The 144,179-nt window shown below is 41.0% G+C and overlaps 1 pseudogene; it reads left to right on the plus strand.

Moving 5' to 3' along the window:
- Positions 1-3,231: 3,231 nt before the first annotated feature.
- On the plus strand, positions 3,232-119,843 carry LOC142014626 (2-oxoadipate dehydrogenase complex component E1-like; annotated as a pseudogene).
- Positions 119,844-144,179: the final 24,336 nt, after the last annotated feature.

The raw sequence follows: 144,179 nt of genomic DNA on the forward strand, positions 1-144,179 counted from the left end.
ATTCATACCAGCCCCTTATTTCCATTTTCAAAAGGCTATAATTTACATGTCCTTGTGAAAAGAAGGGGTAGTGTAGCCACAGCCATGGTGTCATAATTTACTACATTTATTCTACATACATTAAACCCAGTGTAAACTTTTGTCATTTTCATTTTCATTCCTATAAGATGGTGAGGTCTGAGGTAACTGAGGTTTTCAAAACATGTTGGTTCTCACTCTTCTGTTGGTTTCCTTTGTTATTTTTTCTAGATCATTATGGATTGTTCAGCCACCCAATGCAAACTCAACCCATCTTATTAAACTCCTTGAGGTAGAGAACTGAGGAACTAGTAGATGCTTTAATTATTATGGTAACCTTGTCTCTACTAATATTTTTATTTTCACATTCCATAGGGGTGTAAAGTGGGAATTGTGTTTTTGGTAAGAAAAGGAGCAAGACAATTTTTCGTTAGGGCAAATTGTTATAACTCTTCACTCACTTCATTCCAGCCTAACTGTTCCCTTTACACCTTCTTTTTATTGTTCAGTAGGTATACATGTGCAAATATAATTTTATAGGTTTCTTTTCCATGTTTAGCTCTCTTGTCCTCCCTTCCTGTGTGTGGGTTATCATTCTGGCAGAGGAGGACTACACCAGATCTTCTCATAAACTATTTACATGTTCTACATTGCTCAGAGAACGTTGCTCTTTCATCATGTGAATTGCTTTCTCAATTCAGGATTTCCCCATCACGCTCCCAGCCCCAAATCAAAGAATAAAACTCATTTTTTAAAAAAATTTCTCTCCACATGGACCTAGCCTGAGCTATAAATGGCTTTTTTCCCTTTCAAATTTGGCAAGAAATACCACAAATGTGATACAGATGGAGATCCAGTTTTGCTACATCACCATTAGCTCCTTCAAGATTGGAGGGTCTGGCTCAGGGGAATGGCTGTAGGATGGGGAACTTTTCAGCTTTTAGTTGCTGGTTGAAGTCCAGCATATTGCTTGCAAAGGGAACCAAGGAAAAATCATTACCATTTTGCAGCTGTTCAGTGGCCTATGTAAAATGGGTTCCTAGTGGGAAGGCATTCACATCACAGAAATCTCTTATATAATTAGCACTTTTATTGAGCATCTCAGGAGAGGCCAAGTGCTAAATGCACCTGAAAATAAAACTACTTTCTCACCATTATAATTGGTGAGTTAGTGGTCAGATTTGAGACCCATTAGAAAGACAGTGCAGTAAAGTATGCACTGCCAGTGCCCCAGCTGTGTCCATTCTATGGACAGAGAACATTAGCTTCTGAAGCAGCCTGACACATTTTCTTTGCACTATCTCCATGATTATATTAGTAAGAGAAATACTCATTAACACAGAGTTAAAGGACCCATTAATAGGACTTTATGTTTTTTTTTCCTTTTTAGGAAGAATTTCTGTTGAATGTGGTACAGTAAGTCTAGTTTTGTCATTAACATTAAGAAATGAGTCCTGCGAACAAGACCTTCCATTTTTTACCCTGCTTCCTTGTTGATCTTCTCACTACAACAGGCAGGAAGCATCCAAAATTAAAGTGGATTTTGGATGGAAACACTATTGTCCAGAACTCTCAAGATAGTTTTAAAAAGAAACTCTCCATTCCATTCGCAACGACATTACAAGTTATTTCTCACAATGAACTGAAGTCCGGTAGGTTTAGCATGGTATGAAGATTCGTTTTAACATATGGCAATCAATTTGTTAGGCTAACAATGATATTTTGCTCTCACAGTAGTACAGAACAACATTATTCTTTTTTTCATCGATTCAAAGTAATGGGTGCTCTTTCTCTTAGCTTTTAGATTGCCTGCAGGATGCCTTGTTACTTGAATTCACTGCCTTTGGCTGAAAGTGTATATTATTTCACATATGTATGGTGTATTATAATGACATGAAAATGTGTCATGAAGCTCAATTTTTTATGGTTTTCTGTAATATCCAGAGCCTTTTGTCCATCCTCAGTTGCTGTGGGATTAGCCTATCATAGATTCATAGATTCTAAGGTCAGAAGGGATCATCAGGTTTATCTCATTGGACTTCCTGCCCATTGCAGCCCACAGAACATTGCCCACCCACTCTGGTAATAGACCCACAACCTCTGGTTGAGTTAGTGAGGTCTTCAAATCTTCATTTAAAGACTGCAGTTTATACAGAATTTGCCATATACACTAATTCAAACCTTCAGTTAACCTGTGCCCCAGACTGCAGAGCAAAGCAAACCTCCTGTCCCATCCCTCCCCCATCTCTGCCAATCTGACTGTGGCAGAAATTCCTTCCCAACCTCCAATGTGGGCAACACCCACCAACCAACCAACCAGAAACCTGTGAGTCTATGGTGCATTACTGTTCATCGCCTTATAGCACTCAAGTCTTGAGCATCAATCCAGCAAAGCATTTATGCACAAAATTAAATTAACCATGAGAGCAGCCTCACAGAGTCAAATCAAGCCATGTAGTAGACTGGGGTTTGATACTTTTTTTCACTCTATACCATATGCTGCGAAGAGATTCCCAGTAACAATATTGTTACACCAAGCCTTCAATCTTGAAAAAGAAAACCCTGACAAAAATGCATTAATTTCATTAAGGGTTTTCAGCTAAAATAAACACTGAAAATTAGTTTTTTTTTTCATTTCTGTGATGTAGTGCATTGTGTTCATTTTCAGTTTATGCTGTATTCTCTTCCAAGGCACATGTTTTTTGTCTGGGATTGGGCTAGCTAGTGTCCAATAAAAGGACTGGGGAAAATGGCCCAGCCAAGCCCCACCCATGAGCTGCTTGGGGACAGGAACCCTTCCCCTCAGATGCCAGGGCCAGGAACTGTGACCAGGAACCCCTACCCCCCTGAGGAGATGCCACAGCCAAGAAGCAGTCCTGGACCCCCTCAAAGAGATGCCAGCACAGCCCTGCCCCCGCCCCATTGAACAGCTCTACCTTTGCCACTGTCTTGAGTCCTGGTAAGCCCACCAACACCTCCCAGCTCCCTGCCCTAACCTACTTGCTCTGCACCCCTCATCCCCTGCCTTTAACCTGCCAAAGCCTGCCCTGATGCATCCACACCCGACCTCCAGCCCTGAACAATAAATACAACTTTTGGATCCAGCTACATCACATTCACAAAAGCTGGCACGGTCAAGAGTTGTTGAAACTGCAACACAGAGACAATCTCAACTGGAAACACAGAGACCAAGACAAGCGGCTCTTCGATCACATGAAAATGAAGAATGCAGAGAAACTCACCTTCATACAGATAGAAAACAATAATCAACAGCTCAAGCCGATGAAAGTAAGATGCATAGAAACACTTGGATTCAAAGAGACAGAACAAGACAGTGAACACCTTGAACACATGAACCAAAAAGCCATTATTCCACTTAAAGACCTGAACAATGCTGGGTAAATCAGTGACTGTGCACATAAAATAAGCTTGTGCTTATACCACAGGCACTAAGATCAATAGGGAGACTTTACAATCAGGTAAGAGAGGTACAGAGAGGTTAAGTTACTCTCCTCTGCCACCAGAGGTCTGAAAATTGCTCATTTACTGGAATCAATAAGGATGTAAGCAGTCCTGATATGGCTAGTTCCATGTTCTAAGAACTAGAACAAATTTCCTTTCTAAAGAGTGTGTGTGTGAGAGGCCCAAGATACCAGAGAGCTTTTGGATGACAATCCTTATCAGACATAACCCTCGCACAGAGCAAGAGACAAAGGAGAAACAGGAGTTATATGTACTGTTGTGACTTAGTTCTGAGTGCTATGAAAAGGTTTTCTAAAATTGGTTGTCATGCAAGTCTGGACTCTCATCTATCATCTACTCATTAGGGATTTCTTTCCCATTGAAGGGGAGTATAACAGAAAAGAGATAATCAACAAGGAAGATTCAGGAGGCAGTTCTATTCCTCTGTCCTGAATTTGGCACTGCAAAAGCTGCTGTAGTTTGTAGGATCAGTTTCAAGTGATCACACATTTCTTCCCCCACTGTGCTTGACCTGCCAGATCCAAAGCTATTAAGATGCCAGTTCTGGGGAATAAAATAACATAAGTGTTAGCTGTAGCTTGCAACCCACTGTCTATCTGCAAAGTGAATACAGCATCCCAAATCCAGTAAATCCACTTTGGCGCTCTTGTTCACAGTAAAGGAAAAAAATATATGACTGGAGTAAAGGAAGTTCCAGAAAGTAGGATGTTGACTGCTGAGTATCTCAGACTCTAATTGGACCATTCAAGTCAGTTTCCAATCCCACTTTGGATGTCCTTTTTATCTTGAATTTCTATGGCACAGAGAGAAAACAGATGTTATAACAGACACTGTCTAAATAAATAGCACCGGAAATTCTGGTATTAAGTTAAGTACCTTCTCAAAAATCTGTCCTTCTCTCCTGGCACTTTCACATAAATTCAAATAAATATAAGAACACCCCATCCCCTGGCAGACTGTACAAAACAGAAACATTTTTATACACAAAGAATAAAAGAGGGAGGACTGTAAAACAAAACAACCAGTATTCATGCGCACCTTCCCATAAAGAGAGTTCACAGGGTCCCCATTGGATTTTCTTTCCTCTTGGAGGACTCTTTAATCCTTACAACCTGATAAGTAATATCACTTTGCATCAAGTTAACCTAACGTTAGATAAAGCAATAAAATCAGCAATAGAAAAAGAACATTAGGTAGTAAAAAAAGTAGGTTCATTGTGACAAGACAAAAATTCACATGGCTTCCAAAGGTTTATTTCTGCTTAGCATTTTCCAAAAGTTGGCCTGTCAGAAAAGAGCAAGAAGACATATCACAAAATCTTCATGATTGCAGAAGATACCCAGAATTATAACAAAAGAGCTAAGTCATTGGTTTTGTTAAAAAAAATAAAAAACAAAAGAAAACAACAGCAAAACTAGCCTATAAACTTTTCCCAAATCCTTTACCAAACCTGAAAAGAATTGTTTTTAGTTTTTCATAGCACATTTAAAAGTTTTGAAAACTATTTGCATAAATTATGTTACTCATCTGACACACAAAAACATACACGCAATGAGATGCGCTATCTAGGGTTGAGAGTCCTATAATATTTTAGCCTGCTATTGTCAAATTCTAAGATTCATATCGATTTTCAATCGACTGAGGCACCTAAGTCAAATGTGCTTCTTTGAAAATCCCACCCAAAAGGATCTTTTGGATAATCCTACATCATTTTGGGTTTGTGGTGAACTCACTCCCTAACCATTCTCAGGCTCTTTCAGTAAGTCTATGCATTGAAAAGTAGCACAGTCAGATTTAATGGAATAAAAAGGCAGACATTAGATCAAATGTTTGTGCTGAATTTCCAGCAGATCTAATCTACTAGTGACAAGTATATTACTGAGAATTATGGTATCGTTTTCTTTATTCCCAGAAGAGTTTGGATCCCATATTACAAGAGGTCTGTAAAGTAATTGCCACACCTTAAAAGTATGCAAAATATAGAGGATTTTAGTTCCAGGGACAGATGTGCTTTTTCCCTATGTTTTATTTGAAATGTATGGGTCTTTTTACAAAGTTTCATGCATCACTGTTCTTTAGCACTTATAAACCATATCATGGATCTACACTGTATATTTGCATCTTCTGATGGGCCTTGCCATAAGACAGCAAAATATTTTGACTCTAAAATACGGAGTTAGCATCAGACTCAAATAACTGAATGGATCTCAGGCACATATTTCACCCAAGGTTGGTGTCTTTCTTTCCATGAGTGCAGTAAACTCATTTCCACTGCTCAGTCCTTATTTCCCTTAGGTAGGACAGAGGGGCTGAAACTCCCCTCCCTAATACGGGAGCTGTGGGAAGTGGCATGGACTGGGACACCATTTCCTACCTCTCCCATTGGCTGCAAATAGCCAACAAAACCTGTAGTTGCGTGGCACCTGTGGAGGTGCCGGTACTTTTAGAGATGGGGTCTTACTGTAGACTAACCCTGCTAGACTGGATCTGGCCCTCAGACCAGTGTTTGCTCACCCCTGCTCTATAAATATTTCTTCCTGTTTAAAACAAAGCTGCAGTCACGTAGCACTTTAAAGACTAACAAAATAATTTATTAGGTGATGAGCTTTTGTGAGATAGACCCACTTCTTCAGATCATAGCCATACCAGAACAGACTCAATATATAAAGCACAGAGGTCCAAAAATTGTTATCAAGGTTGACAAATCAGCAATTACCTGACCCATTATAAGGACTCTTTGATGTTTTTTTTAACTCTTAACTCCCCGCCCCCAGCTCTTCTGAGTTGACAAGCTTGATAACAATTTTTTCTGATTTGTCAACCTTGATAACAAATTTTTGGACCTCTGTGCTTTATATACTGAGTCTGTTCTAGTATGGCTCATTATTACCATTATTTTGTTAGTCTTTAAAGCGCTACATGACTGCTGTTTTGTTTTGACAAAATACAGACTAACACAGCTACCTCTCTGTCACTATTTTTCCTGTTTAGTTGATGTACTTACTGTGGAACTTAGTATTTAGAAAATAAATATTCAGGGCACTCAGTATTGGCCTAACTCTGCATCTTCTGAACTCAGTTTCAGCCCTGACTTCAGGAGAGGCAGAATTAGGCCAAAAGGTGATATTTTTCAAAGTCTAATCTTATTATTCTTGGTATTAGCTGAATCTTAATTTTGTATTCTGCATGTAGCCCCTGTGCTGAATGTTAACAGTTCTCCTCTTCCCAAATTCAAACTCTCTAGTGTACTCTGGCCAACAGAGAAAAGAAAGAAAAAACTATCATTTGAACAATACCTCCCTCTTCAAGCATTCTTCCAATATCCCACATGGCTCACAAGGTTTGGAAAGTTTGAAATTTGAGACACTTATAGTGATGTATAAAATATTTTTATCTTTTTTTCTCTCTGTCCTACAATTAGAGGTGCTACATTTACATGGAGCAAATGGTTTATTTACTGGAAAATCAAATGATTAAGTGGCAATCCACGTAGAAATAGTCCATAACTTACTGCAATGCTGCAGATGTTTAAAATATAGCTGATATGAGTAAACACATTTCAGAAAAAAAAATGTAACTGGCTGCATGGTAGCAGAAAAGTTAACTTGCCAGGTTTTGATTTGCTAATTTTCTAGTTTGCTGCAATTCTAATGCAAAGATGACTTGAAAAGTAGTGTTTATTTTTCATGTTTGTGTCCAGAGGGTAAATGTTAATTAAAATGCAGGTCCCTTCATGAACACTTGACTTCCTGCCACATTAGTTTCATGGTTTAAGATGGGTATAAAGATGCTCAATACAATACATCCACATATTGCAGGCTCAGAGTGCAGCATTTAAAACCCCTTTGGATAATAAAAAGTTCTATTTTAATAGCACTAATCAAATTAAACTGTCTGCAGAGTACACACCACAGTCATTTTTTTTCTTCCTTGTTATTTATATATCTGCACTGTATATACCTACACTGTACACACACACACACACACACACATATACGCACAGTGCATTGAATGCTATAAAAGTTAAAAATATACTATTAGATATGCCTGTGTAAACATGGCTTCATTTGCTTTAACACTTTGATGTCAAAGATAACTACATATTCATACAGATCCCCCAGCACAATAATGGTTTTCTCAATTTTGGAAAACATAAAGCTATTGTCCTGATTTGTGGTAGACCATATGTCAGTTGACAGGGGCACAAATCCCTTCTTTTGGTGGCATAACATCAGGGGGCATCTGTAAAGGATCTCCATGGAGATTGTCCTCCCCTGTGCTGTGTTATGTATTTTATCGTTGGAAGGGAAGATCAGGCCCAGCATGTTATTTTTTTATTGTAGTGTAATTTTCAAGTGTTAATTTGCTTTGGAAAACATTACTGTTTTGAGCAAATAAAAAATAGACAACAAAAAAAAGCACTGATATTCTAGTATTGTGCAGAACTGGGAATCCATGTAAAATGACAAATGAGACTGGGCCAACTCATCCAGTGAAATTAAATGAGAAGTGAAACTTTTATCCGAAATTTGAGCTCAGCTTCTGCTTGATTTGAAGTTTTGAAGATGCTTGGATAACATTAAAGCACATGCTATGTAGATATGCATTTATTTAAGATGCCTCTGGCCTGGTACTGGTTTGACTTGTAAGTGGAACAGCAATGAGAAGAGGGTCAGATTCTGCCTTCAGATACAAATATTCTTTATTCATCTTCTTCAACAAGAATTGCAATTATATATCTGAGGGCAGAACTGCTTCCATCATGCTGCCAACTCAACTGAAACCCTCAACTAATAGAATCTCTAGAGGCCTTTTATTTTCTTTTTTAGATTTCTAGCTAGACTTCAACAACAGTAATTCACACAAAATTAGATGAGCTCCAGGACATATGTCCAAGCTTATTGTTATTTTAGTTTTAAGTGTATAAATGGACAATTGACTATGGGGCACAAGCAACATTAATACGCAGGAAGAATATACTGACTTTTGTCTACATAAACAGATTTTCATTCCCTGAAATGGAAATAGCTGTATCATAAATGTGGCTGCCAGCCCACCTTCAGTTAGCATTGCCTAACACTTTCCATTATAAGTTTTTGCTTTCAGTTACTTATAACCTTGCCAAATTTTGGGGCTGTAATTTTCCATGGCAGGTGTCTGCCTCAGGCTGAAAATATTTTTGAAGATTGCAGCTGAAACAATTTAGCCATTTATGCAAATGGAATTAAGGAAAATACATTGTATTGCCAATGTTTAAATAGTCTTCTAAACAGTTCATTGAGAAAATCTAGCATTTCTGCATACAAAGCGGTAACTTGAAATTTAGTAGAAGGATCACCCAGATGTCAGGAATGTGCCTTTTTGATCTCTGTGAAAACACACCCAATTTTGGTCAGCCTATGTACTTCTGAATACCGCAATTTTCAGTGCTCAGTACAGCTGGTTAGAGTATGAAAGCCTTATTCACTGAAGAGTTTATCTATATTGCATATGCTTTGCCCCCAGCCACTTCATGTGCCATCTGAACACAGGCACTCGTATCCTACGGCATGGCTGACTTGCTCCATCTCAAAGCTTCTCAAGCTGAGCAGCAATTTTCCTGCAATTGCTTCTTCTTGATGCTTGGGGCTGCTGTGGTTCCAGATACCAAAACTGAGAGCAGGGAGACTTTCTCTTCTTTTCATTAACTGAGCTTACTGTTGATGCACAGACAGCATGGAGAAGTAGGAAGGGGGTCTGACTTTTCCTGAGTACAAAGAGGTGAGGACAGGGAAGAGGAAGCTATAATATTCTAACTGACAGGACAGGACCAGACTTGGGTGTGTAGACAAAGTTTGATGGGAGCAGTAGGGGGAACATGTATAATTTGTGGGGAGAGAATAGCAGAGAGTGGGGAGATATGCTGAGGGAGATGCAATAAAGGATGAAGATTAAGGTGACACATTGGGGAAGATGTAAAAGAGGAACAAGTTTTCTACAACAAGAAAACTCCCCTCCACACCCAATGCAGAAGATTCAAGAGACTGAATGCTGATTTGCATAAAATCAAATAGATGTGAAATCTTATAAAGGACACATCAGCATCCTCCTCTTGTGACTGGTCTACATCAAGGATAACAGCTTACTAATACTACAGTTACCCTGTTAATTCAAGCAGTACATCTTTGGGATATGGTTCTAGATGTTCCAATGCTGCTTATGACTCATGAAGGCCAATTAGGCAGGGGTCCTGTAGAAACAAAAGACAGTGACCATGTAATTAAATATTGTATCATAATGCATATGAACACGGGGTGTGAACTGAGGTTGGCAATCTTAAGTTTGCATGTTTGACCTTGCAATCTGTATGATGTTCTTTCAACCTAGTCATTTGGGAGGTCATAACATAATATCCCCAGGCATTGGAAATAGAGCTGCTGTGTCTTGTAGGCCAAAAATCACACCTTCTCCAATTGGCACTCAAAGTGAGGTGATGGGAATATACTGAACAGACTGTAACTGAAGTGGGTGCCTCCAAGCTAAGGGGGTATCTATAATAAGAAGGAGGTGACAACATAAATATAAAGCCATCATCTGCCTCATGGATCATTACAACCATGAACAGGTATCAATCAGTCCCTGGCATGCAAACAAAACTGGTAAATGACACTGGCAATAATATTTCAATGGCTTTGGGGTATTTTATTGTTGATTTTGTTTTGATCTTCTTTTTCAATTTCCTGAATTAATGAATTCTCAAGACTGATTCAGATGAGGAAGTTGAAAGACTTGTACTTTTCAGTGAAATTATTTCCCTAATCAGTTATTATTACAAAAGGAAATGCCAAGAGGCTGAGAATTTCACCATGAAGAACAACTACTTTAGTCTCCTCACACTTCTTGATGGATGCTGCTTCAAAAGCATGTCCTTGATTTTTAAGGACACTATTCAAACAAAAGCAAACATTGATTTCCATGGTTTGAGGCAATACAGAGTCTCATTGTAATTCAAGAGGCAAAACTTCTGCCTCGTTATTCCCTGGACTTTCATATTCATGAACTTTTTGAGATTGCTTTCACTTTGTGGCCAGTTACCTGTCCGATAAAAGGATGTGAGTGTACTCAGAAAATGTTGTGGTGCTGGTATATATCAATAGCAGAGATGTATAGCAAATTATTGTTTTCCATCCCAAGAAAATATTTTAACTTTTAAAATAAGTTTCCTGAAAAAAAGACAAAAAGAAAAAAATCAATTTTTTGAAAATTTTCTCAAACTGGCAAACCAAATCTAATCCACAATAGAATAAGCAAAAAGCCTACCTAGTTTGCATCAATAGAAGTATTTTCTCTGAGTAACTGCAAAATATTTCATCATAACAATTTCAAATATTTACTTTTATTATTATTAGCTTAAAAACTCTAAACAAAATCAGCTCAGAAAACTTCAAATTTTTCATTTTCAAAAATGTCAAAACAGGATTTTCAAAATATTTTTTCTAACTTTTTTTCAAATTGTGAATTCATCAAATTTGACTTTGATGGTACACTAGCCCTTAAAGACTAGAAGAGGCTAGAAAATCCTATTGCACAAATGATGGAACAAACAAAAGCATTGGAAATGGTCTCATAGAAGAAAGATAGTAAACTTTACAGGAAAATTGGTAGTGGATGGGAAGAACCAAGAACCATTGTCCCTTTAAGGACCCAGGAGCCTAAAGTATAGAATGGGGTAGGACTATTCTCTCTAGTAACCAGTTAAGGGTAAGCTCTCCAAAACAGAGAACTCTATATTCTGCTTTATCCTTCAGCACAGAGAGTGCAGTGACAAGGAAATTGAAGTGACGAACTCTGGCTGGGAAGGACAGGATCAGAGTATCTGTGATGAAAGGTCTGGAGAAAGATAAGAGATGTATGCAGCAGAACAGTGAGAGATGAGTATGTACTTTTATGTTTATGAACTGCTTTCAATCATTAACCCGTCCAGGTAATGGCTGGGGTAGTCCTGAAAAAGACTAGGATACAATTTCTAAGATGATCCAAACAGACAGAATGGAGTGAGGTGCTACGAAGACACCTCTTGGGTGAGGGAGCATGTAGCAAATGGAACACTGTTATATTGACTCTTTCTCATGCACAGTTTCAATTGTAACAAGTCGATATCTTTCAATGGGAAAATGCTTGTCAGAAAATTCCCAACCACTTCTGATCTTCAGTATGAGCAAGGGCTTTTAGGACCTCGCTCTTTGAGATGGCTGTTAGTGTTCTTCTCTAAAGAGGGGCTGTCAAAATGGCATTATGAACAATGTGGCTAGTACTACATTCGCCCCTAGTGCCTGCAGCTTGCCGCAAATGAGCAGTCTCAAAAGTGCAAAATGGCTGGTCATTTGCATATTGGAGTGGCTTATTTGCATATTCATGGCAGAAAACAAGCAATGAAGATGTGATTCTGCCAGCAAAAACCCCCTTTGTTGGCAACCCCTTATGTCTGATTTTTTTCCAGGCACCAGGAGCTGGCAAGAAAGGGGGATTTTGCTGGTAGAACCACATCTTCACTGCATGTTTTCTGCCATGAATATGCAAATGAACTGCTCAATTATGCAAATGCATGGCCATTTTGCATTTTCAAGACTGGTTGTTTGCATCAAACTGTGGACACTAGGGGTGAGTGTAGCACTAGCCTGTTGTGAATTTATCCTCATTCAGAGACATTATGTCAAAGATGCTGCAAGGAAAAAGATGGGTTTCTAAAGATGGCAGGCCTGCAAATTCAGTCTATGAAAGACAAGCTGTGCTATTTTGGATCAACATAAGCCTAATTTAGATTGGTGCAGTCCTTTAGTGTGCAATCTGGTTGTCCTTGTGCAGTTGAAGAGAAACCTGGCCCTGGATTGGAATTTGTGTAATAATTCTATTGATGATATCAAAACTAGGTCAGAATCCAGCTTGCACTGGCTCTACTGGCTGTACTGTATGAATGTGAATAAAACTAGTGAAATCTTTGTGTTGTCATTAATCTTACTGTTGCCCTCAAAACACCAATTGAAGGTTTAGCATACTGCCCCTGTTATTTTCCTGTAGCAGTTGAATCATATGGAGAAAATTCCTCTGCTAGGCTACTTTTCTATTTGGCATAAGGTCTATGTGAATCCCTAAAATGCTTAGAGAGAAGGGATCATCCTAACCTCCAAAAACTGCCAGGCAACAGTGGGCAAATATGATAATACATGGTGATAATCCATCTGACAAACTATTTTTTTACTTGACTTAAGTGAGATTTCACAGAGACACAGCTTTTGGTTGCAACCTCTTGCTGTTCAGAGGGAATCTTCATATAGTTAATTGGTGTCTCATTTGGAAAAATTGTGCATTTTTAAACTTCCAAATCTCTACCTCACATAGTAAGACAGACAAATGATCATGAAGAAAGAGCTACGTGGGTTAGGCTTTGAGAAGAGGGTGTATACCTGGTCAAATCAGCATCAGCAGCCACTCTGCATTAGGTCAGATGAACTGAAGGAGAGCCATTCATTCCATGTGCAATGTAACCTCTGTCTTCTAAATCTATGTATGTTTAGGCAGGGATGGGAATCATAGCAGATTGTAAAAGTGCTACAGAGGAGAAGAGCTGAAGCTTGAAAGCCAATGAGCAAACCACGCAAAGAACTCAATAAGGTCAGCTGAATGCACTCAAAGACTGAATGTAAAAATTATATTAGTAATGAGAGAGAGGACCATCTGTGCAGAATGTATTCACTTGACATTTAAACCATGCAAAGTAATTGAAACCACACTTGGGCAGTTTAGGTAACTCCATGCATAGTAATAATCCAGCAGGAGATAACAACACTAATTTGGAAAGGACCATTTCTAACTTCTTCCAAGTTTTTTCCCTAAGGATTTTTTCCCCTTTCGCTTTAATATCAAATAGAAGGGAATAAACAGCAGTAATCAGTGCATTAGAAATACTTAGCTAGGGGATATATTTTTTGCCAGGCACTTTGCTTATATGGTTTATATCCACACTCTGGGTTTTGTGGAAAAAACAACAATAAATACTGAATATTGAATCTGACCACTCCCACAGTCCCCAAACTGGAATCCCTATATCGGAATTCACACCGATAGTTTTGTTTATGGACATGGGCCTATTTTCCAGGTATGATTTAAGATCCCACACTGATGGAAATATGAGAATACCATATTTTGAGAGATTTTCACTCTGCAAACACATCAGCAGTATAAGGTATTTGTGGCAGATTTAATCACTTCAGGCCAAAAAAATCAAGTGAGCTTTTGATGCCATTTAATCCAAATTTAGTACATCAAATCTTGTCCTTGAATTCTGGCCTTTGTTTATAGTTTTTTATGTGTCACTTATCTCTGTAGTAGCTCATTTCCCTCACACAATGTAACAAATTAAGCCTCATGGCACCCTATGGAGAAGTAGTATTACCACCATCCTACAGATGAAGAAACTGAAGCACAATAGAATGAAGGAGAGGGCTTGGTACAACCAGGAATAGAACTTCCATCTCTGGCTAAATGCCTTGTTCAAAAGACCAGATCTGGTTTACCCTGAACCCTAAATTTACAGCCACATGCCACTTACTTGGCCAATTTGCCGTTTTTAAAATCTCGTATACTTAAATGAATGTAGGCAAATTCTGAAGAGAGAAGAGAAAATGTTTCCTAGTAATGTCATAGAAAATTCTTTCTTTTTTAAAGTTGCTATTACTGTCTTTCATTTCTTTATTTATATATAATTGTCTTTTCCTCTATCATTTCTATATATTTCTTCTTCTCTCTCTTTTGTCCTCCTGTAAATGTGAGTTTTGTTCACTCCTGATAAAACACAAAGGCTATGTCTACACGTGAAGCCTACATCGAAGTAGCCTATTTCGATGTGGCGACATCGAAATAGGCTATTTCGATGAATAACGTCTACATGTCCTCTAGGGCTGGCAACGTCGATGTTCAACATCGACGTTGTGCAGCACCACATCGAAATAGGCGCTGCAAGGGAACGTCTACACGCCAAAGTAGCACACATCAAAATAAGGGTGCCAGGCACAGCTGCAGACAGAGTCACAGGGTGGACTCAACAGCAAGCCGCTCCCTTAAAGGGCCCCTCCCAGACACACTTGCACTAAACAACACAAGATCCACAGAGCCGACAACTGGTTGCAGACCCTGTGCATGCAGCATGGATCCCCAGCTGCAGCAGCAGCAGCCAGAAGCCCTGGGCTAAGGGCTGCTGCACACGGTGACCATAGAGCCCCACAGGGGCTGGAGAGAGAGCGTCTCTCAACCCCTCAGCTGATGGCCGCCATGGCAGACCCTGCTATTTCGATGTTGTGGGATGCGCAATGACTACACGGTCCCTACTTCGACGTTCAACTTCGAAGTAGGGCGCTATTCCCATCCCCTCATGGGGTTAGCGGCTTCGACGTCTCGCCGCCTAACGTCGATGTTAACATCGAAATAGCGCCCAACACGTGTAGCCATGACGGGCGCTATTTCGAAGTTAGTGCCACTACTTCGAAGTAGCGTGCACGTGTAGACAAGGCTAAAGTGTTAATTACTATTTTCAATGGCTATCTAATCTTCAAGCTTTAAATTTGAAATTCGTGGACATCAATGGAATCTTATTATATGTTCTACAGACTTTAAGGAACAAATACATAAAAACCCAACTGAATTTTTAAAATCTCTCACTGATCCTTTAAGAATTAATCTACTTCTGCTGCATATGCCTCAACTCAATACGTAGACCTTGCTTTGTGACATCGTGATCATTTCTATAGCAACCACTTGTGATGTTACATATAAGAAAGTAATAATAATTGCCTGAGGAATTTTAGAATAGGCTCTAGCTCAAAAGGAGCCATTTCTTTAAACTAAAGGCAGTTTGAAGAACTACCTCATCCCCTGTAATGTCTTGGGCTGCAGTAACCGCCTCTTCAGTCCAACAAGCACTTATGTAAGAGGTGAAACCAGAGGGATTTCCATTGAGTTACAGACTTGAGATGGGGGAGAAAGAAGTTTATTTAACCTTTTACAGTGCTGTATGGTTGTGATTATCTGTGCGCTTTAAAACCATACATCAGAGAAATTCACATCGTTAGCACAGTTTGTCTATCACCATTTAATTATACAAGCACTGCATATGTGTCAATTTTATCATGTGTAAATCTTTATGTGTATAGTGCAAAACACTATAAAGGATTTATATGTTTATAACAATATGCAAATAGATGGATTTAGTTTGCATTACAGCATACATAAAATAAAAATCTTGATGGATAGTTAGGCAGCAATAAAAAGAAGTATTCCAAGAGTTTGCTACAGGCCACTGAAAAACAGTGGGGCTTGCCAATGAGTCTGGGAATGTAGGACTTGCCAAAATGGAACATAGCCATTAATGGATGCCCTGTCTTCAGCAGCAGATATTGATGGATGTTTTGGAGGAAAGCGTAAACTGTGGCTCTTTTATTCCCCATAATGTCCATAATTTCACAATTAAATATCATAGGGTCTTTTTTCCCCCTAAACAAAACAATGAGCTAATTCCCTGAAGCACAACAATTGACGACCCTTGTTATTTTAGGTATGGGTTAAAATCTGTCTGTTTTTCTAACATCTCCTTTTCATAAGTCATTTGAAAATATCTGAATCTAATCATCCCCAAAGGTTAACAGACCAAACCTGTTTTTTCCAAGTCAGGGTCAGAACTCCATTAGCTTTCCCTGAGGTCAAACTAATTGAGAGCACAGCAGACTGGTATTTGCACTCTGATGAATGACTGACTAACTTTACTAGATGATCTGGAAATACAAACAAATTATACCACACTATTAGATTTACCTGGCATTGCTCAGGTACTTAACTCAATTGATTTATTTTCTTTTTTCTTTTTTACTTTGTTTTTTTGAATGGAGAAATAAAAGGAAATGCACATGCTTTGTTTAAATTATTGTATTTTTCAAAAAATGCAATGCTGCTTTATGAAATTAATATTTATTTTGGGTTTCTTACAAAAAGAATTGTTAAACCTTGTTTATTTTTAGTACATTTTTTAAAAATCGGAATTCCATCAAGTGTATTTTTTCCTTCGTGCCGATGACCTCTTATCATTCACTATGTTTTAACAAAAAACAGTTATGGTCAATTTGTTTCCCAGTAACATTTTCTTCTTGTTTTCAAATCTTAAGTATTAATTTAGCTGCAAAAAAAGAGATTACTGCTCTAAATTTCTGCATTTTATTTCTTTTCTGTAAGATTTATTCAGAAGTAATCCTTTTTCAGATTCATCACATTTTTCTGGCTAATCTTGGTTCAGTCTCTTTCAGCGTTCACTCAGTTACATCAGTTTTGATAACTGTACTTGATTTGTATCGGAGGGGTAGCTGTGTTAGTCTGGATCTGTAACAGCAATGAAGGGTCCTGTGGCACCTTACAGACTAACAGAAAAGTTTTGAGCATGAGCTTTCGTGAGCACAGACTCACTTCATCAGATGCATCTGATGAAGTGAGTCTGTGCTCACGAAAGCTCATGCTCAAAACTTTTCTGTTAGTCTATAAGGTGTCACATGACCCTTTGTTGCTGTACTTGATTTGGTGATTCTGTCTCTTTTCTGGTTTCATGAGAAGCAATCCCATTCCAGGCTCACCACTTTTTCCTGGCACAACCAATGCCTTATGTTGCTTTAAGTTATGATAAGAGAAAGCTGTAGACATTTGGTGGTCCTGGCTCTTACTATTTAGGTCAACTCTATTTAGACAAACTCTCTAAAATACACAGTAGAAAGAGACAAGGGAGCTCTTTTAGCTGTAGTTAGATCAGCCACTGTCTTTCTGTATTATTTTGGGTAAGTCCTTTAACCTCTCTTTATACCAATTTCCATTTATATAAAATACGAATGATACTTCTATACTTTGTAGGATATGATGATGGTAAATTCCTTAAGCCTGGACTCTTTGATACCAGTCTAAATCAGGTAAAACTTGAACAAGTGACATCAAAATCAAAACAAAAAGGAGTCAAGTAGCACTTTAAAGACTAGCAAAATAGTTTATTAGGTAAGCTTTTGTGGGACAAGCCCACTTCTTCAGACCATAGCCAGACCAGAACAGACTCAATATTTAAGGCACAGAGAACCAAAAACAGTAAGCAAGGAGGACAAATCAGAAAAAGATAATCAAGGTGAGCAAATCAGAGAGTGGAGGGGGAGAGGGGAAGGTCAAGAATTAGATTGAGCCAAGTATGCAGACGAGCCCCTATAGTGACTCAGAAAGTTCCCATCATGATTTAAACCATGTGTTAATGTGCCGAATTTGAATATAAAAGCCAGCTCGGGTGTTTCCCTTTCCAGAGCAGAGCGATAGATAATTCTTCTTCAGTAATACACATACCTTTAGGTCATTGACAGAATGCCCCATTCCATTAAAATGTTGACTAACTGGTTTGTGGATCTGAAGTGTTTTGATGTCTGTTTTGTGCCCATTGACCCTTCGTCTAAGGGAGTTAGAAGTCTGTCCAATATACAAAGCATCTGGGCACTGTTGGCACATGATGGCATATATGATGTTAGCAGAGGAGCATGAGAAAGTGCCCCTGATTCTGTGAGTAACCTGGTTAGGTCCAGTGATGGTATTTCCAGAGAAGATATATGGACAAAGCTGGCAGCGGTCTTTGTTGCAGGGAAAGGTTCCAGGACTGGTGTTCCTGGGGTATAGACTGTGGCTGTCAGTGAGGATCCTCATGAGGTTGGGAGGTTGTCTGTAGGAGAGAACAGGCATGTCACCCAGGGTCTTCTGGAGTGTAGCATCCTGATTAAGGATAGGTTGTAGGTCTTTAACAATTCGTTGCAGTGGTCTGAGTTGGGGGCTGTAGGTGATGACCAGTGGTGTTCTGTTCTTGGCTTTTTTGGGCCGATCTTGGAGTAGCTGGTCTCTGGGTATTCATCTGGCCCTGTCAATTTGTTTTTTTTACTTCTGCTGGTGGGTAATTCAGGTTTATGAATATTTGGTATGAATATGAATATCAAAATCAAAGTGATTGGGGATCCAGTCCTGCAGGGTGATGGGAACACTCAAAGTCCAATCTAGTGAAGTGCCTAAGCATGTGAATAGTCCCATGTACTTCATTGCTCAGAGGTAGGCACATGCTAAAGTATGTTGTGGGACTCGATCCAGAGTTACTAAATGGAGACCCTGAGATGGAAAGCACTACAGAAAAGCAAAGGATCTTAGCTTCTAAAGAAGGGCTAACTTTTAATGCAGTGTGTGCCTTGTTTGTCTTAACCAAATAGAGTTTTAAATTCAGAATAGTAGAATGATAAATAGAGTTTTAGATTTTAACTGATCATATTGAATAGAACACTTCACATAAGTGGTTATGTTTATTATAATAAAAGAATCTCTTGATAATTCTATTTGTTTTCTTCCTTCAATGCACTCTGTAACTACTACACTTTATAAAATAGTTGCATTACATCGCTAAGACACCCATCATTATACATTTCATTACTGCTAATTTTATATTATATAGCTTAGCTCCCCATAGATCAGGTTTGTTTTTCAGTCTTTGTGTCGAAGTCTTACCAATTATTCATGTCCTCTTTTTATTGTGCGTGAGTGTGTATACACAGATAAAATGTCATTCAGTCCTTACGGTTTCCTTCTTAGCTTTACAAAAATCCTTCTGTGACACATAAAGCACGTAACATTTTCCCTCCTTTGCAGCAGAACTGGCAGTAGCTACATGCAGAAATGTTAATACCAATATGTTCATCAACTCACAGGCAGTAATGAGTTTCATTCACAGGGAGGATTTGTATCTTATGCGTCTTTAGGCATAGCATCCTTAATGCTTCCCAGGCCACATCTGACATTTGAGTTGCACACAGTTTTAGAGAGGTAAAGTGCCTCTAGTCACCAGGCCTGTGCATCTTACGCCGGATTGGAAATCCAGCCCTCTTTTTACCCATTTGTTGCTTTTACTAAAACTAGGGTTTCCTGTGCTCGTAGGCCACCATTGAACACAGAGTTGTTGTTGATTACTGAGTGTAATATATTCTACATTTATCTAGCATGTTTAATTTAGAAGGCTCTCAAAGTGCTTCACAAGCTACACACATACAAAAGAAGTTAGTTGAAATGCCGCCATTTGAAAGAGAGATGGTGGCATGGGAGAAGTACATTGGGAGGCACTAGATAACAGAGATAGAAACTTTGTACATTTGCATTCCCTTGACAGAAGCTTCTTAAAATATAAATTGCTGTTGCAATGGAGGAACAAACTATTTTTTGCATTGTTTTTTCTAACACCCAGACGAATGTATTAAATACCATCCAATAATATTTGGGCCTTTTTTTCCTTTTTAAAGCACATTACAATTTCTGTGCTCCCCCACCCTTCTTTTTCCCTCCCAGAACCACAGTGATTTAGTGTTCAATCTTCTTTCCCTTGAAATCATGCAAATTTTGCCTTTGAAGGCATGGTCAGTTCCCTAAATAAGGCTTATTGATACAAAGCAAAGTGTCAACAGAGGTCTATTCATACCACAGATAATTTGTGATGAAGGAGAAAAACATCAGCCCAGAGGCTTTGAAAAATAAGATGCCTTTTATGCGACAGTCAATCCATATGTTTTTCAGAGCTTTAGGCTGTCTTCTTTTATGTCTGACATGACCATCATCACTCAGCAGTGCATTGTATAATAGTGTAATAAAGATTTTGGATATATGTCACCATTCTTTCATGGCTTAGTCTTGAGCATGTAAGTTTTTGAAAAGGGGGTTAATTAAACTCAGTGATTTTGAAATTGAGTGGATGTCTTTGATCCTCTCATGGGTCATATGGTTAAAATGGTTAAAAGGACAGAAAAGGTAGGAATAAATAGGCAGTTTTCAGAATGGAAAGTGGTCAGTAGCAGGGGCTCCCAAACATGTGTACTGGTACCTGTGATGAACAACATATTCTTAAGTGATCTGGAAAAAAGGGTAAACACTCAGATGGCAATATTTCCATGCATTACAAAATAAGAGGTGGTCTACAGAAGAAAATTAGACTGACCCAATTTTGTTGCTCATGGGAACATAAAATATCCATTCCCTGAGTGAAGTAGGTAGCTGACCTAACTGCCTGCGTGGACAGCTCTGGATTAACAAAATAATTCTGTTGACCTAACTGATGTCCAACAGAGAGGTGGCTTTACTACAGAGACAAGATAATCCCTCCCATCCCTGTAGTGTCTATTCTGAAGTGCTGCAGTGGCACAGCTTCAGTGTTGTAGCTATACTGCTGTAGCATTTTAAGTGTATATTTATCCATACTCAAGATAGGTAAGTCCAAAGATGTCTGGGAAGTTACAAAGGGATCACACAAAACTGCATGAAAGGGTGCAAAAATGGCAGGAGAAATTCAATGTTAAATGCAAAGTAATGCATATGGAAAACAATCTCAAGTAAACATATTAAAGAATTGGGGTCTAAATTAGCTGTTTCCACTCAGGAGATTTTGGAGTCCTTGTGGAAGGTTCTCTGAAAGCATCTGCTCGATGTACTGCAGCAGCCTAAAAAGCTAACAGAATGTTAAGAACCTTTAGTTATCCCCTTCCTAATAAGCCAGAAAATATCATAATGCCTGTATATAAATCCATGATATACCCACATCTTGAATGTTGAATACAGTTCTGGTCTCTCCATTTAAAAAAAAGTTATATTAAAACTGAAAAAAATAGAGAAGGGCAACAAAAATTATTAGGGATATAAAACAGCTTTCATAGGAGGAGAGATTTAAAGGACTTGGACTGTTCATCTTAGAAAACAGATGACTCTAGGGAGTATGATAGAGGTCTATAAATTTGGGAATTATATGCACAAAAAGAATAGCAAAGTGTTCATTTACCACCTCAAAACAACAAAAGAAGCAGGGATCCTTTAAGGAAGTCAATAAACAGCAGGTTTAAAACTATCATAAGAAAGTATTACTTCATATCACAGTCAACCCATGGAATTAATTTCTAGGAGATATTGTGAAGGCCAAAATTATAACTGGGTTCAGAAAAGACTATAATAATTTCATGGAGGATAGATTCATCAATGGGTATTAGCCAAGATGGTCAGGGACCAGATGGTTAGATTGTACCTAAATCTGTGATTGCCAGAAAGAGGGCCTGAATGAGATGGGATTGTTCACTTGTTAATTGCCCTGTCGTGCACATGAGCACTGAAGTATCTGTCAATGGCAACTGTGAGAACACAGGATATCAGACTAGATGGAGCATATGGCCATTCTCATGATCTCTGTAAAAGAACAGTAGCTCAGACTTCTTGTGTGAGGCTAAATTCTGATATAATGTTACCAGAAGTGAATGTTGTGGAAATCTCTGAGCCAAACCCATAAAACAAATTTAACAATGTGGGGTTTGGAGGTGACTTAGGTAGCTTCATAGTTATAACAATTCTACCCACAATTTTATTTTTTTACCATTTGCGTTTCATTGGTGCAGAAAAAAATATTAATAATCATCTTTACTTCAACCGTGCTTCATCCAGGTTTTGAAATATAAAGTATGGGAGTTGGAGGAATCGCCACCGAAATGGCTAATTCCCATGGGAATCCAAATTACTTCATTCAACTTCCATATGGCCAACTCAAAGATATCAATCACTTCCTGGTCAATCTCAAGAGGAAATGCCTTCTCTCATTCCTAACTCCACAGCAACAGCATTGCTGGGAAAAAAAAAAAAAAAGAATTAGAAATGCCTGTTAAGTGAATCCTTAGAATGAAGCATTTGTGTAAATGCAGACAGAGCTCAAACAACCTACTCTGCCCTATTTAGTGCTGTTATGATCCTGTATTCAGATAGACTAGCTGTTCCCTTTGTTCTTTTAACTCATAGATTGTTATTCAGAAAAACAGTGATGCATGTTACAAATTGAGTTAATTGCTCAAAAATATGAATGATAAATTAGCATAACTATTAACAAGAATATTTATTAAATTTGAAGGTGATGCTGATTTAAAAGTATCAGAGAGGTAGCCGTGTTAGTCTGTAGCTTTGAGAACAACAAAAAGTCTTGTGGCACCTTGTATACTAACAGATATTTTGGAGCATAAGCTTTGGTGGGCAAAGACCCACTTCATCAGATGCATGAGTGGGGGGATGGTTTCAGATTGGTATTTAAAGAGTGGGGTCCCAGTAACAGGGGAAAGGCCAGAGCTGACAAGATCTATTCAGCAAGGTGGAAATGGCCCAGTATCAACAGTACTTATCAAAAGAGGAAAAAACAAGTCAGATCAGATAGGGGGATGTGAGCCATTGTCAGTGTCTCCCCATTAGACACTGACAATGGCTTACATCCCCCTCTCTGATCTGACTTGTTTTTTCCTCTTTTGATAAGTACTGTTGATACTGGGCCATTTCCACCTTGCTGAATAGACCTTGTCAGCTCTGGCCCTCCCCTGTTACTGGGACCCCACTCTTTAAATACCCCTCTGATGAAGCGGGTCTTTGCCCACAAAAGTTTATGCTCCAAAATATCTGTTAGCCTATAAGGTTCCACAAGACTTTTTGCTGAGTTCAAAGACTACCCATCAGAAGAATGGCACTCACAGTATTGATAACCCTTCTATTCCAACCAGTCAAAGACAACAAATAAACAACTCCACCCAAAACAGAGTTTTGACCCCAAAAAGTGAGAAGTGGCAGAAAAGAGACTACATGGTATGAACTATGAACTTTGCTAATGTTATTGATTTTGTAAGGAAGTTGTTCAGATACTGTGGGGATGAGTAGCAGTATAAACCCTAAAATAGAAAGAACATCTTCTTCCAACAATATTCTGTTAATACTAAAGTCACATGCACAGAAATAACTGCATCATTTATTAAATACACACATTAATTATAATGCTTAATTATGGGATCAATAAAGAGAATTTGGTGTCACATTATAAACCTGTCTCAGAGGGGTAGCTGTGTTAGTCTCTTAGCTTCACAAACAACAAGCAGTCTTGTAGCACCTAATTAACTTCTGGAAAGCGCCACCAGTGATGAAAGAAAAAGGGCACTGCAGATCTTTCATTCACAGAGGCAGCCTTTGTTTGCTTGTCTACCTGGGGTAAGGCATTAATTTAGATTCAAAGACTTCACCAAAAACAGTCTCATATAATTTGTTGCATCCAAATGCTGAGAACGGTAACTCCCTCCTCATCCAATTCAATATGGAAAATCAAGATCTGAACTAGATAATTTCAATGTGGGATCCCCTTTTTTCCCTTCCTCCACATGTCTGTGATGAAACTTACATGATGGCAGATCCCTATTTAGATTCTACTTCAGGAGTGAAATTCCGCTCTATGCCAAATGTCAGCACGAAGCCTATGTACATATCATACATCTCCAACTTAAGTCCTCTTTGGAAGGCATACGTAAGACATTTTCCTAGTGACTTGCATAAGCCTTTTGCTCATGGATGACATTCTCTAAAAGCATTTCCAAAACTAGTTTTTTCTTCAGGTAAATACCATGGATACTTTTTTTTGAAGTGTTTATTTACTGGTAAAATATGCGTCAATTGTAAATAAACAGAAAGTTCATTTCTGGTATTCACCTACATACTGTGCCAGAAGGCTCATGTGTGCCAACCCCAATTAGATGAGAAATGAGCAACTCGTGAAACAAGACATCACCAACCTTCTGTCTGTTGAAGAAAAGAGCCCTTGTGCCCAATAAAAACCTATAGTTCAAATAAAGAGCAAAACAATCCCTTTTCCATCTTTGTTATATTTCTATTGTGTCAGTTTGCTTTCATCAGATTTCCAGATCTGAAGAAGTGGGCATGTCACACAAAAGCTCATCAATTAATAAAATATTTTGTTAGTCTTTAAAAGGCTACATAACTGCTTTTTTGTCTTCTGTGTACAGTCATTTTAGTTTATTTTCAATGTTATCTCCAAAAGCTCTGCCTTCTGTTATAAATAGGATAACTGGCTACTTTTCAACATGTTTTGGAATTTAAGAAACTATGCCTATGTCTACACTTGCCCCGTACTTCAAAGGGGGCATGGTAATCAGGGTGATAGGAGATGATTAATGAAGTAATGCAGTGACTATGCAGCACTTCATTAGGCTAATTCTCCCCCCCCACAGCAACTCTGAAGTGTCAAATTTGGAAGTGCCGGCAAGATGTGTTGCTGTGGGTGCTTTGAAGTGACTTTGGCTACGTGGCATGCCGGCAGTTCCAAGTTTGATACTTCGAAATTGCTGTGGGGAAGAATTAGCCTAATGAAGTGCTGCATATTCATTGCAACACTTCTTTAGTAATACCCCATCGCCCTGATTACCATGTCCCCTTCGAAATGTGGAGCAAGTATAGACATAACCTATGAGATTCCAAAGAATATGGGAAATCCTGGAGCCACTGATGTTAATCGCAAAACTTGCTGTGACTTCAGTGGGGCCAGGGCTTTTCCCTCTAAGTTTAGCCTTCTGTGGCCTTCTCATCCCTTCTGTACAACAGCATTGTGTGTGGGATGCCTGATATGTTCTGTTTGTGTACAACTGACTCCTACAAAATGAAATGTTGGACTTACGTGATTGCTACTCTCTGTTAGCTGCCAGGCAAAGAAAATAATAGCCTTAATATTATTGCTGCTAAACAAGATATCTGTTAGCTTCTGCAGTAGGAACCTTTGTTTTCAGGGTGGAAAGTACAGAATTCTTTATTCTGGTGTCAGTCATTACATTTGTGTGTCCAAAGATAATTAATAAAAGTTCTGTATCCAATACCAAATATGTTCTGTGTGCACATACCCTCAATAATTCCTCTGGAAACAGCGTCTATAATAATTTGGGAGTCTTTCATTAAATGCCCTAAACAAACTCAAGGTAAAAGTATAAATAAAGTAATTTTGGATTAAAGAGTATTCTGTGCCACTCTTGGTATCCTTATGATCCCAAAACTATTATAGGAAATAAATCCTTTAATAATTTTGGCTATGATTATAGCTATTTGTCAATAGAAGTTTTTGGCAGAAGGTGTCTTCTGACAAAATTTCTGTTGCCAGATTGTGGCCAAATTGCCAAGTGGATCACAACAGCAATCTGCTGTATTGGCAGAGAGCATCCAGAGTGCCCGTCTGCTCTCTCAACAAATGGAAACACAGCAGACCGGCTGCCTGGTATCCTGGAAGCCCTTCCTGTCAACAGAGGGTCCACCAGAATGTCCAGACTGGCTTTCCGTCAACAGAGGTATTATGCCTGTTGGGGAATGGGGATAAGACTGTCAACAAAAGTGCTGTGTTCTGTCAATTTAGTGTCAAAAGAACACCTTGGGGATCTGGATGCTCTGGGATTTGTCAGCAAAACCGGCGTTTTGTTAACAAAACCCTCTAATGTAGATATAGCCTTAGAATCTTACTCTTACTCAGGGAATCCAGTAGCAAAGAAGCAGAACTGCAGAGTATAGAACTTCATAGATGGGTCAGCATGTCTTTCTGCATCCAACAATCTTGCAGCATTCTGTCTAAGGCACTCTTAGAAACTTTTGGTAATGGAAAAATGAAACATTACTAGTAAATGGGAGAGGCAGGTGATTGGAAGAAAGAACAATGCAGCAGAATATTTCAGGGTGTAAGGTATCATCCCTGATAATGTGTGCCAGGATTGGAAAACTGAAAATGTTGTAGTTCACAAACACTTTATAGCCTTTTCCATTATTAAAAAGAGAGAGAGAGATTTAGATGACATCTCCTTGTCTGACCTAAAATGAATCAGATATTTCATGTGAGGAAAACAAATGTTCTAATCTGAACTAATCTGATATGCAGCTGTTCTTTTACTAGCTTGACTTTTCCTGCTCAGATGGAGGAGGATCCAGTGTCGGCTTGTAGACATTTCTGTATTATTAAATTTTATTGTTCATTGAAATATCCCAGGGCCCAAAGTATTTTGACTGTTCAGCACAGACAAGAGGATTCAGGCCAGTCTCAGCTACCCCATTTTCCCCAGAACAACATACACAAAGAAACAACCACAGTTGGCTGGGTCAAGATGTCTACAGCTCACAGGGCTTAGAATGTGGAGTTGTTTCATTATTGTGGAGACTTCCAGATTCGAGCTGGGGTCCAGGCTCTAGGACCTCATGGGATGGGAGGATGCTAGAGTTCAGGGGTCATCCAGAACCCAAACATTTACACAGCAATGAAACAGCCCTACAACACAAGCCAGCTGGACTGGGTTAGCTGTGGGATATTCTTTGCTATGTAGAAATACACTGACCTACCAGTTGGTGGAACATATCAGCCACTGCGCAACAGCAAAACTAATCAATGGTCCAAGAAGACTAATTTATGCGACAGAAAAGGCAGAGTGAACATAGGCAAACTAATTTAGGTAAGTGGATAACTAATTATAAAGGAATTTGGGTAGGGCAACACTATGCTTATGCTAACTCTTGTCTGTAGTACTGTAATGATTTCATATTACTGAAATATCATTTTAATGTTTTGCCCTAAAGGTAGAACTTATAATAAACAAAGGAACACTTCTAAGAAAGGGGAAGAGTGCCTCCTGCCGTTCTAGATTAAACCAATGTCTATCCAAAATAAATCCACTGGCTTCTTTGGATTTTACTCTGAATTTCCACCAAACTAAGTGAGATCAGAATCTGCCCCATTGAGTTTCCATTAATCCTCCATGCACCCCTCTGGCTTTTCTTGGAGGTTTTTCACCCAAATGCTAACCTGGTTCACTTTTGTTTAGTTTGTGATATCTAGCACCAAGGAATATAGTGGCTGCAAGTTTAGAATTTGGCTCCTTTCTGTAACAATGTCGTAAATGTTTTAAACAAGGATTATCTTCATTTAGTTCCATGTATGGGTCTTCGAACAGTGCTAATGTTTTATTAAGAAATGTAATTATAGTCATAATACAATCTTGGCAACAGAACTTCCTTTCTCTATACAATGTTTATTCAAAATTAGGAAATAATTTATAGTAATCCCATTAATAATGCTTTTTGGCCAACAATTGTGGATAGCTAGGAACACACATACGAATTGAAAAGCATATGCTCTTTTACAATGGAAAGGAGGATGAATATAAAAAAAATTGTTGAAGCCCTGTATACTTTAAAAAGGAATACTAGGAAAACTTCAAGATGCAAAGGTAACTCAGGACTGTGGTCTGTCTCTTGCGGTCCCTGCCTTGAGAACACTGTGGAGTTCTCACAAGTACAACAAAAGTTAGGGTCGTTTTTAGTTTAGAAATGCTAACAATAATCACTAATGCAAAGAAACATATTGAAATATCAATTCCAAAGAGGAGGTCAGTTGCATAATATCATCTGTTTAAGATTAATGGAAAACAAGGAAATGAATGATCCAGAAAATATGAAGCAATCCAACTCAAAAGGTAGATCACTGATTGAAACCCAGTGAAGGCCAATAGTGGCTGAAATAACCTGCTTGATATTCAATGTAATTTTTAAGAAATTACATTGTGTTTGCAGTCTTATTCAAAGTGGAGATCACAAACCCTGTCATTCACAACAGGAACCAGTCCTTATAATCTTGGTTGATACTCTTAGAAGACTAGGAATGAATGAGAATGGAGAGTGAAAAATGGCCCTTCCATGTCAGAGTTAAAGCACTTTGGAAGGCTGGAAAACTTTGCATTACACGGTCTGACAGTTAATAGAGGATTACTTCCTAAGGCTGTGATTCTCAGCACCTGTCACACTATCAAAAAGGAAGAATTGCCTTCCTTCATCAGAACCCCCCTCCAACCAGAAAAAAAAAAAGTTAGTGCGTCCCATAAGCATGCACAAAGGTGACATCACAAGCCCCTTTTTAAAAGGAAATAATGTTGCAGACTACTGCCATTGCACTGGAGACACTCTATGGATCAGATTAAGCAGTCCTGAAAACAGCAAAGATAATCATATTGATTGGGAAGTAATGTCTAGTTAATTTTTCACAGGGCGTAGATTCCTCAAAAATCAATAAAGTTCTGCTGTATCTTTATTCTTTGGAGTAAACTGTGTCTGTCTAAGGAACTTGATTCCTAAGCTCAATTAGAGTCATGAAACATTCACAGACATAGAGAGCACAAAAGAAATCCAAGCGTTCCCAGGCAGCAGTGAGTATTTAACCCAATGTAGGACAAAGAGAATTATGTTCCCTTGATATATTATTGTCCTTGGAGAGAGATGATATTTTTTTCTTTAGTTCTATAATTTCCTTTGTTTTTGTTGGCATTACATACAGCCATCTACTCAGATATTCTTTTTAAAGTTCGTCTTCCCCCATGAATAGCGCCTCTATTACATTTTATACATTTAAAGCATGAAAGGAACAGACAAACTCTAACAAATTGTACAAACACTGATGTGAGGTGGTGTGTGTCTATACACACACACACACACACAAACACGGCATTCCAGCTGCATTGCTCTGGAAACAATTATTTGAAGAAAAAGATGTACATTTTGAAAGACACCAGAGAGAGAACACACACAATATAAAAAGGAGAAAATTCTACCAAAGAGGGTTATTTGACAGTAGGCCTAATGCGACCTTGAATTACACTGTGTGCAGCCTGACTCCAGTGTGGTTGTGCAGGGCATATGAGATGACAGAAGGAGGTCCTATATGCTTGACAGCCAATCCATGTAACTATACAAATGTATGTACAATTAGTAAACCTCCTGTAGAAAGATGCTGACCATCACTGTAAATTGAGGAAATAATATGACACTACTAGCTTTAAACTGTTTTTTTTTCCCTTTTTTCATTCATATGTAATGACAGAAGGGCATAATTAGCTATAAACCAACCTCAACCCTCTCCATCAAACAGCTCTCTGAAGAAAGGCTATATAGCCATGATCTTAGAATCCAGCCACCCTGAGGAAGGATTTTCCCAGGTAACTACAAAATGCATAAGTGTTGTGTTCCTCTGGATGAATGATAAATTAGGACCAAACATGTCAAGCATATTTAAATCTTGAAAGGAGATGTATGGTAAAAGAAAGATTACAGATTTCTCTCTCTTTTTATTTCTTTTCCCTCTGTTGTCAGGATTTACTTGATGGGGTAATTTATTACATTTTTTAAAAGTTCTTCATGGAGGAAGGAACAAATTTATCAAGCTAATACTTATCACTACTAATACGTGTAGATATCTGGTGTAGTTAACACTTCAAATGCAATAAAGGTGAGCAAACTTCAGTAGTAACAGAGAGGTAGCTATGTTAGTCTGTACTCCAACAAAACAAAACAGCAGAAATGAAGTACTTTAAAGACTAACAAAATGATTTATTTGGTGATGAGCTTTCATGGAACAGACCCGCTTCATCAGATCAATGTCATTTCCAATACAAAATGACATTTGTAAGTACAGAGGACCAATATCAGTCTGTACTGGAAAGGAGATTGATCTGAAAAAGTGGGTCTGTCCCACGCAAGCTCATCACCGAATAAATCATATTGTGAGTCTATAAAGTGCTACATTTCTGCTGTTTTTTTTGTTAAATTTCAATAGGTTAGCAGCAATAGTCTGCAGAAGCACTGATATATTTAGCTGTTTGACTGGACTTTCTCCAGAGGTAGCCAAAACCTGCAAGGCTGCCAAAGTGTCTTGAGATCTTTTAAGAACAGGCTTGCTGGTGAGATATTTTATATATCCTGAATCTGATCATGCTAGAAAAAAGCAACGTAATTATAGTTATGTCAGTCACAAGGTAAGGTAGTATATTTTATTGGACCAAGTTATCTTGGGCTATGTCTACACTAGCCCTCTCCTTTTGGAAGGGGCATAGTAATGAGGGAGTTTGGAAGATGCTAATGAGGGGCTGGTATGAATATGCAGTGCCTCATTAGCATAATGGCAGCCATGCATAATTTGAAAGTGATGTTTTTGGAAAGCATTTCACCCGTGTAGATGGTGCCTTTCAAAAGGAGCTAAAAGACTTCGAAAGCCACTTCTTCCTAAAACTAAAGAGGAAGAAGGGGCTTTCAAATTCAGGACGTCCTTTTGAAAAGACTAGTCTACACGGCTATGTCTACGCTAGCCCCAAACTTCAAAATGGCCATGCAAATGGCCATTTCGAAGTTTACTAATGAAGCGCTGAAATGCATTTTCAGAGCTTCATTAGCATGCGGGCGGCCGCAGCGCTTCGAAATTGATGTGTCTCACCGCCACGTGGCGCGTCCTGACAGGGCTCCTTTTCGAAAGGACCCCGGCTACTTCGAAGTCCCCTTATTCCCATAAGCAGATGGGAATAAGGGGACTTCGAAGTAGGCAGGGTCCTTTCGAAAAGGAGCCCCATTGGGACGAGCTGTGCGGCGGCAAGGTGCGTCAATTTCGAAGCACGACGGCCGCCTGCATGCTAACGAAGAGCTGAATATACATTTCAGTGCTTCATTAATAAACTTCAAAATGGCCATTTGTGTGGCCATTTCGAAGTTTGGGGCTAGTGTAGACACGGCCCATGAGTGTCATGTGTTCCAAAAGTGGCAATTTGAATAACGTGTGGCTGGCGTTATGCTAATGAGGCACTGCATATTCATGTCAGCACCTCATTAGCATCTTCCAAACTCCCTCAGTACTGTGCCTCTTCCAAAAGGTGGGGGCTAGGGTAGACGTAGCTTTGGTGAGACAGACAAGCTTTGGAGCCACACAGAGCTCTTCTTCATGTCTGGGAAAACAACATCACAGCAAGGTGCAAGGTAGGTAAATATTTTTCACAAACCAATCACTTTGTCTGACCTATCAGTCCTCATCCTCAAACTAAAAATACACAACACTTTCAAACTAAAACACTTTGGAGTTTTAATTCATTACTCCATTAGATGTCACAAGGAATGAACAGAGTTACTGGATTTAGGTGTTTACAACAAGCTTTAATCCACTAGCTTCTTCTTTTTATCTTGTGCAGCGATATTAATGGGCCACTTGATCTTTAATAGGTTGTTAAAATATGCCATAACTTCATATACTAATAAGTCTGTTCCACTTTGCATTTTGGTGCAAAGCTGAAGAGTTCCTTTCCCAGATCTGAGGAAGAGCTCTGTATGACTCAAATGCTTGTTTACCTCACCAGCAGAAGTTGGTCCAGTAATAGGTGTAATCTCACCCACCTGGAAATACAATTATAGTATCCAGACTTGTTCTTATTCCTGTCTATGTACAACATAACAAATTGGCTTTGCAACCCATTTCAAGCACTAGAAGATGGACTTCTGGTACAGTGTTGCTACGTAGCAGAAAAGCAAAAGTCAATAGATGTGGTTTCTGTGTTTTTGCTCTTTCTGATGCTCCAAGTAAATTTGCATACTCATACCACTAGATAAGGTTATTGGCTTAGACTATGAGGAAAACTCTTTGGATTCTGACATGCCAACAGGAAGGAGATAATGTACATCAATGACCTGATTTTCAAAAGTGCTGTGCACTCAAAAGCTCTCAAACTGAGTTTAGTGAGAGCCCTGGGTGCTTAATGCTTTGAAAAATCTGATTATAGTAGTGCAATTAATCAATGATAAAACCACTGGCTTCACTGGACCTACACCAGGGATGAATTTAGCCCCATAGTTTTACTTTGAGTTTCAAGATGGAATGATTCCAAAGCTCAAAGGAAAACATAGTTAAAACCACAAAGTTTGCCCAGGTTTAATGTCAAGCCCATAAGTTTTACATGATTTTGTCATAAACCCATAAATCAACTCAGGTTTATTCCAAATAGGACCCAGGTTTCTGACCTCTGGTGAACCTTGGCAGAATTTCAGCTTGGTACAAAACATAAATCTATGTGAGCCTAAGCATACAGTAGGAATATTTTGCAAAGTTCTATCTGGAAAAAATGGAGTATAAAAGCACATTGCAAAATAATATTACTATAGCTCTTCCAAATAACATTTAAAGTATCTCATTGGCTGTGTCTACACTAGCCCCAAACTTTGAAATGGCCATGCAAATGGCCATTTCAACGTTTACTAATGAAGCGCTGAAATGCATATTCATCTCTTCATTAGCATGCGGGCGGCCGCGGCACTTCGAAATTGATGCGCCTCGCCGCCGCATGGCTCGTCCTGACAGGGCTCCTTTTTGAAAGGACCCCACCTACTTCGAAGTCCCCTTATTCCCAGGAGCTGATGGGAATAAGGGGACTTCGAAGTAGGTGGGGTCCTTTCGAAAAGGAGCCGCGCAGCGGCGAGCTGCGTCAATTTTGAAGTGCTGTGGTCGCCCGCATGCTAATGAAGTGCTGAATATGCATTTCAGCGCCTCATTAGTAAACCTCAAAATGGCCATTTGTGTGGCCATTTCTAAGTTTGGGGCTAGTGTAGACGTAGCCATTGTACGAAGATCTAAAAAAAAGAGGTATGAAAATGCATTTTTCAAAAATAATTGAACATTTCCATTGTCCCTGAACAAAGGCAAAGCTAGTTTCTAAGTCGTGCTCTGCAATAACAATAGCAATAAGAATAACAAACACTGAATGCATAAGCAAAATCCCAATGACGGGAAGATTAAGATTTCCTCTGAACTTCATACAAACTTTTTGCTACTTGGATTTCAGCAGAAACATGCTCAGCGAGTAACCTTGTTGTAAAAGGAAAATGTTCTGTTTTAACAGTCATTCCCATTCTATCAGGGGTTTGTTATAGAGTCCATCAGAAGTAAAGTTTATACAGAATATTCTGCTTTCCAATGGGGAGGAGATAATCAATACCTTTACTACAACCATCCCTTTCTCTCACCTCACTCAAAGCACTCTTTTTAAAGGTTTCTTTTCAAAATGTCATGGGCATAAAAGGGACCCTGTTGGTCGTAAGTTTTAAAGGAGATGGAAAATATAAGCTTCTGTATTTGATCACAACACTCAGCAAACCTCAGCAAATACAAAACTTGAAGTATTTCATTTTGATAGAAAAACTAAACATTTACTACAATTGTTACAAACTTTCTACTGTGATATCATGGGTCCTTGGGTTTTGATCTTGGTTGCTGTCAGAAAGTGAGGAGGTTGTTGCTTGGACCATTTTGTATGGGTGCCTGCATAGATAAAACTAGACGTATTGCAGAATGTAATCTATGAGATTCACTAAAAATTCTCCTCCCTCTGAAATAATCTCAATCTAACATGTAGATGTGTGAAGAGTCATTGGGCTGACAGCTCCAACATTCAAAATGAGAGAAATCCTGATTGCATTGAAGCCATGCATGTCCAAACTCCCATTGATTTCAACGGCATCAAGTTTCACCCTGAATTTTGGATTGTATGTCATTATTAAAGCTCTCCTGGCAATCATTGCAAGGGTATGGGTGATGATAACCCCAGTGTCCTGGCACACTTTTTTTAATCAGAAAAGAAGGGCTCTTTGGGGCAATCTTTCACACAGAATTGATCATTGTTTACCAAGAAAGCCTGTGCAGGGTAGAGTTAACCAGGCTTTATATAGGCTTAAGTGTACCTCATGGCTGCTGGTAGTGGATATCCCAGAAGGAGAAATCTGGAAGAGTGAGTAATGGCTACAACTGTCCACAACTGCAGGATCTCACAGGCAGAGAGTACAGCCCAAAGACCACATGACACTGTCTCATGGAGGGCATACCTAGGGAGTTGGAGCAGTGCCTCCGTGCTGCAATGCCTTTGTGGAGCCCCTACTTGAAAGCAGGTGGTGATACTACTGCTTGCCCAGCCTATAGAAGGGACCATTTATACTCTAGGAATCCTGACAGCCAAATGTATAATTGATCTATTTCTCTGACATTAATAAAATCCCAGGTGCAAAGCATATGCTTCTGTAGAGTCAAGACAGAGAGATGCAGAGAAGAGCAGTAGGCATAAGACAATCTGAAGAATAATAGAAGTAGCCCAAGGCAGCAAAGGAGGTAACAAGATAAAATGGAACTGAATGCCAAGATGGAACAGAGGAAAAAAATGTTTAAAAAATCCTGAGATGTATATAGTGTAATAACCAAAACTTCTCTAAGAGACTTTCCAATATTGTATATGATAAATCAAACTGCTCACATCCCTGAGCCTCATCTTTGCTTGAAGTGCATCGGAAAGTGAGTCCGACAACAGTTAGATGTATAGTAGCAATAATAATGAACTAAAATACATCATAATCTTACTTTTATGGTACTTTTGCTTCTTAGATCAGGAGACATAAAAAGTAGTAACATTTGTAATTATTTTGTAATATGTAGTAAGAGTACAGAGTTTCCTAGGCTGTAAACTAGTGCAGATTCTTGCTGTATTAATAACTGTTCAATTATACATTTATTTATTGTTTATAACTGTGTTGATGTAAGTGGTAAACATGAACTAATGCAGGCAGAGACTGTGTGATATCCCTGTGTCGATGCAGCTTAGTTCAAACCTGTCCAACTGTCCACTGTTTCAGTCCTAGGCTCTGTGTAAACTTAAAATGCACCTCACTGTTGCAGAAATCTGCACACACTGCTCTGCCAAGGTATGTCAATCGTGGCCTGAGCAGGCCCTATTATTCCTGTCCTGGGCCTTTCTGAAACAGAAAACTGCCCATTATTCTTAATTTTATTGTGTTCTCTTTAACGTGGCTAAATATATCTGCTCAAAATCAGAATGGAACCCTTAGAATAATTTTCATTATGTGTCCTAATGCAGGAATTGAACATCATTCTCCTGCAGGAAATGTTCACCATTTTAAGCTCTATTTATACTGCTGATTTTTATTATGATGATTCTCTTTCCCATTCTTTGACTCCTAGGTATGCTGCATGCTGATGCCTTGGCACTACATTTGCATTCAGAGGTACTGTATCTAGATGATAACTCTAAAGTGCTCAGCAGCACCTGTGAGTTTGGTTTTAGGTGCAAAAATTACAGTGATATGAAATGGACTGTGCGTGCACTGGGGTATAACAACTCTCTGCAATACAAAACCTTTGGGAAAAGGACGTGATGCCTACTGGTTCCCCATTGATTTTTTCCTAGTAGGAATTATGATCAAGAACTATCTTGAAGTGAAGTTCAATTTCACTAAGAACGAATAAAGCATTTTATTAGTTCAGTTACTTCTCATCAGTCAAGGAGGTAACATTCAAAGAACTGTAACTTGTGCAGACTAGTAATTTCTAAATTGCCATGGTCCTGAATAGCAGCTGGGTACGATTTACTGATACAAGTCCAAACAAACTTCAGTGCTTGACATACTGTTTTAAAGTTAAGGCTCTGTAATTTTGTATTTTTGGTTAGTGAGATGAAAAGGACATAAATATTATCAGCAATTCTTTGCACACCTATTCAGTGTATGAGAGGAGAACATTAAACAATGTATAATGTGAAATTGAACCTCTAGTATAGATGGGTAAATTAGACAGATAAATATGGAAAAAAACCAGTTGCAGTTAGGTAACGAGTTCAGTTTATCTCTATTTTCTTCTTTGATAGTGTACATGAACAACAACAACCACAAAACACCATAGAAGAAAGGCTATGAAATCTAGCATAATTCCAAATTTCTAAACAGTGGTTAAGCACTGTTTTGATGCTTCACTTAAAAAAAAGTTGCAATGCCCATCTGGCATTACAGACACTGCCTTCCTCCATTTCTATTTATCTTGGAGGGAACATGTAAGGACAGAAAAATTGATTACTTGGTTTGGGGAACATGTAAGAAGAAAGAAAAAAACATAGGGGATTGTAGTTTCTTTCAGTCATCCCAGGAGATACCATACAATCAATTTAGTTTTGACATTTCACCACCAAACCTTTGCAGAGGTCTGAAAACAGCAAAATCGTCATTGTCAACAAAAATGAGAACTGACATAAAATATAGGTATACAGCATGTGGTTATGGTAACCGAACTCCATACTGACTAGGCTGCATTGATCTCGGCATACAGCTTTTTTTAAGGGTGCAGGGGAAGGGTGGTGAAAGAATAAGCTGTGGTGGAATTCATGATTCCATCACTGTACTTTAATTACATAAGACAGTTTACACACTATTTCTTTCAGAGAACTTTGACTTATGGGTCAAAATGAGTTCTTCTGATTTATGTGCAGAATAAATTTTATCCTGTTTGTCATTGTTATCCTAAATGGTATTGTTAGTCAGAAAATGCTCCTCTCACATACTTGGGACCCTACTTGATCATCACCAGGATGGACAAACAAAACTCCATTCATTGTATGTATTTCAGGAGAAAAGTTACTGCCAGATGAAGAGAAATTCCTGGGATATTTTAAACACTTTAGAGGGAAAAAAAATCAAAGGCTTAAACATGGATCTGTTGGCGGTGCCCTTGTTACATCTCCATGCCTTAGCATATTTAAATGTATGTTTCTGGAACCACCTCTTGGAATTGCTGAGCTTCTGGAGTCCTTTTGCTGAAAGAGAAGTAGCACAGCTCAGGGAATATCTGATTAGTTTGGACAGACAAGAAAGAGAGGCTTTGACTTGCTACTTTGGCAGCAGCAGTGGCTGGAACTCTGAGCCCCTTTGAAACACAGGACTTGGGGGCAGGGGGCAATTGCCCTCTTTGCCTCCCCGTGTCAGTGAGCCTGGTGAGGGGGCCAGTATTTTCTGTTTAAGCTTACTAGGATTCAGATAATTGCAGCACTTGTCTCTGTATCCATCCTCAGCATGGGAAGGTACCAGGCAGGGAGCTAGGGGTTGGGATGTGATGGCATGTTGGGAATTGGTTGATGTGTGAGTGTTTTAGTACATATTATTTAACCTTAACTCTGTCTTTCCTCTGTTTTCCTGCTCCCAGTAAAGTCCCCCATTGTTATTTTGTTATTTTGGGATGTATATTTTCTTTACTGGGGTTTATGTTAGTGATATTGGTTCTTCTGTACTAAGTTTTATACCACCTTACCAACATGATTCAGTTTTCCCAAGAGACAGAACCCCATGTGTCTTGGGCTCAGTGAGTAATCACTTCAGGAGGAGGCAACAGGCATCAAAAAAGAAGAGTCAAGGACCCAGCTTGTGCAAGGATAGTAGAGAAGCTGCTCTAGATAGCTAGCACTGGTGAGAAGGCCAAAGCCATAGCTTCTGTGATGGGCTGTATTTCAGTTAGTGTGAATGAAAAAACTGATTGACATCTCTGGAGGTCTCTTTAACCACAGAACACATATGGATGCAGGGAGCCATGAGTCAAGGTTCCACATATCTCCTGCAACACAATTCAGTATATGCAGGGAGGTCCAGGGACAGATTCGCTACTTAGGTTGTGGACTTCTTCAAGCACTTCAGTGGGGCAATTGGGTTGTAATCACATCACAGAAGCCCAACAGAAAATTCCAGAGTTTACATGAAAATTGGGACATCTGTTCAGAAATCAGATCCTGCACCTCTCTGGTGCTTTGTCTCCATACAGCAAGCATGGAAATTCTTACCATGCTCTACTGGCATATAGTTAGGCTTGACAGCATTCAAATTTTATATTTTATATAAATTTTGATGGATAATATCAATATTTAAACTTTTTTTCTATGTTGGGCTATATAAATTTTCACATGAAATTTCTGCATGAAATTATTGTAAGCATTTTTTCTTTTTTTTCCCATTTACATTTTCACAGAGGAAATCAAGGGGTGGAGAGTCAAACAATTAATTAATAACAGTTTTATAAGTTCTCAAGTAGCATTTTACTTGTTGCCAATCTACAAATTTCAATCATTATCCATGGAAATAGTTTTTATAGGTTCGCATGTGCATAGTGAAACTGCCATTTACAGATACAAATCAAATCCTTGCAAAGCTACTTAGTTCAATCTATACCAGTGATGTAATTTGCTTGGAATCAGACTGCATCCAGCCCTGAGGATCAGGAACACAAAGCACAATGCCAAAACACAGTTTTGAGATACATCCTCTTTTTATTTGCTGAGTCCCTGATTAGGGTAGGGCAATTCAGTTCCTATCTCTGTTCAGTCCTTGTCTTGTTCTTCCCTCTCCAGATCAGTGAGAGGACAATTCACCGCACTACATCATACTATTCTTTCATTTGACTTTTCCACTTCTTTTGCTTTGTTTTTGGTTTGGGGTGTTTTTTGCAAACTTGCTATTAAGTGAAATGTGAACTCAATAACATTTGAGAAAAATCTCCATCAGTGGTTCAAAGTTAGGCACCAGCCACGTTAGGTATCTAAGTCCCAGAGTCACGCCCTGTTGACATCTACAGACTCTCCATTCAGCTTTCCCCAAGTCCTGTAGGCACCTAAATTTTCTCAGCACCATTAGGCACCTAAATTTCTGCTTGTGAGCATATGCCCCTCATCTTCATTCCATGTATCTGGACTTCTAAGTGCAGAGCAATCCACACAAAGTGGGAAAACAGGCTTTCTTCTACTCTCACTTCAGTGCCTGATCTTGTAAATATGCTTAGACCTCATTTACCAGGTTGGGCCCCAGTAGGCAAGACACGAAATGGCCAGAGCAATGAGAAAGGAAGAGAGACAGAGGGAGTCCTATATCACAATCTCATATAGCCCTAGTGATTACAAAACTCATATGAGAGATGACATATCCTGGTTTAAATCTCCCCACCCACCATAGGTGAAGGGGAGATTTCAACCATCAGTCTTTCACATCTCTCTTAGGTGCACTAACCTCTGAGCTAAAAGTTATGAGAGAGGGCTTCCTTCTCCCCTGCCAGCTTCTTGATAATCTTGTGACGGTGCCTTATACCAGGAGAAGGTTTGCAGTTGAAACTCCCAAACAGATTTCTAATAGTGTATTTAATATTTTTCCAAGTAGCATAAAAACATAGAAAGGCAAAGAAATAAAATGAAAAATAAGTCTATTTTAAAAGTTTTCAAATAAAAGCAATTTGTTCTTTTGTGAAAAAAGTATTCAGCCTTCATCCAGCATTATACATTACCTTTCCACACAAAGTCCAAAGGATCACACTGGGTAGCTGCACGTGTCTTCTAGTGGAAGTAGTCAAAGCCAAAATTGTCTCCTTAAGTGTGTTCATAAGATATGCAAGCAAACTCATTTGTACACATGAGTAATTTTGCACTGTGCAGAACAGTGGACATAAACATTCATTTACATTCTGGATAGCTGTTCATTTTGGCAGGCTCTGTATCCTTATTAATCACGATTAACAGATACATGCTATATTTGTGCCAATATTTGACAATGGATGTTTCTCATACAAATACCCTAAGGTCACATAAAAACAATAATATATGTGCACAGTACTCGTTGTTCGTCATTCACTCTTTGCTGTTTGTTATTATTCACCTTTGTGAAAAATTTGAGTGATCTAATCTTGGAGTAGAAATAATGTGGCTCAGATAACCAGTTACACAACACAAATAATGAAGAGCAAAGAGAAACAAAAAATTACATTGCACTCTCCATCTGTATCCAGTCTTGGCTGGGAATGTCAAAGGCAGTGGTCAGTTTTGGGTCACACACATGACGCCTGAAAGAAGTTGTGCAGATGACAAGAACACCTGAAAGACTTAGGTCAGTTCACCTCAGTTTTCTGTGAGTTCTTATGAATATATGAAATCAAAATTGGGTTACACACATGTAATGGATGACTGAGAAACCCTGCGAACCACCATGGTTAGAGAGAAACTTGCTGCATCACTGTACCGTAGCTTGAGGTTTTTAAGTCCCAGCTGGACAAGGTCCTGGCTGTGATGACTTAGTGGAGGTTGATCCTGCTTGAAGCAGGGGGCTGGACTAGATGACCTCCTGAGGTCCCTTCCAGCCCTATGATTCTGTGATTCATAGCAACCAGTGTTTACAATAGTACTTCTTTCATCAGCCTCCATCAAGAGGAGAAATGGTCCTGAAGAAAAAAACCATCTTAAATTAATAACCAAAAAGTGTTTGTATGAAGGAATTAAGATAGAGTAGACACTGAGATAACTTTAAATATGCCAATCTGTAGGGACAAATTTGTTTAACTGTACCATTCACTTAGCTTAAAAAATAGAGCTGCCAAAACAGCATAATAATATGAATTAATATGTCTATTGATGTTGTGGGGGTTTCATCTAAAATCAATAGTAAATTAATATCAAGTCAATATAAATCTGGATGCTTTTCTCAAATGTGTTTCATATCCATCTTTTTGTAATGAAGGATTCTTCTGTGCTATGCTTCATAGGACACAAATGGATGTATTTATATCGCTGGACTTTCCTCACCCCACCTCATCTTCCTACATTGTCATCTCACTGTTGACTTCTACCAGTTCCAGGGGATACCCAGCCCAGAAATGGGCTGAAGAGAGTTATAGATAAATATTTATAGATAAACTATGTTAGATTTTTTTTAAAAATAAAATGGTTGATATCAAAACGAAATGTCGTGATTGATCTGACCCAAACTTATATTTGTGGATGCCTGAAAATTGTTCAGATTTCTATTTTCATCCCCCTTTTCAATTTGAGATAAGAAGAATTTCCAAAGTCTTGAAAATTTGCCAATTTGAAAAACGTTTCCATCCAGGTCTAGTTCATAAATAAAATTCTCCAAGAAAAAGATCATGAAGGAAATAATCATTCTTTCACTAAAAGGAGGATTTACTTCCTCCACTAATGGAAAATATAATGTTTGGTGCTTGATAAAGCAATTCCAATATATTTGATTTTATATCTGTCTTCTTCAAGCTGTGAAGTATTATTTATAATGGAAATATACAGATGAAAATACCTGCCACATCTACAATGTCTTTACAATGTTCAGAACATGGGAATAAAGAAAGCTTTCAATAAACCAGCAATTCTACACATTAGCTGTGTCTACACATGCACGCTGCTTTGAAGTAGCGGTACTAACTTCGACGTTAGGCGGCGAGACGTCGAAGTCGCTAACCTCATGAGGGGATCGGAATAGCGCCCTACTTCGACGTTCAACGTCGAAGTAGGGACCGTGTAGACGATCCGCGTCCCGCAATGTCGAAATTGCTGGGTCCTCCATGGCGGCCATCAGCTGGGGGGTTGAGAGATGCTCTCTCTCCAGCCCCTGCGGGGCTCTATGGTCACCGTGGGCAGCAGCCCTTAGCCCAGGGCTTCTGGCTGCTGCTGCGGCAGCTGGGGATCCATGCTGCAGGCACAGGGTCTGCAACCAGTTGTCGGCTCTGTGTATCTTGTGTTGTTTAGTGCAACTGTGTCTGGGAGGGGCCCTTTAAGGGAGCGGCTTGCTGTTGAGTCCGCCCTGTGACTCTGTCTGCAGCTGTGCCTGGCACCCTTATTTCGATGTGTGCTACTTTGGCGTGTAGATGTTCCCTCGCAGCGCCTATTTCGATGTGGTGCCGCGCAACGTCGATGTTGAACATCGACGTTGCCAGCCCTGGAGGACGTGTAGACGTTATTCATCGAAATAGCCTATTTCGATGTTGCTACATCGAAATAAGCTATTTCAATGTTGGCTTCACGTGTAGACGTAGCCAATAAGTGTTAAGGTCCCAATTTGGCAAAGCACTTTAGCATGTATTTAAGTTTGAGCATATGAGCTGTCTCCTTGTAGTCATGCTCAGCAGGGCAGAAGAGAGAATTTTCTTTGAAGTCTGCACCACTGATTAGAAGTGAAGAACCCTAGGCAAATCTGATATATGTCTCAACTACAATAAGCAGGGTAAGTGTTACAATTGCATGGACTACTTTAGAGTATTTTAACTTTTGTCCATTTTAAGGGAAACAAAATCACTCAAAGTCTATATTCTTATTAATTTGCTGTAATCACAGCACTTTAGACTCCTGGATGGTGATAGGTTAAAAAAAAATCCTCTTTTGGCTCAAGGTGCTCATCAGCCATCTGGAACTGGTTCCCCAGACTCATCCATTATGTAAATGAGATGTAGTATTTGTTATGTATTATCTACTGATACTAATATATTAATGTGGATGTTATAACTTGAGTCCTTGAAAAGATACAGGCTTCACATCACTCAGTGGCTTGAGATTTCACTCCATGATTTTTAAGGCTCTGTGTCATTTAAGGTCACTCAGTCATTAATAGAGGCAGTTTTTGGAGCTGCAGTAACATGGTGACTTTTCCTTCCGCAGACAAATTATGCCATTTCATATAATGTCATATTATATTTGTTTTGTGCAACTAACTTTTATTTTATCCTCATACCATTATGAGCCTGGGCCCATAGGATAGATAATAAGTTTTTTTTTTCCTCCAACCCAAACCTCAATAGGCAGAACGCAATTGAGCACGTATTTTTAAACCTCCTTGCCATTGAAGATAGATTTAGACTTGACTTGAAAACATAAATACTTTCCATGTCTGATTATAATAGTGTTGCTATGTTGCCTGAGAGAAATATATAACAAGTATATAAAGGGCTCAGTTTAAATAATCCATGTACTTGAGTGAACTCATTAAAGTCAGTAGGAATACATGGGTGCTATACAGATAAATAAGAATTATAGACTCGATACTGTAAAGCAATCTTGGAAAGTATTGAACATCGAGCATTCCCACTAAGATTACTGAGACCATTGCTGGACTGAGTCCTATTGGAATATGGATAGCAGGATCTAACTTTGAAGCAGTAGGTGCATTCCAAATCAAGTTATATTTATATTTTCTACAGCAGCTAACTATATTGAAGTAATTTGACATGCGCTCGTGGAATTCTTAAATATCTATAATAGAGAATGCAATAGCTTACACTGAAATTATACCTAATGTATTAATTTAATTCTTTCTGAGCTCAGTCACAAGCTGGGTGTTTAGGTCATGGCCATACTCACAAATTCATTTATATTCTTTACTCAGCATATGCTAGTCAGAGTTTTTCTGAATGGCAGTATATGATATTCACACTGGGTTTCTTCAGAAATATCTAATTACAATCAAAGGAAACATATACAGGTTTTCTCCCACAAGGGTTTCAAAACTTTTGGCCAAATTCCACTCTTTCAGTGGTTTCAGTGAGCTTTGTATCACTCCCTGAATTACAACTGTGGAAGTCTATTGACTTCATATAGACCTGTACATATGCAATTTAGAGCAGAACTGGATTTAGAGGGTTGAAAGTGAAAAAAAATTACTTTACTTTATTCATACTGTTTCTTATGTTGTAATTCATTTGGGCTAAATGTCAGATCTTAAAAGGCCCCAGTACCCCTTTTACAATTTAATTAGAATTGTGCTGAAATTGGGTTAGAGTGCTTCTGACTGCAGTCATCACAAAAGTTTTCTACAGTACATACTAAAGAATAAAAATGTACAAAGCAGTTTAAATAGATACTTCATAGCTTCTGGATGAAGCCATCTTGTAGTCTTTAATGTAAGTAGAGAGATAGTATAGCATTATGTCACAATGGAAATGAAGCTGAATCTTGCAGCATCTAGGTTTCAATGAAGGCTTAGCTGGTCTCTTTGGCTATGCCTACATTAGAGCGATTTGTTGACAAGAGTTTTTGTCGGAAGATAACTTCCAACAAAACTTCTGTTGACGGATTGCGGCCAAACCATAGGGTGGATTGATAGAATGTTCCATTCTGTCAACAGAGATTGGCTGGACTGCCCAGACATTCCCTCAGCAAAACAACCATCTGGAAGCACAGCAGATAGGGTTACCTGGTGTCCCAGAAGATCTTTCTGTTGACAGAAGGCTCTCCTGGAACATCCAGACTGGCTTTTTTGTCAACAGATCTCTGTCAACAGATGTATTCTTCCTCATGGTGAGCAGGTTACAGCTGTCAACAAAAGTAGTTCATTCTGTCAATTTACTGTCAACAGCACTCTTGGGAATCTGGACTCTCTGTTGGTTTTGTCGACAAAATGGATGTTTTGCCAACAAATCCCTCTAATGTAGACATAGCTTTTGAATGCCAACAGTAAGTGGAGCCTCCATACTAAGGTCAGGTGAATTTCAGAGAGTTCATGTTTTCAGAACTCTCACATAATGCTTTTGTTCATGAACAGAAAACAAAATGTTAATTAAGACAGGGTTCAGTTTACAAGCTGTGAAAACAACGTCTTTTATGTAACCTGAAATTTTGAAGGGAAAGGATATAGGAAAGAATGTGAAACATGAATTTTGTACCACACTGCTCTGTTTTCCTCTGATCTTCTTCCACTTGCCAAGTTTTGAAGAGTTACATTGAAAGAACTTTGTCACTAGTGACAGACACAAAGTCATTTTCCGTGGAAGCTCAGCTCCACGAGGCAAAGACTTTTCAGAATCCATCACCCCCAAATGACTTAGGAGCTAGGATTTTTCTCCCTTATAACAAAAGATGTTTTAATAAAGGTGCTATGGCAAAGAATTAATATGATGGCTCCATTAGCCATCACTTAAAATGACATGGGAGCAGAATTAAAAAATGGCATCTTTGTAAAGACCAGCTTGACTTTATTTTCTCCTCCAGTCTCTGGTATCCACTGAAAGGGAGAATAAAACAGGGGTGCAAGAGAAAGCACTATCCTCCCTACCTCACTAGCTTTAGCTATATCAGTGTGTCATCTTTCACTGAGGCAGACAAGAGAGTAGAATGCATGGCTTTGTGCTGAAATCTCTGGCTGGCAGACTACTGTCTGAATACTTGTCGCTACATTTTGTTAAAACAAAGCTGTACATATGGCACAAGGGAGATGACAGACATCTGTGTTCTTTGCCTCTAATCAACATAAGCATGCACCCCAGCAGCTTTAGCAATTCATTTTTTTTTTTTTTTTGGTTTGTGACTCAATTGCTGCAGGTGAACATCGTAACAGCAAATACTTTCAGAAATACCATTAGGAAAAGGGCTGTAGACAACACCCTGGCTTTAAAATAACTTCCTTCTCTCTCTCTCTCTCATTGCAAGAAGCTCTAACTTGAAGATTATTAGCAACATAAAAACCAGACAGGGAATTTCAAGCTGCTGACATTGTGGCATTGAATACACAGAGCTCAGCAGCAAGACGCCAGCAGCAATCTGAAACAACCTTCAGTAGACCCCCATCTAATAACTGCAGATTCAGAGCATCATTGAATGTGCAACCTCCCAAGGTTATTGAATAACAATCCTATTTCTGTTAATAGTAGATGCTCCTACTCGTCTTATAATTAGTCACTGTGGAGTTTTTACAAAGGTCGCTGGGGTGAAATAGAATGCTGTGAATTGTTTTGAGAAGTAAAAAAAAGCAGGGAAAATTATTCTTCCACAATTCATTAGCACTAGTCACAGTTACCTCCAGCACTTTTTGTATACATTGCAGGCGTTTTATGTTCAGCACCCTATGAGTGGTTTTGTGGTGGAAAAAGCAGGTACCTGGACTTTTGTAGCACCTCTAAAGCTAGTAAGTAAGTATATGCTGCTGCTTGAGCAACAACAGTTACCTCACTTAAAAAGAGCCTAGCTCCCCCTCTCCTCCCTGCTCCCCCTCGGTAAAAAGTGCTCTTGCATTCCCTTCTGCGGGTAAGCAAGTCTATGATTGTAAATTGGGGAAAATGGATGGAAGAGCATAGGTCTTTTTAATCAATGTTGATCTTTCTTTTTTAAAAAAAGGTAAGACTTTGTACCGCTTGAATCATCAAAATCATATTGCATGCACCTCTGTGGGATAGCTTTGAGATCATCTGGTTTATATTTTCTTTCTGTGAATGGGGGAAAACCCAATACCATTAATAAAAAATCATTTTTTAAAATTTTCCAGCTGATGAGCTGTGAGTCTGTCAGTACACAATAGTGGGTGAATGTGTACTGTTTCAACACCCACCGATAAATCTGCATCAATTGCACAGAAAGGCTCATTTTTGAGGGCAAATATTGAGATGATTGACCTGATTATTACATGAAGCTGCTTGCATAGTCAGCATGGACAGCCCACTTCAATACTGTGGTACCTGTAAAAATGTAGCAGGGCTGGGCTGCCAAACTGTATGGGAATTGAGAAATTACCTTTGAATGCTGGAATGCCACAGAAATCAAGCATAAAAAGATTGAAAGCAGCAGAGCTCTTGCTTAGTTCTAGAGGAGGCACACCTGCTGTTTGGCTGCTTAGATCCATATAGATAGATTGCCCATGACTGCTGTTGTAGTATTCTCTGAACACCAAAACATCTTTTGCATTCTCATAGACAGTACTCCTATAAAGCTTGGCTCAAAGGTGTCCAGAGGATATGGATAGCCCATCTGGTCCTTGATCTGCTGCTTAGATTTTCAGTGTCATGAGGGGGCCATTGGATCTGGCCTATGATGCCACCTGAAGAAGTGTTATAGCTACTAGTTCCCATTCAAGGGAGCTTCAGACCGTCTGATACTCTGATGTTTGCTGTGAAAATGGCAATATCTAACCTGGCATCGAAATTGTGCATATCTGTGGAAAAGTGGCATTTCACACATGCACAGAAGATGATAGTGTAATTCAAACATCACAATGAATGCTTTATATTTCATACAACTACTCAGGAATGCACCAGGATTACATTTTAGATTGGTGTACATACTTGTACAGTCCATTATTAACAAAATTCTTACACTCACAGAAATTAATTTGTTTGCATTCACAGAAAATTCCTTTCTTAATTATGTGTTTTCTTGGATACCTATTCCTAGGAAACAGATTCGTTTCTTTTGAGTGGGAGGACTCTGAAGACCAATGTTAACACATATAGCTTTGAAGTTTCTGTCCTGATTTCGCTTTCTTTTTTCTTTCATTACTTAGACTTTCACTTCAAACACTGCTACTTTGCATTCCTTTTCATTTCAGCATCCTCAGCCCTTATTCCTTCTATCCTATTACCACATGTTCTCTAGGTTGACAGTTATTACAGTGTACTGATGAAAGATGAAATCAGAATAATTATATGTGGCTAGCCACATGTATATCACCATCCTAATTATGGTATTGTGCACCATTTTTTCCATGCTCACTTTTGTGTTTTTGTAATCTGTCCTGAACTGGTGTGAGACACATTCTGGTTTTTTATCTTTTCCCATTTAGAAATCATTTAGAAGGTTACATATCACTGAGACTACTTGTAACACCTTAAACAAGTGAACAAGTGTTCTCCTCTAGGCAAATGCTCTGTGCCATGTAAATCTGAACATGTGCACAAAAACAGACACACACTATGTATATAGTCTTCTGATTTATTGTGTTATAAAAAGGATAATGGACAATAAATCACAATTAAAAAGGAAAAAGGCTGTTAATAGAATGTAACAAATTAAAAAAAATAAAGCACTCATTTAAAGTTCACACTTTGTAGTTTTAATAGCTCTTTGCATCTTACTTATTTTTACTCACTTACTTATTTTAGATATTCTAATGCTTCACTATGCATTTAGATTTGTTTTTCTATACTCCCATGACAGCCTAATATTATTGGTTCATATTTTCTGATACTGCAGGGTCTAATTTAAATTTTTAAAAATGGGTACTTACAATGCCAAATGTCCCTCAAAAATCATAAGAGTGGCTTAAAAATGAGATTTTGGAAACTTAATAGTTAAAATGGTTCCAGATTTTGAAGCCTTTATGATTCATATTTGCAAACTACCTTCTGCAGGCAGAAGAGTTAAAGACTTCTGTGTTTTGCAATGCTAACAGAGATAGTAACATCATCACATGATTCCAAGAGCTGGGGTTTTATGAAAAAATGTCTACCCTGAATATTGTGAAAATCAGGATACCATTACAGGAGTTGGCAACACTGAAAAAAATAATGACATTTCTTTGAAACTTAAAAATTCTATTTTATTGGATGTAGGGGGAAAATTTGCAAAAACAAAGGATGTTGCCTGTCTTCCATATTAGTGTAATTAAATTCTGACCTAATTTCCATTAAAGTTATAGAAAGATTCTTCCCTTTTTATGAAGTGGTATGGAACCCTAAATGTTGCCAGAAGATAAAGTCTACAAAGATGGTTATGTTCAGATACAGCCAGAAACAGTGCCTTTTTTTTTGGAAAAAAATAAAAAATTAAAGAGGAGCCAGTATTCAGCCAGCTCCCATCCCCTGCCGCCTTGCCACCCACTAGCCAATCCTGTGTCTGGGGCTGCCAAGTTGCTGGTATTCAGTACTGGCAAATATAGGCACACAAAAAGCAGGGTCCAGAAATAACTCTTAACCAAACATTGATGAATATTCATGAAACATACACAGAACAACATAAATGCCATCTTGTATTTTTTGTGGTTATATCAGATCTGAAATCTCATTAGGCTTGGGCTTAGAAAGCAGTTGGATGGGAGACCAAGATACAGTAAATGATACAATTCCTTCTCAGACATTACTAAACCAATACCTCAGCACTGTGCTACAGATTGCACTCAGTAAAAATCCTATTTCACTTTTTGCCAAGCCAACTTTCTGGCCATATTCCATTTGAGTGCATGCATTGTGCCTACCAATATGCATGCTGTAATTTTCTATGCTACACTGCCGATCAGTGTCATTATGCATTGTTAAGCAGGAGATGTGTTTTGACCTAAAGGTGAATGCATTTTAGCAATGGGTCACCTGATCCCTATACATGATTTTTTTTATTTCTTTATAAAGTGGTTTGAGGTCAAAGCTATTGGATGAATATACAATTATAATTAATGCATATCTGCATTGAAATAATGTAACTGTCTAATTTAAACATATAAAACTAAGAAGATATAGACTTAAGGCTTGTTTAGTTTCAAAATTCTTATATAAAAAGATACAGTACATATTCAACTCTCTTTGACAGACCATAAGAGATACTTAATAATTAGAAACCCTCAGTAACTTTAAAAAACAAACAAAAAAAAAAACCCAGGGTGAAGGAAAAACAAAATTTTCTTTTGTGGCTGTTTTAAACCAATATCCTGTTTCCCCACACCTTCAACCACACCACTAGTATTATTGAATATACAACTTTAAAAGAAATGGATTAACACAGAATAGATAAGTGATTTCCTTTTAAATAATAACCTTTGTGTGTGTGCATGCTCAAACATACACACTCACACACGTCCCCATGGAAAGAACTCCTAGATCACTATTTCTTTGAAAGGGTGACACCTAAGGGAACAACCTCTAGCTCTTCAAAGCAAGAATCAAGAAGTAAGTTTTTGTCATAGAATCAGTGGGGCTTTTTAGTTTAGCTCCAGACATGAATATCAATATTGATGCAGTGTGAGAGTCTGCACCATCATTAGTGACACCTCCTCTCTGCTCAGAAATTCAACTAATTTTCTTCCTGACCCACCTAAGTTAAACTGTATATAATGAGTAGAGGTATAAAATGCAAATATTATTAGGTTCTGGATATCTTATGTACTCTTTTTTATTTTAGTTATTACCTTTTAAATGGGCAAGGAAGGCTTCATTGCCTGAGTCATTTAACACCATAGACTCAAAGCTTTTTTTAAAAAAAGGCTGTTGCTAAGAGCAATCTAGCACTGGTAGAAAGAGGAGCAAGATGAGCTACTGTGTTTCTCCCTCATCCAAACTATCATTGCTCTATTGTCTTCATTAGTTTGTTCAGTTTCTTTATAGAAATGCCCAGTGAAAACTTTTGTTTTGTTCACTATTGTTAAAAATTATATTATGCCCACTTGTCCACTTACAGACCTGAACAAACATTCATAAAACAGATGTCTTTTGTCCAAAGTTGCCTACAATACATAGGAAGAGGGTTGAAAATGTATGAAACATTAGATTAACCTTCTTTAGAGTCTCACCCTTCATTGCACTGGCTACAATAGAGAAATCATTGTCTGCCTTGTTGCTCCCATATGACACTTAATAGACATCCTTTCATATTCAGTTTGAAAATCTGACAATACATGCTCAAACCTACATGATGTAAGGCAGTTGTGGTCTGAGCCAGCTAAGTATTTGAGCACATGCTTAACTCTGAGCATGTGAGCAGTTCCATAGATTCAACGGCAAATTAATTCAGTGGGACTATTCATGTGCTTAAAGTTAAGCATGTGGGTTAAGAGATTTGCTGAATAGAAATGAGAGTACTCAGAATGCTTAAAACTGATCCCTAAGTTAAGGGCACAGTGTTAGTTTAAAGACAAACTCTTTTTGCTATTTAAAATGTACATGTGTAGTCTTACTGACCAAGTTTTGGATTGGAAGTTAACATGCTGCTATGTGATCCTTTCTGTAGCTGCAAGGTACGAGCTCAAGGTTTTATTAAATAGAGCACTCAGAAAGCACCACAATTCTTTACTTGCCATGGAATTTATCAGTTCAGATGTGTATATGTTGACAGCCCTTTGCGGAACATCAGTGGCTTGTTCCTCACTGGTTAATTGTGGGAAAGCGTGAGAGGACAATAGAATAATGAAAGAAAATTTCTCTCAATCCCCTATAGCTTAAATGAATCATGCCTGCAAATTTCTAACAATAGAAAGTTATCTTGTAAAACAGCATCTTCTGTAAAACAGTTCATCAGCTACTGCAGTTTGCAGATTTTAGAGCAACGGCTCTTATGCACAGTGAAACATTGTAAGAGCTCCTCTATTAGACACTTAACTGCTTGTAACCATCCTGCTAAGGAACCATTTTAGTCCCTAATGATTATAACATGGAAGCAGCTTGTATTTGATAATATAGTACTTACGTGATGCAAACACAGAGCTGCACTTTAGAGAGATGACATTTTTACTAGAGTGATTTAGTGTGTTTTAATTATACATTTTCTGGAAATTTGCTCCTATTCCAGGGGATATATGAGATAATTGGAAACCAGAATCAGTCCATGCAGCTTGCTGCTCTTTGCTTCATTTCTAAGCAGAGAACTTGTCCACTTGCTTTACTCCTAGCAGAGAACTTGTCCACTTGCTGTGTTTCAGGAAGGCTGAAGATATTTTAGAAGAATTAGACTGCTTTATATACGGAGGGACTCATCCTCATGTATGCCAAAATGATAAATGAAAAGATGAAAATATATCATTCTAGTGGTGGAAAAGGACACTAAAGGAGGCATATATTACAGCTACATCGACACGGGCAGCCTCTGTCGACAGGGAAATCTGGACAGAACCTCTGTCAACAGATTGCTGCTACACACAGCTTGCTCCGTCGACAGAGAACTGCCAGACTGCACTGCCCTGTTGTGACAGAACAGAGGAATAGCAGCTCTGCAAACAGGGCATGCGCAGGGAACCAGAAGTCTCCTCTGCTGACAGAACTGTCTACACTGCACTTTGGTTGACAAAATACTCTTCCTGAAAGATGGAGCTTCCAGAAGGAGGGTTTCCTTCTGGGAAATCCCTGAAGGCTATTTTGGAGTCTGGAAATGCTTCTTCCAGACTCCAAATCACGTGGCCTTATGCTAATGAGTTGCATGAGATTTACATTCATGCCTCATTTGCATCTTCCAGGCTGCTTATTACCATACCTTCTGTGTAAACGCAGCCTAAGACTACTTCATCACTCATTAGCAAACTTGTCTCTGATAGGTCTCTGTAAAAGATTAGCCCTTCTGTACTTATCAGGAGCATTCATCACAGAGTCTTCAGAGGACACATAAGCAAATCAGTACTTCTGACTATGATTGAGCTTCTAAGAAGAATGCTAAAATATAACTTTTGTTCAAGTTGTTTTTGGGCTTTATAGCATTTTTTTTCACCCTCTAACAATGGCCTCTCCTCAAGAAATCCATGCAAAGAGTATTAGCTTTTCCAGTGATTGCCCAGGCCAGGAGATGAAAGGTCTATTTTTCATCTCAAACAAGCCTTTTTAATTTTTTCAAATCATTTATATTGTAAAATATAAAATGAAAAGTAGCTTTGGGTTTACTCCTCCCCCAACCCTTTCCTTGCCTGTCCCCTCTTTCCAGTTAGTGAGGCATGTAGTACTTTGAATGATACTGTAATCCCTCCTGGCAACAAAACAGAAACATGGTTTCCATTACAGTTTATTACTTTTGTCCTTTTCATTTTTTTTTAAATCAAACCTGTGACTCTCAAGAGAATCAGGCCTCTGTTAGAAACTGAAGACAAGACATATTGTGGGCCTAGTTCTCTCATAAGGCTATACTGATTCAATCCAAGTATTAAGTCCTGGTGCACAGTTAAAATAAAATAAGAAAAGTACATGAAGTGTCCATTTAGTACCCTTAAAGTGGTTTCTTTTGCTTCACTGATGGGTATTTGAAAATCTGTTTCTCGCAGGATTGAGTGTGAAGCACATTTGGGAATTTCATAGGAGGCAAACATCACTTCTGTAGGTTAGCCACTGAAGCCATGTTTTTATGAACACATTTTGAACCTATTTAATCCTAAAGGCCACATCTACACAGGAAGCCTCTGTTGATAGATATCACTGTCAGAAGAGATTTCCCGGCAGTACATCCATCGACAGATCACCTCTACCTACAAAAGTGGATTGGAACAGCAATCCACTCTCTCAAAAGAGAGTGGCCACATGGCCCAGATACTCTGTCAACAGAACCAGCTTGTCTGCCAATAGAACCATCCCCCGTAACCCTGGAAGGCAGGTGCATATGGAGGGAAAGCCCTTCTGGGACCACAGGACCCCTCAATGGGCTCCTTGACTCATGCTCTCTGACCATGCCAAGGCTTGCCTACCTCCTTAAGGGAAAGCAAAGCTGCTGCAGAGTTCCCTTACCATTTGAGAGAGATCCAGGTCTGTCCAAACCGAAGACATGCCAGAGAAGGCCCTGGGCTCGCCCTGGACTGAGGACTAGCTCATGCTGGTCCTGCCACTGATGATCATTGGTCTGTTCCACCGCATCTGGGGGGGTGACCCAGAGAGTCAGCCTGTGGAGTAGACCCATGGCACCACAGTGCCCCAGCTGCCCTCACACCCTTGGGTGTCTAGGCGGGTCTGGTGACACCCCACCAGCACCAAGTGGTCATAGGACAATGGCTGGGGGACCAGCAGTGAAGACAGAGATATTCCTCAAATTGTGCAGCTGGCTCACCCCTGCACTTTGATGACATGACACCAACATGCATACTGCCATTCCCGTCAAGAAGTGGTTTGCAATTACCCTTTGGAATGGGCTACCCCTGACAGCTACCGCTCTGTGGAACACCAATTTGGCATCAGGAGGTTTACCATCAGGGCCATAGTCAACCGCAGGCCACAGGCCCCCGCATGGAGGAAGGGAGCAGAGAGCAGGGGGTAGAGGGCAGACAGAGAGAGGGGGACAGAGCGGGAGGGAAGTCAAAGAGGAGGAGGCTGAAAGATGTGGGGCTCACCTGAACTCAGGACCGCTATCCCCTCTGGATCCTCATGAGCATGTCCGGTCTTATCCACCCACAGGTGGAGTGGGCCATCAGTACCATTCTGCTGCGGAGGCTCATCTGGATCAGTGATGCAGGTGCCCTCATAGCTGGCTTTGAACACCTCAGCATCCTCAACTGCTGTGGGGTGGTGGATTGAACTCATATCCCCAGCTGGGCCCCAGACCACAGTGCTGAATGATATATAAATAGGAAGGGCTATCACTTCACGGTCATACAGGCCTTGGTGGACCACCACGGTCAATTCCTTGAGGTCTACTTTGGGTGGTTGGCCTGGAGCCACAATGAAAGGGTCTTCCAGAATTCCACCCTGTTCTGGAGTATGAAGAAGGGCACCTGAGTCCCAGCTCAGGAGCTGGCCATCCGGGACATGCAGATGCCCCTGCCTATTGTAGGAGATGTGGCCTACCCACTCCTCCTGAAGCTAACAAGGTCCTACACCAAGCACGTGGACCCCACCCAAGATCTCTTTAATGCCTGTCTGACATGGGCACAGAACCCTGTGGAGATTCCCTTAGGTACTTAAAGGGGAGGTTCCTGTGCCTCCTGAATTGTCTGGGTGGGGGGAGCAGAATGTTCCCCACATCATGGGTGTCTGTTGTGCCTTCCATAATCTGGCAGAATAGAAGGGGGAAGACTTTCCAGTTATGGGGGCCAGAGGGAAGTGGCCCCTATCAACAGCCAGATGCTACACCCAGACGCTAAGCACGCGCAGAAGGGCTATGCATCTGGGATGCCATGCCGGAGTACCTCACCATGGCCCCAATAACTCTCCAGGTCACCTGTGAAGCAGGGGGGCCCTGGGACTGCAGCCCTTTCATGTCCCCCAATTGCCCTCCCACCACACACTCCCAGCCCTCACCCAACAAGGAAGGATGAAGGTGTGGTCTTAAAATAACTCCCTTTACTGTTCAAAATGAAACAGTGTACAGAACAAAATGTAACTTTCTACAAATCCAAAACACAACTCTGTGTAAAAATAAACATTTCTGTTGGAACGATATGTAAAAGTGCACTGTGCCTAACTACAGCGGGGGATTGGGATGGGGGGGCATCTGAACGGGGAGGGGGGGCACTACTCTAGGGAGGAGGTAGATGGCTGTGAGCCACATCAACCAGGGGATCCTTATCCACCCTGGGTCTGGGGTCCCCCTAGGGGCTGGGACAGGGACGGGATCACAGGGTGGTGTGGATGTGGGGGTGCTGCTGCTTGGTTGGGCTTGGTGGGGGGGCAGAGCGGGCTGAGGGAGAAGGAGGCTGGAGGCCATGGGCTTGGTCTGTGTTTGCTGCCGACTGGAGGGCCTGCAGGAGCACCTGGGGTTTGGGCTGAGGGGGAGAAGGAGCAGGAACGGGGACATCAATGGTGGGGGGAATAGGGGCAGCATAGGCCACAGGCGTGATAGCCTGGGCCAGCCAGGCCTCCACAAGTTTGAGTGTGTGATCAACTCTGGCCAGTCACAGTTCCGAGGCCTGCAGCCAGTCTTGGTGCCACTCCCCCTCTCTCTACAGCCACTCACGAGTGACCTTGGTCTGCCCCTGGACAATGCCCATTGGCCATCATCCTCCAGGTGGTGATGGACTCTTGGGCCATGGGCCATATGCATGCTGGTGGAGGGGTACCCTCCCTCCACAGTGCCAGTCCTGGCTCTGCTGGCTCTGGCTCCTCCCTGGGGCTGCCTGACTGGACAGTGGGACTGGCCTGGCCCTTGGATATTGAAGCTGTAGGGAGGAAGGGGGGATGATGAGTCCTGCCCACAGCACAGCCCCTAAGGCTCCACTCCCTACCACCTCCAGCAGCATCCCCCACCCCAGGGGTCATGGGATGCGTCCTTCTGGGATGTGCAAACCCACTACCACTGACTTGCAGGCCCTGCTGGAAAAGGATGCTGTGGTGTCATGGACACTGGCCAGACTGCAGCCTCCTGTTGGGCCTGTCCCTAAGGCCACTTGGGTGGCAGGTGAACCAGGTGCAGCCGGGGCTTCCTGGGGTCCTTGCATGTGCATGAAACTCATAGTACTGTCCTGGGGGGAGTGGGTGCTGCTCATGGCCTGTGGGGATGCCTGATAACAGATGGAGCATGCCAGGAATGGCGGTGGGTGGGAGGTTGGCCTCCCTAACCCTCTGGACTCTGGGGAGTCGTGTGGCTCATCATGGGGCTGTGAGCAGGCTGGTAGCCATGCCTGGGGGCTGCTAGCAGGGTCTGGGTGTGATGTCCTGGCATGGACATGGCACACGTGCTTGTCTGAGGTGGGGCTCCTGCCTGTGCCATCCCATAAGGTCCTGTGATGCACCCTCCCACCCCCACCCTCCCACCCCTGGTGTACAGGCCCCATGGGGGCTCATTGGATGATCCTGCAAACAGGTCCGTGAATGCCTGTGTGGATGCCTTGGCACTGGACGGGCTGGAGGAGAGGGAGATAATGAGGGTGCCCTTGCTGGATTTGTGGTCAGAGGTCAGGTGGCTTTGGTAAGGATCTTGATTCCTGGCTGAGCACCTCAGTGAGGGGGACCTCCTCGCCAGTGTCCAGGGTCTCCAGGCTCGGTGCTCTGCCATCACCTCCCAGCATACAGTTGAGCTCCTTTTAATGGGGGCATGAGGGCACCCCTGCTCCTGACAGTTGCCAGGCATCTCTGGCTGTCATGTAGCCCAAACACAGCTCCTTTACTTTAGTATGCACCTCCTCGAGGGTGTGTGCAGTGTGGCCGCACTGTGCCAGGGCTCCAGCGATAGGGACATAGCTAGGGGCATTGTGGTGCTTGGCTTTGGGGTGCAGTGCCAAAGGCTCATCTGCCCAGAGGGCCAGCAGGTCCCAGACTTCTGTGCTGGACCAGGAAGGGGACCTCTTTCAGATCCCCCAAGTAGGGTCCTGGGAACCTTGTCCAGAATCCTGGTCTTATCCAGCCTCTGCCATTTTTTTAATGTCCCGAGAGTGGATGTTGGGGTATTGTACTAGGCATGTGCTGCCAGCCTTCAGCCATACCCCTGGCTTCCTGCACAATGCTTCCTGGGGTCCTGATGCTTTAAGCGTGGACTCAGGCACTGACTGTAGAGTCCTGCTTGCAGCGAAGAGGGCATCTTTCTGCTTCAGGTGGCCAGTGGCATGGAGGACTCTCTCTGTTGACAGAAGCATCAACACAGGCACTCTGTCAACAGAATACTGTTGAGAGAGGCACTACACCTGATTGGGGAGAGGTAGAACTCTGCCAGCTGATCAGCTGCATTTTGTCAACAAACTCCTGACAGAGCTCTTTGTGTAGATGCTCCCCAGGTTTTGTCAACAAAGTCCCCTTTTGTTGGGAGAAGCTCCCTGTATAGACTTGGCCAAACTCATCTAAGCAGTCACTTTTCAAAAAGCGAGCAATACAGTCATTTAGACCAGGGGAATAGAATTTTAGGCTGCTGCTACACTACCATTGTCCCATTGGAAGTGCCATGGTAATGAGGAAATTCAAAGCAGGCTAATGAGGCTCTGACATACATATTTCAGATTGACAGTGAACATGGGGGCAGCTTTGAAATAAGCTCCCCACTTCAACATTCCCTTACTCTGTTCTAGTTCTGTGGGAGTAAGGGATTGTTGAAGCAGGGCACCTATTTCAAAATCCTCCATCTTCATGATCAATCTGAAATTCAAAGTTTATTCACGCAGCTGCCATTATGCTCATGAGGCACTGAATATGTATGTCAGTGCCTCATTAGCTTGCTTCAAATTGCCTCATTACCATGGCACCCCTAATGGGGCAATGGTAGTGTAGCAGCACCCTTAGACTCCTAGATTCTGTTAATGAATCTGTCACTGACTCCGTGGTATGATGTAGGAGAAAAGTTCTTAACCTCACTGTGTTCCTCTACTAGTCTATCTGTAAAATAGGCAGAATAATATTTATCTTACTTCCCAGGATAGTCAGTAAGATTAATAAAGCCACTTTACAAATTGTAGTTTATGACCCTGGCTAAAAAGTCAATATGTATTTGCAAAAATACTATATATAATGTATCACCAGATGTTAGAAACATAGGCTACATTGTTCTTAAAGTATGTAGCATGCCACTGAACTCTCTACTCAGCAAATCTTTGACTGCAATTCTTTTCTAAAGAAGAATGGTGAAGCAGCATAAAGCCCCTTAAAGGGCTAAATTCTCCTTTCAGATATACATCCACAACTTTCAGTGAAGCCAATGGGAGTGGTACACAAATGCCAGGAGACAAAATTTGCCCGTACCTCAACAGCTATCATTTTTGGACTGTCTGGTTCATAATGCATATTCATAGATTTCAAGGGCATTAGGGGTCATTGTGGTTTTCTTGTCTGACCTCCTGTAGAATACATAGAGCTGCCCTAGACATAATTCCTAGAGCTGATTTTTCTTCTTCTTTTTTTTTTTCAGGAAAATGTCAATTTCGATTTAAAAATTGTCTGTGATGGAGAATCTACCTTAAATTTGTTCAGATGTTCCAGTGGCTAACTGATGTCATTAAAATGCAAACCTTATGGTAGTCACACCCTTACTATGGTGGACCTATGGGATTCAGCTCAATTCCATGGCTTCTTTTATAATTTATCCCTTCACATTTGAAAATCAAAAAAAAAAAAAAGTGGGATTTAAAAAGTGCAGAGTTTAAATCTGCTCTCATTGAAGTCAATGATAAACCTTCCTTTGCCTTCAACAAAAATATTTATCAATGCTGAGGACCTTTAAAGAAATCAGAGCTCACCCTTATTTTGTAAGGTGTTTTACACACTCTACAAACAGCTTTACATTGCATTGAATACTGATCCCTCCTCCCCCTTTGCTTTAACCATTCTCTGATAAGCAGCCCACCTGTTGGTATGCATGTTAATTATGAAGAGTGTACTATTTTTATCTTATATTAAGTGGGTACAGTTTCTTTGACAAAGGTGAAAAGCTTTATAAATTAATTACATTTCTCTACTTTTGCTGATAGTAAGGGTGTTAAACGTTACAACTTAGAGTAGGCTTTATTGTTCTGTTCTAAAATATTTTTGTCTTTTTTGATACTTTATTTTTCCTTTTTTATAAACTTCATATTCGATAAGCCCTTGTCAGCATACAGTAATTACTGGAGTAAGAACTCTGACATTTGAAAAGAGCAAAAATATTAATACCCTCTTCAACTCTCCTTATGTGTTGCATGTACATTCAGAGATCTTTTTAGTTAACAGAACAAGGTATATACCATTTCCAAAGCTGTGTTGTAATAGTAAAAACATGCAAAATATTAAGGTCAATAGGTCCTTCACCCTATTAAAGACTTAGCAAGGACCTCATTAGGCACATGTACTGTATGACATTTATTTCAAGGAGAGTTGTGTGGAAAAATCTCCTTGTTGACTTCGAAAATCCCAACCTTTGCCTGTAAATTTTCAACCTTTTGGGGCTATTCTTCAGATTCTAATTAGCTTGAAAGGATCAGCATCCAAGCACTCCCTTGATGTTCTCTAACAGGAAGAGATGTCAGAAGACTTTGTTTGCCATGTTACCCTAAGACCTACACATAAATTACTAAAAGGTAGAAGAGATTAGATAGCTCACTAATGCTTTTTTTCCAGGTACTATAATGGCTGAAATTTGTGCATGCATGTGTGTGTGTGTGTGTGTGTGTGTGTGTGTGTGTATTTATATCTATGTATATTAGAAGACTTATCACTTACCCAGCTTTGCCAAGATATGGGGAGAGACTGGAATGGGACAGGTGGGATGGGGAGGATGTGCATGCTGCCTGCTGGCTTGCTGGCTGCTCCCCAAGGCTGGCTTAGGACCATGTGGGGGGCAAGCACCCTTCAGGCTTCTCCTGGGGTGGCCCAGAGGAGGTAGGAGCCACACTGGCCAGCTGGCAGCTGCTCCGTGGGGCAGGCTGGGGTGATGGAAGCTATGCTGCTGGCCAGCAACGGATCACTAGAATTCTTTCTGCCCCACTCTGGTCATTCATGAGTAGAACAGTCTCCCATGCTTGCTTCCCCTCTGCGGTCATGCATGAGTATAGCTGTCCATGCTCTCTCACCCCTCAGTTTCAGTCTGATAAAAAAATTGCATTCCAAGCACATCCCACTGTCCCAGCACAACCAAATCATGACCTTGCTTTGGTTATGAGAAGAGGAAGCTGCTCAACAAGTTTGGTGCTCCCATTTCTTACTTCTTAGGTAGAATTCATGAGTGAATGGACACACAGACAGATAAACAGAAAGCACATTTCTAATATCTATCAGTAGCTCTCTCTCTCTTTATATATATATATATATATATATATATATATATATATATATATATATACACTTACACATACACACACACATACACTTCATAGAAGATTTATGAAGCATTTTTGTTTTTTGGAAAATAAAATGAACATGTACATGATTCATTTAAATCATTGTTCTATGTTGGGGCTGGGGCTGGGGGGGTTCAGTATGCAGGCTTTGTGGGGAGGGAGGACTAATCTAGCCTTCTACCACCGCAGCATCTTGGGGCCAGGTGAGAAGACCTTCTCTATGGCCACTGCAGCTCCAGTAGGCACAGATGGAGGAACGATGGATATCTCCTGTCTGGGGCAGGTCCAGGTTCAGCTGCCCCCCTGTACTTCCCAGACAGTGTGAGGAATGCAGCAAACTGTGCATTTCTCTTCACTCCCTGACTAAGGACAGCCAGCAGTCTTCCTCTTCAAACTAACCGGGGAGATCTTCAGCCTCTCACCCTCCCAAAAGGAATTCTGTGGTGTGGAAGGGTCAAGGCTCAGATAGTCCTGGATGGAGGGAGCACCCCCAGACAGCCCCTTTAGCTGCCTGCTGATTCTGTCTCAGTTCTGTGTTTTTATGAAAACCAAATTTACTGGTCCTCAATCTTACAATTTAGGAGGAGTTCTTGGACAAACAGACAGATACTTGAAGAGACAGACTCACGGACAGACAAGCTCTCAAATACATAGTAGATTTATGGTGAGGGAGGGAGGATATCTGGAGAAGACCTTCCATGTAGTCCTTCTTTTGTGTTACATTTTGTATTTTAAATTTAAACAGGGGAATACAAAAAAACACATAATATCTGAACTACAGTACTATGATAAAATATTTTGTTCACGGGGGATGAGGAAGGGAAAGAGAACAATTTATCTAAATAAGAAGAGTTATGTTTCAATGAGAAATGATACGAAACATAGAAAGGCATTTTTAAAAAATCTTTGATTTACTGACTGTCAGAAGCTTAGAAACAAAACAAAATAAAGTAAATCTTAAAAAGCTTTTGTGTGGTCTCTGGCATGAAAAAAAATCTGGAGCAAATTAGAGCTGATATAAACAGTAGGCTCTGAGGTTTCTCTGACATATGTGGAATTCTAAATTAATATGGAGAATTGCTGAGGCTGTCACAGTGCAGCAGCAAAAGTAGAAAATTAGGGGAACTAAAAGTGTGCATACCTAATCTGAAGCTCCAGTTACCTTAAATTCTTTGGGCCACCATTGTGTTCACTGAATATTAAAGTAAGTTACCATACCAAGCTTTGTTTATGTTGCAATTTTTTCTTCTCTCATTGACTATTTATTTAAAGACCTCTGTGTTGATGAAGACAGTTTGGACTTCACTCTGACGTACAAGATTAGTTAGTCTTTGGTTGGGTCGCAGTTTGTTTCTGATGTAAATGTTTGTGTTAACTGATCTGGCCGTGTCCACACTAGCAAAGCCATTGAGAAAATCAGGCCCTTTTTTCAAAGAACACGCAGAGTGTCTACACATAAAATTCACCCTTTCAATCCAAAGTCAAATGAATGCAGGTCTTCTGGGATCCCTCTTCTGCTCCTGGATCAGGAACAGCACCTCCTTTTGAAAGATTCTTTAGGAATAAAAAAGCACGCATAGATGCTCTGTGGGCTCTTTTTTTCAAAAGAGCAGTCCTCATGGCACTGGATTTTTTGATCCCTGGCGTGTTCCTTCAAAAGAGTGGGGACTGAGTGGATGATGTCTATCAAAAGAGCAGATTGAGCTTTCAGTCCGCTATTTTGCTTATGGACATGTTCTTTCAAAAGATCTTTCAGAAGAGATTTCCCAGAAGATCATCTTTCAAAAGATCACTGTAGTGTAGACAGAGCCTCTGAATATTTTAAAACACACATTAAGATTATGGACCTTTCTAATACTCAAATAGGACAAGTTTCACTAAGATGGCCTGAATTGTTTTGACAAATAGAGGGAGGGCGTGAAATAAACTTAAATGGACAAATTCTGCTCTCATTTACACCTCCATAAATCTAGAGTTGCACTAGCATAGCTCAGAATAGAATTTGAGTCAACATATTTTTAATCTGAGTATCTACTAATGTCTTTCATTTTACTCCTGTCTAACCTATTCCCCAGTGGAGTGCATAAGACACTACTTTGTAAGAGATTCATGTATAAGACAACCCCCTAACGTGTTTGTGTTCATTACCATACTTAGTTGGTTTTTCATAGAATTGTAAGATGGGAAGTGACTTCAAGAGGTTATTTCTTACCTCTGTGCTTATTGTATTATCCAAAGCATTCCTGACGGCATCTAAAGTGGGTTTAAAGATCTAGAATGGTGAAGATTCCACAACCACCTGGGCAAGGGAGCTTAATGATGCCAACAGGAAGGTTTTCCTAATGTGTAATCTAAACCCCCTTCCTGCAGTTGAAGATTATTGTTTGTTATCATCTTCAGAGAATAAGGAGAGTATTTTTTCTTTCTCCTCCTTGTAACAAGCTGTTATTATTTCCCTTTTCAATTTTTTCCTCTCCAGACTAAACAGACCCAGTATTTTCAGTTTTTCTTCATAGGTCATGCTTTTCTAGACTTTTAATCAGGTTTTGTTGTTCTCTGGACTTTCTCCAGTTTATTGCCCAGAACTTCAGTTCAGGTCTAATCAGCACAGAGCAGAGCAGAAAAAATTCTTATGTCTAGCTTACAAAACTCTTGCTAATACATCCTAGAAAGCAAAGTTTATTTTTGCAACAGTGTTGTACTCTTCACTTGCATTTAGTTTGTGATCCACTGTGACTCACGGGTCCCTTTTTGCAGACTTCCAACACAGCCATTTTGCATTTTACATTGTGCAACTTATTGTTCCTTCCTAATTGAAGGACTTTGCATTTGTCCTTATATAATTTCATCCTATTCACTTCAGAACATATCTCCTGCTTATCCGGATCATTTTGAATTTTAATCCTGTAATCCAAAGTACTTGTAAGCCTTTCCAGCTAGATATCATGCACAAATGTCATAAATATTTTCTGAACTATGCCATTATCTAAATCATGGATGTAGGCAATGAACAGAACAGGACCCAGAACTCATCTCAGCAGAATCCTGCTAGATATGCCGTTCCAGCTTGACTGTGAATCTTTGGTAACTATTCTCTGGGAATTCTTTTCCAACCAATTATGCATCTACTTCCTATCATACAATCATACAACCACAATCGAGGTTGGATTTCCCTGGTTTGTTTATGGAAAGGTAATTCAAGACAGTATCAAAAGACTTATTATAGTAAAGATATGTTACAGCTACAACTTCTTCCCTATCTACAAGGCTTCTTATTTTATTCTTAGCTTGTCAGGGAAAGCTATTATGATGGCTTGATATGATTTGTTTTTGACAGCTACATGCTGACTGTTACACATCACTTTATTATATACCAGGTTCTTGTAAAATGCTTAATTATTTGCTCCATATTTTTCCTGATATTGAAATAAAGCTGGCTGGTCTGTAATTCCTTGTGTCATCTGTGTATTTACTTTTATAGATGTACACTTAATTTACCTAATTCCAGTACTCAGGAATCTCTCCTGTCTTCCATGACTTTTCAAAGATAATTGCTATTGTTTCCAATACCTCCTGAGCCAGCATCTTGAATATTATACGATCTAATTTATCAGGACCAATTGACTTGATTAAGTAATTTTTAATTTGTTCTTTCCATATTTCACTAAATTAGATATACATTTCCTATTAACCTTTTTGGTGAAAACTGAAACAAAATCATTTATCATTCTGCCATTTCTAAATTTTCTTTTATTGTTTTCCTCACTCATGGAGTAATGGGCCTAGCCTGTCCTTGGTCTTCCTCTGGCTTTCAATATGTTTTTAGAATGTTTTCCTGTTACCCTTTATATCTCTGTCTAGTTTGATCCCAAATGTTCTGTGCTTTGGCATTTCTATTGTTGTCACAAAGTTACTTGTATTATGCATATGTATATGTGTGTGTGTGTTTGCCCTTTGTAATTTGAGCTAGTTTCCTCTTTTTGGATCTTGAAAATCTCCTGATTAAGCCAGGGTGGTCTCTTGCTGTGCTTCCCATCTTCCTACACAGTGCTTTTGTTTCTTTAATAATGTCTCTTTGAAAAACTGCCAACTCTCTTGATCTGTTGATAATACCTACCATCCTCCTGATTTAGATAAAGTCTGCTAAAACTTTCTCTATGGTGTGGAAGTATAAATAACATTGTATAAGTATAACGTTGTATAAGGGGACATGCTGGATACATTGTATATGAGAGGGCATGCCAAAACATGTTACAAAGTATCTGAGGGAGCACACGTAGGGACAGTTAGCTTTTGAATGGAGAAGCAATTAAGATGGAGCCAGCACGTCTAAGAAGCAGGCATCAGAATGGAAGGTATGAAGGGCAATTAGTTAAGTTAACTGGAAGCTGTTAAAGGAGATTGTTAAGGGTGGCAGGTAATTGAAGATATGTGACTGGTCTCAGGGATCTCGAAGGGTGGTGACTAAAATCTTTTTCTTCTTTTGTCTGTAACTTCTCTGTAACTTGTTCTCCAAAAAACTGTATAAATTAAGAGACACAAGCCCCACTCGGGGGGCTCACTTCTAAATGTATTAGCAGAGCGGCTTTGCTAATAAAACAGAGTAGTCTGATAAATTGTGAGTCTGAGTCAAACTTTGACAATGGTAATGTTACTTGTGTTCTAGTGCAGCTGGTCTGCCTAGTAAGGGGTTAATGTTATATTTTTCTCATACAGATTTATAATTAAAACTTTTTTAGTTTATTAATCAACTTTATTGCTTTTACTGCATTGTACCATCTGTATGTAAATAATAAATATGATGAGGGACAATTATGAATTAGTAAAACAATGGGATTCCTTAATATAGTTAACTACATCAATCCACACTTCATTCGCTTCTTTACATTATGCCATACTGTAAATCAGCTACTCACCCCTATGTGATAAGTGATCGTGTCCTTCATAAGTACACTGTGTTGCTGTCAGTGCTCTCATCACTACCTTAACACTGATCTTCCCCGTCACAATCAGTGAACATCCTCTCACTTCCTAGCACATTCATAAAGGTGTTATTTTTCCTCTTCCATTGAACCATGCACGTCCACCAAGCAGGAGCAGCAAGCATCCCTAACCAGAGCTCCTGATGTGATACACTGAGATCCTGATGTGGTAGGTGCATTTTCTGGGCTGAGAATATAGATTCAGTAGCCCCTTCCCATCAAAGGGCCATTTGGGGAAAATGGCTTCAATGAATGTGAAGAGCAGAATATGACAGAGTAATGCAAACACTATTGATGTTGCTGTAATTCAAATGGGTCGGTAAACATCAACAGTTGGAGTTTGATCTGTCAAAGGCACATTCAATGACCCGTCTATACTGGCTGAGAGTATAGACAGTCAAGTCAAAGGCAACAGGGTCAACGGACAAAAACAGCCACATTTTGGAAGAGTCTGGGATACAGCTGGTTTGATTCAAGTCTATGTGCCACAGTATGGACGTCAGAGCTCCAGCTTCGAGCACAGGTTCAAAGATTGACCGTAGGGTTAATAGGTAAAGATGCTCAAACTCTGGATTCTTTAATCCAGAGTTCATTAACTGTGGGCTTACACAGTAGTGAAAAGAAACCCATATGCCATTTGGGGCTAACCCAGGCTAAGCAGTTGAAGATCTCTGACTTACGCCTGAAAAGGGGTGGGGCACTTTATTTATTTATTTGTTTATTTATTTATTTAATCACCCACCAAAGAAAAGAATTTGCAGGCCACACACATTCAACTCACCTGTCTGGGGAGTGGGGGTGGGGGTAGAGGCTTAGGGCTTCCTTCTGCTGCAGGGTGAGCCACTGCTAATGGTTCCAGTCCTGCAGGCAGAAAGCCTCAAATCTTAGTGTTGTTCTCCCCACAGCCCTGGGGCTGGAGCTCACCACACTGTGAAGGGAAGCCCTGAGCCTCCGCTTCGCCCACCCCTTGGTGGGTCAGTTGCACCTGTCCGTCCATAGGTGACAGTAAGCCAGTTTGCCCTGGTGCACTGCTCCAGCAAGGAAGAGTTGGCTGACTGAGGCACCTGACTTCTTGAGAAGGCACGGCATGCTCCCAGCTGGGTTCCTGGGCCTTCCTGCTGCGCAGCAGGCAGGCAGGTTAGAGGGGACTCACTCATTCACTGATCCGAGACAGCCCCAGCCCTGAATCCCCTCCTACTGTGCCCTGGGAGCCATTTAAGGAGGGCGGAGAGCTGACGTCCCCCACCTCCCCGGGATTTGTACAATGAGCCTGCTTGTTTTCTGGCTGGGGGGAGGAGGGAAGAGGGCAGAGGAGTGAGTGACCCATGCTGTGACCTTCCCTCTAGCTCCCTGAGAGTCATGAAAGGGAACAGCAAGCATCTTGCTAGTACAAATCTTTGGGGGAAGGGGGCTTGAGTCCCTCCATGCTCCCTAAATAGCACCCTTGCCCCTGCACTCTCTGCAACCACACATACCCCAGCCCCCTTACCCTGAGTCTCACACCACATCCCCAGCCCCCTGCCCTGAGCTCCACTTCACACACCTTAACTCTGGACCTGGCACTCCCCCATACTCCCGGTCCCCTGCCCTCAGCCTTCACACCTCCCAGCTCCTGTCCTTGCTCCTGCACCCCCTCTATCTCCCATCTCCTGCCCTGAATGGACCAACCCCCCCACCCACCACAGCTTCCTGCCCTGAGACCCCCACACTCCATCCTGCACTTTAATTTCTTACAGGTACTGTAGTATTGCAAGGCCTCCCCCAGTCCCCTTCCCTGAGGCCCTTCCCCGGCTGTGTGTGAGGAGTTGTGATACAATGGTACCTGTAAGAAACTGAAGTTTCTTTCACCTCTGCCTATGGTGCAAGGGCAAGATTAAAACAAGCAATGGGCCACATGCAGCCCTCAGGCAATAGATTCCCAACCCCAGCCTGGAAACACTGTACCTCAGCCCCAACACAGCATAGAGATATGAAGATCCTTGGTGTCCCCCTCTTGCCTGCGCAGCACATTCAGGGGTAAATACACTTACATGAGTAATGTTTCCTGGGAGGGGAGAAAAACAGCAAGTTTTTTGTCCTCTTGTTGCTTCGTAAGGAGATTCCAGTTACACCACTGTACAATAGTCCAGGTGGTATCAGTGGATGTCTCCCTTCTTGGGTGGGCATAACACCTTCTGTGGAAGTTCAGCCCTTCAGCCCTTCATCTTAATTAATGTATCTCCTTGTCTGGTGATTTACATACTCATACCATGCAACCACTCAAATAATGCAACAGAAGATGGAATACAGAGCTTTGAACAAGATACTATTCATTAAGCAGTTCAAAAGCATTTAGTAAAAAAGAAATCTAAACACTGAAGACTTTCTAAAAAATTCTAAAAACAATTTGATTAGATATTAATAGATGGGCAATCCAGACTGATTCCTGCTATGAGTTTGCCTGTGTTCAGTGAAGACATGGGAATCTTGACATGAGCTGACACCTGGCCTGCCAGCATCACAGTCTGTCTGGTTGCTTGGCTGGCGGAGGAAAATCGAGGTTTTGTGTGAGAGAAGCTGCAAAATATTAGAAAAATCTTAAACTCTGTATCTAAACCACAAGGGACTTAAGAGGACTGGTAAGGCTCAGATTACATGTTTAAGAAGAAAAATATAGTCCTAATAGAGACCATAAACTAAAAGTGTGTGGGAACCGCACACATGAAAGTTTTAAGGCAGAAACACAAAACCTACAATAAATTGATACAATCAGGGAAAAATAAACTAAGTGCTTGAGTCAAATGGAAGTAAAGTGCTGAAACTGGAGCTGTGTGTGACAAAAGAGAGGATGAAGTATCAACAAGTTACAGAGACATGGTTTACTCTCAAAGAGGGCTAACTAGAGGATTAACTAGGGGGCCCACTATGAACAGAAGCAAATCAGAAAAGGGAGACAGGATGCATGTTGAAGTCAATGAATAAAATGTTCCTTTTAGTGGGGCTTCTATACTTTTCAGGATCAGGCTCTAAGAGAATAGCAAAGACCAACTTCTCATGGGCTACATGTACACGAGCCCCAAACTTTGAAATGGCCATGCAAATGGCCATTTCGAAGTTTGGGGCTAGTGTAGACACGGCCATGGACACAGTGTCTCATGGACATTCAGTCGAACCTGAGATGGTGGATAGGATAATAAAAGGACAGCACCAAAGATTCTCTTGAAAAGGAACAGCAATGACCAAGAGAAGGATGAACAAGAAAAGAGATTTTATGTGCAGTTTTTAAGTCTTTGATATTAATTGCAACCCTTGTGAAAAACTGAATAGCAGAGACAGGAATGCTGACCTGGGCTATTGACTGCTTCCTGAATTGAGGTTGCAGCTACCTGCTGGTGCATAGACCATCTCTTCATGCACTCTTACCCTGTCACAACTAAAACAATGAGAAATAAATAAGCTGCTGTGGCCTTAAGTGGAAGCTCAGTCACCAATGTGATGTATTATGCAAATGGGAAACCGGTATGATCAGACAAACAGATGAAGCCTTGAGGCCTGAGCCTGAACTACTAAGGCCAATGTGAATTTTGCCATATTCTTTAAACTGGAGCAGCACTGAGCCTTGACAGGGGATCGCCCCAGAAAGGACAAGTATTGAAGAATAGAAGTAGCTAGTAAGGCTAGATTAAAAATAAGAGGACGCTCCTTGGAGGAAAGTAATTTGTAAAATTGCGTGTCCGGGTCAAATACAGATAGAGCAATAACAGTGCAAAATAAATAATAAAGCAGCTTCCAAGCCATCTTTTTTAGGCCAAAACATTAAGTTAATTCATTTAAAATAAATAAAACAAGCATTGACATAATGCACATAAGAAGAAAGTTTATAAACCATAGAGATGCTAACAAACAGAAATAAGGAGGATAATAGGAATTCAAAGACATATTATGAAATGAACCTTTCCTGAGATGAAAAATGCATCAGATCTGGATGTTTTTCCTTCTCCACTGTGATGGTAAAATGCAAACCTTCCACTCTGAAAGTGGAGAAAAAGATTCAGTCAGTCAGGGAGTACAGTCCCGCTGAATCAATTATTGTTACCTTCTAATGATAAAGGAGTTTCTGCTTCCATATTAGAGGGAACTCCTGTTTCTATCAAAATGAGTTGTTAAAAATAAACAAGCACAGAGTACTAGATCAGTGTTTTTTATTTTATCGATAGTTTGGAAAGCACATGTAAGATGAATTGGGAGTGTCATCTTGGCTTCATTAACTAGCAAAGATGACATGCTCCTATAGTCAGTGGACCATAGACACAAAACTGTTTTCCACTAGCAGAGATGTGGCTGCTTCTTCCACAGGCTAATTACTGGGAAAGTTTATAGCTTCACTGCCTCTGCCACACTTATTCAGTTCATTAGAATAAAACTGAAAGGAAGACACTCGGACTTTTACCAGAAACACTATGCAAGTTTAGACCTTCAGGATGCTCTAATTTATTGTGCACAACTTGTCCAGAAGATGACCAGCCCAGGATCAGAGAAGTGCAAAGGTAAGCTTAGTATCCCAACTCACCTCCAATTTATTCTGTGTGTTTCCTGGACAAAGTTAAGAATATGATCATTATATCCCCTCTGATGGAGGATCTCCTATGGAAAGGAGACACTCAAATGACAATGACTTTGACTTAATAGAAAATGCCCTAATATGTGCTAGGCAAAGGACATCCCTTTCAATTAATATATTATATTAATATGTAATTTAATCCACATAGAATGCTTTTGTATGGAAACATATGCAAGATAAGAAGACTGATTTGAATTTGCCTAAACAAAAGGCTAATTATCTAATGTCCAGAGGATGCAAAATAATTTCTCCATCATGGGTACTGGTTCTGGGAAAAATAACTGGCAAAACTATAGCCTGGTTAACATGAAACTCTGAGACAATATTGGAGAAAAATATAGCGTGTGCACAAAGAACTAGCTTGTCTTTATGAAAAACTTTGAATGGTGGGTAAGTCATCAATCCATGCAATTCACTTAAATGTTTACAGATATACTGGCTATCACAAACACATCCTTAAGAGACAAAAAAAAAAAAAAGTTACAGCTTCTGAAAGGTAGGTTTTTTCAATTGTATTATGTTTAAATCCCAAAATGGCATGAGGTAATTTATTGAATGTATAAATTATGAAAGACTTAGTATACTATTAGTAAAAAAATGATTTTCCCTCCATAGGTATGTACTATGCAGATATGTCTGAGAAATGAACATTTAGGCCTGGTCTACACGTGTCCCTTCCTCTTGAAAGGGGCATGTTAATTAGCAGGTTCGAAGGATGCTAGCATAATGGTGGCTGCAGTGATTCGAAAGTGCAGCTTTTCGAATCGTGCACTGCCTGTGGAGACGGGACCTTCTGAAATGACCCCTCCCCCAGTTTTTGAAAGCCCTTCTTCCAATTACCAAATAGGAAGAAGGACTTTTGAAAATGGGGGGTCCTTTCAGAAGGTCCCGTCTCCACCGGCGGTGCACGATTCGAAAAGCCGCACTTTCGCATCGCTGCGGTTGCCATTATGCTAATGAGGTGCGGCATATTCATTGCAGTGCCTCATTAGTATCTTTTGAACCCACTCATTAACATGCCCCTTTTGAAAGGAAGGGGCATGTGTAGACACAGGGTTACTGAACATCACGAAAGCACTGCTTTTTTCAAGTAAACAGATGTTGGACAATGTAGCTAAGTGGTGCTATATAAGGCTCTAACTCATACATAACAATATATGAAACTTTATAACTTGGAGAACTGTAGCATCACATTATGGATTCCTTCCTAGGATGCAACAATATATTCTGCACTTTCTAATGAACAACTGTCTTCTAACACAACTAGAATCCTGTTCTCCATGTTGTTAGACGGTGAGATTGAAGGCCTGGGAGGCAGATCATCCCATGCTGCTGAGAAAAGTCTGGTACCAGAGAGAGAGGCTCCATTAGTCCTCTAGAAAGTGAGCTAAATAAGGATATAATTGTTGTCCTCATCACGCTGTTGCTATTAAAAGTAACATGGCCTTGTTCTCTCTCACCTTGTTTATGACTTTTTGAATAAGGGGATTGAGAGAAATGCACGTTAAGCCCTGACTCCAATGAATTAGAAAAGAATCTGATATTCATTCCCTGACTGCCTGCTCTTGAGAAAAATATCTGGCACTTTTTGTTGCTGGATTCAAAAAACATCTATTACTGGAGTCCCGCATAAATCAAAGAGGAGTGTTACCATTTCATTGTATGGGAACCACTTTTGTACCAGACTTTTTGATCTTCTTAGAGGCTCTGTATGGATGACCTGCTCCCCGGAAACATGATTGTTACTGCATGAGCATTGTGATCTGTACACCACTTCCAAAGCTTTTAACTAGAGGTATAATGACTAGAGGTAATGAGCCCCCTTGTTTTGTTCAGATAATATGAACAGTCATATTATCTACCTGCTGTTGGACTACATGTAAAATGCCTTTCAGGCGAATCTGATTGCTCCCAGCTCTAAAATATTTATATGAAGAGTCTTTGTTTTTAGTGACTAGTGAGCTCTAGCATGTTGTTCTTCAAATGGGCCCCCCAACATGTTACAGATGCATTGGAGAGAAGTATCACTGATGGAGAAAGGGAACTGAAGGATATATCCTTGATTACATTTTGAGCATTTATCTACCACTTTGATACTGAAGGAAAAAAAAAAACACTTACTTCATTATGTCTACTTTCTAAACTTAAGTCTGTAATTTACGTCCGCCAGTGCTGGAGGTCTCTAATCTGAAGATAAATGTAGTGTCACTTGCTCTGACACAGATATTTCAACTCCATCATATTCAAGCTCTGGAAGTACTGCCACTGCAAAAGTTAGGAGCCCAAGAGAGAAGAGCTCACCTGCAAAGGTGCAAGACTGGGCACAGGGATTGCTGGAGGGCAGAAGGCGGCTTTGGGTTGGGATAGGCAGGGGGTACAGAGCGCAAGGCCCAGCAATGGACTGGCAAACACAGGTTGCCAACTTGTAAGGTGACAGGAGAGGGGAATGGCATTGAAGTTTTTGCTAAGTTAGCAGATGGTCTTGAGCAGCTTTTGAGTGGGGAAAAAGAATCTCTGGAACACATGGACCACTACACATAAGGCTTTTAAGTTCATAAGAAAGTGTTCATTTCTGATACATGGTGCTCTGATCTGTGTATTGCCTGGGAAAATGCACAATTGCTTCATGTGAAGGTATTGTGCTCTCTTGAGCCTTTACTTCAGACACAATAAACCATTTTAAATCCCTTTCCACCTAAAAGCCCCTTATAAGCTATGACTGAACAACAGAAATGGATTTACTGATTTTAGTGGTTGCTTAAAAAGAAATAATCACTACAGTTTTATTCCTAATTCCATAACAGGTAGATTTCTGAATAAAACTATATTGCGTTTTAAGGTGCTTTGTCTTTTACCTCTTAAGCAAAACAAACAAAAATGTACTTTTGTTGTACATACACTTTGTATATAAAAGATATTAGGAAGGTTCTTTTAAAAAGTACTACATGTTTGCTGAAGTCATTTTCCATTGAACTCAGTAGGAATAGAGTTGTGTAATAACAAAAAGGACCTATTTTAAGCTATGTGACTTAAAATTATATTTTATATTTTGTTGTATAATATACAAGACCTTTGAGAATCTCTGAACCCATTCATTACTTTAAAAACATACAACAATAATCCACATAAGCCAACTCTAAATAATTCATTTACCCATGAAACAATTTTTCCACTTATACTATGTATTCAGAAAAGACCTGAATAAATGGCTGAGCCTCATCGAACTCTGAAAGCTCATAAATGGTGTGAGACCAATTTGGGGAGGGTGTTGGAGCGGAGTGAATTCACAGCTGAGAGGCTCTTAACTTCAGAATTTAAATCAGGGTATTATTAGCAAGAACATCCCACAATTTTCTCAATAGTTAAGATGCTGAGTATGAAGAGAAGAGTAGTTAGGATTGAAAACCTTTTAGGGCTTTAGGGAGAAAGATCAACATATTAAATTGCACCTCAAAAACAAATTGAGAGCCAGTGTTGTTCATATGCTATATGATCTCTAGGTGGCAAAATGATAAACACTAATATTTGATCTTTGATACTATTACAGAAGTTGCTTTATCTGAGGAAGCTGAAGTTCCTGAAGGGTCTGCAAGATTAAACCAAACTTGAACTGCCATCCAAATCATGAGTTTACAAAGGCCAGGTGATAATTACGATAAAGACCGTATCTGAACAGAATGGTCACAACTAACTGGATCCAGAAGGAAAAATACTCCCCTTGTTATGAGCATAAAAAGGACACTGCAGATTGCCTATTTCAATGGTAACAGCTATAATAAATATCATGCCCTGTCACTCACCTACACTGTACTTCTACCATACCTTTTTGTCTCATTGGCTATGTCTACACTAGCCCCAAACTTCGAAATGGCCACGTAAATGGCCATTTCGAAGTTTACTAATGAAGCACTGAAATGCATATTCAGCGCTTCATTAGCATGTGGGCGGCCGCAGCACTTCGAAATTGATGCGCCTCGCCGCCGCGCGGCTCGTCCCGGAGGGGTCCTTTTCAAAAGGACCCCGCCTACTTCAAAGTCCCCTTATTCCCATCAGCTCATGGGACTAAGGGGACTTTGAAGTAGGCGGGGTCCTTCTGAAAAGGAGCCCCGTCGGGACGAGCCGCGCGGCGGCGAGGCGCATCAATTTCGAAGTGCCGCGGCCGCCCACATGCTAATGAAGCGCTGAATATGCATTTCAGTGCTTCATTAGTAAACTTCGAAATGGCCATTTACGTGGCCATTTCGAAGTCTGGGGCTAGTGTAGACACGGCCATCATTTCCTTACACAGCTAGAGCCAGCTCACTTTTATTCAAGCCTCTATCTTGATGAGGCCATAGGAAAGTAATAACATCATATTTTTATGAAACAAGATGCAGAACTATCAGTGATGTTACTGCAGCCCAAGCTCCATTAACTTGTAACTGCTACAGATGCATTTTAATTTATCAGAAGCCTGAAGAGCCCTTTAATACCTCCCAACAGGGAGCCCTTGGACTTAATTTAATTGAGTGGCTCCTTTTCTTGTAATGTGGGCTAAAGGATAGAGATACTAGTTGTGTCTCTTCTCCATAGCAGTGAGTTATTTCCATTAGGACCAACGTTGGCTACATAATCATACTGAGAAGTGATTTAGAAATAGAATTAATCAGAAAAGAAAAAATAGAGTGTTATGATAAAAAGGAACACTTTGAAGGGAGGGAATTTTTGGAGATTTCCCACTTTTAACCTAATTCACATATAACCCATTGTGAAAACTTAATATGTGATCATTGTGAAGGATACCAAAAGTTCTGTCTGGTTTAAGATTATTCCTTTTTGTCCTATTCTTAATCAAAAAGACTGTTACTCATTTTATTGGTACTTTGGAACAAAAGCTGTATAATCTAATTCCAAGTTTGACTGTGATTTCAGCTATATTGTGTAATTCTGATGCTCCATTAAAAGGAAATGTACTCAAATAAGGAGAGATATAGCTGGCATAGTTGAAATGGCTCTGTTTTTATATCTAGGCTTTCTTCAGTTACTCAACAGTATCAGCTTGTGGGCTCTGGAAAAAAAAACGAAAGACTAACTACACCATGGATGGTTACAATCTCCACATAGTTTTGAAGTGGTACCACAATTGATTTATAAATTCTGTGTTAACATTAAGGTACTTTGAACTTAAAAAATTTAATGGATATATATACTCTCACAGTTCTTTGGATTTAAAAGGAGACTACAAAAACAAACATAATAAATCCATGAAAATAAGGCTCAAGGCCATTTGTTTCAAAGTTATTAAGAGTTAAACCTTAAGAGGTTCAGCAATTTGATTTAGAAAAATATACAATTTCTTGGATATTTAACTCAATTTCCTGTTCTCTCTTCCATTACCAAGATCTAAATGCGACACTGTCTTTAAAAAACCACAAGAAGCTCTGTGGAACCTTTTAGGCTAACAGATATTTTGGAGCATAAGCTCTCACGGGCAAAGACCCATTTTGTCAGATGCATCATTGTTTTTGTGGATACAGGCTAACACAGCCACCCCTCTGATACTTGACACTATCTTCAGTCACTATCTTTATTTTCACACTACCCCTTCAAAGAACATAGATAAATCTTATTCTATAGCTAGGGAACCAGGGCATATAATGACTTTATCAACTGGCTTGTAGAGTAACGAGATCTTCAAAAGTCCCAAACTAGTGATCCAAACACAGGATCTTCTGCCACTGAACTATCTTTCCATTTGAGTTCTAGTTTTTCAAATTGTTGACTTTCTAACTTACCTGTCACTCGGAAATGTAATTTCCACTTAGAGACTTTCCATTTTTGAGCACAAACTTGTGAAATATGTCTAGGTATTTGACAAATCTGGCTGATTTTCAACTTTCCACAAAATGAAATAAAAACTCTCAAATATGACAGAATCTCCCTCCACTGGCATCTTATTCACCAGGAGAGACCAAATGTGGGTATACCTTTTTTATTAAAGGAAGAATATCATTAGAGAAAGTTTGTTTTAATTCTGGAATATTACTAATTGTGCTTAAACAACTGGAAGTAAAAGGACAAAAAAGAAAGGCTGTACTGAAAGTTTTGCTGCATTTGGACCAAAGCTATTCAACAGTTTAGAGGAAATGATCAAAACGACAAATGATTTTGTTAACAATACAAAATTAATTTAGAACCCAGCTGAAAATTCACGTTATATAAAGAGAAAGAATCCTAGTTTTCCCAGTAATGCCACCTACCAACATTCCCCAGTGAAACAGCAGACTATAAAGTCATTAGCCATTTGTGCATTGAAATATACTTCACTTTTAACTGCTTGTAGAAACACTTTCCTTCTGAAGATTAACTCTTTATTGGCTGACATAGTCTCATTTACTTTTATTCTTTGAGGGGTTTTGGACATGCTTTCTCCACAATGTCCATGGCTCAATTAGCTCTAATACCTATCTTTTTAAAGTAGAATTTCTTCTATGTGCTATTTATTTAATGTTGTATTCAGTTAGAGCAAAAACAAACCAAGGTGAGCAACATGATGAAACTACTATGGGATCAGGCTGGATAGAGTTGACTGGAACGTCAGCAGCTTCAAATACTTAAAACAGACTATGCATTCAGTGGTGATGACTCTACTGTATGATAATTTTGAATGCCAATATGAAGACATTGTGCGGATGTATAGGAAAATTAGGGTTACGGAGAAGGAAGAGTGTCATTCTGTTTCCAAAACCGATTAGGTAGATTTAGATTTGGCTTTTCTAACATAGGAATAGTAAGCAAAAAGGAATTAGGATTCATCTCAGTAATGATTATGACAATGGATTGGAAAGAATCCAACAACAAAGAGGCCTGACTTTGTTCCGGTTGGGATCTATCCAACCCAGTGACAGAAGTAAGAAGTTGTATTTTAAAACGATTCCTCCAGAGGTGACTTTCTCACAAGTCTCATCACAGAATTGGTCAGTGAAAATTTGCAGCATGCCAGTGGGATTCTAGGAAGGGCAAGTTTCAGAGAAACCTAGTAGAGTGGAGCATAAGCATAACACAATGATATTTTGGGACCACACATGGAACTCCACTTGTGAGATTAGAACAGCAGGCCAGCTAGCCTGTCAGTGGCTGCCTGCATCACTATGATTATGTCTACACTTGAGTTCCTCTTTCAAAATAGAAATGCAAATGAGGTGTTGATTTATATATCTCATGTTTCATTTGCATAATCTCTTTTCAGATAAGATATTTTGAAAGAAATAAAAAAGCAGTGTAGATGGTGCTCTTTTGAAAATAAACACCATCTTTGAAAGAACCCTTCTGCCTATTTTGTTTCAGGAAGAAGGGTTCTTTCAAAGATGGGGTTTATTTTTGAAAGATTCCCCCCCATGCCGCTTTTTTTCTTTTGAAAGACTCTCTTCTGAAAAGAGATGCTGCAAATGAAGCATGAGATATGTAAATCACTGCCTCATTTGCATTTTTATTTCCCTCATTTGCATTCCTCTTTCAAAAGAGGAATGCAAATATTGATACAGCCTATGGCCGTTTCTACACAGGCCACTTCCTTCGGAAGTGGCATGTTAATACATGGAGTAAAAGATGCTAATGAGGCGTGGATGCAAATTCCCCGCACCTGAATTCTTCCTGAAATTTCTTGGGAAGAAGGGGCCTCCGGAAGGAGGACTTCCTTCTGGAAGCCCTCCTGGGGCCGTGCTTCTACACGGCATTTTGGAGTCCAGAAGAACGGTCTTCCGGACTCCAAATCACGTGATGTTATGCTAATGAGACACAGGGAATTTGCATCCGCGCCTCATTAGCATCTTTGGCTCCGTGTATTAGCATGCCACTTCTGAAGGAAGTGGCCTGTGTAGAAACGGCCTGTCAGTGGCTCCAATACTCAGTTTCTTCAACTCACACATTATCCAAAAGAGCTTCTGACCCAGCAGGATCCCAAGCCACTGCAACAGGCAATATTTACTATGGATCAAGGTGACACAGAAAGATATCAGGAGCCACTGTGTAGAGAACACCAGGCTTTTTCACATGCTGCATCTGTTAGCTAAAATGTTGGATCAGAAGTTATGGGTAATGTCAGATAGGTGACTTCTAAAGACCTGATCCAAGAGGGCTTGGACATCCTTTTGCAAAACTAGCTCTAATTTCAGCTAACATAAAAAGGTGCCCAAAGTGCCTCAAAACAGTTAAGAAGATTATATAAGAAATAATTTGGCACCATCACTAACTCTGACACCTAATTACATTGCAATGTATTTTATTCTTTCTGGTCCTGTATTATTTTTAATGTTGGTTTCCTCTCTAAAGGGAGAATACATATCAATGTTGTTTTCTATTAGCTCTAAGTAATAGTTTTATATTTAAACGCACTTTTTTCATTTTCAGACTAGCTCAGGTTTTCTATTGAAAGATGGAGAAAAGCAGGATGAGCTGGGGACATTTCCAGCTACTACTTCTTCCTTATGATCTGATATGGATGAGAAATATTAAGGTCCTCACAGTTATCAGTTAAAGGTGTGGGGCTGTTACTGGATGAGGGAGGTTATCTGGTGACAGATGATGTTGGAAAGGCTGAAGTACTCAGTGCTTTTTTTTGCCTTAATCTTCTCGGACAAGGTCAGCTCCCCATCTATGGCACTAGACAATTCAGTATGGGAAGGAGGTGGGCAGCCCTTGGTAGGGATATAACAGCTTAAGAGCTATTTAGAAAAGCTAGATGCACACAAATCCATGGATGTGGATTTAATGCACCCACCGGTGCTGAGGGAATCGGCAGATACCATTGCAGAGCCTTTGGCTGTTATCTTTGAAAATTTATGAAGATTGGGAGAGGTCCCAGATGATTGGAGAAAGGCAAATGTAGTGCCCATCTTTATAAAAGGAAAGAAGGACAATCAGGGAACTACAGACTGGTCAACCTCACCTCAAACCCCAGAAAAATCATGGAGAAAATCCTCAAGCAATCCATTTTGGAGCACCCGGAAGATGGGAAAGTGATCAAGAGTAGTCAACATGGATTCACCAAGGGCAAGTAGTATCTGACCAAACTGATTAGCTTTTATGATGAGGTAACAGCCTTTGTGGATATGGGGAAGTCAATAGATGTGATATACCTTGACTTAAGCAAAGCTTTTGGTACAGTCTCCCACAATATTCTTACCCATAAGTTAAGGAAGTATGGACTGGACACATGGACTGTAAGATGAATAGAAAACTGTCTTAATAGATGGACCCAATGGGTAGTGGTCAATGGTTTAGGGTCTGGTTGCAGTCAGTTTCAAGCGGAGTGCACCAAGGATCAGTTCTAGGGCCAGTACTGCTCAACATCTTTATCAATGACCTGGATGAGGGTATGGATTGCACCCTCAACAAATTTGCAGGTGATACTAAGGTAGGGGGGTAGGTAGATACATTGAATAGTACGGTTATGGTCCAGAGCGACCTAGAAAAATTGTAGGATTGGGCCAAAAAAATTTGATGAGGTTCAACAAGGGGAAGTGCAGAGTCCTGCACTTGGAACGGAAGAATCCCAAGCACTGTTCCAGGCTGGGGACAAACTGGCTAAGTAGCAGTGCAGCAGAAAAGGACCCAGGGATTACAGTGGATGAGAGGATGAGTCAATAGTGTACCCTTGTAGCCAAGAAGGCTAATGGCATATTGGGGTGCACTGGGAGAAGAATTTCCAGCAGATTTACTGAAGTTGTTATTCCCCTCTACTCGGCTCTAGTGAGGCCTTATCTGTAGTATTGCATCCAGTTCTGGGCCACCCAGCATAGAAAGGATGTAGATGCATTGGAGAGGGTTCAGCAGAGGGCAACGAAAATTATTAGGGGTTTGGAGCACATGACCTATAAGGAGGGGCTGAGAGATTTTGGTTTATTTAGTTTGCAGAAGAGAAGACTGAGGGGCAATTTGATAGCAGCCTTCAACTTTCTGAAAGGGGGCTCTAAAGAGGATGGAGGGAGACTGTTCTCAATGGTGACAGATGACAGAACAAGGAGCAATAGTCTGAAGTTGCAGAGGAAGAGGTATAGGTTGGATAACAGGAAAAAACTGTTTCACCAGGAGGAAGGTGAGGGACTGGAATGTGTTAGTAAGAGAGGTGATAGAATATCCATCCCTAGAGATTTTTAAGTCCTGTCTTGATATAGTCATGGCTGGGATGATTTAGATGGGGTTGATCCTGCTTTAGGCAGGGGGCTGGACTAGATGGCCCGCTGAGGTCCCTTCCAGCCCTGGAATTCTATGATTCTGTGATTCACGATGATGGGTAACAACAAAAGAGCCTGGAAAAAAAGATACTCCTGGAGACCTATCAGGCACAATAAAAAAACATTGAAATAAGCAAAAAGACTTATTTTATGTCTATAGACTTTGGATCGTGGTGGTAATCACCCCTTTCCCACACAACTGTTTGGTCACTAATGTATTTTGTTTAGAGAAATAATTTTAAAAACCACTGTACTGTTCCAACCTGTAACACTTTTATTCTGACATTCTGTGCTACAAAATGGACTTATATGTCATTAATGGGTAATATAAACATGAAAATCACTGTGTACCCCCATTTTTGCTTTTCTTGCTACCAAGCAGTCTTTCTGAAGTAAAGGGACCACTCAATGAAAAAAGCAGATGAAAGATTTTTAATATTAGTTGAAGATAACCATTATTAAAAACCCCAGTATACAATATTCAAGGCCTGCTGTGAGAAAATCTTGATGGGTGAGACACTATTATTAATAGCTGACTGTCTTTTACACTTAAGCATATAAAAATAGAGAAATTCCCATAGCTGGATAACAGAAACAGGTTAATTCTAGCCAGTAGGGGCATCCCTTAAAATCTAGCCCAGGTTAGTTAGTGTCTGAAATGTCTAATGACTGGTGAGCTCTGAAAGAGCAGTGGCAATCTTGGACCAGAGCATATCAGACAAATATATTCTATTCAAAGCCAATACTCCTAACTGGGATCTTTGTCGTCAATTTCAGAATTGCCAAAGACTGCAGAGCCAACCAGTTCAATAGCAGAACATAATGACAGCATGATTGTAAAGAACCTTGAATTGGCAATGGTGTTCCCTTTTTGTGCAGAAAAGACTTGGCAATGGGTCCTGCCAATAAGCACATCTCCATTATCAACTCGTAATCTCAGAGAATTTGGCTCAAGAACCCTAAGAAGTGCAAACAGTTACTAATTTGTATTACACAAATGATTGTGAATCTGTGGCCTCTTGTGTTGGAAGACAGTTTACAAAACATTTGAGATATGTACTTTTTTCCTGTCTGATATCAAGTTGCATCAGATTCTGTTGTAACAAGTTATATTAATGCACAGCACATCAGATTTAGTGGGGAAAAAAAGAGCATGACATTGACAAATGGAGGAGAGACAGACAGAGAAAGTGAATGAGTGAAATACCTACTCTTCTCACAAGCTAGCGAGTCATGTCCAGGCTTTGGATGCCAGTATACTTCTATATTAGAAAGTTTATTGCATTACTGCCCTTATGCCTAATCCACACTACACAGTCTCAAAAGCCTTCTTAATATCCTTTGCCTCTTTTCATATTTAGGTGGGTGAAAACATATTTCATGTCAGCTGTTCTATAGAAAAAAAAGAGAAGATTTTTAAAATTTGCATCAGCTCAGTTTACCTTGAATGAACTTACTTGTGAAAACCTGATTTTCCATCAACCACAATAAAAATCTGCAGAACAGTTCAGTTTAGAGGGTTTTTTTTCTTTTAATCTAGCCAGTGGATGAATTGAAGTAGTTACGCACTCCAGCCCACCTTCACACCTTTCTATTACTATATTTTGATTAGAATTCCATTGAAATGGCATTATTGATTACATTTCACATAATGCCATCAGTGGCTTGATGGGAGATGACAAGGTCATTTAAAGTGCTTCTCAAAGTACATAATCCATTATGAACATGCTTAGATTAGATTTTTGTTTATTAACTCCTGAAATCTATTCTATCTTTTCATACTCGTCTATATACTCTCTGATTTGCTCACCTTGATCATTTTTTTCTGATTTGTCCACCTTGATTACGGTTTTTGATTCTCTGTGCCTTAAATATTCAGTCTGTTCTGGTATGGCTATGGTCTGAAGAAGTGGGTCTGTCAAACGGAAGCTCACCTAACAAATTATTTTGTTAGTCTTTAAAGTGCTACTTGACTGCTTTTTTATCTCTTTATGTTGTTTTTCACTGAGGTACAGTGTAGTTGGGGCTATTACTTTAGGACTTCCAGAGTCTGGACATCACCCATATTTTCCTAATTTGAAGCATGTTCCCATTTACACTGAGTTCTTGTAGAACAAAATAAGTAGCTTTCAATAGAGATGGGCAAATGAGATGAAAAACAGCATTTTCTACATGTTCCTGGATTTAAAACAAAAAACCAAAACCTATTTTCTCTGTGGACAGAGATAAAGTGGAATTTTGACTGACTGGTCAGATCACTTTCCCTCCCATCTCTTCCATAATTCAATGGAAGATGCCTTCACTAGCTTAGTGTTTGAGAGATGTAAATCTGAAGATAATAGCCCAGTTGTTTCTTTCATTTTAATTCCATTTTATCTGTTTTTAATAAATGTCAGTTGTATTAAAAATGTGTTGACTGGGCAATTTGACTTTGATATCACCATGGAACAGAGAACCACCTAACCTGCAAGAATTGGTGCTAAAAATTAAATGTTTTCTGGAATCCATATACACCCCTTAGAGACTGTCAAGGGGCACAGACAGAGATGTCTCTTCAAAGGCCACATCTCAACTAGTAAGTTCTTTCAGAAAAGTAGGCTCTTTTTTGAAAGAGTACACAGAATGTCCACACACAAAATGCACTCTTTTGTTCTGAAATAGAAAGAATGTGGCTCTTCTTCCAGAATCCCTGTTCTGCTCCTGGATCATGAAGTGTGTCCCGTTAAAGAAAAGAAGCACATGTAGATGACCTGCAGGCCCTTTTTTCGAAAGAGCTGTTCTCATGGTGCTGGTTTTTTTGATCCCTGGCCCACTCTTTGGAAAGAGCGGGGCTGTGTGGATGCTCTCTATTGAAAGAGCAGATTGATCAATTGATCTTTCAATCCACTTTTTTTGTGTGTGAACGTGCTTTTTTCAAAAGACAGTCTTCCAGAAGATCATCTTTTGAAAGATTGCTGTAGTGTAGTAGCTGCCAGAATGAAGTTTACCAATTTCAAAATATGCCAGCCACTATTTTGAAATTATTTCAAATTTGTGGTTGTGTTATGTATACACTAGGTTAGTTATTTCAAAGTAATGTCTGTTATTTGGAAATAACTGCTGCGTAGACCTAACCTGAGTTTTGCATGTGCTTACAAGATCTCATAAGGAATAATGTTAGTGATCACCTGCGGGATTTCAAAAGCACCCAGTATTTGCCGAACTCTGCTCCCATAACAGTCAATAGGAGTGACTCGGTAAGACAAACTATAAGCATGTTTTAAAGTTCCATGCTGAATTTCTACCCAGAATTAAATCTGACTTGTGTACTTATTCTGTCCCATCCGAAATAAGAATAGGTGGTTTATAATTTTGGAAATGGATTTCCAGTGAGGGGCAGCATTGGACCTGTCAAAGCAGAACAGAACACAGGTGAAGATGGAGAACATAAGAAGATGGAGAGGTTAACACTAAAAAAAGCCCAGAAGACAAAAGTAAAGCCTATGCACCCAGCTTGCTGATCAGGTATCCCACATTAGCTGATCTAGAATTGTCAGGGTAGTTGGCTACTACAGTATGGCTTTGTCTACACTAGCACACTACTTCAAAGTAGCCTATTTCGACGTAAAAACATGGAAATAGGCTACTTGGACATGTATCGTCTATGCATCCTCCAGGGCTGGTGCCATCAACGTTCAACAACGAAGTAGTGACAGAGAACATCGAAAGGAGCCACCTGGAAGGAAATGCGGAGCGTCCACGCACACAAGTGCTCCCTGTCAAAATAAGGGGCCAAAAAAGCCCCAAGCCACTCCCTTAAAGGGCTCCTCCCAGACACACTCGGCTTGCACAGCACAAAATTCACAGAGCCGACAACCAGTTGTAGACCCTGTGCATGCAGCATGGACCCCCAGCAGCAGCAGCAGCAGCAGCAGCAGCAGCAGCAGCCAGAAGCCCTGGGCTAAGGGCTGCCGCACGTGGTGACCATAGAGCCCTGGAGGGTCTGGACAGAGTGTCTCTCAACCCCTCCCCTCTTCAGATGGGAACAGCAATTTCAATGTCTCGCTGCCTAACATCTATTTCAACGTCGAAATAGCACACAGTGTGTGTAGATGTGACACGTGCTATTTCAACGTTGTGCCGGCTACTTTGAAGTAGCCAGCCAGTGTAGATGCACCCTAAATGAAGAAATGCAGCACCTGGTGAGTGAAATCCTAAAACAACTTATTCAGTGGTTTTAATTGCACCAAAATTTCAGATGAAGACATGGCAAAGATTTCACAAGAGAGAATGTCGCCACATTTCAAGCCAGATCATCTGTTTTCCTCCTAATCACAAAAGAGGAAAACTTCAGTGAGTGAGGCTAGGAATACGATCATTAGTGCTCTCGGAAGATCCATGGGCGCTGACCTAGTGATGCACAAAGACAATGCTGTTTTGTGAGTGGACCAGGGAAATTAAGAGACCCAGATTTTAATCACAGTTTTGGCAGATCAGTCAGAACAGATGTTAGGCAAGTCAGTTATCAGAGGCTTGATTTCACCACTGGTAAAGTGTGGATATTACTCATTTTATAATAGCTTTTTAAAGGGACTGGGAGGCTTCATTCAGGAATCAATGAGGAATACTTTGAGATCTGTAGATGAATCACACTACAGAAGTATTAGGAATGACCAGTTCAATTGGAGGTCAAAACACCCTTTATTAAAAAGTGATGTTTTCCCTGATTATATTTAGAACTAGATTTTGATCTCATTGGCCTAATATAAGTGCTCAGCAACTCCACTGAGATCTGACACTGATTTTAGAAAACATTAAGCTGAGTAACAATGTGTAATTGGTGCCAACTGACACAATGAAGGATCAGTCTCTGCTGAAATTTGACTCAAGGGCACTTGTGCATGCCAGCAACCCTACCTGATCTTTGGGGAAAGCCACTATTCATAATCATACTCACTGTACTGCCTCTTGCCTCCAGCCATCTTTATAATTTGATATGTCACAACAGTTGGGCAGGAAAATTATGTTTTAAAATGCAATTAAAATAGAGCTAGTAAAATAACAATATTATTAAGCTCTTCATTAATGTTAATGAGGATATTAAATGGGGAAGTACAGTAAACACCAGTGAGGACAGGAACATAATACATAAGGGCTGCAAGAGGACAGAAACGTGAGCAGAAAATAAAATGAGCAAATCTGATCTGAAACACAGATATACAATGAATAGGAGACACTCAGAAAAAAAGCTGAAAAGAGACCCAGCATAGAAGCATAGAAGCAACAGAGGACAGCAAATAGGAAGTGTGGCCATGAGATAATGCAGCAACACAGGTCACAATGACTTGACTTTTACGTAGGAATAACTCAGTCCAGAAGACAAGAGACGCAAAGTCCCTCTCCCCTTTCTACACATGGTTCATGAAATCATAAGGCTGGAAGAGACCTCAGGAGGTCATCAAGTCCAGCCCCCTGCCCAAAGTAGGAGCAACTCGAACTAAATCATCTCAGCCAGGACTTTGTCAAGCTAGGACTTAAAAACCTCCAGGCATAGTGATTCTAGCACTTATCTAGGTAATCCATTCCAGTGTTCACCACCCTCCTAGGCATAGAATCATAGAACAATAGAGCTGGACGAGACCTAAAAAAGCCATCCCCCAATCTAACTTGAGACCATTGTGCTTTGTTCTGCCATCTGTTGTTACTGAGAACAACTTATTTCCATATGGTTTAGACCACCCTCACTTTTCAGGAAGTTGAAGGCTGCTATCAAATCACCTGTCATTCTTCTCCTATAAACTAAATAAGCCCATATCCCTCTGGCTGTGCTCACAGGTCATGTGCTTTAGTCCCCTAATCAATTTCACTGTCCTCCTCTGGACCATCTCCAATGCATCCACAGGGGAGATGGCACGTAGAACATGGCAATAAGGTCTAGGTGGATATTTTTGGACAAATAGTTAATTCACAAAGAAAAAAACCCAGTTTTTGTCAACTTTAAAACAGTGAAACAGGTTTACAGCCAGTTCCCTCAGCTTTGGGTCCCTTTTCAACCCACAAACCAGTCAGAAACCTTCCTCTTGTACAAGCACATGTGCCCTTTATTGCCCATGCCAGTTCCCACCACCTGCTCTACACAAAGGTTCAGCACAGTCCACGCCAAAACAGCTCATCCCTGCAGCTAACTGAGGGTACATAAACTTTAACTCCCTAGCTTCTCCCCGTTACCTTCCTGCCAGGTTTACATAGCCCTGTGGCTAGTGAGGCCTGCAGCTGTTCCCCATTTACCTCTCTAGTTTGGGCTTATTCAACCAGCACCAATCATCCTTTCTGCTGCAGCTGGCATGGCAGGGATCTGGCTCACTGTTCTTAGTCAGCAGTCTGTCACAATTAGCAAATTTGGAAAAAAATGTGCAGCCAGGGGAGAGGGCAGTGACTGGTGCTCTCTAAAATGCTCTTATGAATGACTTCAGCCTTCTGGCTGGGGCACTTACCTAGGCTGTCAAAGATCTGTGTTCAAATCCCCAATGTAGCACAAGGATTTGAACTCTGGTTGCTTTCATGCTAGGTGATGACATCAATGCTTGGTTATCAGTGTCTGGAGGGGGTTGGTGCTGTCCCACTTTGTACCTGAATATTCTGTGCAGTAGGGGTTGTGTCTCTTCCTCCACAGCTGAATGAGCTGGTTATTTTCTTTTTTCCTCTGGTCCAGTTACTATTCAATATTTTATACATATTGAAACAGCTTCAACAAGATAGATACTACCCCAGGATAGTCTATAGCTTATGAAGCACGAGGGTATTCTTAAAGCAAATGCTGTCGATGGACTTTGCTTACGTAGAGTGGTGTAAGGAGGAATAACTGGGGATAACAGGCTTAAATTAGGATGAATATAATGAAATGATTCTTGACAGTCAGAAGTGATAGGGCAAAGAAAGTGATGGAAGAAGATGTTTAGAGCTATCCTGTGTGAAGCTTAGTAGAGTGTATAGTACAGAGAGCACGGGTTGGGTATGATCCAATATGGCCTATTGCATATCTATTTCCAGGGACTGCCTGGAATGAAGTGATATATTGGCATTAATTCTGGATACCTCTGTGCAGGAATAAAAGAAGACAAACATTCCATTTAAGAAAGAAGAAATTATTTTTCTCTACTTGCCCATTAACAAATTATCCATATTCACCTACCCTTCCGTATTATCTTTGTTTACTTTTCCATACTGAATACTATGTGTTCAAAGATTTGCTGAATGCCTCCTTTCATACTTGCACAATACTCTCAATTAGTGTTCTGCACATACTAGTTTGGGGCTAGAAACCGTGGTCTAAATCCCTTCATCTTCTATAATTAAAAATATTGATATAGGGACTATATTCCCAGGTTTAATTTTGCAAATACCAAAATTGCCCCTCAATTTTCACATATCTAAGAAACAAGTCCATAAACACTAAGAAAATATTGAATAGCACTCAAACATCTGGCCAAGATATTCCATAATTCCAGAGCAGATCAAGTAGGACTTGTTCCCTTTATAAATAAGGAAAAGTGAAGGTTTCCTTTCACATGGGAGGCTTTAATTAGGGCTTCCAAGTATTCAGCTGTAACTGGGGCAAACACAATGAGAGAAAGCAGGCCCCAGGGTCTCCACAAAAGTGCCACAGCAGGGTAGATTCTTGTTATAATTATAGGTTTGTCGACTTCAAATAATTTGGGAGGCCTCTGAATTTTCGAGTTATGTATTTAAATCATCCTGGATTCACTAGTTCAGGTATCAGGAGCAAGCAACAGGAAATTCACAGCTCCCTCCAAACAATAGAGCTTCTCCCCAGACTGCATCCTAATGAAAACCAGGAGCTCTAGCCTTCATGATTTGATACCTAAAAGCCATTAGAGCTACACAGCAAGCTCTGCCATAGTAAACTTTGTTATTTGACTCATAAGCACACTTCCTAGTGAAAGGGACTGTAGAACAGTGAATCGGGTAATCATTCACTACAGGTTTGCCCTGAACTGCGGTTTATTATGTTTTAGCAATGATTCAACATAGTTGAAAGAGAAATGGTGCAAATCAAATACTTGACATTTCAGCATGCCATCAAGGAGCTGTCATTTCCCTTTTGAGGTAGTTCTTTTTATGTCTGGAATGTTTTTTGAACTGACTAAAATGTGTTCATGTGTAGAGGGACAATGTTGCCCAGTGAACAGTGGACTAAGATTCAGGGGACAGATTCTATTCCTGCCTCTTCTGTGTGACCTTGAGCAAGTCATTTCACCTCTCTGAGAATGTGTTCCCTTCTTACATTTGCCTGCTTCTTTGACTGTAATAATCTGTCACCAGTGATTGTCTAGCACAATATAGCCTCTATACTGCTTTGAGTTGCAACATGCAACTAATAACAAAAAGTTGAATTAATATTGTATTATTCTTTCATTTGCAACCTTTTAAAATGGATACATGTTACCATGGCTAATTAAACATATATAATGGAGAATAACCCAAGGGAAGCTTTTTGAAAAAAAAATCACGTCAGTTTTACTCAAAAATTTAAACTGATTATTCTGAATATATTTGCCACCTGGGTGAAGCTCTTATTAAATAAATAATAGCAAAGTCTCATTACTGGTGAGGAAATGGTAGCTGATGTGTTTTAACGTAAGTTTCACAATAATTTTCTTTTTAATAATACTCTGTTTCCACTTACTTTTTGTCTTTCATCTGTGGGCTTCCTAAACAAATTTCACTGTGTTTGGAAAATATAAGAACAAATGATTCTGTCATTTTTTGAGCATTATTGAAACAAGTAAATGCTTTTTCCACTATAAAATTATTCCTTATGATCTTTTTTTTTGGTCAGGTCTATGAACAAACTTATCTGAGGGTAGAAAGTGGAGATTTAGTCTGGCATCTAAATTGTCCCCATGGATTAGACTGAGTTACAGCTATTAAAAATTGCAGTTTTATAAGTACACTTTACATAAGACATTTTACTAAACTTACACGTTTCAGCTATCGGTGGCTATGCTACATATTTTGGGCTAATTTAGCTACACAAGGAAATGTATACAGAAAGCATCTTTGGACTGATACAAAGACTCCAGAGAAGTCATCAACCTGGCCTCTGAAGACCTCTGAATTAGGATTCTTCTGCCGCTTCTGTGGCTTACAGGTGGAAAGCTTCCAAAGGTACAATGTTGAGATTTTTCCCCTTACTAAGGTATGTAGAGGTTAGACACTCTGGTGGGGGCTAGGCAAACAGTTAACGTATTATGGAACTTTTATCCAACCTTACGCCAATGCAAAGCAAGAAAATGGTCATAGGCTTGGAAAGTACATTGCCTTACAAACTGGGATGGTCTACATAAAAGTAATGCTCCTAGTATAAATTGTACATATCATTTTCCAGTTTATCAAAGGAAAATATGGATAAACTGAGCTTACACATTTTGGAAATATGGAGTTTAGTTCTTCTCCTCTTTTCCTACAACTATATTACTAGCTGAGAGTGTGAAGTACTCAGGAAATGCCACAGAGAACATTGAACACCAACCTTATATTTGCCTTTTCAGCCTAGTGAAAGGGGTTATCAAAAGGTTCTTATCATTTTTCCAGTCTCATACTGAAGCCTTGATAGGTGTTTAAGGTGACATATGGTCACTCCAGCACTGTAATGAATGTCATACAATGAAGGGACCCATAAATCAGCCTTTTAAAGATTTGCTTCTTCTATCATCTGTTGAGCTCCTTCCTTGTTTTATGTGAGTTTGTACTTCTCAAGTGACTTCCATCAATCTATCAAAGGAAACAAGATTACAGTGTATGCACAGGCATTTCTATACCTGTCTACAAAACATACATCACATTAAAAGCGTAAGAGAGACGATGCATTTCCTGTTGATTCACTATGAGTTTTTAATTGTCTATTTATAAATGTTACCTTGTTTTGAAGTGCTATCATTAGTGCATATTACATGTTGCTCTCAGCTCCCAACTCACCTTGTGTGCTGTTCTTGACTGCTCTTTGTTTCATCTCATTGAAGTGCACAAAGTTACACACAAAGTGAACATTTATACATTTATTGTACTCCGTTACCCAGTCTATGAGCTTGAAGAGTGAAAAGTCAAGGTCTGAAACTTAGGAATGTGTGTTTATCATACAGATCCCTGCAAAGTGTGAACATAACCCTCAGAAACACTTAAAAAGTCATTTCTCATTCAAAATTCATTATATTCTTCCTGCAAATTTAGTAACAAATTGGCAGTTTCTATTGATTAACCAGAGGATGTTGTGGAAACTTGAAACATATTGAAAATGCCTCTAACAGCAAATAATGATTTTAGAATTGGAGAACAGTACATAAACCAGCTGAAAAGGGCTGAATGGTGCATTTCATTTACCTCTCATGAGGAATAAGATTGCATGGGCCCTAAGATATTTAAATAGCTTCATAATATCTCTGTACTTTTATGAAATAGATGTTTTAGGTTTGAAGCCAAACACTTAACTCATTTGGACCCAATAAGAATGCCTAAGAGTAAAATCACTTTCACACATTAGCCGTGTCTACACGTGCACGCTACTTCGAAGTAGCGGCACTAACTTCGAAATAGTGCCCGTCACGGCTACACGTGTTGGGCGCTATTTCGATGTTAACATCGACGTTAAGCGGCGAGACGTCGAAGCCGCTAACCCCATGAGGGGATAGGAATAGCGCCCTACTTCGATGTTCAACGTCGAAGTAGGGACCGTGTAGTCGTTGCGCATCCCGCAACATCAAAATTGCGGGGTCCTCCATGGCGGCCATCAGCTGAGGGGTTGAGAGACGCTCTCTCTCCAGCCCCTGTGGGGCTCTATGGTCACCGTGTGCAGCAGCCCTTAGCCCAGGGCTTCTGGCTGCTGCTGCTGCAGCTGGGGATCCATGCTGCATGCACAGGGTATGCAACCAGTTGTCAGCTCTGTGTATCTTGTGTTGTTTAGTGCAACTGTGTCTGGGAGGGGCCCTTTAAGGGAGCGGCTTGCTGTTGAGTCCGCCCTGTGACCCTGTCTGCAGCTGTGCCTGGCACCCTTATTTCGATGTGTGCTACTGTGGCGTGTAGACGTTCCCTCGCAGCGCCTATTTCGATATGGTGCTGCACAACGTTGATGTTGAACGTCGACGTTGCCAGCCCTGGAGGATGTGTAGACGTCGATGTCACTACATCGAAATAAGCTATTGCGATGTAGCGTTCACGTGTAGACATAGCCATTAAGAAGAATAATCATAACTAAAACTGCCGGTCATCAAGCAGTGAGGGCCTGATACAAACTGGCACCAATTAACAGATCAAATTAACTAGATTCTCCAGATTCACTTCTTCATATTCTCCATCTTTTCTCCTCCTTCTCTTCACTCTAGCCTTATTCTGCCTCTTCCTTAAGAAATTCAATCGTAAAAAAAAGTAATGCAGTGTGAGGTTTAATTGGTAGCATGTCATCCCTTTGTAGAATTCTGAGTATAAGAAAACCTATATTTTTGAATACCATGAAATGCACAGTTAAGACTACATGATTAACCTTAGCTCTGCCCTCATCCAGTCATGACCCAATAAACCTTTTTAACACATATATCTTTATTCTGCCAACTTCATTGTTGAAATGTGTTAAAGAAGGTGAAGATCTTATATCCATTCACTCTAAACCACAGGATTTCATCCCGCAGTGATGAAAGAAAGAAAGAAAAAAAGAAAGAAAACCCACAGAAAGTTTAAAAAAACAAAAAACATGAGGGACAGCAAAGTTCTCTGTGAATGGTAATCTGAACTGTGCATTTTGTAGTTTTCAGAAGTTATGTTTTCCTCAACTTCTGCAAAGGGATGACATATCACCAAGCAACCTTAAAGCCACTTTAATGCAGCAGTTTGCCATTGCATTTTGAGAAGGCAAATATATGATATTGATAGAAGTTAGTAGACGTTTAGGCAGATTTTCATTGTTATTCTACTGTTCAAAAATTTCATTCATTCTATCTGGAAATAGCAGAAGTATCACATAAGGCAATCATACAACATGAGCGATGAATTGCAAAGATTTAGCATAGACCATTCATATTCACTAAAATAGGAAAGGCCATGCTGTGCCTATTCATGAGCACTTCTCAGGTTAACATCACAATGCACCAAAAAGAAACTCGTGGGGTTTTTGGAGGTGAGGCTGTAACTTGGCATCCCCTTGATCAAATGATGCACTATTTCAGTCACTCTTGCTCTACCACAGGGCACGCAAAAGTTCAAACCTATCTGAATAACTGTTTGGATTTTAAAGCATTTAGCTGAGTTTTAAAGCATATAAAGTGTCAGGAATGGATGTCTTCAAGCCATCTCTCTGCACTGGCAGGTGCAGAGGGTAAAAGCACATGATTTCTTAAATGTTATGCTTAGTTTGGGTCCCTAAAAGACTTAATAAGTGCCACAAACTATCTTGGATAAGAATTGACAGAGGGAGACCACTTTGCCTGCAGCTCATCATTAGTTTGATCTCTCATTGAATGCACTTATAGCCAAAAGCTCTTTTAAAACAGTTACTTTTTCTTCCCCAAGGGCTTATCAATACAGAATCCCCAGGCTGAAGTGATTCCAAAATTGGGTCACTAACCCTACTCTGAAAGCTCCTGAGGCACACCACATTTTAATCAATTTTAGCAGATTTAGAATAGCAAAATTGTAAGGGGATATCATGAAGCAACTTTTACTATAATGATGTACCCACATCACAAGACTAGCACAAAATCATGGTTGAACACAAAAATATTATTTGTTTCTGGGAGAATAATGAGGTTTTGATGCAGTACGAGCATGTAGGAAGGCAGAGTTTCTGTTCCAAAGGACTTAAAAGACAAATAAAAAATTAAAGACAGCACAAAAGCTATGATAAAGGGTATGTAACCACATTGGGTTTTCCTTCCTTGCTGGTGAATAAAAGGACTCTTTCTAGGATGCTTTGATTAATTTAGGCTTACTACGGAACAAAGCAGAGAAACCAAAAATTCGAAGCTTATTACAGATGTCTTCTGCTTTCGGTCAAAAATTCTTTCTGGTATATTAAGGTCATGGTGTCAGATTCACGATGCCAGAGCATTCCTTTTTGTAAGACCCAGTATTGCACCATTTCTTCCTCCTCTGTCCTCAGGTGTCGTGACTTGGCCCAATAGCTAGGTCATAATATAGTCTGCTTCTTCTGGGGGATCAGTGCTCCGTAAAACAACGTTTACATGCCACTAGTCCTCCATAGAAAGGAGGAAGGATGGAAGAGCTTTGGGGGTCAGAGAAAGCAATACAAGCACATGCTGAAGGCACACTTGAAAAAAGGGCAGCATCAGTATCAACACTTGGGAGAAGCTTGCTCAGGATTGTCCCTAGTGGAGAGTGGTAATCCATGAGAGGTTTGTGTAATTTGAGAGGTTCTGCCACAGCATGGATGCGGAGAGGCAGAGAAGAAGAAAAGAGCAGCAAAAACTGTTCCACACTCCTCCAAGACCTAACAACACCTGCTGCTTTTGTGATAAGACCTGTGACTCCGGAATTGGGCTGGTTAGCCATTAACAGACTCACAAATTGGACATGAGGATGTCCTACTCATTACTGAGCGACCTCCAGGAAGAAGAAGAAGACTAATCATCCTTTCAACATCTTTCTTCTCACCCTGCCTCATTCAGCATCACCCTTCTTCTAGGGTTGAGGGTTTCTAGGCTTCAGTCTAGCATTCTCCATCATAAATTACAAACAGACCCTTATACCTGTAAACTGCTGTCCCCTGAGTCTACCCAGCTCCTTCTTCATCGTACCAACCCACTAGGGTCTTGGCATTTTGTCAAGGCTCACCAGAGAGGCAGGATTCATTTCAGTAGTCTACTCCTCACCTAATTTTCCAAGAAATTGTACCTAATACCCTCCTGAAGCCCACAGGATCCCATGAACATTTTGCTGTTAGTGTGTGATGTATACTTCCTGGTTACATTTACAAATAGATTACAAAAGGCTAATTATAGTTAAAATTTTAATAGTTAAGTCAACTATTATGGAGACAAAAAGGTTGCTTGTAACAGCACGTTTCAGTGATGTGTTTCAAATCCGTATTACCATCTTATTTACTAGGCTACCAATAGCATACTCAAATACATCAGATTCTTCAGGACGCTTTGCCTCATATCACCCCTGTAAGATAAGCATGTACTACATTTCCCTTTTTAGAGACAGAGTGCTGAAACACAGCTAGATTCAGTGATTTATCACAGGTCGCATAGAATGTCTATGCAGGAAAAGGAACTTGAACAGAGATCATCAGACTCAGAGGTTTATATGTTTCTCTCCCACTGGCACTGCTACGTACTACTCATGTGACATGCACATAATATCTATTAATAATTTATTAATATTTTATTTATGAATGTATGCTTTATGTAAAATATGACCTTTATATCCTCTAGATATAAGAAAAATGTCAAGATATAATATATTTGACACCTGCAAAATCTCAGCATTTCAATATTCTTCTATTTGTTTTGAAAAGCTCTTCATAGGTATAACCTATAATTCAGTCTGTTGGTGCTTCAGAATTAGAGTTGGGAAAAAAATGGTGTTTTTTTTTGTGGGGGGTATTCTCAAATTGAAAAATAGTTTAATCTTGGGTTGAATTAAAAACCATAAGTTATGAACATTTTTGGTGAACCAAAAAATCAAAAAACCTTTTGGTCACATCTACACTACAGAATTTCGTCAGCAAAACTGGGATTTTGTTGACAAAACTAAGGGAGCATCTACACCACCAGGCATTTTGTCAACCAAGTCTTGACAAAACAGAACACTTTCCCTGACAGAGGCACCCCTCTCCACGTGGAGGAATAATGCTTCTGTTGACAATGTACTGTTGACAAAAGAGCTGTGTAGATGCTCTGGGTCCTTCTGTCGACAGAGAGAGGTCCTCCATGGTGCTGGCCAGCCAGAACCAAGAGGCACCCTCTGCCCCAGAAAAAGGGCTCTATGGTCTGTGCCTACTTTGGCTTTAAAGGCACAGGGAGTCCAGGAAGCCCCATTCTGGAAAGGAGAGTGTGCAAGCTGCCCAGCCTCCACATTGTCCACAGCCACACCCCAGCACCTGACAGCAGCAGCTGGATCAATGGCCCAAGCACCCAGAGATCCTCCCAGCTCCTCCAGGAACCCCACCAAGGGTCATAGGACCCATCCTAGGCCAAAAAAAAGTGGGTGCCCTTATGGTCCAGGGCAGAACTGAGGGATCCGCTGGCCCTGTGGGGAGACAAGGCCCTGCTGCTGGACACTGTGGCCAGGTGGCACAATATTCCGGTCAATGCCCATATTGCTGAAGCCCTGGTGGAGCATGGTCACCCTGGCCACAGTTTGGAACGAGTGTGGGCAAAGGTGAAAGAGCTCCGCCAGGGCTATATGAGGATTTGGAATACAAGCATTGGTCAGAGACAGCCACAGCATCATGCCTCTTTTATGAGGAGCATTATCATCTTCTGGGCAGTGACGATGGCTCCCCCTGTTAGGGCATCCTGGATACAGGTAAGGTGGACCTCCCATCCCAGAGGGAGCAGGAGCCAGACCCAGAGTCCCAGCAGGTCCTCACTTCCCAGGGTGACTCCAAGGACTCAAGTGAGGTGGCACTGGTAGTCACCCTGGAGTCTGGCCCCTACAGCACAGCAACCTCCAGGGTGTCCCCAGACATATTTAGGAAGTCAAGTGAGTATCACACAGAAACAGGCCCTGGGCATGGGGGACTGGGTGGTCTGGAGCTGACATATATATTGGTGAAGCATCCCCAGTGGTCCACCATGGCCTGCATGACAGGGGAGTGGTACCCCTTCCGGTTCATGGACTGGACCGTGCTGTGGTCCAGGACATGGATGGGAATGTGCATCCCATTGAACACACCGATGAAGTTTGGGAAGTCCATGGTCAAGAAGCCAGCCATGGCTGCATCCACATCCCCGAGCCAGATGATCCTTCTCAACAGGATGTCATTATGGCCCTGATAACCTGCAAGAGGAGGAGACTGAACACACATGTGAGGATCTGAGGGGGCTGGCCCATGGGATCCAGAGTGCCCACCATCCCCCGCCAGCCCCCCTATCTCTCTGGGGCTCTCCTGTCCTGTGAAAGCCACACCCCCCAGTGGGTATGTGCTGGGGTGGGATGGTGCAGTGCCCCCTGGGATGGGGCTCACCTATCAGCCGCGCACCCCTTTCCTCAACCCTCTCAAGGTTTCCCCCTTGTGAGCCACACCTCGCGCCCCCACAATGCACGGCCTGAGAACCAAGAGTGCCTTACCTGGATGACCATGGTCCTGATGGTGGACTTGCCCACCCCAAACTGATTCCCAACCAGAAATAACAGGCTGGGTGGCAAGCTTCCAAAGGGCCATGTTTTTCGACCTGGATGGCAGGCAACATGCATGTGTCCTCCTGGCATAGGGCGAGGGTGAGCCAAGCACAGAGCTCAAGGAATGTGGCTTTGCATATTCAGAAGTTCTGGACCCAGAGCCAGTCATCCCATTCTCCGATGATGACCCCGTCCCATTAGTGGCACTGGTTAGGTACTTCCATACCTTCCCAATGATTGCTGGGGCGGGGGGAGCCTGGGAGGGAAGCACCACTAATGTGTCAGACTCGGGGCCCTGACAGCTGGGGGACATGCAGGGTGCCTGAACAGTAAGGCAATTGCCACTGCCAGCATCAGCCACTGCAGCTCCTTCTGAGTCCAGGGCATATCTGGAGCTTGGTCCAGTTCCATGGCTGTGTGCTCAGAGAGAGCTGCACAGACTCTGGGCCACAGGGAGCGACAGATGGGGAAGGGCCCTTTAAGGACTCTTGGGGCTGGCAGCCCTGTAAAGGCTTTCCAGCCATGCAGTCTCTGTCTGTGGGCTTCCAGGTCCCAATCTGCCACCAGAGTGTCCTGGGTGTTTGGATGATCTCTGATAACAGAGCAGGTCACTTTTTGGGAGCTGCTTTTGTGTGTTGATGGCATCTGTCAACTGAGGTTTTGTCGGGACCTCTCTGTTGACAGATGCTTCTAGTGTAGACATAGCCTTTGAACTGAGTTCCAGTGTAGACATAGCCTTTTGTTTCAGACAGACTTGGAAAATAATTGTATGGGTTTCAAGCATTTTCAACAAGAGGAAAAAGGCGGAAGATTCACAAAGTGGCCAGAGGAAGAAGTTGTAGTATATGTGCTTTTCTTGTAAGCATTAATCTAATATTTAGAGCTCTCCCATGGGTGGGACATTAGGGGTCAAGTTCCATCCCTGATGTGGAGACTTGAACTTAAATCTACCTTACTGTAGGTAAGTGTCTTAAGTACTGGACTTATAAAGCAGCACCTCCTTTCCAGCCCTTTTGGTCACCTAGATGTTATTTCCTTTGTTTTTTGTGGAAAAATGTCAGAAATATTCTTTTTTGTTTTTGTTTTTGTTTTTTTTTTAAAGTTGGATGAAAACAAAGCCAACTTGAAATTTCATTTTTAAGTGAATAAACTATTTGGTGGGTGGGAAAATTACCTGTCACTTTTCAAAATCACTGCTTTTCTACTCCGTCCTTACTTGATTCCCTCATCTAATACCAGTCCTCCTCTTTCTTGTAGCCCCTTTAGCCATCTGGAGAAAACTTACAATTTATATCTGAAAACATCTTTTCACCTTTTCTGGTCTTTGTTCCTCTACTTTTTCTTTGACTTTAAGTTTCTACCAGCATTTAACTTTGTGAAGCATTTGGGGATTTAGGTTGTTGTAGGAGTCATGCCATGGAAAATAAAACTGCTCTAATAAATGGCCATATACACCTGAGCCCTCAACAGCATGGAATTTCATTGACTTTGGTTCTTCATGATCTTTATTGCAGGATGGAGGCCTGTCTTTGTCTCTTGTGGTTGTGATTTTTAAAAATTCTCCAGGTTGGCTTAAATTCTGCTCCAGTTGAACTCAGTAGAGTTTTATCATTGACTTCACTAAGGTTGTGTTTACACTGAGCCCTATTGCCAATAGTTTGATGCAAATAAGCAGCCTCAAAATGCAAAACGCCAGCCATTTGCATATTTGTGCAGCTTATGTGCATATTCATGAGGCTGATGTGCATATTCACGGCAGAAATCGAACAGTGTAGACATGGTTCTGTTGGCAAAAAAACCTTTTGATGGCATCCCCTTATGCCTGATTTTTTCCAGACTTTTCGAGCATTTTTGAGACTGCTTATTTGCATCAAACTGTCGGCACTAGGTCTCAGTGTAGACACGGCCTAACAGAGGTATTAGGCACATGCTGTGTAAATACGAAACACCCAAATTGTATTGCAATATTATTTTGTCATAAGTAAAATTACCATTAGTGTCAGAAATGAATGTACAATACTGTACCTTATGCTGAGATATAGACAAATTAACTTGTAACATGAGAAGATTTGCAGTTATTTATAATATGAATTGATTGGTTTAAGGGAATGGGGGAGGATGCAAAAAATAGATAAACATGTCCTTGGTTATTTAAGGTAAGAAGATTATTCAAATTTGTGGTCGAGGCTGTCATTATTTAACTACCCTTTTTTTTTTTTAATGTGATTTGGTATTTCATCCACCACAATGTCAACAAGGGTAATAAAATAGCAATTTAAGGCTGCATTAAAAACCAAACTAAATGGCACAATACTTCGGAAGCTATTAAAAAAAAAATCACAGCAACAATTCCTGTTGTTAGATATATGTTTGAAACATTCATGTGGAAAACAATTGTTGTTTGTGGAAAAGGGGATTCTGAGTGAGATGAAGGGGCCCATTCAATTCTTGAAGACTGATGTATGCACATGGAGGATTACATAGTTTATCTTCTCCTATCCTGTCAAGACTGATTCCCATCTGACACTCTGTGTGAAAGGTGGGGGATGGGGGGCTGCAAGAGACCTTAAAGTATCTTTCCTCTATAGCCTTCTGCTCAAAAGCTTCCAAAAGTCACAGATTCTCTGACCCTGGGAGGTAGCTGCCACCACCCAAGTGAGAAAACAAACAAACAAAAACTTTTCAAAATCTAGGAAGACACACTTGGCATGTCTCCCGGTGGGTTTAACCCCAGTCGCTTAACTCTTTTTTTGAAGAGAGATTGAAAACAAAGAGGAAGATATTAAGCTACAATCGGATAGCTGACCTTTCAGTCTTAGACGTGCATATCCACAGAACATTCTCTAGAAACCAGGAATCAAATCACCTCCTTTAAACAAAAAAAGGTGGTTTATTAACAAAAGATAAAGTATACAAAAGAAAGTGATAAAGCACACTTGGTTGACAGGTGTTAAAGATCAACCATAAAAAAGGTACATAAAAACAGAGAATTATTTCCCTGGGATTCAGTTTAGAGGTAACAGTGTACAGATAGGGTACATCGGCCAGCCTGAGGATCCTGCAAAACACAAAATAAAACAAACAAACAAACTAACAAAAAACCTGATCATGTCTGAGTTACCATTTCCTTTCTACTTACATATCTATATGCCCAGATCATGTTGTGGCCTGAATATTTACTGAATTCCTTAAGCCCTGCTTAGGCTTACACATTTTTGTGTCTCTCAGCTCCAGCCACACAAAAGACAAAAAGTCACCAGGTAACCGCTTCAATTCAAAAAGATCCCCTTCTCTCTTCCCATTGGTTCACCTGGCCTCTTATCAACAAAGAATCCATTCTCTCTGGCATTCATTCATGACATATCCACAGCTAGTTAAATTATTTATCTTCTCCTCCTTCAGTTCCTCCACCTCCCAATTTTCACGGCACAGCTGTTGAAACATTTCATTATTAAAAACTAAATGTTTGTGGGAGAGGCAGTTCAGACTGTTCAGAAGGTCAGTTTAAATCCAAAAGTTCAAATGAAAAGTTGAATGTCTGCTCTGCCAAAATAGTTAGGCAGTTTTACATGAAAGAAAGAAAGAAAGAAAGAAAGAAAGAAAGAAAAAGAAAGGAAAAGGCTTCCTTGGAAGACTGATTCCAATTATTTTTATTTTAGAAATTTGTTTTAAGAATACTTATCTCCTAATACTGGGCTTGATCAGACATGCGTGAAAATGGGAAGAGAAAAATAAACTATTCTTTCTCAAACTTCAGATACATTTGATCAGCTATTTGGTCAGCTGTTATGTGCCAAGTAAGCTCCGAAGATTAATTCAAATGCTTTTGCAAATAGAATAAATATATGTACGAACCCTGTCAATGGTGAGTATAAGAACTACTGTTGTCACATGACTAAAGTAATTATTCAGTAGGCCTGAGTTCAGCTCCAGGGAATCTCCTTTTACAAGAATGTCTACTGGGTAACCATAAGTACAATTAGAATTTTGAGAAAACTTATGGAGAGGTGGAAAGTTTGTATAGATGTCTTTTAATCTAGCCTAATAGAAAACAAAGCAGATTGGTAAATTTTCCTGAGATTTACATCAAGATGTAATTGAAGAAATTGTTGCAAAAGCAGATTTTAGTGTTTCCCATTCTGCATTTAAATTTCTGACAGTGTTTGCTGAGAGATTTCAAATCCACTACAGATTTGTGATCCCCAACCTCTTCCAAAAGACAAAGAGTTTCCATTAAAATGCATACCAAGAAATTCCTTTGATGGAATTTCTCTTTTGTTCTTCTTTGCAAAAGATAAGGAACTATTTTCACCTAAGATGTCCATATTGTTCATAAAAATTTTTGCAGGTTTGAGCAGAAAAATGTGTTTCCTGATTATTATACCACCTTGCCCATAGGCTCACCAGAAGATTTCCTCCTGAGTATTTTGATGAGGCCAAGAAATGTTTGCCTTAGGAGTTCATTTTCCAAACATGTAAGGATAGATAGATGTAAGGAAACACATATAAAGTTTTTTTTTAAAGGAAATTTAGTGGAGCATTGCTTTCAGATTTTTTTATTTGGTTTGCAGTTCTGGGGAAGGAGGTGAAAGATAGTCTTATGGTTAAAGAACAGGTCTGGATTCTGTTTCACACATTTCTATGTGATTTTGTAGAAATCATAGCTTATGTATGCCTCCCCAAAAGCAAAATGAGGCTTAACAGTGCTTGATGGAAATTCCAGGAAACTTAAATGGTTAACAAATTGAGGAGCACTTGTGAGATCCTTGAATGGAAATGGATCCTTCCAGTAGAATAGATAGTTGGTTTAGATATATCTGAGTCATGAACATATTTATGGAGAAAACATTTAACTAGATTTTTAAATATGTGTGTGTGCACGTGTGTGCGTGTGCATGTGCGTGTGCATGAAATTTTAGGGCTTGTCTGTGCTAGCTGCCTACTTCGAAGGGAGCATGGTAAGTAGGGTGTTAGGAATTTTTTGATGAAGTGCTGCAGTACATATGCAGCACTTCATTAAGCAAATTCCCTCCCGCAGCAACTTCAAAGTGTTAAACTTCGAAGTGCTGGCTTGTGTGTAGCTACAGCTCACCTGCTGGTACTTTGAAGTGTGCAGGGTACTTCGAAGTCCCTTTACTCCTCAAAATTTAAAACTTCAAAGTAAGGAGCTAATATAGACAAGCCCTTAGACATAGATAGCAGATCCCCAGAGGTCCACACATCACACACTAAAAGTCACTAAATTAATTGTTTAATTCATAATATATTTTATATGAATTAATGAAAAATAGACATTTTGTTAATCATTCCCAGTAATTCAGACGTTAAGGACGTGTCTACACTAGCCAAACACTTTGAAATGGCCATGCAAATGGCCATTTCGAAGTTTACTAATGAAGTGCTGAAATACATATTCAGCGCCTCATTAGCATGCAGGTGGCTGCGGCACTTTGAAATTGACACGGCTAGCTGCTGCATGACTCATCCAGACAGAGCTCCTTTTCGAAAGGACCCCGGCAACTTCGAAATCCCCTTATTCCTATGAGCAGATGGGAATAAGGGGACTTCGAAGTAGCCGGGGGCCTTTCGTAAAGGAGCCCCGTCTTGACGAGCTGCACGGCGGCGAGCCACATTAATTTCAAAGTGCCGCGGCCGCCCGCATGCTAATGAGGCACTGAATATGTATTTCAGTGTTTCATTAGTAAACTTTGAAATGGCCATTTGCATGACAATGTCGAAGTTTTTGGCTAGTGTAGATACGACCTCAAAGTTTCAAGAAAACTACTTTAGACTGTTTCGTTAATTAAAAATATAAGGATTTCAGAAGGAGGGAATCTGTTCTTCATCTGTCATGTTATTCAGTGAAGCTGAGTAGGAAAATATAGAATTATACTAAAAATCAATGTGAAATAACTATGAAAGGAAGGAATCTTTTGTGATTATTTAAAACAACACAAGATATTCCCTCACAAAATTTGAATAGAACATTCCTCAATAAAGAAATCTAAATTCAAGCCATATTTATATTTTGGTTACATTTCTTGTTTTTCTTGCTGTTCTTGTAGACTCCAGAATTCTTCATTAGTACAAAACCAAAAGAGGAATGAATAATGAGGAGTCTACCTTTTTAATTGTAGTGCTCATTAATTTATATGACCCAGGTTTAGCTGCATTGACTTTACAGTTTACATTTATGTCTTATAAAAAATTCTTATTTTTTTAACCAGACCAACATCAGAAATTCTGAAAAATAGTAGACTCTCTATTCCAGTGTTTCCCAAATGGGGTTCTGCAAAGTGAAAGTAAGGATTCTGCTAGAAAATTCCACTACAATAGCTGACTCTCCTGTAGCTCTCTGCCCTGTTGCTGCTGCTGCTGAAATAGTAGCACTAAATTTATTTGGTTTAATGGCTGGCAGGGCAGTGGGAAGGATCCGGCCATTAAACCAACTGAATTTAGTTTCATTATTTCAGTCTCAGCAGGGCAGGAAGCCACAGAGAGCCTCTGACTTACCCTACTATCCGAGCAGCCACACCCCTCTGGCGAGTGTGGCTGAGCTCACCGCCACCACAGTAACACCTCCACACCAGCCTTATATTGAGCACATGTGGCCACCTGGTGTAGGCTCCATAGCCAGCGGCATGGATGGGTTCATCCCATTTCATGGCTGAAACAGATTAATCCTGGTGATGTGGGGAGGTGGGTTTGGGCTGATAACAGTTAAGCCTGGGGTTGGGAGGGCAGGTTTGAGGGATGGGGGGTAAAGGTTGGAGGGCAGGGGCATAGATTTGGGGGCTGGAGGCTGAGGCTGGTAAAGCCTGGAGATGTGGGTGGATTTGGGGTTAGAACCTGGGAGTGGGGTTCCACAAAATTCTTTACAGTTTAAAAGGCTTCCATGGCCAAATAAAATTAGGAAACACTGCTCTATTCAGTCATCTATTCAGTCACCCTTAATTGGTCATCACAGATTTTCATGTCATTTCATTTAGATAGAGAATGGTCCTCATTCTCTGTTGGTGTAAGTCTATGTGGATCTATTGGCTTCAATCATTATTCCTCAGTTTACACTAGCTGAGGATATGGCCATTTAGTTCTTTCTTTATACATTCAATAAAATGTATGTTCCTTCAATGGCCACATAGTTCTGTATCCCAAAGAACTTGTCCAATTTACACAAGAAATAGAGAAATTGGTAAAATAAGGCCCAACAATCATCAGAAACATACATGTAAATTATTATTACTATTTTGCAGAAGTCACCATTAGAAATCCAACTTTTGCCACACACCACATTTATTGCTTTGTAATTAGAAGGGAAAACTGGCACCCCAGAGTGGTAAATTAATGGAAACTGCTGCCTTTTTCTTGGTGATCATTGTATTCTCTTGATTAAAAAAACTGGTAATAGTTTTGAAAAAAAATACCCAAAGGTTTAAATGAAATCTAACTCTGGGCAACTTCAAAGGCCAATCCATAAGTCTTTGTGGGGCAAAACTCTCCCTGAAGTCAAAGGAAGTTTTGGCTAAGGACTAAGATTTATCCCCTCTCCCCTCAAATGTGTGAAGTAATTCTAGTTCTTGCTCATTCTCTCATTCTCTCATTCTCTTTCATTCATAACAAAAAGCAGTCAAGTAGCACTTTAAAGACTAGCAAAATAGTTTATTAGGTGAGCTTTCGTGGGACAGACCCACTTCTTCAGACTATAGCCATACCAGAACAGACTCAATATTTAAGACACAGAGAACCAAAAACAGTAATCAAGGAGGACAAATCAGAAAAAGATAATCAAGGTGAGCAAATCAGAGGGTGGAGAGGTGGGGGGGAAGGTCAAGAATTAGACTGAGCCAAGTATGCAGATGAGCCCCTATAGTGACTCAGAAAGTTCCCATCACAATTTAAACCATGTGTTAATGTGCCGAATTTGAATATAAAAGCCAGCTTGGCTGTTTCCCTTTCCAGAACGGTGCGATAATTCTTCTTCAGTAACACACATAACTTTAGGTCATTGACAGAATGCCCCATTCCATTAAAATGTTGACTAACTGGTTTGCAACAACGAAGGGTCCTGTCGCACCTTATAGACTAACAGAAAAGTTTGGAGCATGAGCTTTCGTGAGCACAGACTCACTTCATCAGATGCTGCTCTTGGAAATCTTCAGGGCCAGGTATAAATAAGCCAGAGCAAGGGTGGGGATAACAAGGTTAGCTCAGTCAGCAAGGGTGAGGCTTACTACCAGCAGTTGATCTGGAGGTGTGAACACCAAGGGAGGGGAAGCTGCTTCTGTATTTAGCCAGCCATTCGCAGTCTCTGTTTAAGCCTGAGCTGAGGGAGTCGAATTTGCAGATGAATTGTAGCTCAGAAATTTCTCTTTGGAGTCTGGTCCTGAAATTTCTTTGTTGTAGGATAGCTACTTTTAAGTCGGCTACTGTGTGGCCTGGGAGATTGAAGTGCTCTCCTACGGGTTTTTATATATTGACATTTCTAATATCTGATTTATGTGCGTTTATTCTTTTATGTAGAGACTGTCCAGTTTGTCCGATGTATATAGCAGAGGGGCATTGCTGGCACATGATGGCATAAATCATCCCTGATGACGCTACAGCACATCTGATGGCTGAGCTCTGTAACTTTACTCTCACACACAACTATTTCAGATTTGGCGACGATATATACCTTCAAATCAGCGGCACAGCTATGAGTACCCGCATGGCCCCTCAATATGCCAATATTTTCATGGCTGACCTGGAACAGCGCTTCCTTAGCTCTCGTCCACTAACACCCCGTCTCTACTTACACTACATTGATGACATCTTCATCATCTGGACCCATGGGAAGGAGACTCTGGAGGAATTCCACTGGGACTTCACCAACTTTCACCCCAACATCAACCTCAGCCTGGAACAGTCCACATAGGAGATCCACTTCCTGGACACTACGGTGCTAATACACGATAGCCACATCAATACCACCCTGTACTGTAAACCCACTGACCACTACACCTACCTTCATGCCTCCAGCTTCCATCCCAGACACAACACATGATCCATTGTCTACAGCCAAGCACTAAGATATAACTGGATTTGCTCCAACCCCTCCGACAGAGACAAACACCTACAGGATCTCTACCAAGCATTCCTGAAACTGTAATACCCACCTGAGGAAGTGAAAAAACAGATCAACAGAGCCCGACGTGTGCCATGAAGCCTCTTACTACAGGACAAGCCCAAGAGAGACACCAACAGAACACCACTAGCCCTCACCTACACTCCTCAGCTAAAACCTCTACAGCGCATCATCAGAGACTTACAACCCATCCTGGACAATGATCCCCCACTTTCACAGGCCTTGGGAGGCAGACCAGTCCTTGCCCACAGACAACCTAACAACCTGAAGCAAATCCTAACCAGCAACTATACACTGCACCACAGTCACTTTAACTCAGGGACCCATCCATGCAACAAACCTCGTTGCCAGCTCTGCCCACATATCTACACCAGCAGCACCATTACAGGACCTAACCAGATCAGCCACACCGTCATGGGTTCATTCAGCTGCACATCTATCAATATAATTTATTTGTTGTGATAGTGTATAGACTAGCACGGCTTCCTCTCTGTTACTATCTTTCATTCATATGTAACCTCATAAGAAAGACTTGTCAAAAAGCATAATCTCAGTAACTGCTACAGGTTCATATATGCTAATGCTTTCATTATTTAAGGTAAAAGTCTGCTGCTTATCCCTTTGTACTGTAAGATGATTAGAAAGGTTGCATTCCTGAGATCCCATTAAAATGAGATAAGCATAACATGCAAAGGAAAGGTGACTCAAAAAGGTCCCTTTTAAGCATTTGTTTGACAGGCCCTTGGCTCCCTGACTCATTCTAATGTGGCTGCCATATGGCACAGGCTCAATGTAAATATTGCACTTGCCTAGTGCAGTTGTAAATGATTTAAGATATTGAGTTCAGCCACTCCCTGTGGGAGGACTTAAGGATATTTTCCTTAATATTCATTCCAAATTTGCTTTATTTTCATCTTTTCTTCCCAGTACTACAATTTTTCTCCCTTGAAACATGTGAAACAACTCTTCCTCATTACTGAGACTTAGAGTATTCGAATATTTTTAGACACATTTTTCTCCATGAATTGTCATTACAACAAGCTATAAAATTCTAGGACCAGATCCTCAGCCAATATAGTTTGGCTCTGTTAACTCTGATAGTTGCTACATTGATTCATATTGTTTGAGGATCTGACTCTTCCTTTATATTTTCCCTATAAATCAGTTGTTCTTGGCTCCAGTTCTTTATATTGCTCTTGCTGTCCTTTTCTGAATTCACTCCAGTTTGTCTACGTGTTTCTCATAATCAGATATCCAGAAAGTAGTATTCATTAGAGGGCTCACTACAATCACTTAGGTCTTAATCTTGGACCATTTATGTCACTGGGAGATTTTCCTTATCTTCAGTAGGAACAGGATTAGAACCTAAGTAAGAAACTACCCTTGCTACATTTTCTATCTATGACATGACACACAGTACATATGACCCCCTCCTCTCAAAAAACAGAAACAAAAACCTAACCTATTTCATGCTCTTCTAACTGCTTTGCAAAATCATCTTGCAAATTCGCTAGCCCAGGATTAGAAATTAAGCAATTAATAAGAAATTAAGTAAATTCATGGCTCAATCTACCATGAAAATGTTTGTATGTATAAAACACAACTGAGCATTAAAGTTTCAATAATGAATGATATAATAAGTATTAAACCTCATCTTGCCAAAGCTCTAGTGATAGTTTGTAATAAGGTTGAATTAAAATACATTAAAAAAACTCATGTGGTGGATCAATTAGTTTTAGTAGGAAGATTTAATATTAAAATAACATTTAATTTATGAATAGGTCAAGAATATATTTCATGAATGAGTATTTCTTTGAAACATTTAATCCTTTTTTACAGTTTAATAGTCAGCTTTGTTTCCAGGAGTCATTATTTACACACAACACAAACCTTTATTTTTTATAAATGTTATATTATTTTAATTTTATGACTGGTAAAATTGAAAGTGCAACAGAGCAGCAGAATGAGTTAATCAAACAAAGTTTGGTAAGTACAGAATTTATAGCACTATATGGTCACACAAAAAAACTGTGTGTGCATGCTGAGGCAGGGGATGCTCTACTGCATGAAATTCCTAGTTTAGCTAATTAAAAGGAATCTAAGGAGAAAGGGTATAAGCAATCCTCAGGTCATGGTCAAAGTCCCCAATTCATCAAGCAATCGAAGTAGATGCTTAACTTGAAATGTGAATGGTTCCAGTCACCTGCTTCAAGTTAAGCATGGGATTAACTACCTTCCAAATTTAGGACGAATGCAAGGAAGTAGGCATGTGTGCAGGACAGCCAATTGCAAAGAGAAAACAGTCGTTCTTAACACAAATTATAGTTATAGAAAGGCAGCATGAGATTTGCCTCAGTGTCTTATTCATTCTGTGAAACTATAATGTGGAGTATACAGAACGTATTTTGGCCCATGTTAATAGCATTCATTCTGAGTTTCACCAAGAGATGACCATTCTTTGGCTACAGTCAGGCCAGCTTTCCCAACTGTGCATCCAGGAAGAGCAACAGGTATCCTGTTCATAAATGTGGACAAGAGTCTGAATGGCAAGCATCCTTAACTGTGATGTCTCTGTTATTTGAATGCCAGAGTCTGGCAAAAAAACAAAGACAAAAACCAACCAAACAAACACAATTCTGTGCACAAGATGTGAACTATGTAAGATCTGCATCATTCAGTTTTATATGAATATTTCAACTTTGGAAGAAGTTAAGGGGATCTTAGAGCCTATCATGACAACTGATTCATACTATCATTAGTTCCATATACTTACAAGCATATCTTTTTTCCCCTTCTCGAAGAAACTTGTCTATATCTCCTTTGAGCTTACTGATCATTTGCCTGAATGTCATTTAATACAATGTGTTCATCATTTGCAAGACAAAGCCCAGATAGCTGTTCCGTTTTTCCTAAGGTGTAGAAAATAACCACCCATTTTTCAATGTTTCTTGACTATCTGAGGCATTAACATGCAAAGGTTTGTGTACAACTGGAAATCCCACTCCCAACATTACTTAGATTTTCGCACCCCTGAGGCACAAGTGAAATCATGGCTTTCAAAAGATTCCATCCACACAGCTAAGAGCTATCAACCCCAAATTATTATTTTTTGAAGTCAGCTGTGTTTCTGGTGATCTATGCTGCACCCTATCACCTGTAATTACTTCCCATTTAATGCGAAGTCACCAATTTTGTCATTTTATATTTTCTAGCACAGGGACTAACTCTCCCATATATTTCATCATGCCTTTATAATTCAATCTGTTACTCTAAAATTGCTTCCTTTCTCCCTATTTACTTTCCTCAGCATAACTGCAATTATCGCTAAAGACTTTAGAGACAGTTGTGGAACAATATTTCTTAGGTCTATTTCCTGGTCATTATACTGCAACACTTTTCCATTTAGCAACTACTCATTGTACTCCTTGCCGCCAGACTCATTATGCTACTTCCATCTTTACCAAGCTGCTTTTGGTATGTATTAAACTAGCTATTTCAAGCCAAGTATACACACAATGCAAATGCTATGTCTGTGGAACATTAGACCAGGTAATGCTCTACCAGCTAATCCTTGAAGGCCAAAATGCATCAATGGGAGACTTCTATTTTCAAATGGTAGTCAAACTAATAAGTCAATTCTTTACCAGTCCTGTAATTAATCACATTGCATGTTGATACTTCTGCACTGAAAAATGCTCACACTTAGGTCTGAAAAACTCAGCATAGTGCATGCACCTTTATCCTTAATGTTTACACTTCATAAAAAAATAGACTCAATGCTATTTAGCTTGGCATTGCCTCTCACTGATTCCATATTATCTGTTTCTGAATTAAGCATCTTCACTGCTCCTCACTTCTGCAGATCTTCCTCATAGTAGTTTTAATATTGTTGAGTGTCCTATTTTTTGGTTGTGTTGGTGTCTTTAACACGATAATTAAATCAGGATTTGACTTGTCAGTGGTAAGTTTGGAAAAAAGAGTTTTGCTTTTTCTTTGGGCCATGTCTAAACTACAGTAATCCTTCAAAAGATGGTCTTCTGGAAGATCTTCTTTTGAAAGAGAGCAGCCACACACAAGGAAGCTGATTGAACGATCAATCCGCTCCTTTGACAGAGAATGTCCTCTAAGTCCCCACTCTTTTGAAAGAATGGGCTAGGGAATGAAAAATCCAGTGCCACGAGGACTGCTTTTTCAAAAATGGCCCCGTGCAGTATTTACACATGTTTTTTTGCAAAAGAAGTTTTCAAAAGAAGGTGCTCTTCCTGATCTGGGAGCAGACGAGGGCTTCTGGAAGAAGAACTTCATTATTTCAATTTCAGATTGAAAGAGTGTATTTTGTGTGTGGACGCTCTGTGAGTTCTTTCAAAAAAGGGCCTGCTTTTCTGAAAGAACTTGCTAGTGTAGATGCACCTCACGTTTGCTTATTTCTTTTGTCACCTTTAGATATATTTTTAAGTCTTGGTGGTTTTAAAGCACCATTTTTAACTGTCTGGTAACTTCTCTTTAGAGAATTTCTGCTTTATACAATGTATATGTAGTATTGTATAAGAAACCAGATACACAAAAAATATTCAGTAGCATTACTACTACTACTTAACCCTTGTACTCTGCATGCAGCACAGGTCATCTACAAGTCTCCTCCACTTCACTCTGTTTTAGGACAACACTTTTAGTTGGCTCCAGGAGTACCCCAGTTGTTGGCCTTCAATTTCAGTAGACCTTCTCCACATTGTCTGGGGTCTTCCTCTTTTGCATTTTCCTTGCAGGTTCCATGTGAGCTTGCCAAACTATGCTGGATGATGTGAGCTTGACGGGCTATTCTGGATAGCATTGGATTCACTTAATTTAAACTTTTATAAATGCTATCTCTAGTCTGCTTTAATAAGCACTTGCCAAGGAACACATTCAGGATTTGTTTCAATGACTCTAATCAGTGGATTAATGACACACCTGACTTGGTGCTGCTGTCTTCAAAACTACTCATAGTGATTAACAAGTATGAACTTTTACTTCATAGCAACAAGCACTTTAGGCTGCAGCCTTTGCCCCCTTACCAACTCCATTACTGCTAAAAAAGTTAATGTAACTGAACCATAACATTGTTATTCAAATGTTTTGTTATAATGTTTTTATTCCTGACAGCCATTTGTGAAATAAAAGGGAATATATAACTAAACATTATGTTCCTAGAAGCTTTTGATAACTGGCACGTTTCTACTTCCACTGGAACATGGCAGTGATTAAGATTCCACTATTTCTTAGCTTCTTCCTTATCCTCAGTCTCACATCCTCTGTAAGTCATTGTTAGGAGGCTTAGTGAGTCATCCATATCACATTACAGAGTCTAATACATATTTAACCACATTTATGATTTCTCTCATTTAATGTTATTTGGTTGTTTAGTTGCTTTAAGCACCTGTTTTTGCAATTTTAGCTCCTCTTTTTAGTGTAATTTATATCCAGGACTCTATCCTTGGCCATCTCCTTCTCTGTATCCTGAATTAATACATCAACCGTCTTTCCTGGGGCTCTTCCTTAGTATCTGTTTATGGTCCCATATGGCGACTTCAACTGCCTGCTAGAAGTAGTATGAAGTCCCCATATAACATCACTTCAGCATTTCTGTTATGTATGTTTCCCATTGTCTCTCCCAGCTGATCTCTTTCCTCCAGCAGTCAAAAACTACGGGATGCCACTAATATATAATATATAATTTCATATTTAGTATTTAGAAAAATTAGACATGCAAAGATGTGCACTGATGTTTTACATAACACTGATTCCCAGCCAAAAAGAACTAATAAGTAAATTACATCTGGCACCAAACATATACAATAATTCTATTTATACATAATCTTTTTAGTAGCATTGTACAGATTGAGTAAAATTTAAAAAGAAATAAAAATTGTTACTAAAACGAAAAGAGATTATTAAGGGTTTGTTCTTCTCTCACAAGTTTAACACTGATTTCACTGACTACTACTGATTTGTTTTTGTGTAAGTGTAGCTAAAACCAGGCCATAAGAATTTTGTCACCCTCTTTATTGGTCATTAGAGGACAGAAGAGAAAATGGAAAGGTAATATGTAAGATCATCAGGGCAGGGACTATATGTGGAGACAGCAACTGGTATATTTTTGACATAATACTATTTTTAGGGTATCTAAAGGATCCTATCTAGAATAATGATATAAGTCTGCATACTGTGGACAATATCTATGATAGGAATACAATTGTAACAATGAAAAAGAAGAATCTAATGTAGGTGAAGATGTTAAATTTAACCAAACTATGAATGTTTATTGTTACCATTGCTCATTTTCTTACTATAAAAATAATATGAAGGTGGCCAAATAGATATTTTCCAAATTATGAAAAGGGACTGATACACTGTAAGAGTTCCCTTATTTAGCATGAACAATTCAAACATTTTGTAAACAAAAATGAGATATGGGCAGGGAACTCAAGAAGAACAAGTTCCACACAGTAAGTTCTTCACCCTGTGCAGAAAGTCGGAACAATTGCTATTGTAAGTCATACTTAACACTATTTTCAAAGCTAATGTGATGCAATGGGCTTGTGCAGCTCCTCTTCATCGGGGTAGATTTCACCTATGAAGAACAATAGATACATAGGCTTTGAACCAGTAAAATGCTGACCATCTGTGCAAGTTGTTCACTGCCCTCAGAGTCATCTCCCAATGAAACTAAAAGGAACTGAGGGTAGTCAGCACCTCAGAGGAGGAATTAATACCTTGGGCAGCAGATTTTGAATAAAACAAACTTCAACATGCTGTAGGAAATTATGTTTTTCATGGGTTAGGAGGTGGTAAAAGTCTCTCTGAAAAAGGGGCACTGTATCCCTGCTGAGTTCTGAGGGAAGAGGAGTCAGTGAAGGCACATCTAACAGCTCAGAAACAGATTTTTTTTCTGTGAAATGAAGGACTAATGGAAATGGTGAACAATCAATAAGACATCACTACAAATAACCAAAAAGGACTCACCACATTTACTTCTGAGTCTTGAGTGACAAAATTTAATCCAGAAATACATCCACATCATTAGTTGCTTGAGAATAAACATCATTACCACAAAAAGAAAGTTACATAGAGGCAGAGATTGTAATATATTTGGGAAATCTGCCACATTTCAACATCTTTTTCACATCCATTTTAATTAGCATTCATTTTTAAAGAAATCCTGTGACATTCACAGTCCAACTAAGCATGGTGAAAGGATCAAATTGGTTTCAGCAAAATCAGTGGACAGAGCAAAATAGAGCTGGCTACAGTTAGATGCAGAAAATGACACTTTTACCTTAAAATACACAAAAGAGGTTTCAAGGGAAGAAAAAAGATAATAGACAGCATATCACCTGAAAGCAAACCCTGTTGCACTCTATTGTCAACTGACTTTAGCCAGATTATTATTTTTTCCAGACAGAAAGAAAACAATAAACAAGATGAAGATCAAAGTCATGACTTTGGTGCCCCATTTATTTGCTCTGAGCTGAGGTAAAAACATTATCCCATAGTCCCATAATGCCATCTGGAGGCAGGAAATTAAAAAAAAAATGGCTCCAGATTCTTAGGATACCTGGAGTACCAGTGTCAAATCTGGGAAACAAGTAAACTTCCATATACACTCAAGGCTGGTTTGAACATAGTGCTCAAGTGATCAGTGGGTATAGAGAAAGTCATGACAAGGTCAAATAAAAATCAAAATCATATGTCTCCCTTCTTTCAGCTAATAGGCATTATCTTTCACTTATTGGTATTCTGCACCTTTTTGCCAATATTTTAAGGCAACAGTAGAAGGAGAGAGCAGGTTTCAATATGGGCTCAAAGAGTCAATGATATATGTGCATATGTCAAAAGAGCAAAGGGTAAACTTAAAAAAACTGAGAGATTTCAGAGAGACTAACAACCTCAGAGCTTGTATGGACTTATTTAATCTCTTTGGTATGCAAAATTGGACTGAAGTGATTGAAAGAACAGACTTAGCACAACAGATTTCCAATTTATTGTGCTTTTGACTGGATGAAAATACTAGGAGGACACTGTGTCTTATGACTTACCACTTCTGCTCAGGCCCCAGGTGAGACTTGGAGAGGCAAAGCTTATAAAAATGAAAAAAAAAAAAAGGGAAGAGAGTGAAATTAGCATCCTCAAAGTTTTAGTTGAAGCTCTGGGAAAGGGCTGGGCCCAGTGCAATATCCACATTAGTTCATCTGTTCCTATTTAAACACAAGAGACACAAGTTTAGAACAAATAGAAGACACGCACTAGTTCATTTTCTAACAGAGCTAGTAAGGAAAGAGAACTTCCACCCTACAAGAAATTCTGATATTTTGAAATATATTTTCATTTCAAATCAGAAGGAAAAGTTAAAAACTTGAAATTCCTCTCAGAACAAAAATACTGAAAAAATTCAGAAGGTGCAAACAGGTCAAATCAGGTAAAGACAATACCTCAAAATGTTGATATGACAATTAATTGCACAATAGAAAAGAAAATAGTAATCTGGATTTAATTTGATAGCAAATAACTGACAGGTAATGCAAGGGAAGAATAGCCAAAGAATGATATATGTATCAGAAAACATTTTTAAAGTGTGTGTGCATCTATGTGTCTGTGAGGGAATGACAAAGAATAACAGATTTTTCTAAGATCTCTTCAAGGAGGTTACAAGAAGAGTTCACAATCTTTTTTTTAAAAAAGAGTGGCTGGCTGTAATTTCATATAATAGCTATCACAGCCTTGTGTATCTTTCATAAGAGCAGGAAATATGGGACTTAAAGGCTCTGGCTAGACTAGCCCTGAACTTTGAAGGGGGCATCATAATTAGAGTGTCAGGAGATTACTAATGATGTGCTGCAGTGCATATGCAGCTCTTCGTTAGGCTAAATCTCCCCCACGGCAACTTTGAAGTGTGAAACTTTGAAATGCCGCTTGCGTGTTTACTCCAAAATTTTAAGGAGTAAAAGGACTTTGAAGGAGCATGGGCACTTCGAAGTACCCACGGCTGACTTGCGGATACACACAACCTGGCACTTCCAAGTGTGAAACTTCGAAGTTGTCATGGAGGAGATTTACCCTAACTAAATGCTTCATATGCACCACAGCACTTCATTAGTAATCTCCCAACACTCTAATTACCATGCTCCCTTCGAAGTTCAGGGCTAGTCTAGACACAGGCAAACTAGAGTGTTCTTGGAAACAGATAATCTCCTATCTCCAAGTCCAGTCCAGGTTCCATGGCAGTGGAAGTCTGCTTAGACACACAAACACATCATTTTTTTTTATTCTTGCTCTTACAGAATTTACTGAAAAGCCACTTACTCACTTACATCTGCTTCCATGGCATTTATATGATGATATCAATGCTGCTACAATGAAAATGCAAAGCAGACAGGGTTATCTGAAGGATGCTCTGGCTGGGCTGGCAGTAGAAAAATTCAGGTGAGTGGTCAAATGACCAGGGGAAAGCTGTTAAATGTGTGGCTTGCTTGCTATCTAGCTCCCTCAGTGGTTGTCTAGGGGCAGGAACAGTTGCACTCCAGCAATTCAGGGCATAAAATTATGTGTACTCTGAAGTCTTCATGTGTGAATCCAAAGTACTGAAGTAAGACCCAGGAGACTGCTCTGATCTTTGGAGAAAACCAAGCGTAGAGGTTATTTGACATTTGGGTAAAAGAGAGTTGACTGACACACAGAAGAGATTTAATAATTAATACAGTTTCGCAATGAACATGCTTATCTGGGAACTAACGTGCTGCCTACCTCTATGTATAGTCTGTTTTTTTTTAACAGGTCTGACCTTCCTATTACAAAAGATCCTCCAAGTAATCGATCACATACAATATGAAGCACCATTTGGAGCTTTAATGTTTCATTGGCATTATTGGCAGCTGTAAAAAATATACCACTTTTAAAACTACATATTTTTTCTGCATGGTTGAATTTCTATTTGTAGTGAAACCACAGTAATCGCAGAATGGAATGGTTAATATGCAGCAAAGATGAGAAAAACAAAGAAAATATAGGCCCAAGAGAAACACTTATGCTCTGAGAAAGACATAAGGTGAGAAAAAACGCTAGCCAGTGATAGATTTAAAGGAGATTTTCAAATCAGTGCTGAATTGCACAGCACTGGTGATGTAGTAGAACAAACCTTAGAGAATTTAATGAAGCTGTCTAGCATCCAGAGCAAAATGCTGCATAGACATGAATGCTAAAAATTATAATCAATAGCTCAAAATATGTAGCCCCTAGTGATTCTAAAGCATAAAAAAATCCCAAATTCATTCATATAATGCCACTTTCTTTATTTTGGCTCAAACAATTGTGTGCAGAGCAATTTTACCTTTGTTTCATGCACCAACTATGTTATAAATACAGAAAAAAGTCTAAATTAAAACAGAAAATAAAAATCTATTTTAAAGCTAGATGAGTTGGTTCTCTGACCTGCAAGATCCAAGTTCAGTTCCTAGTTGACTCAGTCACACCCTGTGACAGAAGATTGAGAAGAGCTGTGGAAGTTTCATACCCAAGACTGGTGGGGGAGGAAAGCCTTTTTCTTTGTCATATATTGCTTAGCAATGACTAATCCTTCCCTGGCTTACTAAGGAGTGATAATGAGTTGTCCTCTCCTCCGGCACAGCTAGAAGTTAATATCATAACACAGGCTATGTCTACACTACAGCAATCCTTCGAAAGTAGTTCTTCTGGATGATCTCTTCTGAAAAAACATCTTTTGAAAGAGTGTATCCACACACAAAAAAAGCAGATTGAAAAAAATCTATCTGCTCTTTCGATAACATCCACACATCTCCCACTCTTGTGAAAGAATTAGGGTGACCATCTTTCCCTAGGCTAAATATGAGACACCCTGTAGGGGAGGGTGACGCTTTCCTGGTGTCTGAAATAGGGTACTGTCCCATCCAAAAGGGGATGGACGGTCACCCTATTCAGGCACTGGCTGGCCTGGGTGGGGCTGCCACCCTGATGGGGAAGGGATTGCTCCCTGGCTGCAGGGGGAAGCTGTGGCAGCTGGTTGCCCCTGCCTTCAGGCACTGGGAAAGAGGTTGCAGTCTCGCTGTTGCTCCCCCCAGCTCTCCCAAATGGTGAAGAGCTGGGAGCCAGGTGCAGCCCTGCTGGTCTGGCTCCTGGCTCCACCAAGATGTGGTAAGCCAGGCGGCAGCTACGCCTTCCAGCTCCTGACTACCCTGACCTCTGGGGAGCTGGGAGCCAGGAGCCAGCCATATTGATCTGGTTCCTGGCTCCCACCAAGTGGTGAGGAACCAAGTGGTAGCCAGGCCTTCTGGCTGTTGGTTTCCCCAAGTAATGGGGAGCTGGGAGCCAGGTGCAGCCAGGTGTTAGCTGAGTGGTCTGGCTCTTGGCTCCCTAGGGTGGCAGGGAGTAGCAGGGAACCAGGAGCCAGGCACAGACATGCCTTCTGGCTCCCAGCTCCTCTGAGCTGCAGGGAACCAGGAGCCAGGCACAGACATGCTTTCTGGCTCCCAGCTCCTCTGAGCTGCAGGGAACTAGGTGGTAGCTGCACTGGTCTGGCTCCTACCAGCCGTGTGTAGCCAGGTGGCAGCTGTGCCGGTCAGGATTCCATCTTCCCCAAGCTGCAGGAAGCTGGGTACAGGGCAACAGCCACTCCCCCACACATATATGGGACAATTAGCCCCTGTGTTAAAATAAGATGGAACACCTTCCTGGCACCCAAAATTTGGGGATGTCTCAGCCAAAATGGGATGGATGGACACCCTAAAAAGAACAGGAAAGGGACTGAAAAATCCAGCACCATGAGGACTGCTTTTTTTGAAAGTGGGCCACCGGGGCATCTAGACATGTTTTTTTCTGAAACAATCTTTCAGAAAACGGCACTCTTCCTTATCCAGGGGTGGAAGAGGGCTGCTGGAAAAAGTGCTGCTCTTCCAGTTTAATATTGTATATTAAGCCAAAACTTCACAACAGTGATATCAGTTTTGCAAAGCAATTTTCTTTATAAATTATTTGGTTCATTTAGTGTAACAGGACTGCCCCCCAAAAAAGACCTCCTTCCCCCTACTTTTCTGTTAAATTAATGTACTTATGTATGCTAATTTATGGCAGAATTTTCAAAGGCAACTAAATGACTAAGTCTCAGAGGGGGAGACATGTTAGCCTCTAGCTTCACAAAAAACAATCAGTCCTTTAGCACCTTAAAAACTAACAAATTTATTTATTAGATAATGAGCTTTCATGAGTAAGACCCACATCTTCAGATTTTCAGATTGAACTAAACAATTAGAACCCAGGGTTTATATAGCAGGGAAGTGGGAGGGAAGAAAGTGAGGGGCGGGGTTACCTGTCACAAATTGGACCAGTTGAAGAAGCAAATTAAGTGGAATAGGTGCCATTCCTGCCAATATCAAAGGGGAGATTGCCCTTTTAATGCATATGATAATTGAAATCTCTGTTAAGCCCAAGGTTAAGTCATACTTGTAAATGAATTCCAATTCAGATGTCTTCCTTTGTAATCTTGTGGTAAAATCCTTTTGTGGGAGAATGGCTACTTTCAAATCCCTTATTCAATGTCCAGGAAGGCTAAAGTGCTCCCCTATAGGTGTAAGCGTATTCCAGTTCTTGATGTCACATTTATGTCCATTCATCCTTAGGTGCAGCGATTGTACGATTTGTCCAATATACATGGCAGACGGGCATTGCTGGCACATGATGGCATGTATCACATTAGTGGATGTGCAGGTGTATGAGCAGGGAGATGTGGTCTATTGAACAGGAAGATATACATATGGAATAAGTGTAGAAGACATGTGATAGGGAATAGAAGTCTTCCTTAATAGAAAAGCTGGTAGAACTAGTTCCCAGATAAGTTAAGGTCCTCTTGTTCTTGAGCTCCCCCAGACAAATCCGTACTAGGGGCATCAGCTGTAGCCCTGCCCTGGCCTTCCCTGCTTCGAGGAACATGATGACTGTGGCAGCGAGGAGGTTCATGCTGGGCAGCTGGGTTTGGCTGCTGTGGCGCTGGTACCGCTCATAGCGGGGGTGTACAGCTACAAGCCCCACAAGGCACAAGGTGGGGATACCCCATAGCTAAGCAGGATCTGTGCAGGCAGCAGAGCAGTTGAACATGGCCTGGCTCGTTTAGTAACTTCATACTGTGAGCATGTCCACAAAGTAGTTAAAATTAATCCTTTGTTCACTGGCTAAGCTGTGATGTATATGGTACCTGAAATTCAAGTGCTGACAGAAATGTTTCAGGGACCTTCAATACCATAGGGCTCCTGAACATGGGAAAGAAAAAGGCTTCCTTAAAGGATGTGTTGGCTTATCTTGACCATGTGTACTGTGGACATATTTCTATAGGAACTAGCCAGCTGCCAACTCTGGAAGACAGAGAATGATTTGCTGAAAGGTTTGAGCAATTGAAACAAGAGGCATTTACAACAGAAGAGCAAAAACATTTGTGTCAACTGGTGCTAGAATCTCAGGAGTTTGACTGCTTCTTGCCCACCAAGTTTGCCAAAGTGAAATGATACAGTGGTGAAGGAGCAGAGAACATGATGGTTTTTTCCCTACAAGTTATTAAAGATGTATGTGTACAGTGGGGTGACAGATATCATTGTTGGAATACCTCATCAATGAAGGCTTAATCTCCTCACTGGGCTGCTTCATTTTCAACCTGAGCTGATGTTCCATAAAATGTGTGGGTTAAGCGAGTTTCCTGAGAATTCATAAGTGATTAGGGATGTCCTGTCTTACCTGACAGCCTCTGCAGATCTAGACTTTGGTTCACACCACCCTCTGCATGTCACCATGTTGCTAATCCATCACATCTAGAAGCAACTAATCTAGCAGCTGTTGGCAAAACATGTGGAAGGCAACAGACTCCCTTCTTGATGGAGATTACTCACTGGACTGGTCTGTGCAACCTGGAGACAAAGTCATCTGACTGCAGGTACATGGTGATGCTGCTTTCTCTGGTTAAGAGATTGTTCCTGAAATGTTAACACTCTCCAATCTCCCACAATTCAGACTTGATGGAGGTATCCATTTGATTATTAATAATCAGATATGTTTCACCACTCCTGCAGAGGGAGGAAGATCACAGCAATATTGATAAAATAATTGGATGTGCAATTATCCATGTGAAGTGTGATGATGCTGAAGAATTTGTCAGAGCAACACATTTAGCTGTTGAATACCAGTGCCGCTTCTGCATGGATGTGATTGTCAACTTGCTGTGATACAGACAGTGGGGCCACAATGAACTTGATGAGACATTCTTCACCAACCCCACCATCTAGAACAGGTGTGTCCAACCCGCGGTCCATGGGCTGCATGCGGCCCTGGACAGCTAATAATGCGGCCCCACAAGATCGTAAACTTTTAACATTATTATGTGATTTATATACATTAACTATATTATATATTTTATATGTGGCCCAAGGCAATTCCTTTTCACTCAATGCGGACCAGGCAAGCCAAAAGGTTGGACACCCATGATCCACAGGAGTGTTCCAGACATATATGCAGAGCATCTAATGGCTAGTGGGCTCATGACTGAGGACAAGGTATTGGAGATAAAGACATGAGCTACGTCTACACGTGAAGTCTACTTCGAAGTAGCCTATTTCGATGTGGAGACATCGAAATAGGCTATTTCGATGAATAACGTCTACACGTCCTCCACGGCTGGCAACGTCAATGTTCAACATCGACGTTGCGCAGCACCACATCGAAATAGGCGCTGTGAGGGAACGTCTACACACCAAAGTAGCACACATCGAAATAGGGATGCCAGGCACAGCTGCAGACAGGGTCACAGGGCGGACTAGTGCTTCTGGGGCAACAGCTAGCCGCTCCCTGAAAGGGCCCCTCCCAGACACACTCAGTGGAGAAACGGGTCGGCATCGCTGTCTGGAAGCTGGCCACTTCAGACAACTACTGACCCATGGGACAGCAGTTTGGAGTCGGCAAGGCCACCGTCGGGGCTGTCCTCATGGAGGTAAGAGGACCCATGGGGGGCGGGAGGGCAGGGGGGCCCTGGCAGGGCAGGGCAGGGCAGGGGAGGGGAGGGGGGCCCGGGCAGGGCAGGGCCACGCACACCCTGCTCACCCCTCATTGGTGCTCTCCCATGTGCTTTCCTTGCAGGTCGTGCGTGCCATCAACGCCATGCTCCTCCACAGGCTCGTGAGGCTGGGGGACCCAGATGCCACCATCGCGGCCTTTGCCACGCTGGGCTTCCCCAATTGCTTCGGGGCTCTGGATGGGACTCACATCCCCATCCACGCCCTGCAACACAGTGGAGGACGCTACATCAACTGTAAGGGCTACCACTCAGTGGTCCTCCAGGCCTTGGTGGACAGCCGGGGCCGTTTCCAGGACGTTTATGTGGGCTGGCGTGGCAGCACCCACGATGCCCGGGTTTTCCGGAACTTGGGCCTGTGCCACCGGCTGGAGGCGGGGACCTACATCCCCCAGCGGGAGATCCCTGTGGGGGACACCACCATGCCCCTCTGCATCATCGCAGATGCGGCATACACCCTCCAGCCCTGGCTCATGCACCCGTACACGGGCCATCTGTCTGCCAGCCAGGAGCACTTCAACCAGCGCCTGAACCATGCGCGCCAGGTGGTGGAGTGTTCATTTGGCCGCCTCAAAGGGTGCTGGAGATGTCTCCTGACCCACTTGGATGAGGGCCCCACCAACATCCCCCAGATTGTGGGTGCGTGCAGTGCCCTACACAATCTGGTGGAGAGCAAGGGGGAGGCCTTTTTTTCAGGGCTGGGCTGTGGAGGTTGGCAGGGCCGACGTGCAGCCACCCGCTGCCCCCAGTTGGCAGGTGGACCCCGAAGGGATCGGGGTCCAGGAGGCCCTGAGGGCCCACTTCGATGAGGCCGTGGGGTGAACTCTGCCAGTCCCCCCACTGCCCCCCCACTTCCTCCACAACACTCCCTGCCCCTACACCCACACCACGGAGCACCCAACAGCACCCCCCGCCCCACTATTCCTGGACAAATAAAAGCACGCACTTGTTGGTAAAATGAAACTGGTTTTCTTTGAACTGTTTTTTTAACTAATAACAACAAACTATATACAAGACCTTCTAACTAAACTATTATATAAGTGAATAATAAAAAAGTTTGCATATATTATATGTAGCAAAAACAGAAAACCAGGGATTACAAGGAAGGGGAGAACTATTTACATGGGGGGGGGCAAATGGGGGGCACAAATAAATAAGTCCCAAAACTATATACAAGGGGGGGCGCATCCTGGGTCCCACGCCCCGGGCCCCACGCCCCTATAGTCCGGCACTCGGGGTAGGCGGCTGGGAGCCCCACCTCGGCTGCAGCCCTGTCCGGGGCTGTCTGTGGGCCGGGCGGACCAGAAGATACGTCCGGCGAGTCTCAGCTGGCCCCAGGTGTCCCTCGGCTGTCCGGCCCTCGGTGGCGGGGCGACGGTGGACGGCGCGGCAACGAGCAGAGCAGCGGGTGGAGGACTCAGGGCGGGCGCAGTGGCGGCTAGCGCAGCATGGGGGGCCAGGTCATCCACGAGGCGGTTGAACGTCTCCATGTAGGCCCCCCATGCCTCTTGGCGCCAGGCCAGCGCCTGCTTCTGGAGGTGGAGGCGGCGTTGCTCCACCCACAGACGCTGCTCCGCGACCTCCAGCTGCCGACGATGGATGGCCAGCAGCTGGGGGTCCGTCGCCGGTGTGTGGTGTTGCTGGGTCCGCCGTCTTGCCCGCCGTGGGGCCAGTCGGTCCTCCGCCGAGGGGCTTGCCTGTAGCGATGGCCCCGGAGAGGATTCCGGAACCACTGAAGCCTCGCCGGCGCTCTGCGGTCCTTCCGATGGTGCAGCTGCAGAACACAGGAGCTGGGGAAGAAGAGTGGAGACAGGCATTAGTGTGGGCCCTGAGCCGTGGCCCTTGTCCCCCCACCCCTGTGCTGTAGGTTCCCCATCCCCGTCCCCGGGAGATGCTGCTGTGATGGGGTTCATGGGTCCCCCTGCACTGCACCCCTTCCCCTGGTGGGAACGACTCTCACTTCACTCAGCAGGGTCTGACAGGAGAGGTTTCTTAGGCCACAGATGCCCAGTTTCTCCCAGGAGTGACAGTACAGCAGTCAGAGACAGTCTTTCCAACCCATCCTGGGGAGAAGACCCCAAGGGGTGCCCCTCTGGGGTGTAGCTTTCCCCCTCCTCAGGCTGGCTGCCTTCCAGCTCTCCCTTCCCCTAGCCTCTACCTGTGGCCCCCCCGCAATTCAAAGCCAGCTCGGCTCCTCCCTCCTCTTTGTTCAGGGCAGAGGTGTCACCTGCCAGTTGTAGCCCCAGGATCATCCTTTGCCCCTGGGAGCTATTCAGCTTGTTGCTCACATCTAGCCTGAGTCTTGCATTTGCACTACCCTCACTCCATCACATGCTGCTGCAGCTGCTGCTGCTGCTGCTGCGGGGTGTCCCACCCCCTCCTCCCGGGGGACCCTAGAGGTTCCACTTCCCCCTGCCCCGGGGATGGGGCATGGCACTGTCGTGCTGGCAGGGGGCCGGGGCAGGGGCTGATGCACTCCTGTGAGGGACTTGGCACTGCTGTCCTTGGGGCCATGGCCATCTGGGCATGTGGAGGGCCCTGGCCACATATCTATTACTCCTGCCCCTCAACCCCAGGGGTGTACACCGGGGGGATACATACCTGTAGGTCCATTCCCATGGTCCGGGGACACCCGGGGGGTGGACGCCCGGCTGCTGCTCTGGGATGGGAGGAGAATGTGCAGCCCCATCTCAGCGGAGGAGGAGTCCCCCTCCTCCTCCTCCTCCTGCTGCGATGCCCTGGGGGTGGGCTCCGGGGGGGGCCCTGGGGTGCAGGGCTTACATCCGGGGCGGACTCCGGCTCCGGGGCCTGCTGGGGCTCCTCAGCCGAGGTGTCAAGAGTGGCCGGAGGGGAGGAGGTGTTCTGGGGGCCCAGGATGTCCCTGAGCTCCCTGTAAAAGGGGCAACTGACGGTGGCGGCCCCAGATCAGCCGACTGCATCCCGGGCCCAGGCGTAACCCTACTGCAGCTCTTTGACTTTACTCCGGACATGGTCCGGAGTGTGGGCAGGGTGACCCCGGGCAGCCAGGACCTCGGCCAGCTGAGCGAACGCATCCGCATTCTGCCTCTTGCTCCCCATTACCTGGAGCACCTCCTCCTCGCTCCAGAGCCCCAGCAGGTCCCGAAGCTCGGCCTCCGTCCAGGAGGGACCCCACTGCCACTTGCCGGCCTGGCTTCCAGCCTGGCTGCCCTGGCTGCCCTGGCTCTCCTTGGGGGGGGTCCCCTGGGGGCGCTGGGGGGGCTGCCGGGCGGCCATCGGTGTCCTAGGGGGTTCTTGGGGCTGCTGAAGAGCGTGCAGACTGGCCGCATGTTATTGCTGCTGCCTGCACGCTTTCTCAGCTTCCTGCACAGAAAGGGAGGGGGTGGGGACCTTTAAGGGGCCGCTCCACGCGGCCACCATTGAGCTGAGGGGCTGTAGACAGCGTCTCTCAACCCCTCAGCTGATGGCTGCCATGGAGGACCCCGCAATTTCGATGTTGCGGGACGCGCAAGGACTACACGGTCCCTACTTCGACGTTCAACTTTGAAGTAGGGCGCTATTCCCATCCCCTCATGGGGTTAACGGCTTCGACATCTTGCCGCCTAACGTCGATGTTAACATCGAAATAGCGCCCAACACGTGTAGCCGTGATGGGCGCTACTTCGAAGTTAGTGCCGCTACTTCGAAGTAGTGTGCACGCGTAGACACGGCTGTAATGACCTCAGTCTATATGTAGTATGCAGAGGATAATTCTCATTGTCCTTTTCCATTTTTTTTCATTATATAAAACAAAGCTGCCATGAGATCAGTCAGTTAGCTGGGAAACGAAATGTTTAATTTGTAAAGCACCTCAGTATAAAAAAGGATATGGATGTGTTGGAGCAGGTTCAGTGGAGGGCAACAAAAATGATCAAGGGGCTGGAGCACAAGACTTATGAGGATAGGCTGAGTGATTTGGGTTTCTTTAGTTTACAGAAGAGAAGACTTAGGGGTGATCTCATAGCAGTCTTCAACTTCCTGAAGGGGAGCTCTAAAGAGGAGGGTAAGAAACTGTTCTCAGTGGTGTCAGATGGCAGAACAAGGAGTGATTGTCTGAAGTTAAAGGGGGAGAGGTGTAGGTTAGATATTAGGAAAAACTACTTCACCAGGAGGGTGGTGAAGTATTGGAATGCATTGCCTAGAGAGGTAATGGATTCTCCATCCTCAAGGTTTTCAAGTTCCGGCTGGACAAGGTCCTGACTGGGATAACTTAGTGAGGTTTGATCCTGCTTGAAGCAGGGGGCTGGACTAGATGACCTCCTGAGGTCCCTTCCAGCCCTATGATTCTGTGATAACGGTACAAACTGACAGTTATTTTGTATTGATTTATGGGAACAGTTTTCCCTTAACTTTCAGTTTGGATGTTTAAGAATGGAGTAATGCCTTCAACTATGGCACTTCTGTAACAAAATACTTTTCATTGGCCTTTAAGTTATGTAATTCCACAAGTGTGAGAGCTCATCCCTCTCACCAACTGAAAGTGGTTCAATAAAACACATCATATGCCTTGTCTCTCTAATATCCTGGGACTGAGTGGGATACAATAATCTCAAATACAATGTTCCCTCATGCGCTTTTCCAGCAGCTGTTTAGTATGTGAAGGTGTCCCTTGGCACAGCAAATGTCATTTTCTGCCTCTGTTTCATGCCAAGATATGTGCATTCTTGATTTCGCTTGCCTTCTGGGAACCAGGACAGTTTTGCACCTGGGCTGGATTTGGCTGCCTATACAATTTGTAAGCCAGATTTATCCGGTGCCCATTTGAGACAGAAGAACTCCCCCTTACCCTCATAAGTCTCACGTGCATTATGGAGTGTGCAGCCCATGACGATTACGCACAGTGTTGGCAACAGTGCCATCCAGATGGGTGCACTGACCGTGCCAAGGAGGTTTCAATCTACCAAATGCACATTCTATCACCACTCTGTAGCTACTGACTTTGTAACTGAATTCCCCTTTCTCCAGTGCCACTAATGTTGGACTTCAGTTTCAAGAGCCAAGTTAGGAGCAAGTAAGTGGATTTCTCTGAAACAACAATTGACACAAACATGGCATAGAGAATCACATAACTTCTGGTGAATGAAGTCCCTTATTCCCCTTTCAAGTTTTGTTTCAATTTCCTGAGCATACTGAGCCATGAACCTTTACCAAGGTTCATGAATCTGCCTCTGTGGTCTACTGAACCCCACAGAACAAAAGATGAGTAACTGTTTTCATTGACATACTCACAAACCCCTTTTGGTGTGCAAAGTATTAGCACTTGGGTGCCACTGATAACTCAGTTTGGAAACTTGGTCCTCTGGATCTCAGCCATTACTTCTGGAACTTTTCTTTGGCAACTAGCCCTGCATAGATCACGTTAATCTCCTTGATGACCTGAACAACTGCAACCCTGACACTGGACTTCCCAACTTCAAAAAAGGGCCAGTAGGTGTCTTCTATTGCCAGGTTCCAAAGGATGATGGCTTCTATGGACTTCCTACATAGTTCTCAGAGATACACCAGTGACACGTCTTCCATGAAAGCTGTTAATGTATGTTATGGGTAGTGCCACCTAGTGGGAAGACGTTATAAGACAACTTTACATTCCCTTACAAGAGCTACCAACTTCTGCAGCAGTCAGGGAGGCCGACAGAATTGCTGGGTTGCTTGGCAAGGTGGGTGGAGGCTCTGCACTCGCAGAACAGGCATTGCCTCAGGCAGGGATGATGGCAGGGAAGGGGCAGGGATGATGGCTAGCCTCCTTCCCCACAGCACCATCTGGAGAACTCTGCATAGAGTTCCTGTGGCAATTTAAATAACCCAGGACTCCGGGTGCTGCACTAGTGGTGTCAGCAGCCAGGAGTCCTGGGCCCTTTTGTATTTCTAGGCCCCAGGGCAAATATCCTTTTCCCTCCCCTACCAACCGCTGTCATTGGTGGGCTGGCAGTGGTATGGATTCCCTAAACTGAGTAATCTGGCACTGGAAGTTTGGTGCTCACACAGCTCCACGAAGGTCAGTCTCACCATCTGGAAATTCTGAAGCCCTGGCTCATCATTCCAAGTCTCCAAAAGAGTGTGATCCCATTACACTGTGCTGGTTCTGCTGAACCAGAAGAGATGGTCCACACATGGGCATACCTTCGCAATACCAGCATTCACTCTAGCTGTACCATGGAAGATGAATGAATTGCCATTCATCCTCAAGGGCTGCTATCTTCCACATGTTATAAAGTTCTGTCCAAATCCCATTCATCATTTCTCTGATTGTCAATTCCACTACATTTGTCCCACAGCTAAGGAGTAAGAACAGAATCAGATCGTCATCCAGTTGCTCCATATCTTCCATGCTGTTTGTCAGTAGGAATACTTGATCAGGGATTCCCATAAGAAAATATGTGAAGATGTGGGGCTAGCCACAAGCACACACAGCAAAGAGTCCTTGACTGTCTCCCTGTGGTGCACAGAAATTCAAGGTATTACCTCTGAAATTGGAGCACAGTATAAGAACAGCGTCAGTGTGAACATGGATATATGCATGCACACAGCACTATTCTTGTGTTCAGCAGAGCACATGGCTACATTCAGTAGGGGTACAAAGGATATGAACAAGTATGTATGCAGGCAAATGCAGGTTGCATCTCCTGTGTCTGGGTTGGCATGAACTTTAAGGGTCCCGAAAAAGAGAAATTGCCAGACCCAGGGAGGTTTAGGGCTTGCTGTGGGGCAAGTGGGAGACTCTGGCTCTGGCCCCCATGCTGCCATGGGGCAGGCAGGTGGCTCTGGCCCCTGTACTGTTGTGGATGAGGTGTGGGGCTCCAGCTCAGGGGTTACAGACTGTTGTTTCAGCCCAGGCCCCATGGATGCTGGCTTTGGCCCAGGCTGCCATACAGTGGCTCCAGCCCAGGACTCTCTTGTCTCCTGTTGTCAGATGAAAGTCACAGATTTGAGATGCGCAACCTGTAACAGAGTAGGTGCACCCATGAGGACAAAGTGAGCTTGGAAAGTAAGAGCTCTTCCATTTTTGTCTTAAGTGGCTGGTACTAAGCTACTTTAAATATAAAAGTGGTAGCTGGACAAGTTCCCCAATTTTAAGTGGGCGGGGCAGGGGGGGAGTATCACCTTAATGGGGACCAAAATGCTTCTGAGTTAAAGAGAAGAACTGGGCTCTTTCCTGTATGCTGCAATGGAGCAGCACTCTTCTATCATGAGTGACCCCTTTGGTTAAGTGTGAGTGCCTGCACTCTCTTAGTTTGAAGTTAAAAGCCTCTTTGGTGACTACGCTCTCTGGCCACATCACACACAAACGCTGTGTATGAAATCAACAAACCCCTTCCAGGATACACATCTAATGGGCCCATCTAGGTACACTCTGCACTCTATGTTCCACACTCTGGAAGAGATTGGTGACTCCAAGGCTTCCCTTCCTGGAAGTAGCTTCCTTACCTTCTTCTCAGGACTTCAGCTCAAATTCCCATCATAGTCCTTCAGACTCAGGCTGTGTCTACTCTACAAGATAAAATCAAATTTATTAATATTATTTTATAATTCTGGAATTTATAAATTCAATTTTGACTATCCTCACGTCCCCACTTGCTCCTTGAAAAGTTAACTTACTGCTGCCACACTCAATTGGCAAACTGACTGTTGCAACTGTGTGAACCTATTTGACAGTTCACTCATCCCCATAGCATTCTGGGTAAGCTCACTGGTCTTTGACGTCAGCTTCACACACTGAATTTTCCTCATTCCCCTCCTGTGGTAAGCACACGTCCATTTTTCCAGTCAGAAGGAAGGAAAAGGAGGGCATTCATAGAGATCATAGAATCATAGAACACTAGGACTGGAAGGGACCTCGAGAGGCCATCGAGTCCAGCCCCCTGCCCCAATGGCAGGACCGAGTACTATCTAAACCATCGCTGACAGACATCTATCTAACCTGTTCTTAAATGTCTCCAGCGATGGAGATTCCACAACATCCCTTGGCAATTTATTCCACTGTTTGACCTCCCTGACAGTTAGGAACTTTTTCCTAATGCCCAACCTAAACCTCCCTTGCTGCAGTTTAAGCCCGTTGCCTCTTGTCCTATACTCAGAGGCCAAGAAGAACAAGTTCTCTCCTTCCTCCTTATGACTCCCTTTTAGATACCTGAAAACCGCTATCATGTTCCCCTCAATCTTCTCTTTTCCAAACTAAACAAGCCTAATTCTTTAAACCCTTTTTCATAGGTCACATTCTCTAGACCTTTAATCATTCTTGTCGCTCTTTTCTGGACTCTGTCTAGTTTCTCCACATCTTTTTTGAACTGCGGTGTCCAGAACTGGACACAATACTCCAGCTAAGGCCTAACCAGCGCAGAGTAGAGCGGAAGAATGACTTCTCATGTCTTGTTCACAACACATCTGTTAATGCATCCTAGAATCATGTTAGCTTTTTTTGCAACATCACACTGTTGACTCATATTTAGCTTGTGGTCCACCATAATCCCCAGATCCCTTTCTGCTGTAGTTGTTCCTAGACAGTCCCTCACTATTCTGTATGTGTTAAAACTGATTGTTCCTTCCTAAGTGGAGCACTTTGCATTTGTCCTTATTAAACTTCATCCTGTTTACCTCAGACCATTTCTCCAATTTATCCAGATCATTTTGAATTATGACCCTATCCTCCAAAGCAGTTGCAACCCCTCCCAACTTGGTATCATCTGCAAACTTAATAAGCGTACTTTCTATGCCAATATCTAAATCATGGGTGTCCAACCTTTTGGCTTGCCTGGGCCTTATTGAGTGAAGATAGTCTTGGGCCGCGTACAAAATATATAATATAGTTAATGTATATAAATCACATAATAATGTTAAAAGTTTACGATCTTGTGGGGCCACATTACTGGCTGTCCAGGGCCACATGTGGCTCGCGGGCTGCAGGTTGGACACACCTGATCTAAATGATTGATGAAGACATTGAACAGAATCAGTCCTAACACAGACCCCTGGGGAACCCCACTTGTTATACTTTTCCAGCAGGATTGAGAACCATTAAGAACTACTCTCTGGGTATGGTTATCCAGCCAGTTATGCACCCACCTTATAGTAGCCTCATCTAAATTGTATTTGCCTGGTTTTTTTATAAGAATATCATGAGAGACTGTATCAAATGCTTTACTAAAGTCTAGGTATACCACATCTACCGCTTCTCCCCTATCCACAAGGCTCGTTATCCTATCAAAGAAAGCTATCAGATTAGTTTGACAAGATTTATTCTTTACAAACCCATGCTGGCTGTTTCCTATTACCTTACCACCTTCCAAGTGCTTGCAGATGATTTCTTTAATTACCTGCTCCATTATCTTTCCTGGCACTGAAGTTAAGCTGACTGGCCTGTAGTTTCCTGGGTTATTCTTATTCCCCTTTTGATAGATGGGCACCATATTTGCCCTTTTCCAGTCTTCTGGAATCTCTCTTGTCTCCCATGATTTTCCAAATATGATAGATAAAGGCTCAGATACCTCCTCTATCAGCTCCTTGAGTATTCTAGGATGCATTTCATCAGGCCCTGGTGACTTGCAGACATCTAATTCTCCTAAGTGATTTTTAACTGGTTCTTTTTTTTTATTTCAACTTCTAACCCTACCCCTTTCCCACTAGCATTCACTATGTTGGGCATTCCTTCATCAGACTTCTCAGTGAAGACCAAAACAAAGAAGTCATTAAGCATCTCTGCCATTTCCAAGTTCCCTGTTACTGTTTCTCCCTCCTCACTGAGCAATGGCCCTACCCTGTCCCTGGTCTTGCTCTTGTTTCTAATATATTTATAAAAAGCCTTCTTGTTTCCCTTTATGCCTGTAGCTAGTTTGAGCTAATTTTGTGCCTTAGCCTTTCTAATCTTTCTCCTGCATTCTTGTGTTGTTTGCCTATATTCATCCTTTCTAATGTTTCCTTGTTTCCACTTTTTATACGATTCCTTTTTTTCATTTTGAAATCATGCAAAATCTCCTGGTTAAACCAAGGCGGTCTTTTTCCATATTTTCTATCTTTCCTACACAGTGGGATAGCTTGCTTTTGGGCCCTTAATAATGTCCCTTTGAAAAACTGCCAGCTCTCCTCAGCTGTTTTTCCCCTCAGTTTTGCTTCCCATGGGACCTTACCTACCAGCTCTCTGAGTTTACCAAAATCTGCCCTCCGGAAATCCATTATTTCTATTTTGCTGTTTTCTGTTCTACCCTTCCTTAGAATTGTGAACTCTATGATTTCATGATCACTTTCACCCAAGCTGCCTTCCACCTTCAAGTTCTCTACCAATTCCTCCCTATTTCTTAAAATCAAATCTAAAACAGCTTCCCCCCAGTAGCTTTTTCAACCTTTTGGAATAAAAAAATTGTCTCCAATACAATCCAAGAACTTACTGGATAGTCTGTGCTCTGCTGTATTAGCTTCCCAACATATATCTGGATAGCTGAAGTCCCCCATCACCACCAAATCTGGGGCCCTGCTTGACTTTGTTAGTTGTTTAAAAAAAGCCTCATCCACCTCTTCCACCTGGCGAGGCGGCCTGTAGTAGATGCCTAGCAGGACATTACCCTTGTTTTTTTACCCCTCTTAGTCAAACCCAGCGACTCTCAACACGTCCATCTCCACCTCAGTCCAAAGTTAACAGAAATCTCTTTCTTCTGTAACTGAATTCTCAAATGGCCACCCACCGACTGTTCTCTCTCCTGTGATTGTATCTGATCCCTGGAAATATCACAGGGACCCTGACAAGACTGAAGAAAGATGATAGTAAAGTTTTTGAAAAAATAGAGTTCCTGATGGGTACTCACCATCTGGAGCTATCCATGGTACTGCCACTCTCTCAGCTAGGCAGTCTCCTGGTCTGCTCAGATTAGGTCTCCGGAGTTACTGATTGCTCTCTAGTCCTTCAACTACATTTATAGGCCTTCCTGGCCCCTGATTGGCTGATTCCTTTGCAGCCACTCTAGCCTGCTCAGAGGACATCTGTATGGCTTCTCTGGGCTGGAATGTGTCAAGGCCTCATAACTCTTCAGCAGAGGGCTTTTGGACCTGCTCTGCCCTGTCACATATGACAATAGCTCTTATTACTTCAACCACTGTACAATGCCGTAGATGTGTAGCATGATTTCCTGCTGAGTGCCTCTTATTTTTAATCTTCCCTTATATAGATTTTTCCCATATGAACTGCATTATGTGATACTAGTCATTTTTGCCATCCTTCCTTGAACTATTAAGTGTTTTCATTCATGGTCAGGTGGGTACATTTCTACTCTGACATGTATTCTGCAGTTTGCAACATTAAACTGCCTTCTTTGCATCCGCAAATAGATACAGGAGCTCATTAATCTTCTTTTGCTGTTATTTCCAATTCAAATTACACTATAAACATTGAAATATATTTATGATCATTATTCCAACAGGATGAGTTTTTATTTTGTTTTATAAGCAAATACTGGAAGGTTAAAAGTTTTGAATAGATAAAATGTAAGTTTTTATAATTCTGAAGAGACATCTCAGGGTGATAATATAATATTTAATTTACTTACTGGGATGTAAAGCAGATAAAACTTTAAATATAGCATTTTCTGTCAATGGATTACAGCTGGCTTTACACTCTCTGTCTGGGAAAAACATAGATTTAAAAACCATTTTATTAATTTCTCTTTTTTGGTTAGTAACACAAACCATCTGCTGTACCCACCAGAAAGACTTTTCGCGTACAAAGGGAATAGTTATTAAGATACACAGTAAACAATAAGGCATACAACTGAATTTGCAAAAGTGTTTTCCTTACTGTGCATGTATTGAACATTGTAAAGAAGAAAATGTCAGTTAAATAGCTGTCCTTATTTAGCCTGGAACCACTCTAGATATACATTACAGGAAAAATAGGGTTCACTGAAGGGATTCTGTAGCTCTTATCTGTTTTCCATTTCATCCCATTCCCTGCATTGGTTTCTAATGATCTTATTCAAAGAAAAAAGTCGCATTGCAAATAAATCACTTAAGCTACGTCGACACTAACACCCACCCCTTACAGAAGGGGGATGCTAATGAGACAATTTGGGGTATTCTAATGAGGCACTGCAGTGAATATGCAGCACCTCATTAGCATAATGGCAGCTGTGGCACTTTGAAAGTGCCTCTTTCCATCGCGCATGGCTCGTCTACCAAATAGGAATAAGGGGATTTCAACATCTGTGGGGTCCTTTCGAAAAGGACCCCATGTAGATGAACTGCACACAATCGAAAGCAGCACTTTTGAAGTGCTGCAGCCACCATTATGCTAATGAGGTGCTGTATATTCATTGCAGCACCTCAATAGCATATCCTGAAGTGTCTCATTAGCATCCCCCTTTCAAAAAGGTGGGGGTGCTAGCATAGATACTGTCTCAGTGTTGAACTTGCTCTGGTGTGCAAAAGACCAATTCATAGAGGGATTCAGGGCGAGGGAGCTCTGCTCTATGACAAGCAATGGTTTGTCCTACTCCACTGTAGAGGAAGGAATCTGACAAGAAGATGTAGCAGACTGGGTAAGATGGAAGCACTCATACACTGGGTAGTGGAATAAGTGGGTCCACCATGGTGTGTGGTGATTCAAAAAGCCTGGGGGTTTTTAACTCACTGCCAGAGAGCTGAAAGGCACATTCCAGGTGGTACTAAAGAGCTGGTGGGGAAAGACTAGCTCTAGCCCTGCTCCTTCTGTCTGAGGCCCTGCCCTTTCTGGAAGTGTAGATCCAGGTCCTCCCCACACCCACTTTGCCCAGGGACCCAGCAATTCTATTGGCCCCCAAGGGAAAAACAGGAGTTACAAAACATTCTCCAAGTGTTTCCTTAGGCTTAGCAACAAGGAAACAGTCTTTGCTAACTTAATAAGCAAAACACCAACTGGGCCTACTGAAATTTATTACAGGCAAGGGCGTAGATACAAGAGCTCATGGAGAAGCTGGTAAGTGCCCTGGCAGGGGGTAATAACCCAGCAGTGAGCATGAGACTGTGCCAAATGGTTGCAAGAGCTGACCCTCATACTTTTTAGAGGTACATTTTAGAGGGAAGCATCAGGAACAGACAGGAAGAAGAGGGAATGGGCCCCTGTGTTTGGCTCACTGCCTTCCAAGAGAAGCACAAGCAGCATATATGGTACTGAATAATGCACAGGCAGCTGACTACTACATAGTGAACTCAGACATTCTAGACTGAAAGTGGCCAAATTTTACAGGTACAAGATTGGGTGGCAAGTTATCAGAGGCAATATGCATTAGGATCTTTGTCCAAAAATTAACTCATGGAATGGGAGAGTTCATGGACTCTTATTTTGAAGCAGGTATGACAAAGTTTCCCTAAGGTCACTTGATTTTGGTGAGGAAACTCCTATCCACCTGTCATTTTAGAATCTGCCACTTCAGTGAATTGTTGTAACAGTGCACATCTCCAGTAAAGAAGGTTATCCATTCAGAGGAAATGATCCAGGGGGAAAGGTGGTGATTCACCGACAATAAAAAAAAAAAAAAAAAGAGAGAGATGAAAAGAAGGAATCCCACACCATGAAATGTTGTTTTAGAAGTACCAGGGTACACGACATTTGAAAAAAGACTGCCTCTGTACAGACAACTATTTTATTGAGTTCTGTCAGTGAACAGAAACCTTGGAGTTAATGAAGAGAAACCCACCATTAGTAGTTATATTTGTTGTCAGAAGGGGGCAATACAAAGGCGTAAGACTAGAGCAAGGTATGAGAAATACAAAAAAGCATAAGGGGAAATAAATTGCTGATCCTATGGCTATACTAGACATAGAAGTCAGCTGCTGATAGGCAATTTTACCTATGCCAATTGCATAGCTAAAATCAACTTATCAGTGCTCAACTAAAGTGGCTATCTATACAGAAGAAGGTCAATGGGAGCATTTCTCCCATTGACCTTCCTTAATCCTCGTTGCTCACGAGGAGTTCCAGAGTCAACTTTGACCCCAGAAAGCACCATGTTGCACATGCATGAAACAAAACAATGGAAGATTGAACCTGAGTGGGTTGATCTTTTGCAGTAGTGTGGTAGCTTTAGCTTGAGACTCACAGGTATCTGGAACAAGAACAAGCAGATGTGGATGTTGAAAGTAACCTGGACAAGATAGAAATAAGGGAGACTTTACATTAGGGGAAGAGTTTCATGGGGAGGGTTACTGTGGAGTAAAACTAAATGGCAGAAATGGAGATGTGGAGGTTACACTCTTCATTGAAATGCACCTTTTGTGGGTAAAAGAGGGAGGGGACCTCCAGACACATGCCAAAGAGTCTGGGGAAGAACTTCTTATTCCTGAAAGGGCACAGTGTCCTCCAGAACCTGAGAAGAGAAAATGCCCTGAAAGAGGCAAAGAATGGGAGACAGGTGTGTGATAGACTGTGAGTAGCCAAAGGCTGACTCACGTGCACTTGGGAGCTGTCAGTTCGGAGGGTAAATAGAGGAGGTAATAGTTTAAGTACTAGATATTACCAATTATCTGGCAGATACAGTGGAGAGTATAGGCTGGAAGGATGGGGCACAGAAGACCAGGATCTCAGGGAGGAGTGATTTCTCCCTACAGTTACTATGCACCTGGGGAGAATGTAATAATCTTGAGCTTTGGGTATCTTCGTCAGTCATATTCATATTGCAAATACAGAATTTGGTGTTGAACTTGCCACTGGTATGCATGAAGAACGTTCAAAGAGGAATCCAGGGTGAGGAAACATGCCCTCTGACAGATTGGGAAATAATTCATGCTAATTGAAATGTGTTTATGGGAATTAGAACCCATCTAACTAACTTTTTCATAACGGTACGAGGTTGGCAGATAAAGGTGACAGTGCTGATCTAATGTACTTGCAGTTCTGTGAGTCACTCGAATTGTGGCCTTGTCATCTCATTTTGATTTAAAAATTGAAATGATATAAAATTGACATGGTACACATTAAAGAATTAAAAACTGGCTAACTAATATCAATGTAATTGTAAATCAGGGATCAACATCAAACAGGTGTTTCTAGTGTCACCCCTGAGGAGCTAGTTCATGGCTCTACAACTAATTACAATTTTTATCATTGACCTGGAAAAAAAACCCATAAAAATCATCAGTGATGAAGTTTGCAGATGATACTAAAATTAGACGATTGCTAGTGAACAAAAAGGACATGGCACTGACACAGAGCAGTCTGGATTGTTTGGTTAACTAGGTGCAAGGAAATTATGTTTTACAATATGGCTGAATTTGGGCACCAAAAAAAGTAGGCCATACACACAAGAAGCAGTGGCTCTGAAAAACATTTGGGGACTATGGTAGATAGTTGAACATAACCTCCTAGTGTGACATTGTGGCTAAAGGACTAAATACAATCCTTGAATGTATAAACAGGATGCAATCCTTGGATACATATTTTACCCTTCTATTTAATGCAGACATGACCACCGCTAGCCATTTCAATGCTGGTGTTCTAGAACAAGGTTGATACATTGGAGAGGGTTCAGAGACAAGGCCACAAGAATGATTAATTAATTAGAAAATGTGTTGTATAGTGATGCACCTAAAGAGCTCAATCTATTTAGTTTATGGGAGAGAAGGGTAAGGTGTGAGTTAATTACAGTCTGTGAATAACTACATGGGAAACACATATTTAATAATGGATTCATCAATCCAGCAGAACAAAGTATATCATGGTCCAATGGCTGAAATTTGAAGATAGACAAATTTAGACTGTATATAAAGTGTAATCTTTTTTCAATAAGTGAGACTAGTTAACCAACGGAACAATTTACCATAATGTGGATTCTCCTTCACTGAATATTTTTAAACAAAGTTTGGATATTTTTATAAAAGATACAAAGTAGGTATTATTTTGGGAACATTGTGTGTCCTGTGTCATACACTGTGTCTGACTTGCTGATGTTAATGGTCCCTTCTAGCCTTGAAATCTGTGCATCCCACTATAGCACAGCACAGTTTGCCCTAACTTGATGCAAGGAAGTGATAGACACTTAGAATGTTGCTATAATTTCTTATAGAGGTCCTTGAAGGACAGGCCTGACTGCAAGTGATTTAGAGACTTTTTTTCAGTTTTAGTGACTTTGTGTTGGAATTCTGTCAGCAAAATGTATCTTCAGAGTCATTTTATCCAGAGCATTTATTATACAACGAGATTCACAGAGTGAATAATATTCCTCTGTTGTAACACCATTTTTCTTCCACTGAACTTTTTCCATATCATTAGGAAAACAGCACTGAAACTTCCTGTTAGAAAATGACCCAAAAATAAAGGTGATCTTTTGCATGCAACTCCTGAACTGAACAAAATGTGCCCTTTCACCAAATGCAGTAACAGGATCCTGCTCTCTCTGAACCTTGTATAATACTCACAAGGTGACAACACTGATTATATTTGATTTACTCTGGATTTACACCAATATAACTGAGAACACAATTTGGTCCAAAGACTTTTAAATGCCAGACATCAAGAATGATTGAAAATCTGCAACTGAGGCTTGATTATTAAAAAATATATATTGAATTTCTCTGTGACTGCTCCTGCCACTTAATCCTGGCAATAACCATGGTGACCGTTGTACAGAAATACACACAGAGGTCAAATTCAATAAAACCTGCTGTGTCACAAAGCACTGATTAATTTAACTCTTCTAAAGCTGCTTGTTTCTATTTCCCATGAATTAAATGTGCAATAGATGCAGGTATTTTTATCCCCAATCTTATTATGTCTGTATAAAATACAAAGATGGGTTAGAACCCGTCTGAGTAAACAAGAAATTGTTTTTTTTACAATAGCACAGATCTTCATACCTGTTATTCAGCCTGCATTATGTGGTTTGTGTCACCATTCAGCATACATTACCAGCTAAAGGGCTTTGGTACTACTTAATCCCCAATAAAATTATTTACTATTTTTCCCCTGTTAATCCACGCTATTCACATTCCACTCAGATTTCTCTATATACAGTGGGAGCCCGGCTGTCTAAAGTGCTTAAGCTTATGTGCAATGAAATGATATTCTCCTTGTGATTGGAAAATTGTGCTATCTAGGGGATTACAATGGTATTGCACCAACCATCACACAGAAACTGGTGGGGGTGGAAGTGCCACAAGAGATTTTGTCAGTTTAAAAATGACTTTTGTACAAAATGAAAAGATGCAACAAAACAAAGCCTGAGAACACTCCTGCCCCCTCCAACTTTGTATTTCATAGGCTCTAATCCACTCTTGGGTTTTTTCCAAGGGCTTCATGGGCCACTGTATGAAACATGCTGTCATTCTGATTGCATTGCAAGAGCAAACTTCAGAAAAATAAACCCAGAGGCAGCTTGATAACCTTCATTGTCAAATGGAAGGCATAAGGTGGCAAATGCACCCAAGTGAGATTTAAAAAAAAAAAAACAACAACAAAAAAACCCAAAACCAAAACCAAAAAATCCCTCAGTAGGAAAGTGAAGTAAAGAGACAGAAGAATTTGTCAACTTGGACTATGTTGCCTGGGGGTTGCCAAGAATAAAAGATTTTGGCATAGTCTTCTCTCTTTTCATTTTATTTTATTTTGAGAATTTAAAATAAAGAGAATTTCACATTAGAACAGTGTTGCCACTACAGAAGATATATCCTTCTTCACTTAAAAATTCCCTTAGTTAGCAAACAAGAAGCCTGCATTTATGCTACAAAAATAACTTTGGAGTCGCTTACTTCAAAGTACAGCTTTGAAGTAAGCAATGTTGAAGTAGAGCATCTACACACACCCTACTTCAAAGTTAAACTTTAAAGTAGGGCACTACACCATACCTCGTAATGGAATAAGGACTTTGAAGTTAGGCTTCAAAGTCAACTTCAAAGTAAGGGAAAATGTGTGTAGACTCTCTGCTGGCTACTTCGAAGTAGTGCCTAACTTCAATGTTAACTTTGAAGTTAGTTCCTAGTGTAGACGCACGCTAATTGTTTTGTTAATAAAATAAAATAGGTTACACTGTTATCCACCATCTTCACCTTAGCAGGACTGCTTATTTCATGGTAGAAGACCTCAGGCCGTTATGGATCCTCTTTAGTAAGAGCTGTAACACAGCTATGTTTTAATATTATTGGAGAAGAATGCATCTTATTCTCCTTTCTCATATAGCAGTTCAAAGAAGAAGTTACATGGTTGTAAACCAAAGGGAAAATGGGTCTCTATTGTACAAACATCTAACAACTTTAGATGTACTAGAAAATGCACAAAACAATAGAACTAATTTTCTTGAACTAATAAATTTGCTTAATTTTCACTAGAACTTGTTTTGTTTCCCTTCTCTTTGCTGATTTAAATCCTATAGTCTAATGCAATCTGTGCTAATTCTAAATCTTTTCAAAGACAACTGTGATCTTAAAACTGATTTGTTTTCTATTACCTATTTTTGGATTAATATCTGTTAATTCTCCTTTGGTGGGTTTCCCTGACTCTTTAGCATCCTTGGCTGAATGAAACAATATCTTTGGCATTGAAATTTCACCAACAAAGAGAACAGGGAACTATTGGCATCTTTGATTTTGTCTGAGATCATTCACATTGGTGTATTTGTAAGTGAGGAGTTTGTTCTCAGTATGGTGAGCAATTTTATATTGCACTGTTTGAAAACAATATGATAAGCACACAAAGGATGTTGGCATTCATTCTAACTATATCCATCCTAAGAACAACTTTCATTGAACAGATGCTTGTTTTAAGCAATGATCCTAAAGATCCCTTTATGCTTTATAGAAAATTTTGTGTGGATATTAAGAATTGCATTTCTACTAGGAGGCCATTTTTGAAGGTTGTGTGTGGAATTTTAGAAACAAGCATCACAGAATATATTGGAGATTAACCCATCTGATAGAACTGGAAAGGACTTTCAGAGATCATTGACTCTAGTCCCCTGCACTCACAGCAGGTCCTATCACCATATATATATGCACCATATATATAGTCCATATATAGCACCATATATATAGTCCCCTGCACTCACAGCAGGTCCTATCACCATATATATATATTTGCCCTAGATTCTTAAATGGCCCCTCAAGGTCTGAGCTCAAAACTCTGAGTTTAGTAGGACAATGCTTAAAACAGTGAACCATCCCTCTCCTTACAGTTTCAAATGTGTTGTGTGTTCATCATCATGAAGTTCTAATTACCACTGATCAATGCTAAGCACAGTATAGAGTCCTTAAAGCTACAATTATGTCACAAAGGTTGTGGAATTTCAGACTTCCATTGACCCTCCATTACATTTTCTGCCCCTGGGCTGGACATCCCCATTTTGTCAGGGATAATTCGTAGTGAAAGTCAGGTACAAGGCTGCAAGCTTCTGTGAATTCTTTGTTTATTGTGCATGACCTCTCCATGACATTTACTAAAAACATCCATGACCAAAACTTAGTCTTAATAAGGCCACACATGTGCCTTTTGACTTCTTAAAGTATAGCTTTCCTAGCCAGACATCCAACTACAAACAAAACAAACAAACAAACAAACAAATAAAATAAAACACTGACAAACGTTAAACTCCATTTGTTCGCCTGTGACCTAATATACATGTGAACACAAATAGCAGTAGGTGAAATGCTGGACTGTATAGCTTTCTAAAACAATTTTGTGCTCTAGCTAACATTTTTACCCAAGTTTTCTGGATTAACCAATATTACTTTAATATCATACACTCATGCCAAAGCTCATTCTTGGTTCCATCTCTCTATTGTTCTCATCCAAAATTTAAGAAGGGGACTATGGTATGAGGCTCAAAGAGCAATTTTGTGGGACAATTGTAAAGACACGTTGCTCATCTCCAAAATCCCCCCACTTCTTTATTTTAAAGTGGTAAATTTTGAGGTAAAACTTTAGTTGACCTACTATTCTTAAAACCTTCCTGTTTTGCATTTAAACCACAAAGGTCAATCGCCTGATAATTTCTTCACACACAGTCTACCAGTACAATTAATTATGTAGCATTTGTGATGTGTACTTGAAATTAAGCCTTTAGACCCATGTTTCCAGTTTCTTTACAAGATTGAAACAGGAACAAGTGAGGAAGCACTATGTATGAATAATCTGTAAAACTGCAGGGGTAAATAACACTTTCCTCTTCCACTGATTCAGTATCTTGTCTACAGATTACTGCCCCATAGCCTGGCAATTCATCTTTACTCATTTCAGTTCTGCACTGCAGGAATATCAGGCACCCCAGTGAAGTGAATCATGAAAACACTTTTTCATGTCACAGTCAGTTTTCCCATGAGCCGTCGCTCTACAAATAAAACAAGACTGCAATAGATGCATTTTGGTTTATTTATTTTTATATGTATTATTTTCTCCTCCAAATTGAATGTGAATTAGGAAATGTACCCAGCTTATCAAAGGCTGCAGAATAGCCTGTTTTCTCTGGTCTAAATCTTACCACCTAAGATAGGTTGGCATTTTAGTAGTTCCTCCTGCCACCAAGAGGGCAACAGGATTGAAGGCTGATTTAGAATTCTGACCAAAATAAGTATTACGCTGCTTCACTAGATTCAAGTACAGTTTCTTTGTCCCCCAGTTTGCTGTAGAAAGATGTGCATAAATCATGAAAACCATGGTATCCCAATTAGTACCCCAGCTGGTAGGCTAATGATGGAATGGCTCTGGAAACCGATGCATTCTCTTCCTACTCAGGATATTCCTCCAAGCCGGGGTAGGGTATGGAAACTGACCATAAATATCAGTTTTATGCCAGATTTTTAGTCTGTGGAGATTTCACCAGCACTAACACATCATCATAGAATCACAATATTGAAACGAATCTCAAGAGGTCATCAAGTCCAGTCCCCCGCATTCATGGCAGGACCAAGCACCACTTAGGCCCTCCCTGACAGGAGTTTTGTGTAGCCTGCTCTTAAAAATCTCCATTCACTGAGATTCCACAACCTTGCTAAACCATTTATTCCAGTGCTTAACAACACTGCACCTTTTCCTGATGTCCTAAATTTCCCTTGCTGCAATTTAAACCCATTGTTTCTTGTCCTGTCCTCTGAGGTAAAGGAAAATGATTTTTCTCCCTCTTCCATGTAACAACCTTTCAGGAACTTGAAAGCTGTTACTATGTCCCCTCTCAGTCTTCTCTTTCCCAAACTAAACAAATCCAATTCTTTCTGTCTTCCCTCATAGGTCATGTCTCCTAGATCTTCAATTGTTTGTATTGCTCTTTTCTGGACTTTCTCCAATTTGTCCACATCTTTCCTGAAATGTGGCTCCCAGAACTGGACAGAAGACTCCAGTTAAAGCCTAATCAGCACAGAGTAGAGTGGACATCAATGAATATTGTTTAAAAAAGGAAACAAAAAAAAACCTGGTGAAGCATTTTCTTTATTCTGAACATTGTAAATATTTAAGCCATATAATCATATATCCACATTATCTCTTAGGTTTGAGAAGTCAGACTAGCTCTGCTTTGTCTCATGTCCCTTTTCATATGGTTTTAATGTATTTAGTTAGGAAAAACTCCTTTTGAGTTCCAGGCTGTACATAAAATAAATGAAGAGGCTGCATAAATATGATCAATATGCTTTGAAATATACACTATAGCAGCAGATGGAAAATATTATAAATAGCTTTATTACATGACAGGAAAGTGATCTCGGATGTCCACCAACTGATGAGTATGTGTGCAGAACAGAATAGTAGCTGATGCCAGTGTTTCTAAACCTCCCAGATGAACTTAAGAAAAACAAAACAAAACAATGATCTAAGAACACAACAATCAAAATATTTGCCGCAACAAACTTTTCATAGACTGAACACACATTAAACAGTTTAAACTATACGAGAGTTTTAGACACAACTAACCCCTATGGTTTCAAAAAGAGAAATTCAAATACCTAATTATTTTTCTATTTGTTTTATAGCTCTAGCAGATGTTACATTTTCATAGATTAGCTCATTGGTAAAATGCTCGTTTAAAAGGAAGTCTTTGTTAAAATCCAAAATAAAGGTTTTCCCAAAACTCACACAGAATGGAGGCATTGCCTACGTTACTACCATATTAGATTTATCACATATAGGCTGCGTCTACACGTGCACGCTACTTCGAAGTAGCGGCAGTAACTTCGAAATAGCGCCCGTCACGTCTACACGTGTTGGGCGCTATTTCGAAGTTGAAATCGACGTTAGGCGGCGAGACGTAGAAGTCGCTAACCCCATGAGCGGATGGGAATAGCGCCCTACTTCGACGTTCAACATCGAAGTAGGGACGTGTAGACGATCCGCGTCCCGCAACATCGAAATAGCGGGGTCCTCCATGGCGGCCATCAGCTGGGGGGTTGAGAGATACTCTCTCTCCAGCCCTTGCGGGGCTCTGTGGTCACCGTGGGCAGCAGCCCTTAGCCCAGGGCTTCTGGCTGCTGCTGCTGCAGCTGGGGGTCCGTGCTGCATATACAGGGTCTGCAACTAGTTGTTGGCTCTGTGTATCTTGCACTGTTTAATGAAAGTGTGTCTGGGAGGGGCCCTTTAAGGGAGCGGCTTGCTGTTGAGTCCGCCCCGTGACCCTGTCTGCAGCTGTGCCTGGCTCCCTTATTTCGATGTGTGCTACTTTGCCGTGTAGACGTTCCCTCGTTGTGCCTATTTCGATGTTGGGCTGAGCAACGTCGAAGTTGAACATCGACGTTGCCAGCCCTGGAGGACGTGTAGACGTTATTCATCGAAATAGCCTATTTCGATGTCGCAACATCGAAATAAGCTATTTCGAAGTTGGGTGCACGTGTAGACGTAGCCATATTGTTCCAGGGATGATAAATCTTTAGTGTATACTCTCCTACTGCAATACATTTAGGGTCTGGCAATTAAAAGAGCAAAGAATGCCCTGTAGGCCATAGCAAAGATAAAGGCGTACCTAAGATACTCCCTCAGGCTTAAAGTATCTATTGGTGCTCTGCTGTGGAAACTGCCACATTCTCAGACTTCCATTGATAGGGAGATATTGATCTGGTCAACTTGCAAAATTAAGATCTTAACATTAGGCCCAGGCAGAGATTCAATGAAAGATATTGCCTTAGAGATGTAAGACCCCCGATGAAATATCAGTCTGGTGAGCTAAATCAAGTGACCAATCAGTTTGGGTTAGACAGCGATGTAAAACTAATCATATATTATTTTTGCTGTGTCTGTCCATCTGCCTGTCTTGACAAAATTCTACCATGTCCCCACACCCCTCTGCACTGGGCGGGCCCTGCCCCTCTCCGGGCCAGTGTGTGGCCCAGTACAGGACCCGAGGGAAGTACCCCCTGCACTGTGCCACCCCCAGCCCCTTCCGTGATCAGCACAAGGCTCAGTCCAGGCCCCCCAACAAAGCCCTCCCCACAGCATGCCAGCCTCAGCGACTTCCCCAGCTAGCACAGGGTCCGGCTCAGCCCCCCAAAAGAGCTCCTCCCACAGCCATCCCAAGGCCCAGCCCATACACTTTGGATGTGTATGACAACAAGTTTCTGTTTAGAACTTTCTTCCAGCCCAAATTGCACTTGCAAGCGGACTTGAAACAGATCCTCTAGTTCTACTTACAAGCGTTACCTATTGTGCACAAATAAAGTTTGAATCTGACTAGAGAATAGCAAAATTAAGACACTAACATTAGAAGGCCCATGGATTTGACTTCAAATTTATTATATTGGACAACTGGCAAAAATGGTCAGAGAAATTACATATGCCTTGGTCATTTTGGATGCCTTCTCCAAATGTGTAAAACAGTTTGGATAAGAAACAAAAAGGCAGTTGATACTGCTAAAGTTCTGCTCTAGCAAGTCTTTACCAGTTAGATAATGCATAGCACTGAAA

Source organism: Carettochelys insculpta, chromosome 6 (assembly GCF_033958435.1).
Source record: "Carettochelys insculpta isolate YL-2023 chromosome 6, ASM3395843v1, whole genome shotgun sequence".
Taxonomy (NCBI): domain Eukaryota; kingdom Metazoa; phylum Chordata; order Testudines; family Carettochelyidae; genus Carettochelys; species Carettochelys insculpta.